The following is a 141812-nucleotide window of genomic DNA, read 5'->3' as shown; positions in this document are numbered from 1 at the left end:
ATACTGTGAAAAAGACCACATAACTTGCAGTGAATTTTTAGAGACATGTAACAATACTTGACTTTGTAAACTGATAAGTATTTTCTGCTTTTAGTAGCCTTTTTGCCATTTGCTTCAGTTCCAGTATTACTAATAATATGGTATCCTGGACTCTCATTTTTGATTTCATTACAGGTGTCTGTGGAGGGAAAAGCAAATCCTGTATCCCTGTTACAGATGGCTTCTTCCAGTGGCCTCTGCATTCTTGTTCGGTTGCCCAGGCTTGTTGCCAGTGGCCAGACTCTTCCAAAGACCCTGTTGGACATCATGGCAGATAGTGCTGTGTTGAAAGTTGGAGTAGGATGCTGGGAAGATGCTTGCAAATTGCTTCATGATTATGGCCTTCCAGTCAAAGGGAGCATGGATCTCCGGTATTTAGCCATGAGACAGCGGTAAGTGCCTGAAGACAGAGGTGGGTCCATTTGAGGCATCATTTGAGTTGGAAATATATCTTAGGTGATTTGCAAAAGCTAAATGATATCAGGCTGGTATGTCTGGAATTCTCAGGGTGGCTTTAGAGAGTGGGCATTGATAGCTGCAGCCCAAGAACATTTATGTCATGCTTCTATTCTGTGGTCTTAATGGAAATGAAATCTTCATGAGGAATTCATTTGCTAGTTGTGTCCTTTAGTCTTCTCTCACAGACTGGTACCTTTGTGGGCTTGTCTGTGTATCATGCTTCAGTTTTTAAGAAGTTCAGGCACAATGATGTAATGCAGTGAGAGTGAACACTGTGTCAGCAGATGTTTGAATACACTGCCTAGAAGTGTGAGTTAAATGTGCCCAGGGCACATAAGTGGAACTGTTGAATTTCAAGATTTCTTGAAAAATTGCTAAATAAATAAGTTCCAGTTTTCTCTTTTAATAACAATTCTTTTATGGAAAGGTTACACTTGTGATGCCATTTTCTTATCTTTCACTCTTCCTAAAACAAAATGTTTTACTTGCAAAATAGTCTTCATGTACAGTTATATGTGTGCCTGGGTGTGGTGTTAGTGATCTGGGCCGTGGGTTTGCTGACCTGTTGGTGCCTTTTTAGCATTGAGAATGGACTTCTTGTCTCTGGTGGCCAGGATTCTTCCGAGTCATTCCTGGTTCTTGGGCTTCTCATGAATCCCTGGGACAATACATACATCACTGTATGATGGACCTCTTTAGCTCAGAAGTGAGTAGTAGATCAGAGCCAAACACTTCAGCCTTAAATGTTACTAGCTCCTAGCCTTGCCTGCTTTGCATATTGCAGACACGAGATAACTACTAAATCTAGAAAGAACATTTTAGTAGAGGGGAGGGAAAGGGCCTGTAAAGCTGACAAGCGATAGTGTGACAGTGTGCTTGTTGTTTGAGTCTTGCATCATGTGCATTGTGTTCTCACAGGTTCAGGCTGTATGAGGCCATCTCAGTATATAGTTTCATTTTCAATATGTTTATTTCACTTTCTTTGTTGAACTGCAGGAAGGATCTACTTCACAACTGCCTTAGCCTTAAGTCTTTAGCAGAAAAAGTCCTGAACTTCCCACTTGACAAGTCTCCTCATGTGCGTTGCAGCAACTGGGAAGCAGAAGAACTGACACAAGATCAGGTGTGTTCTCCACTTAAACTTAACTGTTTCGGGAGGAAAAGTAACCTTCTTAGTTGAAAAAGAGGGAGATCTGAGCCTATTCAGATTATACCTCAAAACCTTACATGTGACAGGGCCTAAAGCTAATTTCAGACTCACTGCTTACATTTCCCTCCTTTTCCATGAAGATAATTTTTTGCTATTCTCCCTGGATTCTTTACCCTTGTTTTCCTTTAGTCCTGAAAGATATGTGAGGCAAGATACTTTGAAGAAATGTTTCCAAGACCTGACCTTTTCATTATTTCCTTCAGTCTGTAGCAGTCTGCAGTATTTGAGAGATACTGGAAATCTTGTTCACCTTCTTTAGAGCATTGTTGTTTTCCCTGACTTCTTTAGTCAAGCTGTACATGCCTGCATAAGTAGTGACCGGCAGAGGGAGTGACAGGACAAAAAAACCATGCTGAATACTCAGCCACTGTGTCAAAAGGGAACTTTTTATGAGGGGGGGATTGGTGAGGTTGGAGGATGTATGACTTAAATATATTTTCAGACCCTTGCAGTTCTTGGGGGCACTACCCCAGGGTAGTGGGATGTGATGATGTTATGAAAGTGCCTCTCAACTGGCAAAACTTCTCATGTGAACTTCAAAAGGAAATGAATCCAGCTTCTGGTTTTACTGTACCTTGTGCTAAAGACTGATAACGTTGGGTGTATTTGCTGTTTGTCATTATCTTAATTTCTCTGCTTTTCTGCAGGTTCTCTATGCTGCTAGGGATGCCCAGGTCTCAGTGGCTCTGTTCTTTCATTTGCTGGGATTTGCCAGCCTCCCTGATACATCTGAAGGTGAAAACTCTCTCACTAATTGGGAGAAAGTACAGGGTAAATGCCAGGGCTTGGTGGATATCCCATTTAGAGGAAGGAAGAGTGGCAGCACAGGAGAGGAGAAGAGTGGAGAGGTACGTTCCCCTCAGAAAACAAAGAATCGGAAATCTTGGGTGAATGGCCAGCCCCCTGGCAATCAGCAAATGAGAGATCCACGGAGACAGAAGCGAAAGCCTCTGGGTGTGGGATATTCTGCACGGTGAGTATGTGAGCACATCTTACTCTTTGCATTGCATTCGGAAAACCCTGAGTGTTGCCTCATGCTCTAGTCATTAAACAAAGCAGATAGTGTGAACTAGGAAAGGGAACACAGAACCTAGCAGTCAGGGGGTCCTGTTTCTGTTTTCCTCATTTTCCTCTAGGTGGTATTGAAAGTAGGAGCACTTAGATCTTTACTTAGATCATGAACAAGTTGAGGTGTTGTTTTTAAGTTTTTCCCTTCTTTCCTTCCCCTGTGGAAGCATTAGCCAGAGAGCAGAGTCATAGCAGTTGGCTTTCCAGGTGTTATTCTTGGGTATCAAAGGTGTCCTGAGCAGGGCCAGGAGTTGGACTCGATGATCCTGATGGATCCCTTCCAACTCAGCCTGTTCTATGGTTCTGTGATTCTGCTACCCAAACAGCTGTGCCCTGTCTTCTCCAAGGAAAAGATGGCAACTGCACAGAGCTTGCCCTTTCATCAGGGTCTGCCTCGTGGACTGTTGTTTGTCCTTTGGTGTCCCATGTCTCCATGGCCACAGAGATGGCAGGGCTGAAAGCTGAGGTTAGCAGGGGTAAGACATGGTATGTGCGGTGCCAGAGGGCACAGGAAGGAACAGCCTGTGGTAGCAGCAAAGCAGTGCCCTTCTGTGTTGGCCAGGGGGCAGGGGGAGAGAATAGTTCTGCTTTGGCCCTGCAGAGGCAGCTGTTGCTGGATTCAGGATTATCATCCTTGCAGGCGGTTTATTGGAGTGAATCCTTAAATTTTTGTGGGCTTTTGCTAGTAAGAGTTCAGTTGTTTTTAAATGAAAAACAAGTTGGAAAAGTCACTTTAAGCTAAATGTAGTGGAAGATGTGGGATATCTATATGTTTGGTTTTGGTCGGATACAATCTAATAAATTTTATCACTGGACATAACTAAAATTATACATAATTATCATTAGGAAAGAAATACATTTTTGTATTTGTATTTTTTCCTTTTTAAGTTTATTGGATTGGCAACAGAGAAATTTTAGTGTAATCAATAGTATTGATTTCATTAGCAGTGATTAACAGTATCGTGTTTTACAGAGCAAGTCCCTCTTTTTTTTAATTTTTTTTTATTTGGAGGCTGTATAATACAAAACAGAAGGACTGTGTCTCACAGGAGGATAAAAATTTAAACAAAATTACATTCCAAGATAAATTAAGATCTCCCCCATATATGTTTATTTATTTTTGGTTTTTTACTGTGCTTGACTTCATGAGAGATATGTAGACTCACTGCTTTTTTCAGTATTTACAGCAATGTGCCTCTGGTCTGTAATAACACAGTGGATGTGGTTTTGAAAGTCCTTTTTCACTCTTCCTTTCTATTTAATTCTGTTTAATTTTAATGTTTATTCATTTAGAGTTGGGAAGTACTGAAATTGTGGTAACTGAGTTGAACTGTTGATGCTCAGTGGAAGGAGACCTCGTGTATCTTCTGTTGGGTTTTTTTCCCCTCACAGACCTCAGAAGAAATAATTTTTTTTGATTGCATAGCCTGTGAATCAACTTTGTTATCTGGTAGAGCCCTGCTGAGTACTAATTTGTACAATCTCACTGTAGAGAGGAAAGGAAACTTTTCTGCAGTATGTTGTGATATATCTGGCCAGTTCCTCCCAGGTCCTCTCTTAGCCCAGCCTGCTCCATGCTTCAGTTTTGTTTGAAGGATGTTGGCAGAGTAAGGAAATGTTTTCTGCAGAACAGAGCCCTTCCACATACTGCCACAAACTGCCAGAGACTGCTCAAGCAGGACTTCTTGTCACTGCCAAAGGTTGGGGCCTGTGTTTGAGGGCATCAGCTCAGCTTCGTTGTTCTCCTGAACTCATGTTCGAGTTCCCAGTGCTGCAAGAGTGTTTTTGGACCATTTCTCTTGGGTGAATAAAGTAATTGCTATTCACACTAAATTTTAGAAAGGTTTTCATAATAAAACGTTAAAATCTAGGCTTAGGCAGTTGATCCTTGAAACTGCCTTGCCTGTAAGTTGATGCTTACTCTTAAGAGCTTACTCTTAAGAGTGCTCATCATCCTTTGTGACTTCAATTCTCTTTTGTTTTCTAATTAATTTGTAAAAAAATGCTGTCTTAATTGATGGCATCTCTTGAAAATTTGGATTCAGGAGTTAGAATTCTGTTGGCAGCAGGAGAGCAAAGATACCTTAGAGTCACTTGGTGAACCCTGGATAGATTTTGAGATGTACTTCCCTGAGCAGCAGCCTGGGGAGTGTCTCAGCAGTGTCAAATTTGTGTTTAGGGGTACTCCTTTGATTCAGAGGGAGCTGCCTGAACTGCAGTGGGACACAGGGCTATAGAAAGCTCTGGGGTTTTTTACATGCTATTATAGGTGCTGTAATACTGCCCTTGTTTCATAGAAAATCCCCATTGTATGACAACTGCTTCCTGCATGCACCAGATGGACAGCCCCTGTGCACTTGTGATCGCAAGAAGGCTCAGTGGTATTTGGACAAGGGGATTGGAGGTAAGCATACCAGTTTTCCTGTTGGTATTGGAAATGCAGCTCTCTCTGCCCTCCTCTCCCCCCTTTCCCCCTCTGCCACCTCTCCCCTCTCTCTCTCTCCTTCCTCTTCTTCATAATGGAGCATGAATTTTTTTGTATCCTTTTTTATTGGAGGTACTGTTGGCAATTCACTAGAATTCACTTACATTGTAGCATTGTTATTTTAGCTTTTCAATACAATTTGTCTTGAACATTTTCTTTGCCTTTATCCTTTTAGAGCTAGTTAGCACAGATCCTTTTGTTGTGAAGCTGCGGTTTGAGCCTTCAGGACGTCCTGAATCTCAAGTTGATTATTATCTGACAGTCAAGGAAAACCTCTGTGTTGTGTGTGGCAAGCGAGAATCCTATATCCGGTGAGTTGTTTAGTGGGTAGGAGAAAAATTCATCTTCTAGAATAGGACTGAGATCTGCATCAAGTTTGGTATCCAGAAGTTTGGTTAGTGGCCTGAAACATTGTGCTTGCTCATGTCCTGGATGGTACACTGTTTGAGTGCTCTGCAGTTGTTTGGCTGTGTGAGACACTGAAGAGACCAGCCTTTCCTCTTACAGAGGCAGGAGATACTGATCCCAGGAGAGATCAGAGCATATGGAACTTGCATGTGCTGCCGTTTGAGTGACGGGGGCAGCAGTGTGCTGACACACATTGGGTGGGTGGCATCCCCTCCGAAAAGAGCAGTACTGTTCCTTCCACTACCTAATCCTTTATTTTTGAAAGGTTTAGGTGAGCCTAAAGCTCACGAGATCAAAAAAAACCAAGGTTTTTCTCTTTGTCTTTTTGGTTGCTACTGATTAGTAGAGAAGTGTACTTGTCATAGTGCATTACTTGATTTTTTATTTTTTCTTTTACAATATGAATCTTTAATTGAAAATGATGAATTTTTGGAAAGGAAAAAAGAGAAATGCAGAAAATCTCGAGAGAGAACTACAAATGAAAAGAATAAAAATAATCACTTTCTGTGATTTCTGTGTCCTGGTAATCTTTGCTTACCTGGACTTTTAGTTTTAGTTATCTCTTTCTGGGGCAGGAAGAAAAGGAACTGGGAAGCAGCAGCTCCAGACAAATACAATGAGCTGTTTGTTTTGTCTTCTCTAGGAAGAACGTTGTTCCTCACGAATACCGAAGACACTTCCCCATCCAGATGAAGGACCACAACTCGCATGACGTGCTCCTGCTCTGCACATCTTGCCATGCCATCTCCAATTACTATGACAACCACCTCAAGCAGCAGCTGGCCCAGGAGTTCGGGGCTCCGATCGGCTCCGAGGAAGGTGTGCGTCTCCTGGAGGACCCTCTGCGCAGGCAAGTGCGCTCGGGGGCGCGAGCCCTGCTGAATGCAGACAGCCTGCCTGACCCCCGAAGGGCAGAGCTGCTGCAAAGCATCAAGGACTTCTATAACACAGACACAGTCACTCCAGAGATGCTCCAGGCAGCAGCTGGTCTGGAAACCAGGTATAGCAAGCCCATGTAGGCTGGATGTAAGGTTTTTAGTAATTTATACTGCATTTCTTACTGGTTTTGTTTTCGTTTGTACCCATCTCCCCTCAACCCACCACTGGGTCCTGTCTCTGGACCACAGCTCTTGTCTCTTTCCCACTTTCCCTTCCTCCTCACCAGTCTTCTGATCTTGCTCTCCATCTTCCCCTCCAACATTTTGCACTTCTTCTGAAGGACAGATCAGGAAGAGAGTCTGAAGAACAGTCATGTCAGAAGTCTTCTTCACTTTCTTAAAGCCACTAGACTATTGTCTAGTCTCTGCATGAAATGTGTATTTTGTCCTCTTTATGCTTACTGTTATTTGTAAAGTGCAGATGTTGTAACTCAGAACCCATCCAGGCAGGGAATTCAGTGACAGGCTCAGCACTCTTAGGGGTCATATGATTCTTGCCTTGAGAAATTTGCAGTCTCTTTAGGAGGTTGTAATGGACCTTAAGAGCTTTGTTTAGTGTTGCTGTAAAGAACAACACTTTCTCAGTTCAGGGAAACCAGCTTTACAGTATAACTGTTCTGCAGAAAACAGTCTGGCAAAAGCTGAAGCAAAGGTTAAAATTCTCTCTTGGTTAGCTTGCTCTGTCTGTAATTAAACTCTGCAGCTGAAAGTATCTTCAGTGTCTTGCTGTTCACTGGAGACAGATCTGGAGTCTGACAGTGGGCTTGTGTGAAAATAAATTGTGCTTGTGTCCTGGCAGGATCTGCAATGAGAGCTACGTGCCACACGGGCTGAAGGTGGTGCAGTGTTGTGCTAAAGGAGGCCTGCGCTCTCTTATGCAGCTGGAAAGACGCTGGCGGCAGCATTTCTTGGACAGCATGAAGCCCAAACACCTCCCAGAGCAATGGTCAGTGGACCATAATCATGTGAAGTTGATCCAAAAATATGGGGAGGATCTTCAGATCAAGCTGTCATGAAACTAACTTCCTGAACTCTGGATACTGTCTAATGGACATCTGTAACTGAAGATGGAAAGACAATTCTTATTTCTATGTCTACACTAATACCTGGGGCCTGGGTTTGCAAAAGGGCAGCAGTAGATCTGCCAGATTTTCCAGTTAGAGTTAAATTTGACAGTTTATAGAGTTAAATCCCTTGACTTGAACTTTCAGGTTTGGAAGTTTAATCCTAGTTTGTCACTTACTAGTTTGGTGCAAGAGTGATAAGGGAACTTGTCTTCTCAAAGTGACTGTGAAGAAACATTTTCTAGCCCCCAGGATGTCTGATGCCTTCATATCATCTCTCATAATAAAGTGAGTCCAGAGAAAGGCAACAAAAGCACAATAGATGAATGTTTCTAGATGTTCTGACATATATTTGTACCCTTGACTTTGCCTTGAGAGTCTTTTATCTTGAGGGTCTTCTTGATAAAAATCTTTCTTTCTTTTCAGTGCAGTTGTACTTACAAGAGTTCTTCCTAGAGAAGACCTCCTGCCAGAGAGGGATTCCTTGTTTGGAAGAAGTGAAGAAACCTTATTTTTTGCAGATTCTGAGCTGTCCCAGTGTTGCAGATAGGCCTCAGCAAGTTTCCTGGTAGCAGGTGCCTGATGAGAAGTGACACTCTGGCAGTATGGAAATACCCATGCCAAGTCTTTTGTTAAACAGCTTCCAGTAACACAGAGTTTGTAAAAATTGCTTTTTCTAATCCTGCTTGTTTGTCATGACTAGCGTGCTCACGCCTGCAGGGCTGTTACAGAGATGGGGTGGCATAACTCCTGTGACTGGAGTGTTGGAATGGAAGGATGCAGGCTCTTCAGGAAGAGGAGGCACTGGAGGCAAGGAGGAGGTGTAACCTTCTGTGTCAATGATTGGTTGGAGTGCATGGAGCTCCATTTGGAGTGCATGGAGCTCAGCCTAGGGATGGATGAGGAGTCCATCAAGAACTTACAGGTCAGGATTAAAGGGAGGGAAAACACAGGTGACAGAGGGGATCTGCTACAGGTTGCCCAACCAGGAAGACTGAGAGGATGAAGCCCTCTATAGGTAAGAGCAACCTCGTGTTCACAAGGCCTAATCTTCGTGGGGAACTGCAGCCACCCCATATCTGTTGGAGAGGCAACACAGGAGGGCATAAGCAATTCAGGAGGTTCCTGGAATGCATTGATAACTTTTCCAGAAAGCCAACTGCATCATGGGCTGCATCAAAAGAGGCATGACCAGCAGGTCAAGAGAGGTAATTCTTCCCCTCTATTCTGCTCTTGTGAGACCCTTGGAGTACTGTGTCCAGCACTGTGGCCCCCAGAATAATAGAGGAAGTCCAAAGGAGGGCTACAAAGATTATTAGAAGGCTGAAGCACCTGTCCTATGACTTCTTACAAGAGTGTGTAGTGATAGAACAAGGATTAGTGGATTTAAACTCGAAGAGGCTAGGTTTAGATTAGGTATTGGGGAGAAATTCTTTGCTGTGAAGGTGGTGAGGCAATGGAAGAGGTTACCTGAGAAGCTGTGAGTGCCTCATCCCTGGAAGTGTTCAAAGCAAGGTTGGATGGAGGTATGAGCAACCTGCTCTAGTGGAAGGTGGCCCAGTCCATGGCAGGGATGTTGGAACTGGATGGTCTTTGGAGTCCCAACCCAAACCATTCAGTGATTCTTTGAATACCACTTGGTGAGTACCTTTTCATATCAGAATGAAATAAGGACAGGTACCTCAAAAGGGATGAGAGGAAACAATTTAAAGACCAGAAGCTTTTAAGAGACCTGATCACACGTGGCAAAAAATGGAAAAACTGATGTTTTGTACCTGGATTTGACATGTGCGGTGGTGAGCAGGTTATACTCTCTTCATGCCAGTTTCTCTGTCTCTAAAATGAGACTAATAATACTTAACTATCTCACAAAGGTGTTGTGAGTCTTAAATAACTCATGTTTTTGTAAAATGCTTTGAAAATATGAGCTAGTGTGTGCTAATTGGTGTTGCTGTTTTTTAAGATGTGCTGCTAACTTCATTAAATATTCATGTTTTTTGTCTAGTGCTAGACCTTAGTTAAAGATAACTTTTTAAAACTACACACTCCTTTCTGTAAAATTCCTTTTGATGATTTTGATTGCATGAGATGAGTGTGCTTCTACTGAATGATGAAGCTATGCTCAACTTTTATACGCCTCTGTAAAGAAGTTTCAGTAAAACCCTTATCTTCCCACTGCTGTGTGTAGCGCAGTTGACCCACATAATTTTAGAACATTTGGGCAGAATCCTGGACCTGCTGTGATTGTGGCTGAAACTGTCCCTTATCAGATAATTCAAGAAATTTTACAGGCCAGGGGTAAAAGCACTGTTTGTAGCAGAGATTGTTTGAGATAAGTAAGGAGCCATGGAGAGAAATGGTAAATTAATGCCATCCCAGAGGAGCTGCAGTAGCAGCATGAGGAATCAAAGGTTCATGATAAATACTACTTATCACAGAGCTGCAAATGAGATAATTTTCATTATAAGGTCAATCTTTTTCCTGTACCACTGGCAAGTCTTAACAAAAAATCTTCTAGCCAAATGTGGTATGTGTCTGTGCTCATTCACACAGCTGATTATAATCCCAGCACGACCTTCCTGCCTACAGCAGAAGTTTGGATATAACTATTTCTCTCCAAAGCATTTAGAGCATGTGTTCAGATAGTGCTATATCCTGTCTCCATCTGATTGGGGTGTTGAGAGCTCTCTGCATGACTCAGGAACTCCTTTTCTGTCATCAGGAGTACAAGGTGTCCATTTCACCTCTTTGTTCTGCTTTGTTTTTACTCCCTTTGTTCTGATATAGGAACTCCTGATCAAACTCTTTAATGGGCTGACCACAGGGTCAGGTCTTTTCTGTTTGTGAGACTAGAAAGTAATGTGGAGACAAGAACTGGACTGCAGGTCCTGTATTTTTAAGGAGCGAGTGGTATCATTGAAGAGAGTTTCTTTCAAATCACTTGTTCAGAAATAGACACTAGCAAGGAGAACTCAAATATTTTCTAAGCTAAGAGTCTTTGTTGTTTGTAAGATATCCTTAACATGCATAATTTTAATTCAGTCTGAAAGAAGAGGGGGAGCAATATATTTATTACGCAGAAATAGATTTGCTTTATTTTACTATGATTTTAAATTTTCTACCAGTCTATAGATAAAACTTCCTTGTATGTCTCTGTTGCTAATTGTTACATTCTATAAAAATTTACTCTTTTACCAGACTTACCACTTTTGAAGTTCTTTTGTTCCTTTCTTGCATGCTTCTTTTTCTCTTCTTTCCTTGTGTCTTACCCAGTCCTTACAGTAACACCTGGACCTCACCCTCCAAGCTTCCCTTTCCAGCATCTTCCCTGATTTGTGTGTCAGAGATCAGCTGTGGAAGAGCCCATGCTGGGGGCAATACTGTACTTATAAGCAGTGGGATGGGATTGTGAGCTTGCTCAGGTATGTTTGAATAGTGGATTCAGATGCTGTCCTTGGCCTGGTCATTTGGGTCAGTCATGGCTGCAGATCTACATTTGTTCAAAATGAAACCTTAGATTTTTTCTTAGCCTGAGCATTCATCTAGGTTGCCCCAAGTATTTTACCTTAAGTGGGACAGTCCTGCACTTAATGACACACATCCATTTGGTCTTTGCGGGGGGAGAATTGGCAATGTTGTCTGTATGAGCTGGCTTTCACAACATGGGATTTTTCTTTCTGTTGCTTGTCACTTCACATTTTTAAGTTTCTCCAAAGTATGCTGCCAGAGATGGGGGAGGGAAATTTTCCCTTTTACCTGGTGCTTGGTGCCACCTACCTCAAACTGCTCCTTGCAGGTTAGCAGGGAGCACATCTCATCTGCTGAGATCCCTAAACCTGTCTTGGCTTACGAATTCCCTCAGAACTTGCTTCCATTCTTTTTGTTTCATGTGTGTTGCCCATGGGAAACAGATGTTCTTCTGTAATAGTACAACTGGGCACAAATCTCCAGAGACACACCTCTGGAGTGGGAGAAGCAATGGCCCTTGAAGCTCTTCCTCCATGGGCTACAAACAGTTTTCTGTCTTTCCAAACACTACAGTTTGTGTTTTTTCTTGATTTTTCAATAACTTAGACATTACTACAAGGTGCAGGATTTACCAGCTGGGCAGCATTATCTGTTGCAGGTGCAGTAGGTGCTGCACTTTTGAGCAGACCATACATGACATATTAATTATGCTGCTGACAGTTTTGGCATTTTGAGTGCCTTGGTTTTCCTCCTTTGACAGTCTCTAAAGGTCCCAGCTGTCACATCTGTGACTGACAGGATTGAAGACAACATATCCCTGTGGGCTTGCATTTTTTTCTGTTTGGTATTCAGTAATGGCAGGGATGGGAAGCTCTTTTCCTGTTGCATTTCTATTGATCTGGCTCCTTAAGGAGTATCTGAACTCTACACTGTCTGTAACATGGTTTTTGTGGGAGCTTTTCTGTGAAGGTAATGTGGTTGTCTTGAGAAGTACCTTGCTGCCTTGGCCCCGTACCTGAATGACTTGGAGGATCTGGGTCTTTTCACATGCAAAGGGAGCCTCCGAAACAAGAAGTCACCTGCCTGTCTGCAGTGTTCTGTATGGATTTCTAGTCTGAACCAGAAAGTCAATTCTCATCCCTGCTCCTTGATCTCCTCCTTCTTTTGGGGCCTCCACTGCTGTCCAGACCTGTAAGACCTTCTTCATTCCCACAGGCTGCCTTTGATGTAATGGCCCCTACTCCCAAAGAACATCTCCTTTGATATTCTTTGGGAGTAGGAGCCATTACAAAGAACTTTCTCTTCTGCTTACTACCATACTATTGGCATAAGGATTTTCCTCACCCTGAGGGGTACATTGTTCTGGAGAAAGGCAGAGGCTGTTTGAGCTAAGTGCAAAGAAGATATATCCAGCTTTCCTTGGGACTTACCGAAGGAGCCACAGTGAGCGCTCTTGTATTAGCCCTGCATCAAAGGGGTTTTGTTAAATGCTTTTACAGGTAAAGAGGGCAATGCAAGTAAGCCAACATAGTTAAGCTTAGTAGAGGGAAAAAAATGCTAAAACCCAAATAAACATGCATGGAACATAATTTCTCTTAATCAAAACATATTCCTCTATCACTGTGAATTCTACCATGAAGAGCAGGCAGCTCTTGTAAGGATCTTCTGTGCCAAGGTTAGTGCTGCATCCTCTCTTGCCACTTAACTGTAATGGAACTTGTTTCTGTCTTGAATTAGCCAGTGTGATGCTACCTGGGGTCTCAGTGGTGTTGGTCGCCAGGAAACAAAGCAAAACCATCTCTCTCTTATTACTTTCCTTTGCAAGCTATTGGATAAGTTCAGCTTTGAGACGGGGGGGAGTAAAGAGAAAAGAAAAAAAAAAAAAGGATGGAGGCTTTTGCTGTAAAATAGAGATGTCATCTTCAGATAACAAGAAGCCATTTCCTTGTACAGGAAAAACTTCAGCTTCGTCTAAAGATGATAGGAAATATGGCTTCTATCTTTCTTTGCTTAAAAAGTGAAAGATTGTGCAGTGGTTAAGAAGGAAAAAAGGAGAAGGCATTTATATATCTCGGCATGAATGTGACAAGCCTGCAAAAAGGGTACTAGGCAGCTGTCAGAAATGCAGGCTTAAGAGAAAAACTGCCTGTCCAAACTCCCTTCACAATAACCCTGCTGCTCTAAGAAGCTGCTTCACATTGTGTCATGCTCTGTGGGGATCTGAAACATACCTGTTTCACATTGATTAACAGCAAGTCTTTTCCAATTGATTGTTCTGTGAAAATTGTCAGACAGTACTTTGTATTAGCTGAGATCTGCCAGTTGCTTTTCCTTTTTTCCTCTGCCATGACTCTGTCCAGGACTTCTAGCCGTAAATAAAAGCAGGGAGACTGTCTGACTGCTGGGCCGTGTGAAAATATGAGTGGGACTCCCTTTCAGTGCACTATGAATAAAAAAAATCATTATCCCTACTTATGTAGCAAGGGCTATGGAGAATTCAAATCTGAGCTGTAAGTATGTGTATATAGTTTTTTGTAATATTTTTGCTATTCAGATAACGTTTCCCATATGTTTTAAAAGCTTTATACTATCTTCTGACCCCCTCTGCTTCTCCTGTGATATATGAGTAGCAAGACTAGATGTTGTTCAGCTGTGTGTCTCAAAGCACTGTGCTGATGTCTTACAGACCAGCTCCATTTTACAGATATTTTCTCCACACTAGAAGCAGAGTCAGTCCAAGCAGTGAAACTGGAACCTAAGAAATCCTTAGAGAGCTCTGGATGACATCAGACTAGACTGCCCATCTCTTGACAAAGTATTTATGGGGGAGAAAACTGCCTTCAAGTGCGCCTTCTGAGCACCATAGATGATGGTGAACGTTAGATCCTCAGGAATACCCAAATACTCTTTTTTTCCCTGCCTTGCAAATGGGAATTGGGACTCTTAATGTCACTGGGCTCTGGCCCCATTGGCTCCATGCCCCAGTTATGTTCCACTGCTTTCAAGGTTTCCAGTGTATAGTGAAATATCGGAGTGTGTAAAGCCTGCTCCAATTTTGGACAAAGAAGCCAGCAGGTGAGGTAAATACAGGTAGATAAAACATAAGAGCTAGAAAAGGTGGGTTATCTCCATTTCACTCAATTGGAATAATCACCGGTTAAAACCAGAAAGACTTCCTGCTAGCCACCAACCTTTTGCTGGATGTGTTTCACTGCCAGCTGTGTCCAGTCAGTGAGTTCACAGCAAAAGCTTATTCTCATGGTAGGGGACAAGGAAGAGAAATGGCCAAAGCTAGTGGGGTGGCACTCAGCTGCTAACCTTGATTGTCTCTTGGCCTGCTTTGCCCTAACATTGAAGGGAAAGGAGCAGAGGGAAGCCTGAATGGGTTCTTGTTCTCATCACTGCCTCTTGCTGAAAACTTGCCACTCTGGAGGGTGAGTCCTGTGCCTCTGAAAGGAACATCAGTGTGGAAATGTGGCTTATGAGCAAAGTCTAGAAGAGCTGAGTTTGTTTTGTTTAGGGGAAGCAACAAAGGGACAAAGAGGTAAATAAGAAATGTGTGCTGAAGAGGAGGGGGATTTTTGTGGTGTGTGCTTTCTAGTCTAGCTAGGACAGGAAGTTATGGACTTAAATAAGGAGATCTCTGCTGGTCATGAAGAAAAGCTTCCTTACAGTATGTGCTGCTTCACAACACAGGTCACATTGCTTTCTTAGCAGCACACTGACTGGCTCCCCAGCTGCAAACCATCTGTGCTGCCCACTGACAAACCCAGAGGTGATAAAACTAAAATATTTTAGCTAACTCTGTGCATGGACATTCTGCTCCCCTATGTGGTATGTGCCCTTCAGTCACTCACTGCCAAGTAAGACACTCAGAGCTTCTCTCTGAACTACTCTAATTAATATGTGCTTGCTCTGTATTTTTATAGCTCTTAAAAAGTAGCTGTGAGTGGTATCTTGTATCAGAGAGGTTTTATATCACTGCTGTGAAGCTTGCCATTGCTACTGCTGAGGAGGTGACCTTGGCACATGTTCCCTCCCCTTTGCTCCTCACACTATGTGTTAGCACCACGCTTGGCACTTCCAGTCAAATGCTTCAGAAAAGGACACAGAAGCCAAATAAGGATTTTTTTTTTTAAAATGCAACTTAGTAGGTTTCTAAAAATCCCTGCTTCCTTGAGAAAGATTACATAAAACAGACCTCCAGTCATAAACAAATTTTCTCTTTCCCAGGTATGTGCTCATTTTTTAAAAATCTCAGAACTTCACTTAGGGGAGACAATGGAGTCAGTAACCTCACCAGTGTTATTTTTCTATAAAATTCCTGAGAGTTTGCTGGGGAGATTTCACCACCATCCCCACCCCATGAAGTTAAATGGAACTGCTGTACAAAGAAACAAATTGTGCTGGAATCAAGATGGGAAATACATGCCAGTAAAACCAGCATGATTTTCTCACATGCATCCTGGACAAAGATGAAGGGGAAAGCCTGAAAAATACAATCAACTTGAAGGGAATTCCAAAAGCCATGGGGTGCTGTGTGTTAGGCACACTACAAAAAAAAAAAAAAAATATTCCATATGATCCATGAGGGCAATGATAGACATGTAGGAATTGCTGTGCTGGACTGAAGCCAAAATCTAGTTAGTTCAAGACAGTTTCACTGACATTACTAGTCAGTAGTGTGAGCTTGACTCTCCCTAGATACCTCCCCAGATAGTTTGTTTTTCACACTTCATGTTTTCAGGGTGAAAACTGACTGATATTTCCTGTGGTAGTTTGAGGAGAGCTAGGCAGAATTTTTTTTAACAAGCCTCCTATCACCAAGACATGGGGCAGTGGCTGCTTTGCTGGGGCTGAGCTATGGCCAGCAAGATTTAATTTCACCTTCCCCTCTTCTAAATACCCAGCAGAGAGCAGACTCTCAATGAGTTGCCTGTCTGAAAAATGTCAGCTAAAGTGACTGCACATGTTTCTGCCAGCACAAATTCCCAAACTGCATTTAGGGTTTGATGAGGGAGGAGAAAGTCCCTGATGATACAATACTGCTTCAGTTTGCTTCAGAAAGGCTCCTGCACAGAGGAGCTATCAGTTAGTTAACAGCGTTTTACAAGGAAGAACTTCAAAGTCTTCATGCAGAATAAAATTTGAAGGATTCTATGCCCTAGCTGACTCTTTGTTTCTTTTAAAGATGGAGGATGCAGAAAGTAATGGTAAACATAGAGTCTGTGGATGAAATGCTGGTCTTCAGGCAGATTTGGTGGTAACAAGCTATTTTGCATGTTTTAACCCCAAAGATTCAGTGCACTGGGTGTGCTGATTTGATAAGGAAGAAAGGGGCTTCTCCCCACTCCTTCCTATATTTGTCAGTGGATTGTGGTGATAGTGATATAAAAATATATTGGGGAACATTGTCAGAAACACATAATCAGACTTCCCAATGTCGATGTGTGGCAGAGAAGCAGAAACTCATTCTGTGCATGCTAACCTCACTGCTCTGCAGATTTAACATGAAGGAGACAAAACAGGCATTAGAGCTGCTTTTGTGGTCCTTATTGCCCCTGCTGAAACTGCCTGCCTATCAATAGCTGCAGTACGTGAACAGGGCACTTGCAAGGTAGCTGGATGATGAGCCAGTTGGGGAGATGGACATTCGTGGCAAGGAGACATGAACAGGTATCATTTGTTCAGGCTTGAGGAGCACCATGTCTGTGTCTTCAGCAATGAAGTACTTAAGTGCCAGTGGTCTTCACTGGCTATGTTCTGTTAGTGCTCACTGAGATGCATCGAGGGACCTATTTTCTAAACTAGTACAGACCATCTGGAGAGGACCCTCTGGATGTATCTGTCTCTGTCATGATAGGCAGAAATTCAGACCTCACTTACATAGCGTTAATTATTTTGATTGGAGGTGGACTTTTGGATGGTCTTTTTGTTTATCTAACTGAGACCTGATGCTGTCGAGGGGGGTGCAAAGGCCTGTTATGTGTTTAGAGCTCATTCCCCTGGCAATGCTGTGCTATAAACACACTGAATCCAGCAGCCGTGTTCATCCTGAGGAAGCTGCACTGGTTTAATGCTATCAGTATACTAAAGCAGTATTACTTTTGTATCGACAAGCTCCTCTCTCTTCTAACAGTGAATAGTAGCAGTAAGTAAATTACATTTTTCTGACAGAATGAAAGGCATTACATCTGTGTGTCTCCACCTCAGGCTCCGGGCTATGTGCATTTATGCACTGCTGGCAGCCAGGATTCCTGCTGAGACACAGCAACCTGGTACAAAGGAGCCTGCTAGAAAATTGGGCACTGGAGTGTCACCGAACTGAGGTGGAAGGTTATCACATCACCAGAGGCCAGCAGGAGCAGAGGAGTAAGAGGCAGTACCAGGGAATGGACCTCTTGACTTCAGTCATTGCAGACCTCACAATTTCAGCTGTTGCTATTGTTCCCTGTTAATTTCATGTCAAGGAGACTCCAAACACACACAATGAATGTAGGAAATGTATTATTGCTCCTTCAAGTCCTTGGAAAGGGGTGCTGCCTCTCTAGCTGAGCTCATGCTTCAGCAGGTGGGGTGTGGTGGTAGGGCATGGCACCTCAAGTGCAGCACAGCTGGAAACAGTGTAACAGGGCTGGAAAATATTATTCCCAAATGCAGCAGAATAGTTGGGAGCTGGAAAACAGAAATAGAGTGAGATTGGGGCATTTTGAGGAGACCAAGTTGCTGAACAGGATTTTCAGAGCCACAGCTGATCAGTCTTCAGGGATGGAAGGAAAGTTCTTTCCTTAGGGTGTGTCTCTTGTGTCCCAGTTCTTAATTTCTGACCTCTCTTGCATCCATAAACTATATTCTGAGTCTTGCTCAAAGCTGTGAAATCTTAACTTCAATAAATCCACATCCAAAGCATGATGCATGGGCTGAGGTCAAGAAATTACAAATTCAGCAGAGGTATAAAATTAACGGTACCATCAAACCCTTCTAAATCTCAATGCACTGGCTATAGCTCATTTATTGACTTCTGCTCAGTCTTGGGGCAAAAAAAGGAATGTGCACAGTCTGCCTCAGTTCAGTCCATGGAAGACAGTGCCAGGTCACTGATTTCAATGTTTTATTAGTGAAAGAACTGCATATGAGCCAAAAATGAATTACAGGTTTTGTTACTTATACTGTAGTGGCTGGTGGTCTAACCATGGATGGAAATTTGGGTGAGCCCCAGCTCATGATGAATGGACAATGACCTAATAGTCTGATGTCATCACAAATAATTTCTGTTGCAGATGATTTAAAACAACTTCAGATTGAAGTTTAGATTTAGATGAATATGGTGCTAGTTGCACCCCAGATAGCAGATGGTCTGTCATTATTTTTCTTCTCCCATGGGACCCCAGATTCACTAAGTTTTTGTAAGGCACTTTGTTCTGTTTTATCTGCAGTAAGAACAATTCACTTTCAGTTCTCCCTCTTCTTCCTTCCCATACAAGTAACATTCATTCACTTTTGTAGTTGGACTCTTTCCTCTTTACAGCAGACTTGTTCTGAAGCAGCCAGTGCAGTACTGAGAGTTCCTGGGAGAGGAACAGCCTCCTGGATTCTCCTTGCAATGCATGGGATACCTGACTGAGGAATTCCTTGTTGTCTCCAAAATCACTCCTCTGGTGACAAGTTTCTTGTCAATTAAAGTCCAGACTCTGTGAGGCTTTACAGGTTCAGACCTTTGATTTCCCACTTCCTTGCATCACAGAGGGCCTTCAGCCTGTGATATGTAAGTTTTCTATCTGCTAGCAAGTAGAAAACACATCTTTTCCTTCACTGTTGATCACACTCTGATTTGGATTATTCTAAGCTTTGTGTTTTTTTATCCACGTGCTAGGAAGAACATGAAGAAGGATAAGGCAGGCAGAGGGAGATGGAAAGACGTGGAGCATTTCTTTCTCCCTCTTTAGGGAGATTGCAGAAGTTCCTGAGGGCTGGAAAGGTGTCAAAGCAAACTCATCCTTCAGAGTTAGTTGGGGGCCAAATGTCCCTGTGAGTCACATCTGTCCTGTTGAGCTCCTCCCTGCACATGATGATAAAGAGACCTGGTGCCTCCTTCCCTCTGTGTCTGCTGCACTCAGCTGCCCCTGGGGCTGCTAAGGAGGGAAGAATTGCCTCCCATCTCTGGAGACACTGTACAGGGGCTGATGCTGCCCAGCTGAGGCAGGAACATGGCACATAAGAGCCCATGATGTGCTGTGATAGTGGAGTCTGAACCTGCTCTGTGCTGGAGTTTGGACAAAGCCTGAGCTGGCTGCTTGGAGCAGAAACAAAGCCAGGCAATGAAGCAGGAAAGACCAGTATGACACTTAGGCATGGTAGCATAACTGTTGGCAGGCTGAGATTGCATGTGCTGTACATGGGGCTGTAAAACTTGGACCTATTGACACTGTTATTTTTGTCTGTATAGATTTTACTGCAGTAAAATAACCTTTAAATGTACTTCAGTATGCCATTAAGCAATACAGTTATAATCGTATATATATAATTGTTGACAGAACCTTTTTCATCCTCTGTCTGTGGGGAAAGGTATGCTGCAATGGACACATTTGTGAAGGAATTCCTTCAAGTATGTGAAGGAATTTAGTTATGTATTTGCTAGATACGGCACATTTCTTGGATCTTGCTGTGACCTTCAGACAGAAATGCTTAGGCTTGCAATGGTTCTTAGCTCCTGTGGGAGATTTTCCTCATCTTCAGCCAGCACCAGAGAAAGTATCTGCTTCAAGCTTGAGTTAGACTTGAAACAAATCTAAAGGTGTGAAACACATGTGCATGCCTGTAAATGCATGTTATGATGTATCTCTGCATCTGAAAATGTTGCAGTGTTGTGCTGAGCATCTCTGCAGACATGCAAGTGTTCAAATCAGAGTACCACTTCCATTCACAGTGGCTTAAGCATTTTCTCCCATTTCTCACTCCTTTTTCTGGCTGCTGTGCTCCACAGTGACAGCTCTTCATTGCCAAACCATGCATTCAGGTACTGAAGATAATTATGAGGAAAGATTAGAGGTAATTTTTTAAATAGTGATTTTTTTTTTTTTTTTCATAATTCCCATTCCCCCTTCTATGCGAAAGTGGAGGAGGCCATTTTGTTCAGCACATCTAAAGCATTTACCTTTCAGGGAAGATAAAAATATTTGTCTTAAAATGTGAATATTTAAAGAAGTACTTTCTAGAGTAATGAAAAGGACAGCAGCTCCATTTCTGCAAGAGCTTCAAAAGAATTTAGCAGCATGTTTGTGGAAGCTTAGCAATACTTGGGTTGCTGTTTGTAGAGAGGGATGCTGCCAGGCTGAGACTGTGTACCTTATTCTTCAACCAGAAGTGGTGTCATACTGAGGGAGTTGTCTGTGTGCTGCCTGCGAAGCCCCTGGTGCCTTCCAGACTGACATAGCTGCTCGCTGGCCTGATGCAGGTCAGAAGTTTAATGGTTGCAATTCCACCGAGGCTGTCATTTCAATAAATACTCTCGCCATCCTTGATGTCTGCTTCACCCACCTCCCTGGAAGTAAAGATGTTCCAACAAAGCACAGATGGAAATGGTAGAAACTTAGAAATATTTAATATTGCGTTGATCTGCTTGGACTGTGCTCCTTACATTACAGGGATGCCTGATGTCCACTGAACTCCAACCCCTTTCCTGACTTTTTCACACATTCCATGTTCCACCTGGAGATGGACCTGGATCCCAGGAGGCAGATTATGGCATCAGGCTCGCTGAAACAGCGCTGCAGTGCCTCTGGAGTTGACTGATCCATGGCTCCTATTTCTGGCCTCCCTTCAGCCTGGAGTTTCTCATGCTTAGTGCCAGGGCTGGAATGTTTTGGAAACTTTTCCATTAATTATCCAAGCTATTTTCAGTGATGGAGCTTCAAAAATAAATGTATTGCTGTGATTTTTAGAAAAGCTAAACATTTTTCATTGCACTCTATTCAAACCCAGTCTGCTGTGTAGGGTGCAAGCTCCTTTTATGGGATGTGTGAGAAACTGGGTTGGATGTTTTTCACAGGTTATTTCCCAGATTGTTGTGTTTTCACATGAAATTCCCCTGTAGTGAAAGACGGGAGTTTCATCATTTTGCCACATGAACATTTCAAACTGCTTCTCCTTTTCAGCCAAGAGGGCTGCTGTGAGCACTAACCTGGTAGCTACACTGAGCTGTAAGGGCTTTGAATTTCTATGAGAATTAAATTGCAGTTTAGGTCACAGTCAGGGCTGTGATGGGATGCCAGTAAAGGAGAGCAAATTGTCCTCAGATCGTTATAAAAAGATTTTTATTGTTATTAATTCTGAGCACCAGAAAAAGTGCTACGTGCTTTACCATGAAGGTGGGAAATAAATCTGTCCTAGAAAAGATGCAGCAAGGAAGTGAAGCAAATGACTTGGGGTAAGAAAAGGAGATAGGAAAAGTAGGTAGGAGGGAGAGCGAAAATTTGTATCAGGCTCCTAAAGAGAGTCAGGTTGATTATATGTGGATCTTCTAGTTAATAAATTGTACTAAAATGTAATTATTATTATTTAAATATTTATTCTGTTTCTACACTTTTATATGAACTTTGAGCATTTTTCTGGGCTGTTGATCACTCCTGCCTGATTCTACCATAACTCTACTTCTCACTAAGGCCCACCTTGTCCTGTGGTGACAGACAGGGGCATTCCCTGACTTAGAGGGGATTAAAGGCATCATCTCCCATCCTGAATGCCAGCCAAACACTCTGAAGGCTTTTCTGGCTCTTAGACACTGTCAAAGCAGATTCTTCTTGCCACTGTTAGCCTTTTAGCACATGTTTTTCTCTTCATACTTGAAGAGCACAAGTGCAGCGGGGATCTGTTAATTACAGCTTATTGTGAAGTCTTCTCTATGCTCTCATTTTCCTTTAAGAAACATGCTCATGAAAGTATGTTAAGATTACAGTGACCTCCGCAGAACTTAAGACAATGTTTAATTGTACAATTTAAAGCGGCTGAAATCCTGGATACCAGTTAACTCTGTGCTAATTGCCTTAACTTGGGTCTGAGTTGCTGCCCTCCACCACCTTACTTGTTTGCATGCTGGCCAGAAAAAAGGGCCCAGAAGACATTTCTGTCCTGGTCAGCATATATGATACCCCAGACACCTTATCTTCTGTTAAATGCAGAACTAATTGGCATCTACCATCTGTACCTATTCTGACTGAGCATCAGAACAGATTGAGCCACTCCTAGGGGAGTAATTTATCTGACTGGCCTTTTTATGGTGCTTGCAGCAGTAAAAGGCTGGAGACTACTTGAACAGTGCCTAGCTCTAGGCAGGACATGATCAAGACAAGCTGTTGGACTTTTGGTGCACCTTGTGGTTTCCCAGTGGTGTCTGAGGCCAGGGATGTGGAAGGTGATATATGACAGTAGTATGGATTTTCAGAAGCCCACACGCTCACCCATGCCCTCTGACCAGTATAAGAAAGCTTTTTCAGACAAGGAGAGTACTTCAGGAAGTGTAGAAATTTGGCCAATGTAGATGAGTCATGAAGATAACATTTTTCTTTTTCCTTTCAACAGCTGCGTGGTGGAGGATGATGGCACACACTGTCATCTTGGCATTACATTATGGGTGAACATGTCTTAGAGGTTTTATCGGGGTAAGATCTGGATGTGGATGAAGAGCATGGTGAGATTTCATGGTCAGACTGCCAGAGGTGCCTCTCACCCATTATGGGGCAAGAACTTCAGTTTTTTTCTGCCCATTGCAGCAAATATTTTCCCTTCTCCCACTTTTAATTTAATTGAAATCAAGGATGAGCTGTCAGTCCTCTCCCTTCAATTGCTTTCACCCACCCCTACCAGCCTCTTCCTGACCTGGAAGCAGACCACTGCCCCTGCTTGGGAAAAGATCAGGAGCTTCACCAGGGAGGGTGAGTGTCCAGCCTAGGGGTGGGCCAGAGGAAGTCACTGGGTGGCAGCAAGTTCAGAGAAAACCATCCAAAGATGTCTTACCTCCTTTCCATCCTTCTCTGCCCATGCAGGAGGAGCTCTCTAAAGTGTGATCTTTTGTGAAAAATCCCTCAAAAGTCCCTGAACTGGGGGTGCTCTTTCCTAGATGCAAAGTGGAGCTCAGCTCCTGGTTGGCTGTGGGCAAGCAGAACTGCCTCTCTCTGAGTATGTCTACTCATCCCATCTCATCATCATAACATGCTACTCTCGTTTCTCTCTGGAGCATGACCTGCTTCAGCCCCTGAACTCTAGTGCTTATTTTCTTCAAATGTTCTTAGCTAAACTCTGTAGGAATTTACTCAGTTTCCAGAGTCCAGACAGACCTTGTGTTCATGTTTCAGATGGCACTTCCTTGCCTGGAGGCCACAAATATAGCAGACCTGATTTCTCAGATCAGAGTAGGGCTAAGAAAAAAACCTTTTGGTGTTCTCCAGATGTTTTGTAGTTGAAATCTCAGCCACGTCTTAAGCCAGATGACTGCAAAAGCATGCACTGTGTCTCGCCATAACTATAAAGCAGCCACACTTCATTTTTCTGAAGACAAATCTGGATGATGCTTGTCTTTTCCCCTGCAATAACGATCATCTCAATTTTATCTGTGCAATTTGAAACACCAGGTCTGTTCTCCTAGATGATGTGACCTAATGTATCAGCCAAAGACAAAACTGGCTTCTCAAGAGCATCTTTTAATATTCATGGCCTTAGAAAATCTCTTTTCATTGAAGATGATGCTGGTTAGGGCCTTGGTGTTTATAAAAAAATAAATAAGGTTCTCAAGCTGCACACAAAATTCTCCTTGGTTATATTCCTCCTCTTGTTCTGTATCTCTGATATTCACTAAATACTTAGTTTATGCTTAAAAAACAGCTGTCTGGGTTCTCATGAGGTCACTTATTCCACTGTACAAAGTTTGTCACAAAATAAGAAAAGATTTAACATTTCTATGAGGGAACTGAAAAAGAAAAAATGTGGTGATAAAATCCCATAATTCTGCTGTGGGGTTTGAATAATCTTGATTTGTTTAGTTTATTATATTATGTTTTTCAGGTCACTTCTCTTAGGGCATTTATTGAATTAGTTGATGCTTTTGCAACGATCAGCACTGAAGTATTTATTATCACTGTATGTCATTGTAAGTCTACATTGCCAGTTGTGTGGTGTAGAGATCTCCATGCCAGACTGCTTCTGGTATTTTCTCTGATGGGCTGGTGCTGATACCTGCATGCAGCATTGAAGCTTACAGTATAGCTATACCTGAACTGAACAATTTATATTGTCAGAGATCCCTGTAGAACATAAGGTTAGAAGTGTGTTGTCTTTTAAAAGAAAGATGCGATTCTGAAGCAAAGCTTGGTCAGAGATTAAATCATTGCAAGTTCTGGCTGCAGAAAATGGAACCTTCATTACCAATACCAATAGACCCGCAAGCTAGTAATCCTACAGTGAGGTAGCTGGGCCCTGGAGATGAAACATTGCTGCAGAGACTTTCAAAGCATGTGGAAGCTTGGTGCTGGGTAAGTACATGCTTTTTTTGCTGGAGCTCTGCTGAAGGTCCTGTCTCCTTCATGTCAGATGGATCTAGTGCCCCAACCAGCACCTCCTAACACTCTTCAGCTCAAATAGGTCCCAAAGCTTAGGCAACATAAATAAAGGACCTCTGCAAATCTGGTTTGTCTGTGCTGAACTAACTCTGCTGGCATGGTGAGCTGCTCTGCCACCAGCTCTGAGGGTGGGTAACACAGCTTTTGCTGTGCTCTTCACTGTGACTGTGGGCTAGAGCAGAGCTTCCCTACCCAGCACTCTGAACGCATTTCTGCAGGAACAGACCCTGCTTTCTACTGCTGATTCCTGCAGGGAAAGGGGAGTAAAAACAACTGGCCCCTAGGAGAAAGACCTCTTGACCTGGTTTCTGTCTGGGGCTCTGCTGAAGCTTGCCTACAGAGCAGTGTGCTCATTTCTGAGACTTCTCTACACACCACCCCTTGAGAGGCAATGGTGATTGCATGGCAGCTTATAGGGTGTGCTAGCGGGGTGGGGGTACAACACGGGAAGAAAATGAACGACTGCAGTGGAAAAGGGAAGCAGCATGCTTGGAAAAGCAGAAGGCAGCAGTCTGTTTAGTTCAAGTCTTGGGACAGAGGATTTTCTCCTGTTTCACACAAGTCTCCATTGCTGTTTGTGATTTGCTTTTCTGTAGTGAATCCACCAAAAGGTGAGAAAAGACTAAGAAGGAATCAAGCATAGTCTGGTATGATCTGCACAGGGGTGAAAAAAGACACTCTGCCTGGCTCTGCTGTCACATGGATATGAAGACATCTTACTCCCTGTCTTCCTCTTTTCTGAATCCTTGGTACAGTTCCTCTGCCTCTTTTCATGTCCCTCTGCAGCCCAGGCAGCTGCTGGATCCAAACCCACACAGGAGAGCAGATGCTCTTTTTCCAGTAAGACTGTGAAAGAGATTGAAAATAGTGGGAGCCACGGACCAATAGTGTCATGGCTCCCACCAATAGAGCCAATAGTGGATGTGGACCAGGCAGCTTAGACTACTTATGTTTTTGTTGCTCCTTTGGAAGACTTTGGTTTTGCCTTAATTGTCTCAAACTTCCCCTTGGCACTGACTATGACTAGTCAGCCTGGGAAGCTGTGTGTGGTTGACAGGTCATTGGGAAAAAAAACTTAGAAGGATGTGAGATGCTTTCTAACATTTTCTACATCAGGCATGCAGTGTGCTTTGCAGGGAGGTTGACGTGAAGCCATGCTGCAGCCATGGGAGGTGGTGATCCTAGGAACATCATTCTGCCCTGAGTGTCCACAGAATGAGTCTGACAAATGAATTTTGTACTGTGCTGTACTTCAGGAAACAAGCAGTGTGCAGGTAAATCTCAAAGAGCAATTTAGCAGGGCAGGTTGCAATTCCACTTAGAGGAATTTGGTCAGGAGGAAAGTAGGGAAAAAAGTTATTTAGAAGCCCTGATGACATTTTCCATACTCTAACGCAAATACTGTAATCCCCTCATCAGGGGCCTCGGAAGCACCCACATTTTCTATCTAGCCCCGTTATCAGGTGCCTTGGAACCACCTTTGTTTTCTGAACATTTGTTTTCTCTGCAAGTTTTCTCGGTACCTCCTCCTGCTCTTGCAAACCTTATAAAGCCTTAGTTGCACAGCAGCTGCACTGTGCTTGAATGTCGCTTGATTTCACAAGCTGCACGCTCCGTTGTTTAAGCTGCCCGCAGGGCTGGATTCAGCGAGCTTTTTACCACTACAGCTTTAGCAGTGCCCTGTAATGTGGAATTGTATCATCGTTGCCTCTCCGCTGCCATGCCTGTTCTCCCGCAGGGCTTGAAAGGCCCCGAGGCTGTGGCATCCAGCTCGTGTGCCAATGTGTGACTGTGGCGTGCGGCAGCGATGGGAGCGGGTGCTCGGGCAGCTCCACTGTCAGCCCGAGAGCCTTGCTCCCGTCAACCACCACAGCTTCCGTGGGAGATGGGCTCGTCTCCATGGAGTGGGTGCCTAGATCCCGCGTGCCACGGGCTGCCACGGTGTATTCGCTGGCCACCTGCCTTACGGGCACGACTACACACGAGTCCCACCGGGGCAGCGGTGCAGGAGGGCAGGATGCTGAGCCGCCCGCGTCCCAGCAGCCATCTCCTGGGGCTGAGCCCGTGTCACCGCTGCCCTCCACGGCGGCCCTGCCGCCCCGTCCCCGCTGCAGCTGCGGCGAGCGCATCCCCGTCGGCAGCCGGCCCCGCTCCCCGCGCCGGCCAGGCCGGGAGGAGGAGGAGCAGGAGGAGGCGCGGAGCCCTCCGCCCCCTGCGGCGGAGCGGCCGAGGCGTTAGGACCCGGCGGCGGCGGCTGGGCGGTGGGGGGGCGGGGCCGGGGCCGGGGCCGGGGCCGGAGCCGGAGCCGGAGCCGGAGCGGTGCCGGGCGGGGGGACCGCGCCGCCGCCTCCTCCTCTCCTCTTCTTCCTCCCGCAGCCGCCCCTGCCCGTCGAGGCAGCGCTCCCAGGCTCCCCCGGGGCGCTCGGCATGAGGAGGATCAGGGCTAATGCCATCGCCATCCTGACCGTCGCCTGGATCTTGGGCACTTTCTACTACTTATGGCAGGACAACAAGCCCCGCTCGGCGGCTGCCGGCAGGTCCGCCGGAGGCGGTAGCGGCGGCGCCCGAAGCGGGCAGAGGGCGGCCGGCAGGCTGGAGCTGCGCCGGGAGGAGAGGACCATCCCCCTCATCGTGAGTGAGCGGCGGCCGCCGGCATCCCGTCCTGCCGCGGCGGGGAGGATGCTCGGGGAGGGAGCCGCCGGCGGAGGGCTGCGCTTTGCCTTCGGGTTGCTTTCTGTTTATTTTAGCATTCGCGCTTGTCACCATGGCAGCCGCTACAATCGGGGAGCAGGGTGGGCACTCTCGGGGGAATAGAGTAATGCCGTGGGTAAAGTGTTCGCGAGTTGTCTCCGCCGCTCTCAGCCCGGGCTCTGCTCCTCCGGCTGAGAGCGGCTGCCCTTGGCCAGGGAAAAAGGCGCGTGAAACAGCTGGAAGGTTTTTGGTTCACGTTCAGAAGGTGCACACCTACAGATATGTACAGACACACGCACGCATGTATGTGAGCACAGTGCTTTGCCGTCAGGACCAGCTGAGAGCCGTGACCTCTCACAATCCCTTCCTCCGGCCAGCCGAGCTCCGAGCATCGGGCCGGGGGATGCGTGTGACTGTACCGCTGGTACCAACCTCTGCCTCGGCCCCCTCCACTTGGCTGCCAGATGGGGGGCCTGGGTGCCTCTCGGGACTTCTGTCTCTCTGAGTCGGGCTCAGGCTAGGCTTTGGGCAGGGAGATGGTGGGAGCCCCCAGGGCTTTATTCCTAACCCGAGGAGTGGTAGCAGTGCCCTGATGTGCTACTTCAGTTCTGTTGAAAGCCCCACACTCTGCTCTCCTTGGGCTCAGTAGGGGGATAAAACTGAGCTCCTAACTTGAGGATGATGAGGACCTTTCTGCTCTGTCCGTGGGGATGATTTGTCCTTCCTTCAGCCTGTATAATAGCATCAATAAAGCTCTCCCAACTCTAGGCAATTGCTTCATAAAAAATAAATCAGCCCCTGGAGCAAGAAGTGGCCCAGCAATACCATTCCCAGGAGTGATCCAGCTGAAGCAGTTCGGGAACTGCACTGTGTGTCACTCTTTGGCTGCGAATCCATTTGTCAGCTGGTTACGCACACATGGAAGCGAACAAAAGCAGCAGCCCGGTCAGAGCCGGAGCAGGGGCCAGGCGCCAGGGCTGCCCGCGTCCTTCCTTGGCTGGCACCGGAGTTTTTTTGCCTCTGTCTCGCTTTTTTTCACCTGTAAAGCGGTAATGGGAAGTGTGTGTACAAGTGTTTAGGAAGCCCTGTGAATGCTTGGAAAATGCTGTCAGAGCAGCCCCAGCCCTCAGGCAGCAGGGTGGAAACTCTTCAGCTGAGCCCTTTGGCCATTGCTTGCAGCTGCTGAAAGTCAAAAGTCAAGGCTGAGGCTCTTGGGCAGAGCACTTATATTATTTGCTGCTTGCTAGGGCTGGGGGCTGCCGGCAGTTCAGGCTGCTCTGGACCTTCTGTGGAGCAGGGCTGTGGAAATGAGTACGCTGAGGAGCTCTGTGCAAATGCTACTATTGCTTTTGGGTGCAGTGGGAAATGCTCTTAGGCTGGCCAGGGCTGAGTTGGACAAACGGAGGATTTGGAGCACTCCTGCTTTTTTTTGATTCCACCTAAGTGGCAGAGGAAGCTCCCCCTGAGCCTCTGATTTCTTGTGTGAGCTTGAACATGCTGCTCTAGCAATTTTATTTCTCTGTTCCCCCGCTTATCCCTTCTGGTTTTTTATAGCATTTACTTTATTCCCTCTCAGAGGGCTTGTGAGGTTACATGAATCCGTATCGTTTGCCAAGCACCTTAAAATCCTCCTGAGGAAGATGCTGTGGCAGTGCCACACGTTGTTATATTGCTGCTGTTTGCGAAGGCAGTATGTACTCATGGCTAACCCACAAAGCCTCTCCTTACAAGACATAATGCCATGCAACAGCCTCTCCAAATCTGGTCCTGCTCTCAAAACCGTGTAAATCATTCCAGCTCTGCTCCATGCCTGAAATCCCTTAGCAAGGAAAAATAATCACCCTTTGCATCTCAAATCCCTCTGTAACTGGGGTCCCAGGATGTGCCAGCCCTCCCAGCAGGGCTCTGAGTAGCAGCTGAGATGGAGGACCCTCTCCTGATGCACCTGGCGGTGGGGCATGGTGGAAATTTCACATCCTGACCTGCCATGATGTATTTGCCTAGAGAAGGGAAACAGAAGGGTTTGTGGTGTTTGGGCTTTGCCTCATGCATGCAGGTTTCCCAAGGGGTTTCCGTGAGAGGCAAGGTGGTAAAATGCAGAATGTGTACTCCTGTAACTCTGCAGTGCTGTGGCCATGGGGAGCCCAGCAGGCTCAGCAGCGATGTGCACAACGAGCTGTCCCAGCCTTGGCCTCTGCCTGCGCTGCTGCTGGGGCAGAAGCAGGGAAGTGACTGCATGTGGGCATGGGGCAGGAAGCTTGGTGGAGATCTGGGGACAGCTCTGTCCCTCAGGACGTGGCATCTAGCAGTGGGTCTCATGGTCTAAGCTGTGTGTGTGAGCCTGAGGGCTGCTCAGGCCGGGCCAGTAGCTGTGTGGATGGTTCTCGGCATGCGGCCAGCTTTGCTCCCCAGCACAGCCCACCACCCTCTCCCAGCCAGCATGGGAAATGTGCCAGTTCTATTGCCCTGCTGGAGAAATAACGAACCTAGAGAAGCAGCTGTCCTTTGGCAGTGCAGAGCCCTCAACCCTGAGTTCATTCCCCTGAAAGTCAGATTATTTGACTTAATTTGTGATGGCAGTCATGTATAAGGGGAGGCGCGCCTGTGCTCTGCACGCTTCTCTGTCCCTCCTTGTCTTTCTGCAGAGCAACTGAGACAAACTGCCCATTTTGAACCAGCTTCTGGTTTCCTCTGCTCTGCATGAATGATGGTGTTGGAGTTCAGGTTTGGGCTCATCTGCAAATAAGGGTGACTCATGTGACTTATGGGTCTCTGGAAAAATATTTTTTCAGTTTTCTAAAATTGGCTGCTTTTCTGTCTGGAAAAAAGAAAAAAATCTTTCTTTTGGGTGAGTGAGTCCAAGAGTTCTGCTCTTGCATCTATGCTATGACATTTCAAATCCTGGGCAAGTGAAGGTGTATTGCATGTGTTTAAAAACTGAAGTGCTTTCTGGGCTTGTGTTTTTCTTCTCTATTCTCTCTTAATGTGAAGAATAAAAATCACCTCAGGTAAACACCGTAGTCAATTGCAAGTCTCAGCTTGAAACTGTTTTTTATTTGTTGATCTCATATTTATTAGCACAACTTTGAACTTAAAATCTGGATGTCTGATTCCTGGAGTCAGCAGGGAAATCTTTGATGGGGCACGGAGCTGTCAGAGATCAGTGTCCCAGAAGCAGCTCATGCAGTAATAGTGATCTTAGAGATATCTGCTTTATATACAGAAATCTTGACATTTGCCCTCTCTGCAATAGGCTTTTCACAAACAGGCTCTACAAATGCTTGAAATGAAAATTCAGATATTGCCAAATGGCAGGGCTCACTTGGTGACACGACGGGCCCCTGCATGCTTCTTCTTCCACTTACCACAGAGGGTAGAAACACAAGTGAGTACCACACTCCTAGAAGTGCATTCTTTTCTCTGGAGCACAGCATAGTTTGATATTGATTAGAAGGAGCCCTGAGAGCTCTGACAGTTGGTTTGTGTGTTTCTGGAAGATGAGCTTCTTCCCTGGACTCTTTGCTGTCTCTTCTAGGCAAAAGGTCGTCTGTCTCCAGGAAATTTCCAAAGGCCAGAACCTGTGCTATGTGTCTTTGGAAGAGCTTTGACATCATTCCTGCACTATATACAGGTGGTTAATTGTTCACCATGTGCTGCATATCTGTTTCAGTATGGCACTGATGAGCAGAGCCCAGGGCACTGTTCTTCCCTGCCTAAAGACTGCAGTATGGGAAGCTCGCCCAGCACACTTGTGTCCCAGTGAAGAGAGCGAGGCCATTGCTGCAATGTGGGCAAAGCTTGGTAGGCAGCTTTGAAAGAGAAATTTTTCCGTTGGCTGACTGTGAGCTGAGGGTGGGAGTACTTGCTCCTATTCCCTAGTCAAAAGCAGGATGTGAGGCTGCCCACGGGGTTCTCCAGCTTGCTGACTTCTCTGGGGTGGCAGGGAAGCAGCAACGTGCCTGGAAGTTGGAGACAAAAGTATCGTTATTAAAATGCTCTGAATTGTGTTAGGCTGATGCCCTGTTGCTCTTTGGAGCAGGTATGATGCCTCTTATCTGTGTCAATTGCTCTTTGGAGCCGGTATGTTGTCTCTTGTCTTCGTGCTGCCAACTTTTGTGACCTGTGTAGTTGCTCTGTGAGCCCACTGGAGCCAGTTTGGCAGTGGAGAGGCCCTATATTGTAATGCTGGCTCAGGTTGCCTGAGCTGAGCCCTCCTGGCTGCTCCCTACCTCTGTGCTCAACCGTGAAAAATGAGCCCTGGGGAGATGAGATCAAGGCGTCCTTTTTCCTTGTAGCAAAGGGTTTCTAAATGCTCTGTAAACATCACTGAGCTGCATGTCACCTGCCTGGTGAGACAGCAAGTAGGAGACTCCACTGGGATGCTTTGCTCAGAACAGGTGGTGTGTGTAGGCAAAGAACAAGTTGGTGAGGAAAGATGTCAATTGTTTAATTCCCACATCTTGTTTAGCCAGAAAGCAGGCAGAGCTTTACCTGCTCCTCTGAATTGCCAAACTGGCGCATTTAGCCATGCTTGTATTTGCCACCAAGTAAGACCATCTTGCTGTATGTTCTTCAGACCCTGAAACACCTAGTTAACTGCACACTCTGCTTTTCTTGCTTTGTGTTGCCTTTGGCTCCTGGGTGTCTGAATCTGACAGAGCAGGTGCTGGCTGATGTTCACCGTGTGCTCATGAATGATTTTATTCTCGTCCCTTCATCACATTTTCTCTGTGTGCAGCTTTCAGAGGATGCTGTTTTCCTCACAGCTGGGATAAGCTGCAACTTTCATGGCTTGCTAAATGATACCATTTTTCATGTCCCATGAAGCACCTGCATGTGTGCCTGCCTGGAGACAGGTCTTGTAGCCTCAGGCATGTAACTCTGGAAACTGAGTTGGATCCTAAATATATTAAAAAACCCAACAAGAGGGGGATCAGCACTATTTCCTTGCATTGGCATATTGTCAGGCTTAATTTCAGACCTGCTGTGCTATGGAGAGAAAAGGCCTAATTTTTAATGAGGCGTCACAGTTCATTTCAGCAGCTTCCTTACCATTTTACTCGTGGCAGGTTGGTCCCTCTTGAGTCTCCTGCCTTTTGGGGCAAGGATCAGACATATGGCTCTGTAGGTTTCTTTCTGCTCTTATGCTGAGTGTTTGTGTTTGCACACATGTGCACAGAGCACGCGAGGCTCTGTGGTCTTCCCAGGGCTGTGGACCACCACAGCTGCAGCAGCAGGAGCTTGAGGCCAGGAAGATACAGTGAGCAAACCAGTGAAGTTACCACGTTCAACAGCTCACAAAATGCTCATGTTTTCTTAAAACATCTTCCTTTCAAGTTAAAGTGGAGGAAACTTCATCTCTCCATCCTACCAGCCTGCAAAACAGCTCTGCTCCCTGTGGCTCTGCAGATATCTGAGGTGTTGGACATGAGATAGAAAGGAAGCTGCAGGTTGCAGTGCCAACCGTTTTGCAAGTGAGGGTGTCCCTGCCAGTTGCTGGGTTTGTCTGTGCTGTTCAGCCTGGCCTGTTCCACTGCCAAAATCCAGCACCTGCCTGGCTCTTCCCAGCACCTGTATGGCCTCTGCTCTTCCCAGTTTGTATCAGGGTGGGGGACACACAGTCCTTAATGCTTGGGGTTTTGTGACAGCCATTCCTGCCGTGGCCAGACCCTTGCAGCACTGATCTTTTTGGATCTCTGTGGCATCTCTCTTATGGCACATGGGACCTGTGCCAACTCCCTGGGAAAGGATGACTTGCTAACTTTTTCTCTAAGGGTATTACTGCAGGAGGAAGATTCAGTGTCAGCTTCACCGTTTAATATTCTATTTACTGTGTTTATGTTTTAAAAATTGGGAAATGGCTGCTGTTTGTCTAAATGGCAGAAAATGATTTTCTATTTAATTTGTCCCAGGGGCCCTTATGATGGATTAAAAATAAAAGAAAAATAAAAGAAATTATTCACAATAGTAATATTAATAAAATCCAGTTGGAAGCACTGCCTTAATTGTTAATCAAAATGATGCTGTAGCTGCAGTGAGGTAGCTGGGGCTTGGGAACATGGTGGTCTGGGCAGACTGGGACAGTGTGTAGAGGTGAGGGAAGGCCCAGTGCAGTGCTCCTGAACATGATTTATTTTACTAGAGTCTTTTCATTAAATCACTGGGTGAAGCAGTTGCAAGTTTTAGAGAGCTGAAGCATTCGTTAGTATGCAGCTGCTTCCTCAGTTAGATTTGTCTTTGCATTTATAAAACTGTCTTAAGTTTTAAGATTTAAAGACTAAAAATTTAGTAGTGTTGCTAGAAACAGAAAGCTTTGATAGACATCTCAGGTTGCTGTTTGCCATGGTGAAACCTGGTCCAGACACTTCATCCCGAGGCAGGCAGGTTGAGAGTCACTTAAAAGGTAAGGGGAGAAGATGTTTTGTTTCAGTGGCACTGAACTGGGACTGCCCATTTTGGAGCACTGAAAACTGACTTCATTATTCCTGTTAGAAAAACATGCAGAACACAAAGGCAATGAAACAAACAGGGACAGCAGGGGGCCCTGGCTCACCTCTGCATTGTCTCACTTCTGCAGGGGAAGCCCCAGGGCAGAGCCCAGCAAGGTGGGATCTCTTGCTCTTCTTTGGCTCCCCACAGAATGCCAGCTGGTTGTACCTATTCCATGTCACCTCAGTGCAAGTCCCAGGACCTTGCTTTCTCTTTCCTGTTCTGGCTGTGTACGCTGCTCTCCAGCCCTACCTGACTGCTCCTGCAGGAGGCTTGTGGGCTCTTTGGGGTTGTTCTGTCAGCTGTCACTGCTGCTCTGTCTGTCCATGCCCAGTGCAGAGGCCATGATCCACAACACATCCCATACTGTTCCATTAAGGTAAAGACTGAACCACAGTGAGACCTGTGGAGTGGGAGATGAGCTGCCTTATTGACTGAGCTGAACTCGTCTTCCTTACAGGCTCTTCATATGACTCGGTTTCCCCAAAGTCTAAAATGAAAATTTTTTCTACTTCACAGAGCTTTTGGGCAGCTTAGCTTGCAGGTTTTGTAAAGGGCTGGAGATGAGAGAGATAACCGCAGCAAAATATTTGGTTGAGTTCCCCCATTGTGTATCCTGTGAACAAGGAACGGGATTAGCAGAAATGTAGCAGGGCTGATCTGCTGCAAGAGGAGGGTGCTGAAGACACAGCACGGGCTGCTCCATGCACTGAAAAGTAAGATTTGTTAGAAAAGGCTGTGTATTACCCACTGCTGTCTTTTGCTATGTCTTTACAAGCACATATTCTTGCAACTAATAAAAGTGAAAAAGGACTAGAGGTGGGCTGTCCACTTCAGATTTCCATGTCCCAGTTGTGCTTGGGGCTGTGGAGACAGTGAGATATATGGCAGTACCTTTAAAACAAAATCAAAAACAAAGTTAAAAATAATATAGTGGTCTCTTAGGCCCTATCTCTGCAGAGAAATTACCTGTGTTGTTACGTGCTTTGAGCATATGGGTAATTTCTCAGTGTTCGTAGAGACCGGGTTTTTGATAGGCAGCTGTGTGCTTCCTTTGGTGCTACCTTCTTTCAGCTCCCTCAGGGGCATCATCCCTGCAGAGACCTGCCTCAGCTCCCTCTGCAGTGCCACTGCAGGTCTCACAGCACTGTTGGTGTCCCCCTGCATCCCCAGGATGTGAATGAAGCTGCCACCTGCGGCTGCCCCAGGGCTGGGAAGCTGTTTTGACTGGTGAGATGATGCTTGGCTGGTTGTCCTGCCATGGTGGAGCTGGAGGGTTGACTTTGCAGTTCAGGCTTCAAGGCTGCCATGGTTGGTCTGGGGCAGTGCTCTAACTTCTAACTGTTACAGCATGGTCACTGATGACATTCAGCTAAAGCTGCAGAAAATTATCTGCTTTAACCTCTTGTTTTCAATTCTCACACTTAACAAATTTTTCATCTTGTATGCTGCAATATGATCTTTTTGAGGAGGCTTTGTTTAACAGCAGAGAGAGAAAGCACCTGTGCTGAAATCTGTATCAGACATTTTGTGTGCCTGTGAGGAAAAAAAAAAAGGACTATTTTTCTTGCCTTTATTGTTTTGGATGACTGCCCTGAAACAGCTAGGGCTTGGCTGGAAAAGTGCTTCTAACCAATGAAAGTGTCTTCAGAGGTTCTCTGTGAAAATCTTTCTGCAGGACAAAATTGGAAAAATGATGCTTTCCATCTGCTTGCATGCTGAGTGCCCTGAACAAAGTATTTGCTGCCAGAGAGTGTCATGCCCAGTAATGCTATGCTGTAACTTTGTACCTTTTGGTACCAAGTATTCAGTAAAAAGTGTAATGAATAAGGAAGAGTGTGTAAGAGCTGTAAAAAAGCAGTGCAGCTCCTTGGGTAACTGGTCAGTTAGTCTCTGAGTACAGGAATCTGGATACAGTGGCAGTGCAAATGGGGGCCATCACTTCCACACAATTAAATTGAAACAATTGTGTGCTTCTTATGTAGTTCCCTGTAGTCTTTTGAAACTGTAAAAAATAATAGTAGAGTATTGGAGTTAAAAACTGTGAATGGTGTAAGTGCTCACTGCCAAGTCCTGGTGCGTGTGATCATGCTGTATTTCCCAGGTGCTGTAATATGCATGTCTTTTGTGGTGGATTTTTTTTTCCTTTGTACCTTTCAATGAGATTTATTCAGATCTGTTTGTGTGGTAGGAATTACCAACCACCAGGCTGCTGATGGAGTTGGCTGCATTTATCTCCCAACCTTCTGAAATGTCTCCATTTGGCTGAACTACCTGTTTTATGCCTAAAGGTAGGGAACAGCCTCTCAAAGTGACCTCTGAAGGCTTGGCAGGAGCATTGACAAACAGGTAGGGGCATAACCCTATCTCTGGCCTAGGGGTGTTCAGTTGCCACATCCCTGTTGGTGCTTCACTTGCAGAGCTGGCTTCTCTGTCAGGGGCAAGCTGGGGTGAGCACAGAGGTGTTTTTCTCATTGCTTGGGTGCAGGGTGGTGTTTCTAGTGAGCTTGGGTTGGCAGCAGAAGAATGGATGCTCTGCAATGAGGTAACCCTTTCAAAAGTTCTGTTGGAGGAAATCTGAATGAACTTGGCATCTGTTTGTATCCTCCCTGTACTTGGGTAGTCTGGGTCTGGTTGTTAGGCCTTGGAATGCCAGACTGCTGTGCCATCTCTGCTAGCTGAGTGGTCCCGTGGGACATTTTGGTGCATTTCCAGTCTGTGCTGAGAAAACTGGACCACACTGGCTGGGCAGCCCAAAAGAAACTTTGGGAAGGGTTGGGAAATCAGTATTCCATCAGGACTAGCTGTGAATTTGTCAGGCCAGGAAATGATGAGATGAGGTCAAGTGAGCTCTGGCCTTGGAGAAGCTGCCCAAGCACCTATCAAAAGCTGCCTTTGGCTGAGTGTGAAAGGATTTTAAGCGAGTAGTTGGACTGCTGGCTCAGATCAGGTCCTTCAACAGCCATCAATCTCATGCTACATGTTAGGTGAGTCGTGAGGAGGTGGTTAACAGTGAAAGCAAATACTGTCCCTACAGCACAGGATACAGATTGAGTCACATCAGGTAACAGGAAAAATCTGTTGATCTGCCTGCATCACTCTCCTTACAGTGTTATTAAAAATTATGCATTGTAAATAATTTACTCATTAATTTTCTTGGGCCCAAAGCCTCGCTTTCAGCAAAGATGTTGGAGCTGAAAGGAAACATGGTGAGGTGATACAAATCATTGTGTGTGGCAGGGCTAATGTGAAATACAGGTTTATGGCTACATTATTCTCTCTGTTGCTGCTGTTCAGCTGTTAATTGTGCATTACTGCCCTGTGTGGTTGGTACCTTTGTTTTACCTTTGTTACCTTTGTATCTGTGACTCAGAAGGGCTGCCTGGGTCCTTCTGCCACCCCTGTGGGCTTGGATGCATCAGTCATGGCATGGCAACATCACAGCAGTAGTGTTCTCCACCAGCATCCTTGGAGCAGCGGTTCTTCACTTGCACTGAGGACAGTGTTCTGTGAGGACCTTGTGAGAGACATTTGATATGTGCAAAGCTGAGCCCTTTAAATCTTGGTGCCCTAGTTAACGGGGATTTAGTCCTTCCAACCTGTCACAGTCCATCTCATTTTTCCCCCTCTTTACTTTTAGTTAGAGGATTAAAATTGTCGCATTGTGCTTAAAGGGGATTGGAATGCTCTCTATTTTTCTTCTGCTTTTGCCCAATATCTCCTAAGAGACATCATAAAGAATGGCCAAGAATGGATAAACAGGTATTAACACCACTGCAAGTGCTGAAGAAAAGGTGAGAAAACTCTCCCTACCCTCTTGTGCCGGAGTTGTTGCAGGGTCTGTCAGGATGCTGGTGACCTGCTGGGCTGCGGCAGCTGCCCCACACACCGGCATTAGTCTGTGTCTACAGATTGCCTGGAGGCATGAGCAGGGGCTTCGGGCACTCAGCTGGGCAAGACCAGCAGCTGCACTGATGGGAACTGGGTGTATGAAGGGATTCCCTTCTCATTCTTCTGTACCTCCTGTACCACAGGAGCCGTGTAAGGCTCCCCAGTTCACCAGTGTGCAAGAGGAACTCGCTCCTGCCAGTGTGCTGTGTGTTCAGAAAACCCAGTCCACGGTTCTGCACAGTCCCTTCAGCTTGGCTTCAGCAGAATCCAGGATCTAAACTTTAAATGCAGTGTCTTGACTTGTTTTTTGGTGGGACAGGAGGGGAGGGGTGTAGCTGGGTGATGCTGTTCACCCTGGAAGAACACTTAAAAGTGTTACAAAGTAGAAATGCAGGGTTTGGACCATTCCCTAGTTCATGTAGCAGTGAATCTAAGAACTTAGGAAATAATGCTGCACATGGTATTTATTAAATATCCAGGAAATTGCTAAACGATGTCTGTGACAGATTCATAATGACTAAGTAAATTTTGACTATCCGCAATACATCATCAATTTTCTTGTCTAGCTTTCTGTTAGTGCTTTTATAATTCTGCTAGAAATACACCTCCCACTGCCATGTTTAATTTGCTAACCCTGTATGGAGCTTAAAGTGTGGTCTTCAGCATTCTCTGTGGCAAGGACAGCCATGAAGCATGTTGCCAGAAGGTTATTTTAAGTCAGTAGAGGCAATTTGTATTTTTCTGGTCTTGAGTAGGTGAGTCGAATTTGAACGGAAAATATTTCCACTGGGGCCAGAATTTGCTTTAAATTTTCTGTTCAATATTTTTCTTCCTAAATTCCCATATCACTGTCCCATATCTGATGGGGGTAAATTTAGATGCATTTTGATCAGTGCCTGTCAGTTGGGAGCCATTTGAGTCAGATGCTGCTTATCCTGGGGTGGGCTCAGCATCTGTGCAATGCAGAGATCAGATTTGCACTGGGTTGCAATGGAGGTGACTCCATCCATTACCTGGAACTGCTTGGCAGGAGCGGAGTGAGGGTTGGCAGCATGCTGAGGGCTCAGGTGCAAATGGAGAGACGTGGGGAGAAGCTGTTCTCTATGAAAACTCCTTTTCCCTGCCCTAGGGGTGTACCAGGGGAGTGCACAGCTCACAGCTGGATGTGTGTCTCTGTAGCAGGTTCTTTCTGTAGGTGAGGGACATGTTTGGGGTCCTTCTGTGAAGGGAGAGTGAGTTAGGGAGACTAGTTGAATAATGAGCTATTAGGGGCTGCCACAAGCCTGCTTGGAGATACCAATTGCCTTGCCATCCTTTTTCAAGCAATTTGCATGTAAGAGTGGCATGAGATCTCCCATTTGTCTTGCTCCTATCCAAGACCTCACACAAGGCCTGTACTGCTGGGTGCTTCCAGTTTATCAGCAAATCTCTTTGGCTATCCAGACTCTTTTGTGCAAATGTGAACAGAAAAGACAGCTTCTGCCTTGGGATTTTTAACCTCTGTACATGAATGAGATAAAGAGTTGGGGATAGAAAGCATTTTTTCCCTCATTCCCCGATGGAGAGCTGAGATTAAGCCTTGAGCTCTGCTGAAAGGAAACAAAGCATTATTCAGAACTGCTAACCTGTGGTTATTAACTCTGATGAAAATACCAGTGAAGCCAGGTCAATACACAGCTTGGAAATTAATTGTGTACCAACACATATTCAATGCATATTGGCCATCCCTCATTACATTTTGCATTGATAATATATTTGGACCACCTCCTCAGCCCTTGTAATTTCTGTGACCAGTGATGGCACATATTGTATGTAACCTGAGTGGGCTGGGACACCTTGAGGGAAACAAATTTGGATTGTGGCTGGAGGGAATGTCTTGGGAAATCCCCTCTCCGGGATTGCCTCAGTTACCTCAAATGCCAACTTGGGTTTTGGTGTGCATTTCGTTTTGCATGTTCATTTTGGGGGAAGAAGTAGCATCTGAGAATAAGCTGCTAGGACAAGAAACAGGTTAGAAAAAACTTCTAAGTGATGAGTAAATGTTAATCATTAATCCTGTTACCACATAGCAACATGACTTCTCATAATGATTAACTGCCTCGCCAGGCTGTACTGGAATAAATCTTAGGGTGTTTGCTGAGCTCTGGAAGCTGGGCTTCAGCTTCTCCCACCTCAGCCCAGCTGCTGAATGGTGTTGAAACACTCCTTAACTGTCTGGGCTGATCAACAGTAGGAGTCCTTGGGGGATGGTGCTTCTTCATTCTCAGTTCTGCTTTTGAAGACTTACAGTCCCAACTTAATCAGGGTAAAGTGAGGTTCCCCATGTTACATTGTTTTCAATGCCAAACGACGTCCTTAACCACGAGCTAAAACCAGTATTCCGTGTAATTTGCCCTTCGGAGTGGAAAATACACTGTAACACTTTTAATCATTCTCTCTCTGCAGAAAACAAGAGTTTTTTCATCAGGGAGTATGTTCCTGGCGTTTGTAGTATGTATTAATTTATTGAGTTGCTACCCAGTTCTTTGTGCAGACAGATGAAAACAGGAGTGCTGGATGCTGAGATATGCCTGGCCGGTGGCATGTGGCACAAGTTGTCACAGGCACTACCATCTGACTGGGCATATGGCCTTTTCCCCACAAGTTATTAACAGTCAAATGCAAGTGCTTCAACATTGTCTGCTTTTGTGGGAGCAGAAGTTTACAAAGGTAAATTTAGCTTGTTGTTCTCGTTTTTCTTCAGATAGGAATCTGAATGTCAGGCATCTGCTGCTGCCACTGCAGACCCAGCTTTGTGCTAAGAAGGGATACTTGGCTAGTTCAGGCTCCAGCAGTCTGGACAACATCAGCTGGAAGATGAAAAGGTATAAGTAGATGGCCAGGCCTTTACCATGGTTGTTTTGGCGAGTGATATTGGGCAATATTGCCAATAATTCTGTAATGAAAGCAGGGAAAATTTGGCAGTCTAAGTGTGGGGCCCCGGGGTACAGCCTGTACCTGGGCTGGATAACCCACTCTGTGCAGCATGCTGGAGAGCAGCTCTCCTGATCAGAGGAGTAATGTTTCTAGGTCAGCAGCAATATACCACTTTGAGAAAGCTCCTAACAAGTACAAGCAACTCATCCTTCGGTAAGTCTGTCCTGTTTGACACAGGCTTGCTACTGCTTCTTGAATATCTCCACATGGTGCTGTTGGGGTAGTGGGAGTGGGACACAATTGGTTCTGAAGAACTGGTTTTTGTCTAAGTGCAGAATGGCTCTGCCCTGTAAGCAGAAGTGGACTCTTTGGACTTACTTGAGGGGAAAAGATGGACAAAATAGACCAAAAGCCTGATGATCTAAAAAGAAATACCTTTGCTCCTGAAAAGGGTGAGTAAATAATCCCCGCCTGTTTGGTGCCATTCAGGCTCCCTATTGGTTGTGCTTCCAGAAGAACTATGTGCAATTCTCCTGCCAGTTCAGTAGCTCCAGAGTTACCAAAGAGCGTGTGAAAAACAACTGCATGGGAATGTCTTCGATGTTAGAGGGCAGCTCAGCTGTCTGTTCTCAAGTCTGACAAGGAGGAAGGATTTATACTGTGCTTTAGTGAGTGCTGAACTGAAAGAACTTGTCACTGTGTATTTCTCAAAAACATGTTTTAAAAAAAATCTGTTAGCTTTAATGAAATTGATTTGGTGCATTTCTGAGAGTGTGATGGCAGTTTTCTCCTTGATTTGCTGAACTAGCTTATCTGAATTTGGAGGAGCTTGCTTGGTGCCTCCTTGGGATGAGAAAGGTGCATGAAGAAGTGTGGAGTGCAAGGACTTCTTTATTAGTGTTCTCCTAGTACAGAGAAAGTGTGGAAGTATTAAAATATATTTAAAACTATTTTAATATGTTTAAAATATTTGAATGTTCACTGAAATACAGACTCTTAATAATGCCTTAAAATAACTGTAGCCTCTGTGCAGATGCTGCCTTCAGCAGAAATGGCTCCATGGCTTCTGGAGCTTCTGGTCTGCTTTGGGAGGTACAGAAACCATCTGATAGCTCTTGCTTTCCCCTGTCCCATTAAATAGGTTGCCAAAATAAAATGCAGCAAGCACAATGCTATGGTTTTAGTCTGTATTGAACCAGATTGGAACCAGTGTTTGGAACCAGCAGGAAAGATTATCTAAGAATGCTGAGGTTACAGAGTAGAATTCAATGTGACTGGGCTGGAGCTGGCTAGCCTTTAGAGATGTGTGGTTTGGGAGGAGAGGATTGCTGTTAGAGAGGCCTGTCTGCTCCTTTAGAGATAATTTAACAGCCTGCCTTCCATTCAGGCAGGGGAAATGCTATCAGTGGATTTTTTCCTATTGTATTAAATGACCTGTCTGTATGTCATGGCCTAATTGCATTACCCCAGAGAGCAGTGGAGAGAGGATGATTTTCCTTGAAAGTTTTCTTTTCTGCATTGGGAAGGGACTGCTCCCATCTGATTCAGCTGCCAGGCAGCCAGATTTCTCTCTGCTGGTCAATAAACAGAAACTGCAGTTTTATGCACCAGAAGCTGGGGTACTGGCTGCTGTAGTTATGACTTAATTACTAGTGTCAGATTAGTTAGGACTTGGATATTGCACCAAGCTAAGGATCTATCTGCTACAGATGTACACGTTGAAAGTGAATCCATATATCTACATTAAACAGATTTCTAGTGGCATCTGTTCTGCCCAATGGTTTTTGCAGGGTAAACAGTCCACAGACAATAAGACTGAAACACTTCCAATTGGTACTTTCAGTAATAAACATTTTTTGCATTGACAGGTCATGTGCACTTGACTCTTCAGAAATGTGGTAAGTATTTAAGCATCTTCTTTTACAGATCAAAAGTCTGAAGGAGGCTCAGAAAGGTTAAAGTCTTGATTTACACTGATTGCTCAGGCTCCATTGACTTTCTCTTTGAATGTCTTTCCCGCTGGGCATTTAACTGACATCCCCTTCCTTAGAGCTTCAGTGCATGTTTAAATAGTCATGGCTCTTCTGCAGGGAAGGCAGGGGTAATAAGGAAAATTGAAGTGACTATACCCTGCTGATGCACAGTGCCAGCATGCATTCCCCCCCCCAGGATGATGCCTCTCCTCATTGTCTTTAGAAGGCAGCACTGAGAGTTCTCAGGTCTCCATTTGCACGTGGGACATCTTGCAATGCTGTGAGGTGAAGGCCTTTGTAATGAGTGGTTCAAATGAGGCAGACAGTAATGAGTTGTCCAGGAATGGTTCATTGGCTCCTGCCTGGCAAAAGGAAGAGTGTCACTGTGATTTGTGCTTTCCTAGCTATACAATTGAATTTTACCCTTGACCTTGGTTCCTCGTTTAGATAACATCCCTCATGTGAAACACATGCCATTTACACAGGGTTCTTAATTAGAAGAATTCATCATAAACATAGGCATCTCTCTCTTGTTATTATAGCAGCAGATACAGATTAATCACATCCTCAAAAATGTGTCTGTTGTTGTTCACTATTTCTATGAAATTGGCAATCCTTGATGTCTGCAGAAAGATGAAGTTCCTTACAACATTGCTGTGCTACCATTATTATGTTTTTAGTTAGTTAATGAACTAGTGACTTTTGAGTTGAGGTAGTTCCACAAGGCTTGCTATCTGTTGACCAGAAAATGCTTAAAACTTGCATATTCAAAAATATCTAGATCTGTGGGAATAAAGGGGGAAAATCACTGCATGTTTAAATTTTTAACAGCAGTCCCCTCCTAAAACATCTACTTTTTCTTCTCCCATACTGCCACTAGAAAGGAAGGGATAGAGTGCAAAAAAATAATTTGCTATGATAATTTCAAAATTAACAGCTTGGTTTGGGGTACATCTTACACCCTGCTTTTTCTCTCTGCCCTCCCTCAGGTGGCCAAGGCATGCCATTTTGGAAGCATCCAAAGAAGAGGAAGTCCATTGTCTGTGCAAAGTTCAAGAATTAGAGATTAAAAATGGCTTATTAGGTTCTTCTATGTGAAACCTAGCTTCTAGCACCAGGGGTTAATTGCTTACCTTCAGGTTTTGAAGGGTCTGTGTCTTTTGCAGAGAATAAAGCAAGAACATCTTGCAGGCTGCAAAGCACATCAGCCTCATTTCAAATGTTTGCTGGGGGTGCAGCAGGGCCGTCCTCCTAAGACAGGAGCTATTGGACTACTGCAGAATTGATTTTGGTGTTTTTTTTAGCCAATAACCCTCATTTATCCCCTTGGGGAAATTTTCTTTTAGCTGGTTTGTCTCCTTTCTTCCTCTCCAGATGGATATCATGGTATTAACAGATGGCTAAGGAGAAATGTTTCCTTCCCTGACTAAAAAGGATGTGAACGTATGGAAGCTGTCTCAGACATGAGTTTTGAGCCCTCTTCTAACTTGGCAAAGACTCTGCCCTCAACCCTGGGGCCTTGGGGAGCAGCACCAGTGTGGCAGGCAGAGGCAGGTGGGAAAGCCCACATAGGCAGCTCACAGGGAGAAGGGAGTAAGTGTGTTTTGAGAAGGCCAGTGTCGTAGCAGGTGGGCTCACTTGTACTGTACTGGGCCAAATCCCACTCTGGCTCTCACAGTATGTCAAAGCTGGTATTTTCAGCTGCTTCTGTCCTTTAAGCACAAAAGCTAGGTCATCAATGGTATTACTGGAGAGGAGACAAATATTTGTCTGTGTGTTTAATGAAGACTTTCCCTTCAGTGACTGCTTTGCACTGCTGGAAGCAGTTAATTAAATAAAACACTGTGGGTTTTAGACTAGCAAGGTCTTTTTTGGGTGAAGGACTTGGGTAGATCTGGAAGTAGATGTTTGATGAAGCTGTTTTGTGCTTTGCAGTTTTCTCTTTAAGCTGAGATGGAAAGGGAGCATTAATCATTTCTCAAGGGCGCTGCAAGACATGACTGCAGTCTTGTGAACATCATTGATTGTGTCCTCCAAAAGATCTTGCTGGGACCACACAAATGGCAGAAGGGGTAGACAGCTGTGGTGGCTTGCTGAAAGAAGTGAGAATATTTGATTTGAGAGCCTGCAGGCAATTATTATGTTCCTCTTGCTCTGAGGAGGCACTAATCTTATATTTTGCTCTGCAGGTTACGATGAGCAACTATGCCATTCTGCCAGATTTTGTCAGCTGCTGGTAGGGTCACTGCTTGGGAGGTCGTGAAACACAGGAGAAGCTAGTCTTACCAAAACGTCCCTCCATCTGTCTGCAAATAATGCCTGTATTTCCTTGTCCCTGGGTAGTGCCTCCCCTTTGGGCTGTGAGAGAGGCAGAGGCTGAGTCAGTACAGTCCCATACCTGCAGGAGATGTGGGCCCCGCTAGGTCTAGAGACAGAGGTCATCTTCCAATAGCTGGACTGAGAAGACATGGAGGGATGTTAGTTGTATTTGGAAGGAGTGAAGGGGAAACAGGAGAAGCAAAAGCCGGGTTATCTCTACCAGATGCTGGCTGTGGTCCCTGAGGAAAACTATTTTTGCTCTGTTGCCATGATGTTTGTACTCAAGGTTAAAGCACTTGGGTGGAGGTGAATGTTTTGCTTCAGGTGGGTTGACTGCAAAGAAAATTGCTGTTGTTAGCCTGATATTAACCGGGGAGTATGAGAGGGATGATGTCTGTTACTTGCCTGGTAACTTGAAAGTATGTAGTGAAGGGTAATACAAAGTCTTTATTAACTAAAAGAAGTCACGAGAGTTCTTCCCCCTCTTGTTAAAAACTTACTGCTTCACACAGTTAACGCAGTGCTCTGGGAAGAGATTGAAGGGGTGTGTAGGAAAACAGAGGGTGGGGATGGGTGTTCTATATATGCTTTTCCCACTTGCTGCTTTCCTACAAAATTTATCAGTCATTTGGAAATTGTTTCTGGCAATATTGCTCTATATCTTAAAAGTGGAGGAGTCTGTTAAAGGCATATCTGATGGGTGAGGGAGTAAGTGTAGGATCTTTCATCTGTTAAGATGTTATCAGGTTGGAGATGGTCTTTTGCTGGGGCATTTGCTGCACCCCCAGCTCCAGCTGAGCACTGAGTGGAGGACAGGGTAGAAAGCTGGAAGAAGGTAGAGTTGGACTAGCAGCTCTCAGTTCAGCTCCAAGGACAGCTGGAGCAGCCTTGCTGGAAATAGCCTTTCAGTCTGAGCCACTGGCCTAAATGGCTTCGTAACTCAGAGAGATAATGTTAACCTGTAGACAGAAAAGTCTGACAGCCTCTGACTCAGAGCATCTAAGTGACATGGGCTGGGAAGAGCTTGCAGGGGGCTTGTCAGGATGGATGAAGAAAGCTAATTTGGAGGGGAAATATATTGCAAGTAGCAAGATAGGACCAACTTTGTTTCCTTGTGCTTTTCCCTCTGGCTCTAGACTTCAGAGAACGGCAGCTATTTGACATCCCTGTAGACCTTCCTCACTTTCAGATGAGGAAAAAAAGGACACTGTTTTTTTCCTACGAAACCAAAGATATGGCTACATTCACAGTTTCTGAACTGAATTGTCTGAGAGATTTGTGCATGTTATTTGTGTGGGTATATACTGAAAGCTTTGAGGTTCTCGTTGCGGAGACTTTTCTTCGGAGGATTTTTATCATCTTTGTACTTATTTTCCTGTTTTGCTCAAAGTAGTAATTCAGATCTATTGTTTCTCCTACTCTTTGAGTGGTACAAACAAAATACTGGCAAGCCATTTGGACACCTGGGCAAAAGCACTGGAGATCAGAATGCCTCCCTGTATTTACCAAAAGAATTGATGTGCTAACCTAGTGAGATGCCAAACCTGATTGGTTTGTCTGATGCACTTCCATCCCCATCAAGTAGAGGTTTGTCTTGAATACCTTTGGTTTAAAAGCCCCAGAGGCATCCTGCAGAAATGGACGGTGGAGCAAGCAGCTCTGGGACCCAGCTGCTTTCCTTCCTCTCAAGCTTCTCTTGTTTTAGGTACCCGTAAGCAGGATTTGGGGCATCAAGGAGCTGGGGACAAGCCAGGTTGTCCTCCTGTGTGAGGGTGAGCTTGCTCAAGATGGGATCACTCACACATATATCCTTTCATAAAGTCACCAGTGGCTTGCAGTGGGCAGACCCTCCTTTAGCTGGAGGAGATCTCTGAGCCTTGCAGCAGAGGCTCCACCAGCAAAAACTAGTGAAATGCTTTCAACTCCATTGACTAGAACCACAATGAATGAGCATTTACTTGTGATTGCTATGAGAGTTGTAGTACCTCTGCCCCTAAGATTTTAATGGATTTTTTTTTAGTGTTCCCAAGTTAATCAGCCTCCTTGAGATAGGTATCTTTTCTCTTGACACCTACCAGTGTGTCTTAGACCTGGCACAGTAGGATTTGAACCGTTGACACTGATTAATGCAGAGATATAAATTGCTATTTCATTGCCTTCACCACAGTGCATGGTCTGTGTCAATTGCCTCTCTCCAAGGCAGCCATTCCTGACGCAGTTTTTCTCATATTACAATTTTGTCTTCAGTGAGGAAAATCACTTTTCTGCAATGAGAAACATGATTTCTTCCCTAATCTGTGACTAAAGATCAGTGAACTTTTGAATGATACCTTTCTACTGTCCTCTAATGAAATGATTCATTTTCTTGTTCTGCATGACTGACAGATATCTGTCAATTCCAGGCCTTCAGTGTTGCAGTACAAACCTGTGCTGCCTGTGTTTAGGGAGTGATTATTCATTTTCAGGAACCGTACCAGGCAGTTACCCTCTGTGAACTGGCATACAGACATGGGTTGTGCGCAGTCCAAGTGCATCAGCAAGACAGATGTGCAAAAATTGCTCCATTTTATGATGGACATACCTCACAAAAGTTTGATGGTGGGAGATGATTTTCTGTTGTTTAACTTCACTGGTTTCTAATGAAGTGTGTTGCTACGCTCTTCTGCTCCACCAGCTTGGGGCATTGGTTGCTAAAGTGTCAGCTTTCCAAAATTACCCAAATATACCAAGTGTTTGACTCTTAAAAAAAGATAAAAGAAATCTTCTGGCAAAAGATTTTATTTCTTTCTGCTTCTGGAAGGATTCTCCTGTGGGTGGCCTTGATTCTGAACATGACTACAGTTAGTTATATTTGAGGAGTAAATAGCTGTCAGTCAACTTTCTTTGTCTTTTTCACATTCTTTGAAGTGGCCTGTAAATTGTATGCTGAAAAACAAGCTGTTGTCCAAGCTGTGTGTTGATATGGCAGGCCTGGAAAACAGTGTTATGATAGTTGTTTTAAGACTTGTGCAGATCATTACCAGACCCTGAAGTAAACTCTAGCATTGAAGGAAAAGTTGGCTTTACATTATTTGTGCTGGTCTTATAAGCTGCTTTTGGCTGTTTGAAGAAGTTGAAAGTGGATGCTCCTAAGAACCTGATGGGTGTTCTGAGAAAAGTTAATCACAAGAGCTTCCTAAGAGGTGAGAAGTGCAGTGATGTGCTGCTGATCAGCGTGGGTAGGAAGCAACACCATGCTGGGTGCAGGCGTCAGAAATGGCTTTGGTGAACAAAGTGGGCAGAGCCCTGCGATCGCAGTGGGGCTGAGGCAGGAGATGAGCATCTCCTCCCAGCACCCTGCTCCCAGGGAGGAGGCTCTGCCACATCCACAGCACACTGTGAGGTTTCCTTCTCACATAACTGGCAACTGGCTCTGTGTGTACTAGATAAGGACCTAGCTTTAAAAAAACCCAAAAGCAACAAAACAAGCTAAAAAGTACTGTGGTATTGCTATGGTAACAAACATCTAGAAATGCAGGCAGATCTCTGTATTAACTGTAGGCTTGGGCTTTATTGCCTATGCCCTGGTGGTTGCATAGGCAATCAGAGACAGAAATGTGCTGTAAAGGGAAACAGCAGCAGGTTTATGATACCTTGGGATCTTTCCAAGTATGAGACCTACTGCTCCCTCTGCTTGAGGCAGGCCAGAAGCAGTTGCAGGCTGTCAGTGTGTGTCTGTCACTGCCTGCTTGCTACCCATACAGGCAATGAGGGATGAGCGGCCAAATGCATTCTGCAGCACTGGAATATCCTGCAGTTTGAGTTTAAGAATAGCTGCATCTTTCATCAGACATTTGGAGGGCTGAAGTTGAAGGAAACCAGTATCATTTTGCTGCTTCCAGCAGCACATTCAATGGCAGGCCTGGGAGAAGGCAAAGGGAGTTCAGCTTCTTCCCTGCTGTGGTGTTTATTTGTGTGTGCAGTGGTTCTGGGTTTTTCTTTGTTTTTATTCGTGTTTTTCATTTTTCCACTATTTAGGGCAGTGTTAAAATCCTACTAGTGGGAAGGTACCAGTAGCAGAGCACATTGAATTTCTGGCAGAGATGGAGCACATCTTCCCACAGCATACCTATGGCACTGGGTTTCTTGGTAGCTTGGATAGCCGTTTTCCTCTCCACAAGCATCCACTGGAAAATACTGCAGGACTGGGCGATAGATAAGGAAAAGAAGGGAAGGAACTTCTAGAATGGCAATTACAGAGGTGTAGGGGACCCTACTATAATTATCAATGCTGATGTTAGAAGAGGAAAAGACCTGTCCTGTGAAGGCCTGGCTTTGAAGAGGAGAAAAGACCTGAAAATGACAAAGACAATAAGGGAACTGGACCATCTCTCTTATGAGGAAACACCGAGAGAGCTGGGCCTGCTCAGCCTCTAGAAGAGATGACTGAAAGGGGACCTCTTTGGCCTTGAAGGGAGAGTGTCAAGGGGTGCAGCCGGGCTCTGCTCGATGGTGCTGAGCAGCAGACAAGAGGCAATGGCAGGAAATGATGCACCTAAACATGAGGAGGAACTTCTGTCCTCTGTGGGTGACCATCCACATGGAACAGATTGCTCAGAGAGATTGTGGAGTCTTCCTCACTGGAGATATTCAAGAACCATTTGGATACAATCCTGTGCCATGTGCTCTAGGATAACCCTGCTTGAGCAGGGAGGTTGGAGCAGTGGTCCCTGTGGTCACCCACTGTGGTCCCTTCCTACTTTTCCCATTCTGTGATTCTGTGAAAATGCTGCCTCCTATAAAAGAAAAGTGTTGTTTCCTACATCCCTGTCTAAGGGTGATCCTGACAGGATCCTAGCATGTGTAAAAGAAGCTGCCTTTTGGAATGCAGACTTATCTGGCTTAGTGCTGCTCTGGCTTCCTTGGGACCAAGTTGCAAGTCTGATTTCAGGGTTCAAATTTTTTAAAACTACCCTGTGTGAGATATCAGTGGGGCCTTTATCTGGACACTTATGGTATGCCACTTGTTTCTGTTGTACTTTGCACAGGATTGCAGGGAAGCAGAGGAAGAACTCCAGAGAGTTCAGTCTCCTGCATGAGGGCACACATTGGCATGTAATTATGTGTAGTCATGCTGATTAAAGCTTTTAGTGGACATGCATGGTAGAAGCTCTGTGTTGACACTTAAAATTCAGGATTGCCTTTTTTGCTGCGTGCCTAACCCTAAAACCTTAAATATGCCTTCTTTATATTGGCTTGGGGAGGAAGGGACGAGAGAGAGCTGTAAGCTGCATGAGTGACAGCTGTATAAAGAGCTGTATGTATTGACAGATCATGAAGAATCCTTCATCAGTACATGTTGCTTAAGTACCTTAATTAGGGAGAAAGATTGAAAAATGCTGTCCTGGCAGTTGGCTGGATTGTGAGCACTGAATGCTACTGGGCATGAGAGCTACTGCTCACATTCTGGTTGCAGGGACCTCACTGGCAGCTGCCTTTGTGCTAATCAAAAGTAAGATTTCAACAGTTAAGTCTGTTTCGTTCAGTACAAGGTGCTCTGCTAAAGAGTGCTGCTTTTTATTGGCATTTGGGTGTGTTGCTGGTCCGACCATCTTCAGCACTGGCAGAGAGAAGCTGTCTGGAACGGGGCATGGAGATGAACACACTGCCTGGGTGCTCTCAGTCCATGGCCTTGCTGTGGTCAGACTCATGCAGAATACTTTTTACATTCAACCTGCTAAGGTAAGAAATGCTTATTCCAGGCTGTGATGCTGAATTATAAGCTAATTTCTCTTTCTAAGTAACCTTTTGTAATCTAAGGACAGGTCTCCTGCATCTTGTTCCCCATCTATAACAGTACTTTCAAGTTTTTGTGGGTTTGGAGGGTTTTTAAAGTTTATTTTGTGATGTCTTTGATGCTTGCAACACAGTTCTGCTTTTAGTTTCTTTTTTTTTTTTTTTTTTTTTAATCTACTTTGAACAAACCACTCAGCACATTTCCTTTGTTCATGTTTGTTCATCACCCGTGTTCCTTTGTGGACCGAGAAATGCTGAAACTCAACAAGAGCAAGCCAGAAATGTGAAGAATGTCTCAACTTTGTTTTTTCTGTTTGGGAGAAAATGAGCTGTTTTACAGACTCCATACCTCAAACAAGCTGTTTTGCTTTTAATCTTTACATCATCACCACAACCTCCAGCTAGAAATTTATATATTATTTGTCTTCTGGGTAATGAAGGCCATTTACAACATAGTTAAAATGGTTTCTAAACAAGAGCCGTTTTCCAGAGCAAATAAGGAGTTGTTAGAAAGGGAACCTTAGTGTGCTAAGCAGTTTAATTTTTCCAAAATTCTGAAAGATAGCAGAAAATTAGGTCCTCTGTGAGTACTCTGTGTATGTTTGTTTCTCATTGTTTGTATTTTTGTCGTGGCTGAAATTCTTCTGATGTCAGTGGCAATTTTACCACTGAATTTAACTAGTAACTTACAGTCACTCAGACTTCTGCATCGTGTTCTTCTGAACACTGACAAAGCCTGTGTGCTTCATGCAGCTTTGTGTGCAGAGGAGAAAGCAGAGCTCACTGAGCAATGTTCATCCTCATGAGCAGCCCTGTGGGTTTCATGGAGCTGTGACAGGACTGGATGCGTCTACGTTTATTTTTCATTCATATTTAGTATGGCTGGTGAAGTCCTGGGCAAGGTTCTTTGACCAGTAGTGGCTTCTTGAAGCTCTTCTCTCTCTTTGGTGGAAGAGGTCTGTGTGGTGGAAAATGCACCTGCCTGGTGCTCCTTAGGCCATGGGAGGTAAGTGAGGCTGTTGTGTTGTCCAGGGTTGTGAGTGGAGGTCACTCAGTCCTACTGGTTAAACTCAGCTGTCATACTTTGGAAGAGGAGAATTTAAAGAAAAACCATCTGATGGATCTTGAGAAGGGAAAGCTGTCTTCTTGACAGTATTGGTTATACTCATACAACATGTCTTGAGAAGCCAAAGGTTAGGATCACAGCCCCAGCTATCAGAAACAGACACCCACATTTCTTGCTGGGACCCACACATGAACTTTGAAAAGTGAAATCTTGCTCATGGTGTGGAAACTGCTGAGCTGATGACTGGGTGAGCTAGGTGGCCAGGAGAGGAGTCTGGTATGATGGGAGTGCAGTTTTTGGGTAAGAGGGAAGTGGGACTTGGGTTGCATGACTCTGGGAGCTTTTTAAAAATGGAATTTGGGCAAAATTTTATTAGTTGAATCTGTGGAGAAAAATGCCAGACATACCTTTTCATAAATGAAATGCTCAAAACCAGCAGCTTCCAAAATCTGCCTGATCAAATTTATGGTTAAACTAGGCCAAAAGAAACAGCTATAGCCCAAGGCCTCTGTAATGGTGTTATTGCTGACCACAAAACATTCAGACATGATTTGAAAATCAAGTTCTGTGTTCTTTACCTTTTGTGTTTTGAATTTCTAGATATCTGCTTTTTAGTTTTTTGCAACTATGACAGCAAAAATTTATCCTATCCCTAGAAAATATGTGAGTTCTCCTAACAACATAACCCAGGAGCTGTATCTTTACAAGATGTTGTTACAATACAGACCCTAAGCATTGTGCAGAATCAGATGATGCCCTTTATAATGGACAGGGATTGATTGAGTAATGGATTTTAAAGATCATCCCTATCACTGACTTGGTTTTGCTGCAGTTTGCACCTGCAGAATGAGACTAGGGGCTGTGCGAGGGGCTGCAGAGCACTTTGTGCAGCAGCAAAGCTGTGTTTCCATGAGCAGTGGTTGTGGCAATACCTGTCCTGAGTGTATTTTTATGATGCTTTGGTGGTTCTGCTCTTCCTTATGTGCCCAGCTCTTTCCTGGTTGACAGTGACTAAATGGCAGAGCTGAGGGGATGTTGAGGGGGCTGCTATCACTCTACTATTAGCGTGATTGAAGTCTGTAATGACAGAGGCCTGAATAGCCTAGCACAGGTGTTTTTCATATTTGACAGGCATATATGAGCCCATTGCATGATTCTTCATTGGTATGCATCCTTGATTAAATTTGCTGTTGGGAAGGTGAATTTAATGCCTTTGCAAATGGAGACCCAAACAGAAGCAGAGTGCAGCTCTGCGGGCTTTGTCAGTTCACATTGATTGCTAAGTCCTGGAATTGGAGCAATGCAGTAACTGAAAAATGAATCAATTAAAACAGGATATCATTTGGCTCCTAAACAAAATGGCAATGTCCTGATAGCCTCAAATATTCACGGACGAATAGGTTGTGAGTTTTTCCACTATTAGAAAACAATGTTGCATGCCGCAGGGCTGGATGCCTAGCAGAAAAGATGTGTGAGTGAAGAAGGTCTTGTACAAAGGGACTCATTTTTGTAATAAATCATGGATGTACACACACCATTGCTGTTGTCACTACAGAAGGAATGTCAGTACAGTCTTTGGGAGTAGATCTCATAGCTTCAAGCCTCCAAAATATAAGTTTACATTGTGAGCTGAAGGTCATTCTTGAAATTCTCCAAGAAACCAGGTCACGATTCAGCAGCGACATGCGGAGCTATATTAAGTCACTCTGCAAAATGTCACTTTGGTTGTTGGTTTACAGACAATTTGCATTTTCATATTGGGCCTGACTCCCAGACAGTATGTCCTGCCTAAAGCCTTGCCCTGTGATGTTCAAAAGCTTATGTGAGGAGGAGCTGTGTGGAGCATTGTGGCAAATTACTTGACTCATCAAGGTCAGATCCTGTTCAGGTGTTATCTCCTGGGAAGACAAGGTCCATGCAGGCTCTGGGGCTGTGGGTCAACCTCCAGAAGCAGCATGGTACTGGGCCCAGCTGGCACAAAGGCAGGAAGGAGTGTGGCTCCTGAGGCCATGCTGCCACCCGGTTCCATCTGTAGGATGTGCAGTGCCTCTCACCTGCCTGGTGCAGCTACCTGTGAGAGGTGTGACAGCATCAGTCTGGTGATTACCATGGGGAGAGTTGGTGCAGAATTGGTTTATATTTAAAATCATGACTGTTTGAGCAAGACCTACTAACGAAAATACATTAGGAAAAAAAATCTTTCCTTGTTGGAAGACAGGGAGAAATTCCCACCTCCTACTGTGGGGCTGGCTTTGTCCCTGGTGGGAGTGTGAAATGTCCTGAGGTGTCCCTTTGTCTTCCTAGCTCAGCTGTGCACGTGCACAGTATTTTTGTGGAGTGTGAATGTTGGCTAGTTGCAAAACCACACTATTTTATTTTTAATCTTCTAATCTCCATTTAAAGCTCTAACTCTTGAGGATGAATGATTAAAAAGGTACTTTAGCTTCCTTTGTCTGGCCTTAGCAAAAGGCCCTTACAGCATGATCTTGAAGGCAAAGATAATGAGCCCCAAGCTTAACATAATTAAATACTTTATTAGAGTGGGTGAGTGGTGCCTGTTTCTCAGTGCCAGCTGACCTGTGCTCATCTCTTAGGTAACCAGTTCACTGCTTTCTATGTTAGCAGCTTATGAGGCCTAAGCTCACTTTCTCCTTTTCTGTGAAAATATCTGTGGCGGCATCTGTCACTCCAGACAGTTGTGATTCACTGGGAGGAAAGGGCTGAATGTAGGTCACTCGAGTTCAAAGGGAATAGATGAGTACATCAGCACGGCAGGCACATACACATGTTGTGTCTGTGCAGACAGCGTAGGTGGGGGAGTGGGCAGAAACATGCAGTTTATGTGACTGATGATTTATGAGGACATGGACCACCCTCATTTGAACTGTCTTTTTGGCTGATACCAGCTGACCATGGGGGCATCATCTCAATACAAAATGCTATATGTCGATCAGTCTTGATACAGGTGCTATAAATCAGGGTTCAGGTAACACCAAGTGGCCACTGAGTATCTGACAGTTAGAAGACAAATAATGTCACAGTATTGTCACAGTACAGACCAGCTGTACTGTGACAATTGTGTGACAAAACAACAGAATATTGTTCCTTTTTCTTCTTTGTTTTCCTAGTTCAAAATCACTGGAAAACCAGAGGCATTGTTTGCATATTTAAATGTCTATGAAAGCAGGGATATTTTTTTGAAAGAAAAAAATGCTTTTTCACACAGCACATTTTTTACTCTGAAGGACCTCAAAGGACACTTCTAAAGATCGTGTAGGTAGGACCTTTAGCAGAGCAGTATTCCTACATACAGTAAGTAACCTGGATGGCTTTTGCTGAGTAGATTTCCTGTGTGATACTAAACAGATGTCTGAATTCAGGCAGCTTCATGTCCATGTGACAATCATCTCTGTGCAAAACCTTCATACCCAGAGGCGCTACATCCCCAGCTATCTGCTGTGATCTCTTTCTGACAGTGCTGCTGCTTTGGTGTGGGTGCCAGCATGAACAGCCTAGTCCCTTAGGTATTCAAAGAGCGTGCTGTCCTGTCTGTCTTCTCCCTGACACCAGATGTTGTCATGGATATTTATGGATACAGGGAAATGTGCTTGGAAAACAAGAGCTGTTTCAGGGAACAGCAACCCTACAGACCTCACACGCCCCTCTTGTGCTGGTGGTCAGCAATTTTGAAGACCATCCACACACTATTCCTCATGGGGTTTTCCACATTGCTTTTCTCCTGGAGTGGAATACAACAGCATAAAGGTTTCTATGAGCAGAAGTGGCAGTGTTCATGTCACAACAAAGTTTGCTGAATAGGGAACAAATGGCATTATTCCAGGGTATGAGATGAGGGCTGAACAAACATAGAGAAGCCAGATCTATGAGAGTCTGGCCATGTCGGTGTTTATACAAAATCAATGTATATAAATATCATAAATATATTAAAACAAAAAATTATAATGTACATTTTCATAATAGCCATCTGTGTGCATTGGACTTCAAACTGAGGGAAGAAAAGCACCTTGGCAACTGCATTACCTCATCTGGGGCCTGAATTTCTATGGTTCTGAGCAGTCTCATTTCCTCCAAGCTGTTTGGAAGAGAGTGCCCTCAGGCATCTGTCTTTGAAGCCCTTTTTGCTTCCATTGCTGTGCTTTATTCAACACTCCTGAAAACAAAAGACCAGAAAGATACCTTAGGGCATCATGTCCCCTCCCTCCAGTTATGGGCAATGTCTTCCTGCCTCTGGGCAACTGGGACAGAACACTGTTTAGGGTCTCACCCTTGTTAACTGCTGAAAGTCTCTTCAGGGTTGAACAGCTGGGTCAAAGATGGACATACCTGCTAGAAGTAATCTCCTTATGCTGTATGTTGTATCTATACATACTGTATCTGCCTTGGCCAGCATCAGGGCAGGATACACAGCAGTATTGTGCACTTGTCACATGAGAGGTTGTATAACAAATTCCAGCTTCTCAGGTTATCTTTCTACAATGAATAGACATACTCGGTATTCAGAGGGAAATCCAAGCTGGCAGGATTTATGCATTGATTGTTACTCTAGGTGGGCATGGAGAGAGGTTAGTTGCTGTGGAAGCCAGACACTACATGTGGAAGTAACTTCTTTGCACACAGTGTGGTTCTGAGCTCGTGTAACCAGCACAGCAGCAAGAACCCCACGCTCTTTGGGGCTGCTGTTTGCAAAATGAATGACTCTGGTGTGTGCCGTAGTGCTGGCACTTGTGCACTCTGTGTTGTTCTTGGCTGTCCTCCAGCTGTCAACCCATGCTGCACTGCATATCCTTGAGAGCTGGGCAAAGTGATCCAGCCAGGCTTCCTGGAAGCATCTCTTCCCTCCTGTGGACAAGGACATGCAGGATCTGGATGAACTATTATGGGAAGGATGCTTCTCCAGGGACACTGAAGGGATGGCTAAGTAGGATCATTAGGCAGAGGCCACATAGCTGCCTCAGAAGCAAGACTGAGAGTACTTACACATGCAAGCAAGGGGCTGGGAGTGTGGTAGGACAGACACCACTCTTCTGTGTGCTGAGAGGTTGGATAAGGGTATCAGAGAACCACTGCTCATGATAGAGGTGGTAATTTAATTACTCAAGGGTTTTTTTTGCTGCTCCCCCTGTAAGCTTCCCACACACTGCTTTGCTCTTTTGTGCTGCTTTCTTCCCTTAAACTGCCCAAAAGACCAGCTGTGTCAAATCACTAAACCAAGGTTACTGACCAAACCTTGTCCTTCAACACAGTGTTGTGATCTGCAAGTCAGCAACACCCTGTTTCTAAATTCTTCACACCAACGACCCCTGTCTGCTTGTGGCAGACACCATAGTAGCCTGTGATGTTCACCTAATCCATGGTGTAGGCAATAACATGGAATACATGGTGCCATCTTCTGTATCCTCCTCTTGGAGGAGTGTCTGAAAGTTGCATCCAAAAATTGCTGGTTGTGAGAACATTGCTGTGGAAACCAAACACAGAAATGTAGTTGTTTCTCCTTTTTTGTACAGAATTTCCACCTTTGCAGGTCAGATTCTTGAGGACACTTCCCTTGGCAACAACTCAGTGTCTGGCAAAACTGTGAGGGAAGAAAAGAAGAACAAAATAGAAACTATTTGGTAGAATGGCATGACTTTCTAGTTATGAGGCAGGCATAGAGAGAAAGGGCTTCTCAGGGCAAAACCAGAAGAGAGCTGAGATGCAAGTCTTGCAGAGCTGACAGAGATGCATCTGCATGCACAGAAGGCAGTAAATGCCCAGAGACTGGAAAAGAGTAGGGAGATGGAAAGCCACTTTGGGCAAGCATCAGTACTGGAAAGCAAACCCCAGCAGACAACGTCTGTTTCTCACTTTCTTCATCCAATGGCAGCTACAGCTCTGTCACAGGGCCTGGAGAAGCCCCCTGATCTGGTGCCCATGGGCTCTTCTCAGAGGGCATTGGAAATAGCCCCTGCTGGGTGTCTGCTGCTGGTCTCCAGTTTGGAACTGGCAGCAGGCCTCAAGACTGCCCAGTGCTAATGGCAGTAGAAGTTCTTTTGTGACCAATTAGGTGCCAAGGGAGCTGATCAAGTTGCTTTACTCTTTCCATTGTGTTACTCCAGTTTGTGCGAGCTACAGATGAGACATTCAAATTGGTCTCTGGGCTCTGCTGTCAGCACTTGCACTTCTCGAAGAGCAGTGATGGTTCTATTTAACTGTGGTAATTTTTATTAAAATTTCATAGTAGAAGTTCCATAAGTGCATGGTTCCCAAACCACATTTAAAATGCTTTACACAGTTTAACAAAGCATGAATAAAATAAGCCCTGTGCTTTCAGGCACAGGCTTTTATCTCTGAGGACTAGGAACAGTTTTTTGGAGAAGTGTACAGACTATTTCATGAGACATAACAAAAGCCACGTGCGCACTGGGATTCCCAGTGCAAACTGGAAATGCAACATACCCTCTAAAGCAAATGCTTTTGGCAACAGGCAGTTAGCTCACGTGATCTTGCAGGTTCAGCCCATAGAGAGTAACTTGCTCCCTCAGAATTTTTTGGGAGCTGCTGCAGCTGTCAGGCCTGCCCTGTGATCTGTTGCAGTCACAGCCCATCCATGTGCCAGCATGTGGGTTACAGAGCTGAGCAGCACCTGTCTCTGTAGGTGTCTCTGTAGCATCCCCAGGCACTGCTCTGCTTCCCAGCACCTCAGTGCTGGTGGTTGTGCTGTGCTGGCTTGTCCTCCCTGGGACTTTTCTTCAGGTCGCTGGGACAGTGTGTGGAGCATGTGGAGCAAAATGTCACACCATGCAGGCCCTGCACCAGTGGGGTTTGCAGAGGTGAACTGGCTCTTACCTTTGTTCTGAGGGATGAGGATTTGCACAGCTAGCAAGTTTGTATCTCAATATGAGGCGTTGAAATTGTCATGAAACCAGCTGAGAGAAATCTGCTGGGGGGCGTTGGACATGCAGAGCTGGATGGGAGGGAGGTGCTGGCAGGGTTGGAGTCATGGCAGTGGCAGTGTGTGAGGCTGTGGCAGCAGGGTAACTTCAAGGGGGCATCAAGAGGGAAGAAGATTTGGTGAAGTTGCTACTCCCTGGCTTGCTTTATGTCCATTACCTTCCTGGTCAGTTAAGTCTTCCATGGAAAGACAGTGGGGATGGCTTGGAACTGATGCTTTCCACTTCTGGTGTTTGACAGAGGCAATTGTGAAAATGAGCTTAAAACAAAGGAGAAACAAGGCACCTTCCCACTCCATTTGTTGTACTGGCACTAAATGCTTGTAAGAAGTGCGAGAGCTGCAAAGTATATGTCCTGTCACATAAAACTGCTGCTGGACTAATTTCACAATAACTGTAAAATTATTAATTACACTTACCTTTGAGAATTTTACATACCATACTCTAATTAAATAGTGATTCCTCATGACCCCTGGAGTATGGTTATTTTTGAATTTGGCCAAGCCTGCTGTTAAAAAAATGCACCTTGGGACGCTGAATTCCCTAGCTCTGGCTTTAGTAGCTATTAGCATGATGTGGCAGCTGGTGTGCCTGTGTCTGATGGCAGACTATGACAATGCACAGAGATGAATGGCGCTGTCTCTATTATAGTCTTGCCATTTCACAAGGAATCAGGTCTAGAGGAATATCCTTGTGTCAGTCAAGAAATGAGGCTCTCAAGTTTTCATAGACATGCATGGCATTAATTCCTTTACCTTAATCCCTCGCTTACTAAATTAATTTTGCTATTTAGTTTCTGGTCTCTTGAACCATGTCAAAACATAAATCAGAACATGCTTTCAACAGCAGAAGAGCATCTGAGTCCATTGTGTCACTGATAGGGAAAAGCATATGTGAAAATGAGAAAAGGTGAATTAAGATTAGACAGTTTACAGTATTTCCTGAAATTTTGATATGTGATTTTTTTTGGAGGTCTCTGCAATGTTTGGGACAAAACTTAATTTGTGCAAACTGTTTGCTAATCCCTAGTCTAGACACTCATATTTCAGTGCCTATTAATCTTTATTTCTGCTTTCATGTGGCTTTTTTTTTTTTTTTTTTTTTTTTGTGTTGTATTTTATATTTATCAGAGAGCATCCAACTGTCTTAAGGAACTTCTCTTCTGCTTCCCTAACTCACACTTGTAGTTCCAGCCCCAAGCATTGGGGATACAGTGTGTAACTACATAAAGGACCTAGGAGTATGAACTGTCCTGTTGGTATGGTAAAAGTCTTGACTTTGCACTCAGTTGTATGTAATGTGCCTTTAATATACTAAAGCAAATATCTGCTTATATTGACTTCTTCCTGAAGTGGGAGGTGCTAAGGTGAAGAAACAGGAAAGAGTGGAGTAGACATTAGTCCACCCTTCTCACAGGGTTTGGCAGGGTTTCAAAAAGAACCTGTGCTGTTCCTATCAAGTATCATTTGACTTCACAGCAATAAATGTCCTGCAGTACAACAACTATGTTCTAGGAATATAATCTGATAAAGCAAGTCAGTCCTTAAAGATAAGCTTTGTATTCGCCTTGTCAGGCTAGTTCATAGCTGTCTAGGCTCCACTCAAGAGTTGTGTTTGCTCTGCTTTTTTAATCTGACTTTGCTGTCATGTGGTTTGTAATCAGCTGTGATGTCTAGGGCTTTCCTGAGGTGTTGCTACCGTGCTGTCTCTGCCATATTTTGTGTGAGACCTGGTGAACTGTAAAGGTCTGCAGTTTCAGATGTACTTTCCATGTGTTGAGATAATTTTGAATTCTAATCCTATTACCCAATGTGTCTGACATTTTTTCTGTATTTCCTGTGGATTTGACAAACATACTGTGTCTGAATATCCAAGGTTTTTGTGAAAATACTGAATAGTGCTGGATCCAGAACAAACTCCAAGAGCTGCTCTTACCCCTCTGCTCTGACAGTGAACAGCTAACAATTATGCTTCGCCAGTAGTTTTCCAACCAGTTTCACCCATTCTGCAGTAGTTTCACCCAGACTATTATATTTCTATCTTGCTAATGACAACATCTGAACAGCTCTTATCAAAAACATTGTCAAAGTCATGATGTATCTGTCTCCTGCTTCTCCATACGCTTGAGCCTGATTACTCAATCACAGAAGAAAATTAGGTCGGTCTGACATGACTCGGACTTGACAAATCTCAGTTAGCTCCATTTATTACCTTGTTATCTTCTTGGTGCTCATAGATGGATGTTTGGTTACTTGTTGATTATCTATTGATTAGCTGCCTTTCTGAAAGCTGAAGCCAGGCCCTACTAGCTATCATCCTCTGGATCCTCATTTTTCCCCATTTGAAGAGAGCACAGAGAAATACTGTCTGAGATAAAACTGCAAGTGGGGCTTGACTGACAGTCATTTCCCAGTGCTCTTTCCCACTTTTTGATGTGTATGTGAGAGCCATAGTGTCTAGAATAATTACCCCTGATAGTTCAAGTTGAAATATGTCATGGCTTTCAGGGCAATAAAGGGCCTTCCTGTCCCTGCCCACTCCCTGGCACTCTCCCCTCCTTGCCCGTGGCCAGGACCCCAGGGTCTCACAGCTCCTGCCCAGTGATGTTGCAGCAGGGCTGGTCTCCAGTTCCCAATAGCCTTGTCCTGCCCAGCCATGGGCCCTGCCAAGGGAGACCCTCATCCTGTCCTTCCCCAGCGAGGTGCCCGTTTCCCAGGGGTGAGGCTGCCCTGGTGCCCACTTCTGGCTGGGGTGTAGGATTGTCCCCGGCTCCCAGAGCCTGCTCCTCACTATAGGGACCCCCAGCCCTCACACTGTCCTGAGAAAAATGCATCCTGCAGATATGTTGTTGCTTCCAGCATTTTCTAGTATGTTCCTGCAGCATAAATCAAAAAAGAGCTGGACTTGGAGGGGCAAGTGATAAGTATCAAAAGGCAGGCAAGTGACTGCAAAATATTTAACCGTGTGTGATAAGCTGGGCTTTTGCTTCAAATCAGCATTGTTTTCTAAGGCAAAAGGAGAAAGAAATGGAAGCTGAGTTTCACAAAACTCCTCGTATGATTAAAGGAAAGAAAACATTTCTGTTTTTAGAGGTATAAAATAATTATTTTCTCATCATACTAAAAATACAAATTCAAGGAAGTTTCTAAGCAGCAGGCTGTGCAACCAGCCATAAAAGTAGCCCAGATGTTTCTGTAACCCAGCACTGTGCCCAGGTGATGTGGTGGTGGCTGCAAGGGGCAGAGGGGATGGCAGCAGCATCCCTGGAGAAGGGGTGGCAAAGCAGGGCACTCTCTGTGTGGAGGAGCAGAGCAGAGGCAGATTCACCCACTTGAGTGTACCTATGTGTGTCCTACACAAGAGCATATCCATAAACACTGGCTTGGTTGTGTAATGGCTGAAGGAATTTCTCAGTGTTGAAAATAATAGCTGTTGTTGGGGGTTCCCCTCCCCCCCATGAAAAGATGTTTGCCTCATTCTTGTATGGTGAGAAAGGGAAATCTGAACATCAGGCTAACTTTGGCTGTATAAGACATAATTTTATGGGCCACCTTCATATTTTTTTCTGACTTAATTAATTTTATCTCAGATGGAATAGTCCTAACCTCTAATTTCTCTTCATACTCCAGTAGCTTCTGTCCAGATACAGGCTTGACAAAGCTTGTGCTCTGGCCATGGCTGCTGAGCTGTCACTGATTTCATATAACTGCTCACGATGGTTTCAGTTTTCCCTGTCCCATTTGCAGTGCACTCAATTTGCTACATTTCCCATCTCGGCAGACTGAGTGCAGGGTTTCATTTGAGCTGTCCACAGGGATGCTCAGATCTGTAGCCTGAGTGGTCACGGTTCATTTGAAATACATCAATGTACATCAGCAGTTCAATTTATTTTTTTCTAATGTTCATTGTCTTGCACTTCTCTATGCTGAATTTCATTTGCTATCATCTTATCTGACTGTCTGGTTCTCCTAGGGCTGTCTGCACTGAAGGGTAGCCCTTGTCAGAGAAAGTTGCAGAGATGAATGTTCTTCTAAGCACTCTCCTGCTTAACGAATTTGCTGTCCTTACTCACTTACTCAAGAGGTGTTTGGTCTCTTGAATTCTTTCCCAACCCACTAGGATGGCTCAACCAACATGCTGGGGACCATTCTCTGGTCTCTTGCCCTTTGTAACTGCTAAAAGGAGACCTTTAGCAGAGGGAGAAACGTGATCAAGCCTAGTATTGGAGTATCCAAGCTATTTTACATAAAAGGATCTCAAGATGAGGGGATTATCTAGTATTTTGAATGAGATGTGTAGGTGCCAGTATCTGCCTCTTGCAGAAGTTTTAGGGAGCTCTAGCACTCCCTTGCAAGGCTTGTGAATATTTTGTCTTCTTCATGATTTGGTCTATCAAACAGTTACCACAGACAATTTGTTAAACTACTTTTATTGTATAAGCAGCCTTGATTGCTTTATAAGCAAATATTTTAGAGTTTGTAGGTTGTTTCCAATCAGAATCACATACCTAGGAGAGGGCCAGAGCTGTGCCTGTCCTCCCTCCTGATGACCCTAGTGAATGGTTCTCAGGTGCTGATATTGTACTGGCTCTGTGGTCTAGGAAAGTTAGAGGAAAGCTGGGAGAGGAGAGGGATGGCCCTGGTCTTTCAGCTCTTGTAGGGTAGTGGGGACAGTCATGTGCAGCTTTCAGCTGTATCAGGACATCTGTGAGACTGGGGAAGTCTGAGCAGGGCACAGCAGGGAACCTATTTAATCAGCTGCCTCTGCATTTCTATGTGGTAGTGATTGTTGAAAGGCTGAAACTGCTTTTCCTCAAAATACGGTGTCTCAGCCACCTTGGCTGGAGACTGCTCTCAGACATTCATTGCCTGGAAGGATTTCCAAATGCCTACAGTCTCACACATTCTGTGTAACAGGTGCTAAAGGGAATTTGGCTCTGCCTGTGCTATCAGGAACAGCAGTTTTCATCCCAAGCTCAGTGAGTAAGGATAGCAAAGCCTGCAATTTTCCTCAGAGATGGCAATTTTGACACTCTCTGTGAGGACTCCTGCTTTCCTTTCCAAGCTCTTGTCTATCCTGCCTTCCCCCGTACCTGAGCCACTTCCAGGTGTGTGGCAATGTCTGAACTTAGGACCTCTGTCTAAACATGGTCTGGCTGCTCTCCCTGATCTCTGATGCTTCTCTCTGCTCTAGATGACGAGGGCTCCCCAGGGAGAGAAGAGCAGCCGGCGGGGTTTTGACGAGAAGGCGTACTTGTCCTCCAAGGTGCTGAGGGCTGGAGAAGACCCCTACCGCCAGCACGCTTTTAACCAGCTGGAGAGTGACAAGCTCAGCAGTGACCGACCCATCCGGGACACCAGGCACTACAGGTACCCTGCAGCTCCTGCTCCGAGCCCTGGCTGCTGCTTGCTGCAGGGAGTCAGCTGCTCTCCGGTGTTGGACTGCAATGTTGACAAAAGACATTTTGGGTTTTTCTTCTACAGCTATGGTCCACTGGTTCACTGAATTTCAGGGTTCATCTGGAAAGGTCTCAAATGCTCGGAGAACCTTGACTAATTCAGTCCCAGTTTGAGACTTTTCTAGCATCTCTTTTTCCAGGTCCAAACATCATCTGGTTTTAGCACAGCCCCTCCACTGCAGTGCGGATTGCTCATGGGACAGTTGTTTTTTTGCCCCACACTCATGGCTTCCCTCAGCAGCTTTCTCTCCTGGCTGCAAAGTACACCTCTGTTGCAGCTTTGCTTTACTCTGGTGCTCCTCACCTTTTCTGCCCTGGCTGTCTGAAGCTGGTTTGGTGCTTCTTTCCAGCCTGAACATCACTGGATGAGGGCTGCTGGAGTAGGGATGAAGCTAACGTGCAAATACAGTTTTTCCTGGCTTGCAAAGTGCGTGTTGCTGTGTCCTTGTTTCACTGAGGGTGTATTTATTCTGCTGAAAAAAATCATCCTTAAATTGCTAATAGTGCTTGGGTAACTATTTGTAGTTTCTAGAGTACAAAAAGGTAATGCTTTCGTACAAAAAGGTTCTTGAAAACTCTAGGCTTAATAGCAATAGGGTAGTGTACAATAGTCTACTTCAGTAGACTCTACCTAGAACTATGTATGGTTGCAAAGCAACATTTCACAGCTGCTAGGAGCAGGAAAGCAGGCATCTAACTTGATTGAAATTGTGAATGGGATGCCAGGAGACATGGAGCTTTGTGAGCCTGCCAGCACTGCCAGCCCTCAGGATGCTTTTTGGAGGCAAGCAGTCAGGACCATGGCTGTGTGATCCAAGTCTTGTGCTGCTGTTCTCCAGCATAGTATTTGGGACTGTCTTCCTAGTGACCCAGAGGCAATGGTGCTACAGTCTGTGTTGCTGACAAGTCTCCCTGCCATGCAAAATTGCTGTTTTCTGTTAATCTGCTGTCATGTTCTGGCCTAAAACCAGCTCACTTCAAAGATGAATTATTGTTTATTTTGATCTGTGATAGCATGCAGAGCATGCTTTTTGTGAAGAGCCTCATCTGTGCACTTCAGTCAGAAGAGTAAAATACGTGTGATTCCCTGCAGATGTACAGCCATTTCAGACCCAGCTTTTCAAGGATTCCCCTGAGTAATGGAGAGTCCAAAGAAGTATGTAATCAGAACAAATAAACCTATTTCCATGTTTCTCCCCTTTACGGGGAGCAATTTGGGAATGAGCAATCTGTGTTTGACTATCTTGTGTTATAACAATATTGGAATAGTTGCTGGGATGGTGCGCTGCCAACTCAGGGTGAGGGCTTATTTCAGCTGATACAAGTTAGATTGTGGACCTAGCTCCTTGTTTAAGGAATGGGGGGAGTCTGTAGGTCACTAACATATCAGTTTTTCTTCAGGCACCCAAGCCAGAGCATGGACATACTTGATTTTAATCCTACAAGCTCCTTCTGACTTAGCATGCAGCTGTTCCTTTGATCCAAAGCAAAGAGAGGGTCAACTTTCAATCACAAATCTTGTCCTTGTTCTCTGTGATGCTGTAGTGCTGAAATATTGGGAAAACTTCCTCAAATAACACATACATCAGTCTCTTCTGCCTTTCCACTTCCTGATTCCTTAATACATTTTGTATGTATTACATCATGGAGTTATTTTGAAACAATAATAAATATGGTCTGTTCTCACATTGTCCACTTCAGTCTGTATCAGGTTTCTCTATGTTTGAAAACTGCTGTATGAAGCTGCTGTCCCATTAATAAAATACTGCAATGAAAAGGTCATAAACTGGTAGGATTGAAAGTGATGATAAAACCAGTAACAGTTTAGCAGCAGTCATAAAAGAATAGTAAGTAAATGTGGATGTACAAGTAGTGGGCCTAAGAAGCTAATTGTATTCCTTCTCAGGATGGAGATTCAGTCTATGCAAAGCCTTGAGTTGTTAAAAGTAGGTGTGGTTTCTTCATCAGACAGGACATTAGAGCAGACTGACTGCAGTTTGACACAGTCTGGAAGTTAAGAAGGCAGGCACTTTGGAGGTTCAGGTCAGCCCAAATCAGCCATGCTTAGCATCTGCCAGAATTGGATTCAGGATTCACATCTGTGAGTTGTTCCCCTCACAGAAATGTTGTTCTCCACAGGGAGAAGCAGCCTGGTGCAAGTTAATCCTTGGTTCTTAGTGAGAATGCATGTATGTAACATTACAAAGTCAGATGAGAAGATAAAGAGTTGCTCTTCATTGCCAGTGGGTCCATTAGTGTTGAGCCTCAACAACTCCCCAGATCACAGAACTAGCTAGCGTTTTCCTTTCTGTGAAGTTTGTGTCCAAAGAATTTGAGGTGCTTTATAAAGCAATGCCTGGGTGTACCAGCTCCATGCATCCTTAGCATGTCCATGTCCTGTTTTATGTGAATCTCAGGTAAATCCAAGGACTAGAATCCATGACTGAAACTTATCTTACTATGCTTATATGTACACTATATATATATATATATATATATATATATATATATATATATATATATACACACTATGCTTATATGCTTTGTATATACTTAGCTTACATGCCCACATGGCCTCCTTAGCATGCAGCTTTGTGAGTTTAGGTATCACAGCATCCAAATGTTGCTTTTCAGTGGCAGAGTTCTTTTTAAGCTCTGCCAGCCTTGATGCAGGGGCTGCTGAGGCCTCCCTTGCTGCAGCTCAACTGTGCTGATTCTGATTTTTGCATATAGCTCTCTTTTTAGAGATTCCAGGTACACTGCTTCAGTGGCTACTGCTGGGTAATGTTTGGCTTACACTTCTGCTCTCCCGTGCTGCAGGTGCACGTCTGTACGCTACGACACTGACTTGCCAGCCACCAGTCTCATCATCACCTTCCACAACGAGGCACGATCTACCCTGCTCCGCACGGTGAAGAGGTGAGTTCAGCTGGGGTGCCAGGCCTGGAGGGTAGAGTTTGGGAGTGCTCTGGTGGAAAATTAGGCATTTTGCAGCAGCTAGACAAGCAGGGTGGCTGCAGTTCCCCAAGTAATAGCGTTCTGCTCTCAAGCTGTCCCACTAGGACAGGCTAGAGGCTTGGATTGGCATTGTGGGCATATCTTCAAATGCAGAGCATATCTGCAATTAGCAACTGCATAGCTCCAATCAGGGGAATCATGAATAGCAAGAAAGGGTAGCTTGGCCTGCATCCACAGTAGAGAATAGTCATGGGAGCTAGGTTTGGAAGCGTGGGGGGGTACCAAAGAGAACACTGTGTGTTGCTAGGTGCAGTGGAGGGATGGAGGCTTGGGAGGGACTGTGTTCCATAAACAGAAATAAGCAGCCAGCTCCCTGCTAGGGCACATGTTACAGGAGCTGAGGCTGGCTCAGTGCAGGCAGGAGCATGGCTTGCAAGTCTCTCCAGCACAAGGTGGTGAACAAGTCTCAAGGAGACTGAGCCCTTGCTCAAGGTCCCTTGCTGGTAAACAGTCGTTTACCTTGCTGGCAAACACAGCTCCTGCTGAGGCTGCAGGACACTTGCTATCTTGTACCAGTGTCTCCTCATATCTGAGTATCAGCAGTGGCTAAATCTAGCTAAGTAAATAGATGATAAAGGGCTTGTCAACAACCCCAAATAGATGGGAGACTTGCAGTCATCTGTACTGCAAAGCAATGTTCCAGCTGCTCCTTCACTGCCCTCTTCCATCACCCCCACAGAACCCAGGGAGGCTCTTCTCCTTTCAGTTCCCACAGAAAAAAATGCACTCTGACTTACTAAGTAGTTTCTCAGAGTGTCTCTGAAGCCTGCAAGCAGGCCCAGGAAGAGCCTGTTGAGGCTGAAGGCAGGGTGAATTGTTTGTGTAGCAGTTTGAGCTGATGGTATCACTAACAGGAATGCATTATTCATCATTGCCACTTCTTTCCTTGACAGGTCATGTGGACTTAAAGAAATGTGCTATGTGAATAAAGAACAGGATTTTTCAAGTTGGCCTCATGTCTAGAAGGCTGGGTTTCTGCCACCAAGTTTGGTGCTGTTTTGTTTCCAGAGACATGTATATATTACATTGACACATTTTGTCTTTTTATTTCTATAATTTTGTTTTCATTTGAACAATACAATAAGTTCTGTAGGGTCACTGTCCAGAAAACAGACAGACTTGCTTGGAATCATGGTGCTGCTAGGGGAGATTTCTGCCTTTTCAGTCAGACAGTAAATAGGTGCTGAGAAATCATGGTAGCATGTCCTACTTTTTCTTGTCCTGGAAAGCCCAGAACTGGACACAGCACTTAGGATGTGATATTACCAGTTTCTCAGATGTGTTCTCCTGCAACCAGAGCCACCAGCAAATACCTTGAAAAATGGGTGACCCATCTATTCAGATTGGTCCCTGCAGTGCTGCTGCCACTGGAGGAGTGCTGTTGTGAGGAACTGGCTGCGCTCTGCTGTGAATGGTGTAGTGGATGGAATTTCCTCCCAGACCTCTGGCTACAGCTGGGGTCTTCATTGCCAGATGGTTTACAGCCAGTGCATGTGATGGATTTATTCCTTCCTTTAATCACATCAGAAGTGTCAGTAATTTATACCTGTCTCATGAGAGATCCCAAAGGCTGAGTTCTTCTTGGGCTCTACAGTATTTGCAGTGCCACACAACACAACAACAAATTGGCTAGTAGCCTTGTCTTTGAGCACTGAAGGTTTGGCAACCATACACAGAGGTAAAGGGTCACGTCATGGCTGCTCTGCTAGAAAAAGTATAGGCATAAATCTGACTTACAGGTTGGAACTGATGTTATAGAGGGATTTTTCAGAGCTCTTCAGGGTCTCTTCTGTAACCTGAGAGTCCCATCTTTCAGCAAAACTCATCTGAATGTGCCAGGCTGAATTACTGCTGTGAGTGTAATTGTTGCTCAAGTCACATACACAGTCAGTGCACCAGTACTGTGTAATTACTTTGCATCCCTGGCACTTCGGGATAAGTCAAGTATCAAAGGGACAGGGCTGTTCTGTTCTGTTGGGTTTATGACCTGGCTGTGAGTCTGCTGAGGACTTGGTGATATTAAGCAATAGGAAGCGTAAAATTGCACTGCCTGCTTACCTGCTGACTAGTCAGGCTTGCAGCTTGTCATTATTTCTGTATCTGCAAGAGCTTTCTTAAACCAGGTACAGCATGATTATTTGGATAATTAGAATTAACTATTTGAGATGCATCTGGTGAAAGTTAAATATGATTCCACTGTTATTATGGGCCTTTTCCCAAGTTCAGTTATCATGCTTACACTGTGGGTAATATGTAAGCAAGTAATATGGGCTATAAGAGAAATGAGTGTGAAGAAGGAATACTGATGGAAATGAGCAGCACTAAAAGCAAAATTTTCTATGTCTAAAAACATTTTTAGAGGCCTAATCTTTTGAGGTGAGTAGAAAATGTATTACCAGTTGAAATTTTCATACGTGAGGTCTTTGCAAGTGTGGCTCTTGAGTGTCTGAATTTGGGCACTCAAAAACCAGCTAGAAGACTTTGGGAAATTCTAGAATGAAGTACATAAAAAGGGTACCGGGACTGAACTGATCTTAACCCCAGAGGAAGCTCAAATGCACTCCCTTGAGCCAGATACTGGCTTAATGCAAGGTAACTCAACAAAGTGGCAATGCTGGTACCAAAAGATCTTGGGGAGTGACCCAAGGATGATACTCCCACATCAGGGGATCCCACATCACATCCCACAGGCTTATTACAGGGTGATCTAAACCTGGCTCTAGGGGCCAGATCCTGATCTGCATAGCCTTCTTGCTAACCTCACAGGCATGTGTGAACACGGGGACTTAAAACGCCTGTGGCAGCTCAGCAGTCGCCTACTTCTCCCTCCTGTCTCCAGGATCTCTGCTGCTGGGTGGAAGCAACAGGAATGATGTGCTGTTGTTGTTCCTTGAGGATGGAAGAAATGTTTATGTATGAGGGAGAGGGGGAAATAGAGGAGTGACCGTGAGTGACCGCAAGCACCCTGTAGCTTGTCCCTCCTGGTCTGCACACCTGCCTTTTAGTATGGGCTCCAGCCATATGTTTTCAGTGTAGAGGGAGACAGCTGGTTAAAAATATCCAACAAGAGACTAAAGAAGGGGAATAGGGGGAAAAAAATGGGAAATGGGCTATCAGACAAAGCCTGTGAACATGCCAGTTCAAATGACTTGTTGCTGGCACCCTCAGTCCTGCAGGAGATATGTGTCAGTCAAGAGCTGCTTGCCTGCTTTGATCTCTTTTCCTTGATAGGACGTAGCTGTCACTCTCAAGTCAGTCACTTGCTTGGCATCCTGTTCTCCTTCAGAAACAATTGTCACTCAAAAGACATTTTATGTGATTGATGTCTGTGCATGGTTAATCATTAAGCCATACCATCACTTCTGCTGCCATGACCATTCTTGCAGAAGAAAACGTCAAGTGCTTTGTTGTTTGGTCCCTCTCTTTCTGATTTCAGAAAGTCATAATTGCAGGGACCTTTTGGTTTTGGTGCAGATTAAAGGTGAATTGTCAGGCTCCAAGTCAATGGGTTTGAACATCTGTCAGTGGTTCAGTGCCTATGCAGAGGGTGTGTAAAAATTCTGATAGAGAGGGTGCTGTTGTGATGCTAGATCATTTGGTGTAGCATCTCATTACAACAATAATTTAAATAATGGCAAAAGAGGATATATATTGTTGTAGAGAAAAGTGAAATAAAGATACTCTTCTGCTAACATCTAGAATTAATAAGATTATCTATGAACTCAGGGGGGATGGACAGAGGAGAGAAACTCATTGGCAGTGCTGATGTTATGTTCATGCAAGAGAGAGTAAGGACTCTGATACTGAAAGAAGAAAGAAGCTGTGAGAAAAGGCAAAGGAGGTAGGGAATCCATGAGATGAGGGAGGAACAGTCCACATTTCTGCTGTAAAAGGCAATTGTCATTTGGATTTTGGAATTCTAATAATACATTTTTACGCCTAAAATTGTTTGTCACAGCAGTCTCTGCACCTCAGTGAAGGGAAATATTAGGATTACTGTGCTACTTGTTAGAAAGTCAGGGATGACAAAGTGCAAAGAAGATTAAGTAACTTTCCCAAGGATGTACAGCAAGTTATTGCAGAGCTGAGAGAAGAACAGGGCACTGTACAAGGAGCTGTGAACTCCTCAAGTTCTCTCTACTGGGGAAATCAGTGAACAGGTAAAGAACAGAGAACAAAATGGGTCTTTTTTCCTAGTTACATTGAGTTGAAAGACCTGAAACTTGTGAAGAAAATGTGAGCATTGCCAGTAGTCAAGCTAAGGGGAAGAAGGTATAGAATACCATTTTGCAGCCATTGTACTGCACTCTGTCTGGGTTGTTTTGCATTGTGCTTGCACAGACAAGAATTTCAGTGCAGGGCAACCTTGTCTGTAAAATATGCAGATGGTGGTTGTGCTGGGAGAAGGTGCACTTAGAATGGCACAGGAACATCCCCCCACCTCCTACCCCACCATACTAGAGGATCCAAAGCGACATGAGCCAAGAGAAGCAAATGAGATTCAGCTTTGTAAAATGCAAGCTCAGTCATCTAGGGACATGTAAGCTCAAAATACAAATACTATCAGAGGCGTATAAAGCAATGTGAATCTGAAATAGAGTGGGATGTGATACTGAGCAGCAGAACAGTCAGAATTTTGCTGTGTGAGAAAGCAGATAACTCTTCCAAACTGAGGGAACTTTCGCTCTGTATGCAAAGCCATCAGTTACTTAACAAGATGGCAATTTATTTCTCTACACCTTCATTCCTGGGAGTATGGGACTCTTCTTCTTGTCTATTTCCTATATAAAACAATAACAACAAAATCCAAAAGAGAAAAAAAGCCAGAAATTTTTCTTCACTATTGTTCAAAAGAGCAGGTGCCACTGAAATGAGACAGGTTGCTAGAACTAGAAGGACAGTGTTTGCCTCTGTTTTTAGTATTAAAATTTGCATAATTGCCCTCTTCATTGGACTGCCTAAGCACCACTGAGCAACCTTGCTGAAGTTAATGAGGACCTGCTGGAGGCATTGGTGGAGGCTTGAAGGGGGAATATGCTATGTGATGGTAATCGTAAAGCCAAGAGAAAGATTTGAAGAGGTTAATGGAAAAAGAGTTCAAGCATTTTAAATGAATGAGACTGATAAAGAAGTCAGAACTGAACTGGTCAGACTCCAGAGTACCAGAATGCTTTGATGTCTGAGGAGGGCAGAAGCTTTCCTCTGCTCTCCTTGTGCGTGTCCTGCAGATGCAGACTCATTGCAGACCCGAGGGTATTACATGGTATGGTGCAACTAACCTAAGGAAAGGGGCTGCTTTCAGCAGGTCTGGTGCTGGTTTGAAAGACAGATGGGTAACAAGCAAAAGAGGGAAAAAAATCCAAATCCAGAGTACTGACAATATTTCCTTCCGAAGAAGGGAATTTGTGAGAAAGCCTGAGCAGGTCCAGCTGTTGCACTGAGATAGAGCACCTTGCTGGGGAAAGTGGCAGCTCTTTATGGTCTCCAGCAATGATGACTTTTACCCAGAGGTTGGTAGATGGGAATAGCCATTGGGCTGCCTCACGCAGGTGGTTCTCTCCATTTCACCTCTGTTTAGGGGCAGAGCATGCTGCAGCATCCTTTGCTAGCTGCCCCAGGCAAGTCCCACAGTCAGCTCCTGGCTGTGAGTCCTTGAAAAGTCTGGCTGAGATACCATAGCTCTCTGGGATATTCTCACTTGTAGTTTGGGCCTGTCAGTGAACACTGATACAAGGGCAAGGTCACTGCTTCCACTTTACTGGAGTTTGGTATTCCTGCTGTAATGCATAGCACAGCAGATTTCTATCAGTCCTAACATTGTCATTATTATGGCAGCTCACAAAGTGGCTTTTTCTTTCCTGGGTCCCTGCAGTGTTCTGAACCGCAGCCCTCCCAGTCTCATCCAGGAGATCATTTTGGTAGATGACTTCAGCTCAGATCGTAAGTTTGGACCTATTTCCTTTACACTTATTTCTTCCCTTCTGTTTTCCTGGTTTTTCTTTGCTCTGTTGAGTCCCCTTCCCTCACAGATTCTCTCTTGTCTGTATGCAGGAGAAAAATAAAAGAAAGTCTCTATTTAATGTTCATGCATGGCAGAGACCAGAGCTCTCTTTTTCTTTCCATTGGGTATTCCTTTCCTGTCAGCGTGGCAGTTTTTGCTAGGTTGCCAGAGATCTCTGTCAAGTTCCATTATGCACCGTTTGGTGAGCCATTTAGCACAGGTATTTATGTAGCAATGGTGTACATGAGCAGAGCAGGCGCTTACAGACCAAGAGGCAGGAAGAGGATGCAGTGGAGCGTACAGAAAATTGCTGCCTGGGGTCCTGCAGGCAGGCCAAGGCGAGACTGGCTGTCTGCCTCCATGTGCCTGGGATTCCAGGTGTCCCTGTGGGGAGCTGTGGCAGAGTTATTGCTTTGGACAGCACCATACTTTCTTCTGCAGCTTGGCACAGGGATGGAGTGTCTACTGCATCAGTTCCACCAGACCTGCAGACTGGAGGCTCTGGAGTCTTTCTGGCTGTACAGTTGCTCTTGCTCCTGGCTGTTGTGTAGTAGTTGTGAGGTGGTGGGGATGGAAGACTTCTTGCTTCTCCCATGATGTGTTTAGATTCAAGGACAATCTAGTCATGTACCATTTATAATAATCATTAATTACTCCTTCATAGCACTTTGCAGATAGCTGTGAATGTCCACTTTGGCCTGCTGAGGTAAGGAAGCAATGCTATTTTGATTTTGCAGCTAAATGCTTATGTATCTTTGGCCACAATGAAACATTTTTAAAGGTGGAAGCTGAGATGAGGGATTTGAGATTCTGAGGGCCTTACAGTGTGTTTTGAATAAGTACTGAGCTGTTTAATTTCAGTGTTTCTGAGCACTTCTAAAAATCCTAAGTGTTCCACATTCTGCACCTAAAAATTCAGTTCTTAATGGGCAAAGTGTTCCAGATCAACAGCAATGGATTTCTGGTAACTGTTCTGCACAGGGTTCAACCAGAAGCTCCCATTTAGGCTCCTCAGTAAATAGAAAGCTTTTTTAAAGGCTCCATCCTGTCACAGTTCTTATTTTTTCACTGGCAGCTGGTTGTTTGTGGATATAGCCACTTCCCTGAGACACCTTCATGGAGAGATTTCAGCACATGTTTGAGGTCTGACACTTTGCTTTAACACCTGCCTCAGTTTCTCCAAATATACTGAGAGTTTGTAATCTCTGGCAAGTAGCTACAGGCAGAATGGTGTGCTCCACTCGTGCAGACTGAATAAAGGTTCTCATACCTGAAGTTGTGACTTGGCCAAGATAAGAGTGTTGCCTTCCCTTGTAACAGAGTTCCAGCAAAATCTTGATGCTCTATAATTGAGAGCACCTGCCACTTCCCTTGGATGATGCAGCATCTGCCAAAGTGTTGATGTAAGAGCAGTATTTCAGATTGCATTGTATGGAGAATGGAAATACTTGTACAGGAACGTGCTAAGAGGTACACTTTGGCTAAGGACCTTTGCGTTCTCCCCAGAGTGCTCAGTCTGTGGGAAGATGACAGCAGAAAAGATGGGGCATACGACATGAAAAGGAATATGGAACAAATATGGAAATTGAGGTGAATTTGATGGAGCAAGAAAAAAGAGCAAGTTAGAATTTGCTGTTCCTATGACATCTGCTAGGGCAGCAACAGAGATGATGACACTCAGTGCTTATTGGTATCTGTCTGGAGAAGGTAACTGTTCCTCTCCCTCATCTTCCCTAGGTAATGTAAATGAGGGATGCCAGGAGTTTGTGGCAAGCTGCCAGCAAAGCCCTTGGTCAGGCATCCAAGTGGTGGTGTCTCCAAGGAAGCAGGCCGCATCCCAGTGGCATTTATTAAATGAAATCAAGTGGAAACTGCCCTGAGAACAAACGGCAGGAAATACCCAGATGAGCCACTGAGGGCAAAGAGCAGATAAGATCACTTTATGTTACAGAACTCTCTTTTCCTTGGCACTTCAGTGATTTGCAGTCCTGCTTCCCTGTGCTCCCTCCATTTCATTGGTGCCCAGTGCCACGCTGGCAGCACATGCCCCATTGCTCTTGTGAAATGCCAAGCAGGGGAGATGGAGGCCTGGCTGCTCAGAGGATTGGGAAGCACGGGCTCAGCTGCCTGAGGAGGCCAGCAAGCAGGCAGTGCTCTTCTGTGTACTCTACAGACAACAGGATTGAGGCCATTAGGCTGATTAATGTGATGTTAAGTGAAAGCAGAATTTCCCCTCCCATGGAGAAGCAGGAGGACAGTTAATTGGGGCTCTCTGATGAAGCCAAATAATTCATGCATGTGTGCCAAATGTCGTTTTTTGCCTCCCCCAAGCTGAGGACTGCCAGCTCCTTACCAAGATCCCAAAGGTCAAGTGTCTACGGAACACCCATCGAGAAGGTGAGTGTGGAAAGCTTTCTAAGTGCAAAGATTTTGCCTACTTTTTCACATGACCCTGGTTGCCTCCCAGCTGCTTACATGTTGTTTCTTATAGTTAGAGTTTGTTTTTTCAGTATAAGCATTTGGAGGCTCTGTGGAGGGAGAACACAGCTTATCAACTCTCAGGCTTCTCATGTAATACTTAAATAATGAGAAGCGGTGTCCAGAGGCTTTGGCTAGAACAAGACCACACTTTAAGATCTTTATGAATAAAGACCCAGATGTAAGTCTTATCCTTTTAAACACAAGCTAACTCTTGCACTTTCAAGTGCAAGTTAACCAAGCTGTGTAGGAGACATGGGAGAAGGAAAAACAATCATATATCTATCATAAAGAAGTACAATTAAGGAAAGTTTTTTCTCATATATCTGCTACGTGCATAAATGACTCTGATTTTCCCAGGTGCTCTTTAGTTTGAGTCACATGTGCTGGCTTATTTCTAAAGCTGTCAGTGCACAGCAGGTTTGGAGGAAGGATCTAGAAGGAGAGACAAAAACCACTGTTTGGTTCACAAAGAGCATCCCATGTCGTGGGATGGTCTGTAAGAAAGTAAGGAGTCACCTGAGAGCCAGTCTGATATCTCTGCAGGGCAGAGTAAAGGACAAAGGGGAATAAAGCAGATAAGCAGTAAGGGAGACAAAAAGCAGAGAGCAGAATTTGGCCATGGGGAATTGGTGATGGAGGCAGCAGGGTGCTCAATGGGAGAGCAAGTGAGCAGGCAGCAGCCAGGTGTCTGTGGGGAGGACTGGAAGGGAAGAGCAAGGAGCCATGTGGAAGTTCCATGTCATGGACAGAAGTGACAGGAGAGGTCATTCATTGTGTGCTGGGAGGGCTCTTCTGACTGTCCCCCTGCTCTAAAGCTGCTCTCTGCTCCTGGTGGAGATGTGATAAAGGAGAATCACCTGCTCTTCCCCTGTAATGGCCACACAAAGTATTTTTTCTGAAGGAGGCTCAAATGTTTCCTTCCCTAACCTTCCTGCTTGTTTGCTGTCCTTTTCTCCTCACAGGGCTGATTCGCTCTCGGGTGCGAGGAGCTGAAGTGGCAACTGCTGACATCCTCACCTTCTTGGACAGTCACTGTGAAGTCAACAGTGAGTGGCTGCAGCCAATGCTTCAGAGAGTGAAAGAGGTGAGCACCATGTCCCACTCTGGGAGGGATGGAGCTGGCCTGTCCTGTGCTGTTGGATCCTCTGCCCTCACATGCATCAGCAGAGCTGCTGAGAATGAGGCCTGCCAAGGTACTCCTCAGGCAGGCTGTTACAGAGGAAGCACAGCCTGAGCTACACGGGCAAGAGATCCCTGATGGGATTCTGTTCTGCCAGTGTGACAAGGCAGGAGGTGCAGAGTGATGGGACACAATGCTGAATGCTGGAACCACCAACTTGTACCTCTTGTGTCCTGCAGGCATTGTGTTTCCTTGTCCTGTTCACCTGTATGTAGCACAGCCCCTTGGGCAGCGTACGTTGTGCAATTTTTCCATGGTTTCCATCTCCTTTGCTGCTAGACCCCACCCCCACCCCCACCTTGTCACTGCCAAAATTTTCCTTCCATTAATGTTCCCACTGAGCTGCCACCGTACATCACTTGCATGCAGGCAGCTTCCTATCACAGAGAACCTGCCTGTGAGTGCAGGGATGTCCCTTTGATGGTTCACTTGGCAAAGGATTGATGCAAGGCTGGAAGAATGAAAATGAGGTGGAAATATTAGCAGCTGTCACCCTGACTGCACTGTAGAGCTGGAGGGAGAGACCATACAGCTCTGCTGTAAGAAAAGGCAGGGGAGAGGTCATGGGAGAAGCCCTGCTTGCAAGTGGCTGTGATTGTTCCCCTCTGAAAGGAGGGTCCCATGAAGTAATGGGCCTTAGGAGAAGGGGTAGAAGCTTTAATGATGCTTTGTAAGCATGTCTGATTACTTTAATATGAAGGATCAGAAGAAGGTGAAACTTCAGAATTGATGAATTAAAAGCTTCTGCTTTTTATTCTTGTTCAATAAAGTCCATAAATGTTTAGTTTACTTACTAGTCTATAAATCAAGCTGCAGCACCAGCATAGGGGCTCCTAAGCAGAAAGAACCTCACTTATTTCTTTAGTGAAATATCTAAATTGCAATGCTAAATTGCAATGTGTGCTAACTCTAGTATGCAAATTTTTTAGTGAGCAGATTTCAAGTCAACCTATTTCTGACCTACTTCCTACATTTCTGATGTGCATCCTATTTCAGATTTCAGTCCTGCCCTAGCCAGTCCTGGCACTGATTGGTTGGAGCAGTGGCTGGCATACCAGGCTGCCAGGTGGGTGCTGGAGTCTCAAAGTGGGCAGACACACTCTGGCTGGGCAACCATCACAGCTCAGAGGGGAAAGTACATGAATCCTCTTACCAAGGATGTCCCATCCTAGCCAAGTGTACATCATGAGGAACTACTGCAAGGCACAAAATGAAGGTTTGATAGGAAAGGCACGAATGCTGGCAGCTGTCCAATAATAAGGTGCTGTTTCTGGCTTTGCCAGCTCTGTTTCATCTTACATGTCAGCTGTCACAACACTGTCTTTAATGCCCTGTCTCGTGATGTTGAAAAATTGTTCAACTTCTACTTACTAAAAGGATTCCAAAACAAAACTGGAAATGTCTATACGCGTTAATGGCAATAAAGTACTCACAATATCTTGATATTATAATGTATACAATGTGTCATATCTATTATGAAGTTTGCACTATGAATCTTAAATGTGGGGTCTTGATTCATAGCACTTCTTAGGAAAATGCTTTATTAGGGGTTTAATAATTTCTAGGCCGATGATAATGAGTTAATTCAAGGATGGCTGAGCAGAAGGTGTGCTGTCAGTAGATATTAAAAGCAAGCACAAAACCCTTGGGACAGTGATTGATGCCCTGTGACTTAGGCAGGAAATAAAGAGCTGTTTCTTAGCAGCATTCCCAGGTGTTGGAGTCCGACTCCATTCCCCACATCCATGGAGTGCAGCTGGCTAGTACCCACCATCTCCATGTTTGGATGTAGTGGCCACAGATGCCTTGCACAGCTACCAGAACCATATTGGAGAAACCAGACAAAGACTTACATGTGCAGCTTTGTGTTTCCTGATCTCTGACAGCTTTGCCGGACATTCAAGAAAGCCTGACTTTTTTTTTTTCCCCCTTTCTCTCTCTCTCAGGATTATACCCGAGTGGTGAGTCCAATCATTGATGTTATCAGCCTGGATAATTTTGCCTACCTGGCAGCATCAGCAGATTTGAGGGGAGGTGGGTATAAGGAATGGCCTATGTAAGTTAGACCTGAGGGATGGTGCATGATAAATAAGTTGTGTTCTCTTCAGCTTGCCAAGAAAACAGAGTAATGATCTTTCCTGACAGGTTATCTGTCCCTTTTTCTCTGCAACTTGAAAAGTCAGATCTTTTGAAGAGTTAGAACTAAACTCAATTAGTATTTTCCTCTTGAACTTGAATCACTGTCATAACATTTAGCAGTTTCAGAACTGCATTAATTGATTAAATATCTCACTGTGTCCTTACTATGCTACAAGTACTCTGGAGTCTGGCAGACACTTCCAGTTGCTGCTTTGATCTCCCAGGCTATCTTGTGGCATCTTCTGAAAAGCATTGACACCTGTCCCCTTACAGCTGAACCCTCTGCAGCTGTTCCTATGTTCACCCCACTTCCTGGTGCCCTTCTGCATCTTTTATGGCTGGGGCTCACTTCTGCACTGCTTGCCAGCCAAAGGATACCTGTCCTTTGGCTGGCCTTAACAATGGTATAAAGTTAGCGACTCTGCTGTGCTCCACTATCCACCCTAGGCCATCTGTAAGTACATGGTAGTCTTGAAAGACATGGTGGTTACAGTGATCTGCAGGCCTTTGCTCCCAGAATATGTCACATCCCACAAAGTCCTTCATTAAAGCCTCATAACTCTGGCAGACAGGGTTTGCCTTTGGTAAAACAAACTGGCCAGAATACAATTACATCTCAGCCTGACAACACTCTCCTGAAGGTGTGGAGTGAAATTGAGGAGAGGTCTGTAATGCTAAGGAATGAAAGACAGAAGCTGGTGAGGTTTATATTAGGATAGGCTATTGCCATTTTGGGTAGACTGTGAGGGAGGTCAGGGAAGGAACATACGGAGAGCCTGTGACATAAAGGTGCAGACTATCACTGAAGCTGGTAGTTCTTTTTTTACAATAAGAAAATAAATGTGGCATGTCTTTCTCCTTTTCAGGGTTTGACTGGAGCCTTCACTTTAAGTGGGAACAGATTCCTATAGAGCAGAAGATGTCCAGAACAGACCCAACTCAGTCTATAAGGTACATTCTGACAGACAGGGTACACTTCTTCAAATACCTTTACCAAGCCTTCACCAGTGTGGCAAGGGGGGTACAGGGACTGCCTTGCTGAGGACAAAATGGCACAGCGCTCACTGGATGATGACAAACTCTTCATGTTATTTTCTGAATACATTGAGGTCTCTACCCTAAGTGTGAGAGTACTTCTCTCTGAATATTGTAAGGATAGCGATTATTTACTATCATGCACTCCACCTCTACAAGCCACCTCTTCTTCTATATGTTTGTTCTTGTGTCCTCCCTAACTCAACACTCTGAATGCCTCAGAAATCGCTTTGGGGTTTTTTAATTACCTCCATCTTTCAGATGAAAACTTAAAGAATGAAGCAGATAAACAGTCATCCCACATGTGTAAAGCAGATCAGAAAGTTGAATCTTACCTAGTAATGTGGGCATAGAATTACTCCCACCTTCAAAATCTGCGTGTTCACAGACAAAAGAGATTCTGTTGGTTGGAACAGTTGATGCCAGCCTCACTGCAGGGTACTCTGAAACATGTAGAATATAACAAATCCTGATCTGAAGTTATGGTGCTTGTCTGTATAGGCAGACAGCTCCCTATTTCTTATATGAAAGTATCATTTAATTCCTCTGTGCAATTTGTGAGCCTCTGTTTTGCACTCCAGAAGCAATCAGTTTGCTAACAGCAGAGCAGTACATGCAGCAGCCTGTCACACCATGTCTAATTGGTGAGCGCAGTCATCAAACAGTGCCTGTCCTTCCTTCACACTGTGTTTATTTGTATAAATGCAAAAGACACAGCATTACTCTTGTAGAGCTTGCAAAACCATCTAACAAAGGCATGAGGATGATCTAGTGAGAATCCATCTCAGAAACCTGCTGCAGGCTCACATTCCAGCTCTACTATTTTTCTCTTTTAAATGAGGTATGATTTGTGAGGACTGGACAAATTTTCTGCCCTTTAAAATTAGGTTTGTGGTGGTACATATGTGTGTGATTATTTTTTCTGGATTTCTGTTTTCTCTTCCAGAACCCCTGTTATAGCAGGAGGCATCTTTGTGATTGACAAGTCCTGGTTTAACCACCTGGGAAAATATGATACTCAAATGGACATCTGGGGAGGAGAAAATTTTGGTAAGTTTAGGATGTCTGAAGGGAATGACACACTAATGCAGAACCACTTCCCAGTCTTCATTGCTTACCAGAGCTTTTATTGTGAGACATCTGATCAGCATGTCAGTGTAAGGTTAGGGACATGGTCAGGTAATCCCCAAGAAGGTCAGAGCTGTATTGGTGTGAGCATAAAGTATGTGTGATCAGGACTACACTCTCCTACAGGAATAGGTTCTATTATACAGGAGCTTCCATAGTACAAGAAAGGAAGAGGAACCTCCTGATATTTACATTATTGCTCATTTTTGGAGAATATTCCTCCAGTTCTTCACATGACAGCCTGTGTTGCCCCAGCTGTGATGTGGGCAGCCACTCCTGCAGCCTCCTCTTATACCTGTTCTTCTCTTGCAGATAAATCTGAATTGCTCTCCCAGCTTGACAGGTCAGAGAGATATTTTTCCTAATAAAACAAGCTTTGTAAATGGAATTTGGCTACAGATAGACTCAGAATGCAAACATTTAGAAGCAGGCTAGGGCATCACAAACATCTGAGGAATTCAGAGGCTCAGTGTATGTGAGCATGTGAGTCTGTCCACTCCCATGCTGTTTTAGAGCATGGTACTTAAACACATCTCCTTGCACTTAATAGTGGCACAGATATTCCAGGCATTTCTCTTTGCCCTGTTGAAGGGATGCCGCAATGTCACCAGGTGTTAATGATAAAAGCAAGATGAGTGTTGAAGAGAGGTTCATGGAGACCTCAAGTATTTGGGGCATTCATTTAGAAATGGTGCAGATGGAGCTGAGGAGATAAAAGCCTTACTTTTTGTAGTCAGCTGAAATAGATCTCTCTGTAGCTAACACTGCAAAAAAAGCCCAAAAAGTCTGTTTCTACAGGTTCCATAAATGTCGCAGATTTGTAAATAAAACCTTTCAAAGAAGAATTTGTATGATGTTTCTTAGCACCCGGAGAACCAATTAGAAAGAATGAAATAGTCGGGAAGAAGAAATTTTGTTTCTCTGAACACAGCTGGGAGAGCTGCCTCTCTCTGAAATGCTTTCTAAAACCATTAAATAATATTTTGGGCCGATAACAGACTCTCAAGGTACTACATTTTAGAAACAAAATAACTAATAATGAGTCTTCTCTGTTTTCCCAGACCTTGATTCAGTTTTATGGTATTTGTTATATTAAAAAGAGATCTTAAATGGTGCTGGCATTGGAATCTCAGCAGTCCTAGTAGTCCTAGTCAGCTAAGCACTGTGACAGAAGTAACAGGAAGCCTTTACCCAGGCATAAAGACCCCCTCCCTTATGTCCCTCAAGAACAGAGCCAAACCCAGCTCCTTGCCATCACTAGCCCTGCTCCAGCTGCAAAGCCAGCCACTTGGCCATTCTGCCAGCCTCTGAGCTGTGACTGTGTAAGAGCTGTAAACCCCAAAGATGGAGAAAGAATATTTCTTTAGCCTTTCCTCTGTCTGTTTCTGCCCACCTGGGAGTCCACTGTTGTAGTTTGGTCCATATGTCAGTAGTATGATGCTGAGTAGAGCTCTCTGCTCTGAGTAGCAGTGAATTATTTGCATGCTCACAGCCATTTCTTCCATATAGGGCTGATCAAAACCACAGAATTGCTCCACAGAATTTTCTTCATTCTCCTTGAAATAGCTCCTGTAAAGCCTGGCAGTGTCTGGGCCAGAGCTGTGAGACTCAGCCACATGTACAGAGCTTGCCAGTTTTGCCTTGCTAGGAGGTTTTTCTGTCAATTCAGTGTATCCTGTCACTTGTCCCTCATCCTCCTTCAAGTATGTTGCTGCTGAAAGCAGAGGGATAGAAACCAACCTGGATTTGACAACAAAAAGTATTAATTTTCTTTGAAGAATTCAGAATGGTTAATTTAACCTCTTAAAAAAACAGTTTACCATACTTAATTGAAAACTGGGTTTTCTGATCAAGGAAAAATATTGATAATGTTCTGAAACATTATTTTTACTAAATATTACAATTTTGAGTGGGAGGGGACTGTTTGAATTAGGCCCTCATTTGTAGATGAGATGAGAAGGTGGTTCTGTCTAAGATGGTGTGAGAAATCCTCTCCTTGGAAATGGGTGTTACTTTTAAGTTACACTTGCCAAACTGAGAGTTTTGTTTTGTTGTAGGCCAAAGTGAGTCAGAAGCTCATTCCAGGAGAGCAAATGTCAGCTTGGACACATCACCAGACAGAAACTTATGTCTTGGGTTTTTTTTTATTTATTTGTTTGTCTCAAAAAACCCTTCTTCTCTTCAAATCTGGAACTCCCTGTTAAAAAGAGTTGGAAAATAATTAGGTCTGGATAAGAGTCAGGAGAGAAAAGAGCTAGTAAGAAATACTACAAAATACAGTCTAATCAAATGGGTTTTTTTAACTGAGACGCTACATTAAATACACCATCTCCCCCCACCGTAAAATTCACTGTTTGAACTACCTCTCAGTATGCAGAGAGGAAAGCTACGGAGAAAGATGAAAGTTGGGAAGATGTTAGTGTGTGTACACGGTTTCAAACATCCATTAGATCAGGATACATAATTTATTTTTAATTTCTAAGCATCAGAGCCACATAAATCAGGCATTACTGGAGGGAGATCCCAACTGAGTAATGTTTTTTAAGTAATCAGGCAATACAATCTGAAGCCCTTTTGGTAAAGACTACCAAACCACCCATCTAATTTTCATTTTCCTTCTTCCTTCTCTTTCATCACCACATGAATTGAAAGTGGAAAACCCCTCTGGTCTGGCAGTGATTAAACTTGTGAGGACAGACCCATAAGCTTAAGCAAGGTCACATACCTTCTGTGATGCAAATAAATGCCTGCACATCAAAGCTCCATGCTCTTCTAATCCTTTAACAAAATGTTGAATCTAGCTTCAGGATAGGGTGGATTTCTTCAAGTAGCAGGATTCTCTCTGTATTTTCATAGTCATACTATATGAGATTGGTACCTGCTCTGGGCAGTTCCCCCAGCAGAGGCAACTGCAACACAGTCAGATGCCGTATTTCATTAGTACTAGAGCCAACCAAAATGAGAAGAAGGAACTATTGTTGGGTGGATAACATAGAGGGAGAGGACTTAGCTCTAGACATTGACTCCCTCTATACCTTCGTTTTGTTCTGTTCTTTCCCCTTGTCGTCTAAACTCCTTTTCTTCCTCACGTGATTTGCTTTACACTGTAAATTCTTCCTTTTTATTTCCATCTATGTGTAGGGATGAGTAACAGAAATCTGAAACAGGGTGTGTGTGGGGGGAGTGGTCTCAGTCTGTTGCCAGATGCCATCCTGAGGGCCTGACATCCTGAGCAACCTTGAAGACCTGGTCAAATGCAAAGGTGTCTCACTGAAATGAGACCAAAGAGAAGCAGGACTGGAGAAGGCTTGGAAGTCCCTGAGCCAATGGTTGCCTCCATTTTAACAAAGGGAGGACAGTTTCTCAGCTCTCACCATGGCATTGCTTTCCCTGATTTTGCTGTTGCAGACAATACACCTAGGGCAGTGGGGTAAGAAAATCGCCCTTCTTGGAACTGTTGCAGCTGTATGACTCTTGGGGTCTCTTCCAGAGCTCTCTTTCCGAGTGTGGATGTGTGGGGGCAGCTTGGAGATTGTTCCCTGCAGTCGAGTGGGACACGTGTTCAGGAAGCGCCATCCCTATGACTTCCCTGAGGGCAACGCGCTGACTTACATCAAGTAGGTGTCGGGTAGTTCTGGGAGCAGCCAGGCCCCCTTTGTGTTGGGCATGTCTAAATAACTGAATTCTTTGTTGTGCTTTTGCCTGGTAACGGAGAGCAGCTTTTGGCTGAGCATCTGTTCTCCATGGAAGGATGAGTTGATGTTTTCTGTGAACAAAACCTGTTCTCTTCTCTGCTGTTTGTATTAGTGTCTCTTACTCCTTCTCAGTCTCTGGTGGGGGGTGGGGAGCAGTGTGCCAGAGAGGCACCCTGGCCATTCACAGATGCTGCCCTGTGACATGTGCGTGGGTATCAGCAGCCCTTGGACATCTCTGTTGTCTCTGAGCTGTACATGCTCTAAGATAAACCCTGAGGACAATTTCTACTGCAGGACAGATGGGAAGAGAAAAGAGATGAGATGAAGTGCTTGACAACGAAAGTGGTCAAGCACTGCTGCAGGGCCCCAGAGAGATGGTGAAATCTCCATCATTGGAGATTTCAAAACTCAACCAGTCAAGACCCTGAATAACATGACCTAAAACGAAGCTGGTTTGATTTGGCCAGGAGGTTAGGGGTTAGACAGTGCTGCTTTCCAAGCTGAATTATCCCCTAACGTTACTCTAGTCTGGGAGAAGGGATACCGTAAATGAGTGTGATGGTGACAATCAGGCCCTGCAGAGGAGGTATGTGTGAAAAAATCATGGTAAACTATGGCTGTTAAACTTTTAACTTCTGAAGTGTTCTTGCAAAGCCTTGTAGACTTAACACGTTCCATCTCTATCCATCCATACTGCCTACTCGGTTTTGTGTTTGGGACTGTCTCCCAATCCCTCCTGGCAGACAGACCTTGGATCTGCCCACCCAGTGCCTGCTGGCTGGGAGGGCAGGTTCTGCAGCAAAGCATCTCCTCAGCACAGCATCTGCTCATGCCCATGCAGGAACACCAAGCGCACGGCAGAGGTGTGGATGGATGAATACAAGCAGTACTACTATGAGGCCCGGCCGTCGGCTATTGGCAAGTCCTTTGGAAGGTAAGCTGCCCCAGACCTTGCCAGGGGGGCTCTGGTAAATCCCTTGGTAGCAAACAATAGTTTTTAGGTCTTTTCTGCAGCTAAATGTGAGAAATAGAGGTGATCTGAATGCCTGGCTTGCCAGGAAGGTTGCAGCTTGAGTGTCTGGCTAATGAAGTTTGCTTCTAATTCACTTTATTTTTTCCCTAGTAACACTGCATAAATCATTTGTTAGCAGAAGGCCAAAGGGATCTATAATGAAATTAAAAGACCAGACATTTTAAGTGTACAGGCAGGAATATTTTTCTATCACAGCATGCAGCTGTTGTGGAAATGTGAGCTATATCTTGAGCTTGATCTGAAGTTTCTGTGCAGATGCAGAATCCCACGGCTGGCTGGCACATGGGGCATGTTGCACTTGGTGCACTCCCCACTTTCCTGACGGATAGAGGGTAGTTTGCCTGGTTTGTAGGGCAAGAGAGAGCATGGCCAATGGTAAGATTTAGAAACACAATCTGTAGAATTGTGCCTCTTACAGCACCTTTGCTAAAGGTGTCTTCAGGCCACATGGGATTCACTGTTATCAGCTTAACAGTTCTCTGTGACCCAGAAATCACTGATGGACACCAAACCTGGGATGAGTGGAGAGCTTGTTGTCTATGCTCTCAAACCCCTGACGCCCAAATAAATGTAAAAATCCCAGGAGTGCTGTTTTTCTGTGGGTTTTATCTGCCTGCGAACAAAAGGCTATTGTATCAGTGTAAGGACTTGGCAAATGTGGTTGTATCTCAAAGGTGTGGCTGTGTGCACAGGATAATGATGCATCTCCTACTTAGTTATGACAACCAGGTCACTTTTCTTGCTGTACACTTGGCATTATTATCATGATGCATTACATATCTTCATAAAAATAGCTTTGCTTACCTAATTTCAGTCCTTGTGCTGGCTGCAGCAGCTGGGCTGGGACCACATAGCAAGTAACCCTGCTTTACCTTGTGAAGGAAACCAGACTATTGCATATTGCATGTGGATATATTGCTCATGTGTTTTAGCAGCAAAATCTGTGGTTCTTGTTCACACAGACTTCCTAATGCCTTTACTGGCAGTCTTGGCTGAATAAAATCTGGAGCAGAGCATAAGACTTTGATTCTAGGCAATTTCCTGTAGTAATAGCTCTGTGAACCTGTATTAAATCTAGATTTTAGGGTGAAATGCCTTTGACACCGTCACTGATAATTTGGCCTAAATTGGACCCTCCTTCCCCTCAATTTTGGATATAAAATCTGAGAACATTCCCCTAAGGTATGTGGCTTCATGTGTGTGTACAGTGGCCTCTGTGGGCTGAGGATGAAGAGGTATACAGGGTCCAGTTGAAATTCCTTGCCAACACACAAATGTAGTGTTATAGCTTAAAGACAAGAGTTCCTGGTTTTGCTGCTCAGTAAGACTGCTGGAGGGAAATCCTCTTCTTCAGCCAGCTAAAGCCAAACAAATCAGCAGTGGGAGGACTGCCACAGCAGACAGCTACTGAGATGTTGAGTTAATCTCTTATATTCCCACCCTTCCCCCAAACCGCTTGAGAACAAATCATGAAGTTCTCCAGATCTCAGTTTTCCAACCTGAGCCTAGACCTGCTGCCATGAGCTAGAGACATGCTTTAGCACACACAGATGAATCATCTGTATGTACCTGAGCACAAACACTTTTTTAGGCCTTTTCAGCAGTTGATTGCTGTGCAGCTTTCATGGTATGCCTCTACAGGGGCACCAAGAAGCTTTCCTGATCTTACAGCAGTTTTACTGCAATGTATTATTTAACAAGGTAGAACCTGGGCCCTGCCATTGCTCTGAGCCAAAGGAAGTGCAAGAACAGCTCTCTGAAGGTGTTTGTCTTCCATTTCTATTTTCTGCCGCTTGTCCCTCTCCTCCTCTTCACCTCAGGTCACTGCTAGTGCTCTGAACCCAGCAACAATTACATGGGAGAATGAGTAATGGAAAACAGTCATGTAATTTCCCTCAAACATCCTGGCCAATCTTCATTGTTCCCCTCCCTCCTGTTCACTGCCTTATTCTCAGCAAACTGCCTGTGTTTCCAGTGTTGCAGACCGAGTGGAGCTGAGACACAAACTGAACTGTAAATCCTTCCAATGGTACCTGGAGAATGTCTACCCCGAGCTCAAGTGAGTCAGCTCTTCGCTTGTAAAAATCTCTGAAGGATTTGGGAGGTGGGTCACAATGGGAAGATGAGCCTTGACAGCAGTGGGAAAAAGAGAGACTTATGCTTGCAAAAGGTTTTCTCTTCTTGAGGTTCTTCTTTTTGGTAAGAAACCTATGTTTTACTGGCTTGTATTATCACAGCTCTGCAAAAGGTCTGTCTTCTCTTCTGCCCCACACAGCTGTCCCTTGGACATGGGCAACAGAGGTGTCTGCAGAGGTGTGGGGTGTAGACAAGTGCCAGAGCACTACACCCCTCCCAGTTTTGACTTGGTCTCTGCCCCTTGGATGCTCTGTCTGGAGGGAGTTGAGCCAAGTAGAACTGGACAGCCTCAGTGCAGAGGTTTGTGTGGTTAAGAAAAGGTTCTAAGGAATGCCAGAACCAGCTGTCCCTGTGGCTTCCCCTGCCCTGGGTCAGGACATGGTAGTGTTGTGTCCTTGCAGCCTGGGTAGAGCTGTGATGTTGGCATGTGCAAACCAGCACATCCTGGCAACACCTCAGCCTGTGACTAGAGTGAGTGGAAGCTGGAATATCCAGCTGTAATCTGGCCTGCATAGATCTTCCCTGCATTCCTACCAGTGAGGCAAGAATATGTGTTAGCTGAGGAGAAGACTGAAAAAGGGGGAGAAAGAAGCAGAACAAAACAGTGTGGATATAGCTTTTTGCTGGAAACAGCCTATTTCAGAATTTCAGAATCATCACATTAAGCTGCTTAGGGTACCCCTAAAGATCCTGGTATGCCTTCTGAAACAAAAAGGTACCAGTCCTCTAAGTTCTCATTTGATTTTTGCCTTCTCCAGTGGATAAGATACTGTTCATTTTCTGTCATATGTAGGGAACTGTGTTTCAGTCAGGGGCAAATTCCACCCTTATAAATGTGAAAGTGCTTTGGACATTTCTGTGTATGAAGTACCATTCAACTCTCATTTTACTTCAAGGATTCCCGAAAAAGAGTTGATTCCAGGAATAATTAGACAAGGAGGAAACTGTCTGGAGTCTCAGGCACAGGATACCACAGGGAATATGTTGGCTGGCATGGGAAACTGTAAAGGGACGGTGAACAATCCTCCTGTCACTCAGGTAAGGCAGGCTTCAGTTTGGCTCTTTGCTCCTGCTCCTACCCTTTTTATTACCTGAATGAAGAGGCATCTCTGGCCTTGGTGGGTTGATATGGAGGTGAAGGAAGGAAGAATTTGACCCTGTAATGATTTTAATAGTAGCAGAAAGCAGAAAAAGATGCTGTGCTCATCTCTCAAAGCTCTGTTGTGTTGGCTCAACAGACTCAGCAGTCAGGCACTGAATGTGAAGGTTTTAATCACTCAGATTCAGCAGGCAGTGCTTAAATACTCAGGGAGTGACACTCATTGAGAATCATTTTGGTGCTGTGCTTGGCTAGTACCCTGGCATGTGGGTAAGAGATTTTTTGGGATCAGAAACAATTCCTTGATCTGCCAGCTCAGCTGTAGCTGCAGATGACTTGAATTGTGCTGTATTGCAGATGTGTTTCAGTATAAAGCACAGAGTTTAAATACTTGACCCCAGTGGCAGTAATGTGGTGCAGTTCTAACTGCAGTGGAGCTGTGATGGTATGTACAAGCTGAAGATCTGCACTCAGACTCTGTTGGTGACTGAAAGCAGCAGGGAAGCAGCTTGAGAAAGTTAAGGGTCACAGTAGGGTATTTTTATGCCAGGAAATACATACCCACATCTGTTAACTGTTGGAAGCTAGTTTGCAGCAGCATTCAGTGTGCCATTTAACCTGACTCATTGCTCTGTGTCATTACCATTTGAAATCTCTAAAACTTACCGCACTTTGTATTTCTTCCTTGGGGAAAGTCTAGTAGTAACAGTGGATTGGATCAGCTATCCATCTAGTCAGAGGAAGGAAAAAATGAATCCTCTTGTCCTTTATGTGTGCTGGTGATATATGGATATGCTTGCATGTGTGTTGCTTTGCTTGACAATCTGTAGGTCCCAGATACCTGTTACAGAACATGTCTGCTGTGTGAAATATGCTGAAGCAGTGGCACATCATGTATGTCAGGGCTCAGGATCCTCCTTGCTTTGTAGGCCTGAATCTGTAAAGTGGCAGAGCAGAGAGTTGTGTGGGATCCAGGGTTAATCAGACACCTCAGACAGTGAGGGGAGCCAGCTGCAGGCTTTGAAATGGTCATAGTGCACCAAGGCTGAGCATAAACTTCTGATCAGGTGACAACTGCTGTGGTAGTCTTCCCAGGGAGCCCTTCATAGGAAGAGAACAAAAAATAGAGGGTTTTTTAAAATATCTGATAGAGAAAGCTCTCTCTCATCTGATCACTGTTGGGATCCTAATGGAACCTTTCTTTTTCTTATTCCAAAGGAGTGGATATTCAGTGACCCTTTAATTAGACAGCAGGACAAGTGTCTTTCCATTGCCTCCTTCTCTACTGGTTCTCAAATCACACTGGAAGCTTGCAATCAAAAAGATGGCAGACAGGTAGGTAATTGTGCACCTCTTTCTAATGCCTTCATTGCCACATACCAGTGTACCTACATCAGTGCAGCCAGCAGGGGCAAACCCAGTGCACATTAAAATCCTTTCCATGTTCTGCATCTCCTTCTCTGGTGTGTTCCATAAGCTTGGATGTATGAGAGAGTGTGTGACCAAGCAGGAAGTGCAGTATGTGGGTGTCTGCTCTGTCTGGGCCCTTGGCAGCATGGTTGGCTCCAGCTCAGCAGCACCCCAACTTTGCTTCTTGGAGAAGCTTATGTGCAGCCAGATTGGTGCATGGGTGAAGCACAGCACCAAAGAGAGGTGGGTGAGGCAACTGCTTTGAGATACCTAAGGGAAGGGTGGTGTGTGCTATAATTTGTTTATTTAATTTGAAGTGAGAGAGCTGTGTTCTTTGTGCTGTCTCTGGACATGTAAAAGACCTTCTTAAAGCAGACCTTTAAAACCGAGTGCATGCTAGTCAGTTATGAAATACAGACTGACAAAGCACCGTATGTTCCACCTGAACTGCTCCCTAGAGGAAAAATACACAGCAGCAATGTTCCCAGCAAAATGCAGCTCTCTGACTTATGCTGTTTCCAAGATGTGCATCCCTGATCTGTCAGGACAAATCAGTCATTTTGCCTTACAACACTAGGTAAGGGATGACCTCTGCTATGGCTGAGGTGCCCTCAACAGAGATGTGATGTGCCTTTTTATCAGAACTGGGCAAAGCACAAAAGGGAGCAACGCAACATTGGCAGACAGTAGATTGAACTTGTTTCATTCCTAGTTCCTGTGCTTCCCTCTACACCAAGAGAGAATAAATTTTCTGTCATCTAAGGCTGTGCTAACTCTGCTTTCTGACGTGTTTGTTGTTTTGGTAGCCCAAAGGTAGAAGACAGCTCAGGTTTGACCAATTCTCACCAGCATCTTCTTTTGTCAGTGCTTTCTAATGCTATATGAGTTCTTAAAATTAGTTCTTCCTGAAAGAAAGCACTCAAATCCAGTCCTGCCCATTTATTGAAAACCTGTGTAGACTTTTCTCTGGAGGCTTGATTAATGCAGAAATACATTGAAGAGTTGTCACCATGAATACGCTGGGAAAACTCCGACTTTGGATTAGTCTGCAAGGATATCCCAGATGGGCTGTGCTTTCCTGCTCCTTTTTCTTGTTGGCAATCACTCATCCCATTACTGTGTAATTAGGTCACTTAACTTCTCCTTATGTGCTTCAAAGTGTTTTCCTCCCTGGCAGCAGAGAGGACTTTAGCAGCTGCCAAAATCAGCTGTCTTTCCCTGCTTCCTCTGTCACGGAAGGACAAGGGTCCCTCAAGGAGGGTGGAGTCCAAGCTGTATTAGAAGCCAGAAGAGAGATTAATCCACAGTAATACAAGCAGGCTTTTTCTGCTGCTGGAATAGGATTTATTGAGTCCTGATGTGTTGATTATATACAGGGTCATTATAAAGACATACACACACTTAAGGGTGTGAGCTGTTGTTTTCCATTACCTTATGTGAGCAAACTGCACTTATTTCAAGGACTTGACCTAGCAGATGATTTAACCTACTGATTCTAAGCAAGAGCATAAGCATTTCAAATAATTAGAGACTGATTTGAATTGCAGCTGCTGTCCCAAGCTGCCTTGCAGCTGAAGGGATAAGGTGGGGTGAAGTGGGAGAAATGCATTTGAATTTTTAATGTAATTTGGGTTGAAATGCTCTTAAATGTTGGGGTCTTTTTTGTAGTCCCAAACTCCCATTTCAGATTTCTGCTTACAAAGCAAATTCTACTTGGAGTGCTCAAGTTTGTTGTGTTCCTAGGGAATGTTGTTATGGTTCTTTCCTTCCATAAACAACAGCAATTGTTGTTAACACTGACATTAGATTTTAATTAGCTAGAAGTCAGTCATCTTGTAAACCGTTCCATTCTCTCTCCTCCTGATACTTGAGAGGTTGATTTCCAAGAAAGAGCAAAGCTGGAGGGAACAAATTCCCTCATTTTCCCTACAGCTTGCCTGTCTCCCCATGGATACTCACAGCCCAAAGTGCAAGTGCTGGGGGAGAGCAGTGCTTCCGAACCGTGCATGAGTATCTCCACTTCTCAGTTCAAGGGCTTCTCAGAAGCTCAGAGGAGCTGAGTGGAGGGTGGAGGGAGGGGAGCAAAGCTTTGCAGAGCTGGAAATGACAGGCAAGAGCCCTGAGTATGTGATGTGGTCTGAGTGGAGGAGGGTGAGCGTGGGCAGCATGCATCACACACATCACACGTACAATGTCCTAAAAGGAGACAGCAGCATAATGAAAATCCAGCTTTGAACATCCTTCCTGTCACTGTCATCAGAGATCTGTGGGAAAAGATGTTTGGGTTTTCTGGATGTAGGTTTCATGTCTGTGTCTGAGTCATGAAAAAGCAACATTTCTGACAAAAGCTGGTACATGTGATAGCTTTGGTTTTTAGTGTCCTGGGAGTAGATTGGTTAGATCATTATGACAGCACCACACAGCTCCTAAAGCTGGTTTCTGCTTTCAAACATACTGAAGCTATGCCCATGCTACACAGCTGTTCTGCATTAAGCATGTCCCAAGGACAGATAATTTTGTTGTAAATTTTGAGTGCTAGAAAGAGCCCATCTAACATATAGGTAATACTCTAGCAAGAGGCTTTAGAGTATTATGATTTGTGTCTAGAATATTACCTTAAAATAAGTCTAGAATTTTGCAGGCAGGAGGATATGAGACAATAGTCACACTTCAGATGAATTTTGGTGCTGTCAGACTCCCTTGGGTTGAAAGAAACCAGAAATGAAATCTATTTGGCAACATGATCCTGTTGATCATTCAACAGCAACAGCTGGCACTGCTAGCAGAAGACCAGCCAAAAGCTATTCTGCATAATCAGAACTAGATTTCAAACCAGATGGATGTTATCCATAATGTTATTTGGAGAATAGCATTTTTAGTTGAATGCACAATAAATTATTGCCTTCAGCTTTGTTTTTTGGCTCTGACTGACAGTAGGAGTGGTGTTTTAATTTGTATTATAGTGAGGACAAATAGAAGGCAAAGTGAGAGTCAGACACTAAAACAAGAGAATGAAAATGAGAAACATTGGCACAGTATTTCCCAACAGAACAAGAAATGCTGAGAAATCCTGTTAAACCGCTATATTTCATTAAAATGTTCTGAAGGAATGTGACCTCAGCCTGAAAATGAGGACACAGTTTTCTTGTGAGACAAACACTATTTGAAATCCTGTGTCCCTTTGTATGCCATTGGGAATTTTTTCCCACTTGAAGATGAATTCAACTTTATATTGAGTATCTGAAAAGGAGTGAAAGCCTGTCTATTTTGAAAGCACCTGGCTCAGCATCTTCCTGATAATAAGTAGGTAGAACAATAGTGGCAATGTGCCATAAGTTGAAAGTAGTTTTCAGGAGACAAGAGTTTCTCTTAGTTGAATGTGATTTAATTTTACAAATTTAAATGCTCAAAGTGCATCCAGTACTTGCCAGATGCTTGTGTGAGCTTTTGCATCTTCTGTCTCTGCTCATATATTTAAAATTTAGTGTTCAAGACCAGCTTCAGGCTGCCCATGGCCCTACACATACACTCAATTACAATTTACAACATCCTTGCCTACTCCAGTTATCAGTGCTCCATACATTTCTGTTTGGCATCTCAGTCCTCATGAAAAAATTCTTGGCCAATTCCATTGTTTCACAGTTAGGATTTTGAGAGAAACTGCCTGGATTACTGCGGGTTAAAAGAGAATGTTTGATTACCCTGAAATACTAGACTAGTGTAAACAATTTCAGCTCCTGTGTATATTGGATAGAAGAAGACTGGCTATTTCTGACTTTCCTCTTAGTTATTGCATGTGGAATGCTTCTATCCAACCACCTAAAACTACTTTGAAATTATAGATAAAAAAGAGGGAGAGAGAGAGATTCACAGAAAATTTGAAAATTTTGGGGGAAATTTTGGGTTGACACTGGGGAGGAGGATCAAGATACATATTAAAATAAAAGAAATTATTTTTTTTTCTTCCTCCATCTTCACTCCAAACCTTTTCTGACCAGTAAACTGTATTATCTCCATCTGCACAAGAAAAGGAGACCAAAGAGAATTTTCAAGCCAAAATTCCTCAGATTGTGCAATGCCTGTATCTTCTAAAATGTTTCCTTCCAAGTACAGGCCAGTCATAATGTCTGGGTGTAGAAGAGAGGACTCCCTGTAATGTGTATGCAGGAGGTGTCTGCTCTTTTATTTTTTGCTAAAGATGGTCATTATTGCTATCATTTAAAACTTAGTCCAGGCTTCCCTTGTGGTCTGTGGAGAAAGCTGGGCCCTCCCAGAAGTGACTTGTAGCTTGAACCCCTCCATAAATATGTCGCCAGGCACAACTAATTTAGCATCTAAATTAATATCTAATTTAACATCTAACTAGTTTAGACTAAATTGCTCATTTCTGAGGTGGCTGGCAGTGGGAGATGAGCATCCTATCTCCTGTTGCCATCCATTCCTACCACCCACCCTCCTGAAAAGTCTGAGATAATGATGTGTCCCTGTGGGGCAGGATGTTGGGCTGTCTTTGGTAATCCTGTGGTCTGCAGTCAGGCCTCGTGAAAGGTTCAGGTGAAGTCAGGGGAGTTGCTCTGGTAGCTCATGAAGGGCAGAAAAACATGGTTTCTGATCAGAACAGGTAAAACTCATCATTCTGAAAATACCCCATGCATTTGAGATGAGGAGCCCTATTTTGGCTTGCACTGTTAGTATGCTTTATAACAGCTATATACCTGGCACCCCCCTGCAGCCCAGGTGAGCCTCACCTTCAACTCTCACCTTCTCTCCTCCTCCTCCCCCTTCCCCATCCTTGCCCCACTTTATTTCCAACAAAGGGATCTGGGGTGACTTGACATGCTGGGCTGTCCAGTGGTGTGACTCACTGAGGAGCTGAATGATTTTGTCAGCAGCAGTAGATGTGCTCTGGGGAGTGTTTGTTGGTGTCCTGCTGAGCCTGTTGCTGCAGACTCTCCCTACAGACATCCCACCCTGGGTACCTGCTCAGCATGGACAGGTGCCACAGTAGCAGGGCTCTCATCTGAAGGAATACCATGAGCAAGCCTCCAGTGGTGCTAGTTTTCTTCTGAACAGCGAGGGGGAAGAAGAAAACCAGTGTCTCTTGGTAATTGTCCTTGTCCTCCGCCTCACATCTCATAACAGCAGGGTCTTTTGGTGAACTGTGGGGTGTGTGGGAGACAGAGCTGGCAGGCTTCCTCTGGCACATGCACAGGGGAACGTGGAGACTGAGAATTCACACAGAGAGGTGGTGGGAGAGTGGAGGGCTTTGGAGGGTAGGTATGCTTTGGAGAAGGTCAGAGGGCTCTTCACTAGGGTGTCTGTGGCACTGGGGACACTGGTGGGGAGGCTGTCGTGCAGAGCTAGGCACAGAGTGCGGCTTACCAGGGGAGAAGACCCCCTCCTTTGCGCTCCACCATCACAGCTGCTGCTTTTTGATATTAACTCTTCCTCTGCTCTTTGTAGGGAGGCTTCTGCCAGATGGGAGCCAGATGGCTCTGGGACCTGTGTAGGCAGTGGGTTGCTGCAGCTGGTGAGGGCATTGTAGTGCAAAGACTGCGTTGTATCTTCCTGTCCATCATCACTGCATTCCTCTGCCCCCTTCTCTGTTAAAATCAGCTTCTTCCTGCCGCATAAACAGCTCTCCTTTGATGTTGTCCTGTCAAACAGGGCTAGCAATACTGCAAATTGATGCTGCCTCTGGTATTTAGACTTAAAGAAATAAGTAATACAGGAGCAACAGATTACTCTGGGCTTTGCAACTGCCCTGCCCTCCAAGACATCTAACAGCTTCCAGCAATATGTGAACATAACTGAATATCTTAAACCACACAGCATGTGGCAGTCCTTTTGCTATGCTACCCAAAAATTAAAATGTTAGTAGGTTTTGAGATTGTCCAGATATTGCAGGAAAATTTTAAATTCTCTTTGCATATTATTTTTGCAATACTCTTGAGATCCATCAGTATTGTCAAGCTGTTTCTTTTTCTTCATTAGTCGCATGGGTTAGCCAAAACATCCTCATAATATGCCTAAGCTATTTACTGACTGAACACCCAGACCACAATTCTAACTGGGTCATCTGTGTGACTGAAAAGAATGAGGGGAAAAATCCCTGGAGCCTGGACCCCTCAATCTTCTCAACCTGTTGAGCTCAGCTGTGCCCCACTGGAGATGAATGACACTGCGTCATCTGGGACATCCCAAATCCACAGACTCATTTCTACTTCTTTTTCTTCATTATCTGCCACAGTGCTCCCAGCTTTGTTTTGATTTTTTTTCAAGAAGGGATGGAAGGTACAGCCCTTTCGCAGCAGAATTTAAAATTCAAGGTTAGGATGTATTTTTGTTTCCTGGCAAGCAGCACAGCCAAAGTGGACCTTCAGGAAAGGGTGGTATATGGGACCTTTTGAAAAATGGATAAGAGCGAGATCCAGTAAAACAGTAGGAAGTGTGATTTTTGCTTTCTGTGGACAGGCTGGGAGACATTTCAGTGCTTTGCACTCTATGGATTGGAAAGCAACCATAGGAGGGTTTCGAGTTTTGTCAGGAATCTGGGTGCCCAGGACAGAGAATGGCCCAGAAACTGTAAATAGTATATACTATGTATATACTATAATATACTTTTTAAATGGCATTACTTGCTGATTTTTGTGTTGATAGAATGACACAATCATAGAATATGCCGGGTTGGAAGAGACCCATCTGGATCACTGAGTCCAGTTCCTGGCCCTTCACACGACACCCCAAGAGTCACATTGTGTGCCTGAGGGCATCATCCAGGTGCCTCTTGAATTCAGCCAAGGCTTGGTGCTGTGACCACCACTGCTTTCTGTTTTCCTTCTAGATGCTTCTGAGTACCCAGCTCTGTAACTCAGCTAAACACTAATGCTACCTAACTGCAGGTATCATAAGTACAGGAACCCAGTGATTTAGAGATGCTGCCCATACCTAGATTTTCATTTTCCCCACTTGTTGGAATTTACTTGAGATTACCCTCAACTTGAAGTCACAGTTCTGTAGAGGAATGGAAGTAACATCATGTTTTTTCTGTGTCTTCTCACAGAAGTGGAAGATGAAAGGCAGTTTCATTCAACACTTTGTCAGCGGTCTCTGCCTGGAAAACCAGACTGGAAGAGTTGTGACCAACCCCTGTCAAGCAGGTGTACCTGGCCAACAGTGGGAGCTGCTACAAGCAACATGATGGTAGCACGGAGATCTCCTTGTTTCTTTGTGCATGAGACTTTGGGAACAGAGGGGGATCAGGAAGGGAGGAATGGTTCTGTATGTCTGACCCTAAATGTTTTCATTGTGCCCATTAGTAAGCCACCATTTCAGCTGAGCACTTGATGTTTTTGAGCTTTTCAGAGAAGAAGCTGAGGATGAGAGGGATCAGGACAGTTGTCAAAATCTTCCCATTTAGTGTCTTAAGTTCTCCTTTGTAGCCTGTGCACAGCTGCACCTAGAGATGGAGGAGGACCCAGCCCAATACTTGCAGCTCTCCCCATCCTTTCCTTTCTCTGCATCCAGAGTCCACAGCCTTCAGTCCATCAGCTTAGGCTGTGCTTGTACAAACATTGGTAGCTCTTTGGCTTCCCTGGCTTTTTGCACTGACATCGTGCATCATTTATGCATATGTTTCTCAGTGAGGACTGGCCAGAAGAGCCATCATGATCAGTGGAGAGGCTGGGAAAGAGCTAACAGATCCTGGGGGCAGGTTTGTCACCTCTTTTTGGTGGGCTCATTTCTTCCTCTGCCCACAGTAACCTCCTTACAGTCAAATGTGCTGAGGTTGGGCAGTACTGACAAAAGAGATTGAAAAGGGACAATCTATTTTACCAGCCTAACCAGGGATTGTTTCAGGGACTTTACCTTGTTGGTCTTCCTTCCAGCTTTTTTGTGTGGAAGGCCAGCCCTGCCTCCAGGAGTGGCCCAAGCCTGCAGTTTCAGGGTACCATGTTCTGGTGGAGCCAGTCAGAGACAGGTGCCAACACTTGGGGATGTTAAAGCTGGGACTGTCCTCTGGCTGCTCTTCCTGGTGCTACCAGCCACTGCTGCCCACACCAAAGGTGGTGCACAGAGCTGCATGGGCAGCACACACAGACAGAGGTGCTGCACAAGGCTCAGGCTGGTGGCAGGAGCCACCCAGATCCCCACTGTGAGAGACAGAAGGGTACAGCCCCTAGCTCATAGAAGACTTCTTGCTGCTGGCTGGGCAGGGCCACAGTTCTCATGCTTGTCTCTCCAGCTCTGCATAGCCCCTGTGAACAGAGCCTGGCATGAAAAACCACCCACTCCCTCTGTCTAGTTGCTTTTCCCTCTCTCTTTGAGGAAGACGAGACAAAAAGGCTGGGGTTGCTCTACTTTCGACATCCCTCTCTCTTCCCTGTAAACGCCTTGGGGAGAGGTTAGCTGGTGAAGCTGAAACTGCCCCCTGCACAAATGCTGCCACAGTGCAGGCCTGCCCTGAGAGACCTCTCCTTCATGTTCTGGAAATACCAAAGACACTGGTGATCTCTAGCTAGGATCCCAATCCTGCTCCCAGTTACCAGTCAGCTCTAGCCATGTGTGGGTTTCCAAACCTGACAAGAGATGCTTACCTATTCTAATAAAGTCCCCACAACCTTAGCTTCTCCTAACTAGATCTGTTAGATTTTGTAAACCAGCTCTTCTTTCCAGGAACCTGACAGGGGAATCTGATGGTGGGACCATCTTCATTAGGCAATTGCTTCCCTGGATCCTTTCTGATCTGGTATAGAAGAAACAGGCTGTTCATTTGGATTCTGAACAGCTGTTTGCTTCTGATCATGTTTGTATCTCTTTTTAATTCTTTCTCTTAGCTTGATATTAACCCAAGCAACTGACAAAAGAACAGATAATGTTCTTCATACATTGCATGTGCTTAGTGTGAAAACTGGACAATGTTTTTTTGTTCTTGGTTTAAAAAACTTAAATCCATCATGTGGCAGGAGCTCTTATACTGTCCCTGCTTCAGTTTGACACCAGATCCCCATCTCAGCACTGATTAGCCAGAAGAATGACCTGCCTTGCACTGTGAAAACTCACAAGGGAGTTCCTTTTGATCCTTACAGAATGGTGCAGCTGCTCTTCTGTGTGGAAATGAGGGCACTGGCTCTGCAGTGATTTCTCTTTCCCTGTATAGAGATGCTTTGGGCCAGAACCACTGAGGTCAGAAGAGGACAGAGAAAGAAGGGAATAGCCTAGGAATGGAATGAGAGCAGGGCAGACTGACCCATTGAGGGGAGAGATGCCATCCTATCAGCTACTGCATTTTTAAACAAGAATATACAAGAGATGGTCTTTTCACAATAGTATTATTATGCAGTAGGAGATATGAACAGTCAAATTCTTACCTACCTGGGTTGAAAAATATTGATGCAAAGACAGATGAAAAGCCACTGAGCAGGTGCTGTTTGTAAGCTCCATATACAATGAAGTGTGAAAGGGTTTATGTTTGAACATATTTCCATCAAAACACAGCCTAAGTGGACCATCTGACCTCCCCCCATTTCACTCTCCAGCAGCTTGTGTGTTGCAGCTAACAGCATGTTCACTCCTCTACCAGGTACTGCCTCCTTCCTCCCTGCTCCCACTGTGTGTGTGCAGCTTTCTTGCAGTTCCTTCTTCATAACCACTCTGGGACCAGGACCCAGCTCCTCTACAAACAATGCTCCTGACTGCTGCAGACCACAGAAGCTCTGCTTATTTACAGTCTCCAAGCCCTGGGCCAGCCCTAATTCAAAGGGCTCTTGTCAGCATGGTGACTGCTGCCCTTGACTGTGTGTTTGGCTCCCATGCTGGAGGTTGCTGACTGCTCCTGGAGCAGGCAGACCTGGACTGGCTGTGTTGATTTGTGCCTCCCTTCCTAGTGCTCTCCTGGCAGAGTGTGACCTGGCATCCTTCTTGGGCTGTAAGCTGGGGCTGCTGAAGATAGGACACCCTCCTCCTTCAGGTGCCCTGGTCTGGGGAAGGAAAGGGCAAAGATGGACATATGCTAGGTGTCAATAACTCAAATTGCTTGTGGAATTTGGAGTTTCATTTTTTAATTCTACCTGCTTTTGGACATGTTCACCTGAGGTTACCTCCCAGCTGTTCACTCTTCTGTCAGCTAAAGCATTGCTTTAGCTCAACATAGACCTCCCCACACATCATCTTTTGGAAGCTGCTGGTTTCCAATGTATTTTAGGACTACCTGAAAAGGAGGTACATTACAAAAAGCTGCTGTCAAGTGTGGGCAAACTGAACTTCTTGGAATAAACAAAGTCTTGTTCAAACTCGTTATTAGCATACTCTACACTTCCCTTGCACTGAAGGGAAGGAAGAACAGTGTTATCTCTACTTTCTCCCCCAGGGTCCACGCAGTGCCGTGTTTTATAAGAGGTGTCTGTTAGGATTTCTAAAAGCAAACAGACTATTTTTCAGTCAGAACAAGCAGCTGCTCACCCTTGTTTTCCTGTTTACTTTAAACAGCCCCCTAGACTGTCAAGACAGAGCATTTGCATTGGTAATACCTTCAAAGAGAGCTGTTAATGTCAGAGCATCCAATGTAATTTCCTGTGCTGTGAACCAATGGGGGTTTATTTAAGAGGAGCTGAATCTACTGTTGTACAGAAATCAGTTTCAAAAGGTTTATTTTTCCCATTCATTTGTAAGTTGCACTTTGCCAGATGTAATTTATGTGGAACCCAGATTAGTGCTCCTTCTTCTTCCAAAAAAAAAAAGAAAAAAGAAAAGCATGTGCCAGAATCTGTTTAATGCCTGGAATAAAATCCATTTTGAAATAAGCGTTTCAGCCTGTTCTTATTCCCCTTTGCTTCCTCTACTGGGAAAGAACATCCTTTGTTGTCTGGTCCCCTCCTCTGTCTCTCACTGGGTGTTTTCCCTGGAAATACATACTCCAGTTCTTTGCATGGGTTCCTGGGTTGCCTCAGGAGGGATGCTGCTGGAGTGGGCAGAGATGCCTCTGGGATACAATGGTGTACCAGTTCAAAAGGACTGAAAATAGGCTGAAATATTCCTTCCCAGCTGGATGGGGAGACAAGTATCCTTCCTGGCAATTAATGGGCTGACTTATATGCTGAAAGAAATATCTGGGGTTGTGGGGAATGAATTCTTCCTGTTACTCCCTTCTTGATATTTTCCTTAAGCTAGCAGCCTGCCTACTTTTTACATAAGCCTCCCAAAGACCTTTCTTCTGCTTCTGGCTTGAGGGGAAAGAAGCATCACCACCCACAGATGTCTCCTAGCATGTGCATCACTGAGCTTCAAATATTGTGGCTCCCCAAAGAGGCTGGTAAGCTTTTCTAACATATTATTTAAAACAAAATGAGAGGGGGAGAAACAAAAAGAGAGATAGAAGAAGAAAAAGAGGGGTAGTGGGGAAGTATACTAGCCAGCAATGCCAGTTTGGAGACTTTGAGTTTAAAATCAAGGCTTAACAACCTTCCAGTTCACCTGGCAGAGGCTTTTTCAAACTAGGGTCACCTGGGTCTGCCTGTACAGAAAGCAGCTGTGCCAGAGCATCTGTCTAAGGAAGGAGGGTGAAGGCATGCTGCAATCAGCTGATGTGTGGGGAACCACTGCCTACCCATGCTGCCCGATGTTTGAGTGCTGTGGGAACTCAGTAAAAAGGAGAAGAGTTGGGGCTTTCTCTCTTAGTGCTGCTCTTGTAGCAGGACATTTTTGGGCTGTGTCCCTGGAGCCCTACCATGCACACCCTGAGTGACAACCACCAAAGTGCCCTAGAAACCAGGAGGTTCTCAGGCTGTAATGATGGCTGGGAAGACTTTTTTTAGTCCTGCCTAGGAAAATGATACGGTTTTGATCTTCTGAAGAGCCAGACCAGAGGGGTTGGGAGAGAAGGAGAAATGGGTGAGGGCTGGGTTAGCCTATGAGGAGGATAGGGTCAGACTTGCAGTGGTCTGACACATACCTAAGGTAGAGAAGGGTTTGGAGTAGAAACAGGTGCCTCAAAAGGGAGTAGAACATCATGTGGGAAAAATTAATGTGGGCTGTAATTTCTCTTCTGGAGGCTGAAAACCTAGAAACACCATGTCCACAGCAGTCATACAGCTGGGTCAAATTCAGTAAATGCTTTATCTAAAAAGGAAAATCAATTGTTGTTTCGATTCGTTGCTTGTTTGTTGGGTTTTTAAAATACTCAAATACTTTATTTGAGAATTCACAAAGCAGATTATTTTCTTAGAGGTATTCTCCAGGCTACATTCAGTAACAAATCTAGGTGCTAAGGGACCATCTTTTTCTGCAGTTTGTTAAAAGGTATTTGCTTGACACAGAGACCTTATAGGAATGTCTATTAATTCTCAAGACCTTCTGCTATTGGGCTGCAGGGTGTGTGGAAGGGGATATCTCTAGCCCTCTAGCTGGAGCTCTTAAGCATTTTAGAAGTACATCCTAAGTTCGGAAGCATCTGGAAACCTGACTGCTGCTCTGCTCTTCCCTCGGGCAAGCATCCTAACATGCTCCCTGCATCCTTTTTCTTTTGGTCTCTCCTGCTTGGTGAGTGTTCAGACAGGAACTGAAGAACTCCTGTATCCTTCCCTTTTAGGGGGCCTAAGATTCATCATGACTTGTGAGAAGTTTAAACAGAAGCAGAGAAGCCCTGGAGAACTGCAAATACTGAAATTAGATGTTTAGATCGACCTGAAACAAAATTTGTTTTCAGTGTGTTTGTTTTGCTGCTATAGTAGCAAATCATCAGCAGTACAGTGCCCTACAAAAATTAGCAGGATATTTGCAGTATGCTGTCTTTCTGGCTCTGCTTCTCCAGTGGAGAACTCTCCGCCCATGTGTGGCATCACCTTTCTATCACTCTCCCAGCTGGGGTGCAAGATAGCAGCCATCCCCATTTCTAGGGCTTTATTTCTGTAAGGTGTTTTGCTAACAGCTTTGATACAGTCCAGGGCTGTGTGAAAAAATGTTTCTTCGCTGCAGCACATTGCAAAGGAGCCACTGGGCAAAGGGACTGGAGGGAAGTGAACAACCTTCTTGTTTTTTTGACTGATCTGCATCAGTTTGAGAAATGCTGCTTAAATCTCATCAGTGACTGACCAGTTATTAAAACCAGACCAGAACAAGGTAGTATTTCTGTGCTGAAAATGACACTGGTAAGTGTTCAGACTTGCCTTTTTTGAGACATCCCATCTGAATGGAAATAGCAACTTCTGCTTGACTTATTGATGAAACTTGTGCTTTACAAATCAGAGTCATTAAAATAAATTCAGTTTCATCTGTACTGCATGGTGGAAAAAAACAAGAATGAGATAAAAGATAACAAAATAATCCACTCGGGACAAAATTGTGTTTTGAATGTGATTTTGGTGGAAACCAGCTTCTCTCTCTTTGATTTCCATGGAAACTAGTCCAGCTTACCATCGCATTCAGCAGAGCTGATCTTGGCAGTAACAGCAGCAGTGTGCTGGGTGATGAGCTGGCCAATGCCTGGGGGAGGCACAAATTCATGAGCATGAAGTGAACAAAATGGGTTCACTGACCCAAAAGGCCACCCGTGAATCCCTCTGTACTTCAAGGTCCGTCTACTTTCTTTTCCCAATTCCCAATTTCAGGCTCTTGTCCCCAAGTTTTGTGTTCAAGAGCACAGTTCAAGCTGCTTTGCCTTTCCCCATCCCAGCCTTAGCTGATGGGTGGATATCAGTATGCCCTTCTCAAGCAGCCTGAGCTCCTTGTAAGCATGGTGGCTGTTACCTGTCAGGGTAATTGTGAGTGTTCCCAGGCTTCATCCCAGCTCTTGAGGTCCCTTTTCACCTCCTGCCCTGGCATTTCATGTCACTGCCCCTTGGGGCTGCCATGGGGTCTCCTGGTGGTGGTTTAGTTCTGAGCTCTGGACCTGCTGCTGTCTGCTATTGGCTTCCCTTCAGCAGCTGGGTACCAGAACTGGCCCTGTAGTACAGCTGTATTTTGGAGGTGCCCACAGCAGTTTCAAAGAAGTGGGACACCTACATAAAAATCACAGAGAACAGTCTGTTTGAAGAGATGACATATTTTATAGCCCACCAAAGGTTGTGTGAATTTCTTTACCCACCAAAACACCTTGTTTCCCAGTCCTCCCAATATATAATGAGGGCAAACCAGAAATCATGTCAGTGCTGGTATGTTTTGAAGGTGATGGCTTGCATTTCACCCTTGCTGAGGAGATGCAGTGCTGTTCCCAGTGCTGTGGCAAGCAGAAAAGCAGTGGACGGGGAAGTTTTGAAGTAGGTATGAGGACACTTAAATGTGGCCATTTCTCCATTGCTAGAAAAATGGGAGGAAGCTTGATGAGTGCCTTTCAGCCCAATCAGTAATAGAGGAACAGGGTGAAGAAGAAAGAGATGTGAAAGGAGTAGGAGTCTTCCTGTAATGACTGGAGGTGTTTCTAGGACAAGACTGTTGGGTCAGGCTCCGAGGAACACAAAGACCTGTCTCTCGTTTCTAGTGCCAGCTACCCCCAGCCTTTCTGCAAGCTGTGCCATTTCCATTTCAGGAGACAGCTTGGCCTGTGCCAGCCAGCCAGGACTTGGAAGAACATGCTCAGATTGTGACTTTCAAACCTGGCTGCCACGGAAGGGTTGTAATGCCACAGGCAGTGGGGCACACTGGTGTGAGGGTGCCTGCATCTCAGGCTGCTGCAGAAAGTGGGGCACTGTGGTGAGCTGAGAATGATGTCCCAGCCCAGTCTTAGAGCCACCTGCCTCTCTCCTTGCTGTCTCTGAGTATTGTTTCTTGAGTCTTGTTTCTCTGGATCTCAATGAGGATCTGACAGTCCAAGGCTGACCAGGACTGAACTAGATCTTTTCCACCCCTCACCCCAGTGATTCCTTCCCTTTTAAAATAAACACAAGAACCAGCAATACTTCAGCTGGAAGTTCAGTGGTGAGAACATAAATAGGGACAGTTAATTCTCAGTTTTGCCTCATCTTACCAAGGGTCAGAGCAAAAAGAATGTGTTCTGCTGTCAGCTGTGGTCCTCAGAGACTGCAAACCAGTCACATTACCCCAGTACTGCAACATGAAGTGAACCTGAATTCAGCCATCCTGGAAAAGCAAATAGGAACTATTTTTGTTGGTGGTATTTCCTAATAAAGCTCCTCCTGTGAGTTCTTTGTTGACTTTTTTCCTTGCTTGATTGGTGTCCGAGTTCTCTGTGCTCATGGTGCAGCATGAAAAAAGGAATCCCTCCCTCAAGCACCAGGCTCAGCATTTGCACTGCAGCTGGCACTGCCTGGACCTCGGGCTGGGCTGTATGAGCTGCTGGGGCCACCATGCTGGTGCTGCAGCAGTTTGCCTGTCCTGCTCCCCTTGCTGTGCTAACTACAGCAGTGACCACCCTGCAGCTGGTGTGCACACCTACACCTATAGCCTTGCCTGCCCAAAGATGAAGTTCTGCTCTATTTAGTCCTTGTGTCTTCTGCTATCACCTTCACTTACATCTGCGTTCCCTCTTTCTGGTCTTGAAATAGATTTTATGGGTGAGGAGACTGAACAGAGAAACATTTTTCTTAGCAGAAATTGGTGTTGGACTTTCTCCTCACTGCTGCATTTTTCTTTCTCTTTCTGCAGGGTTGTGTGGATGTTATTCATTAGTGCATACACTTGTCAGATTTGGGAACCAGACTTGGTCTGAATTGCTCCTGCTTGGTCTAAATTTCTATTTGTGAATTTTGACATTGTTGGCTTTAAGAAACGTCAGTGGCTGGGAGAATGCTGCTTGGTAGCTTTGTGGTAGAAGCAGCAATAAAGAGCTGGACAAAGGCAGGTGTGAGATTGAGGGCTGGAGGGCAGCTTGGTGGTTATCCTGCTTGCTATTTCTGCAGCAACACAGGGAAACTGGTAATACAAATCTTGAAGGGGCTGCTAGGAAGGAGATAAATACAGCTAATGCTTGAATAGGGTCCACATTCTGTACTGGCAGTGTTCAGGGGATGCTCTGTGCAGATCCTCCCTCAGTGTCCAGCATCAGTTCCCTTCTGAAACACCCTACCTAGCTCAAGTTGTAAATATGCAATATTGCTTAATACAGTGATACTTCTGCCCATTAAGAACATCTTAGTACAGCTATAGATGAAGGCTTGACTATGTTGGCTTATCACCTGGACTGCCTTTGCTGCAGGGCAGGGGGCATGCCAGGGGTGTTTCAGCAACTCAGGTGTGGAGGATCTATTTGAGGCAGAAGTAATTTTCTTCAGATCATTTCTCAGATTTTTGAGGAAAAGTGACAAATTGTAGCAGAGCTATTCTGAGTTTCCAGGTTTGCTCATCTTGGTGTATTAGGTTTGCAGGCTGCTTTGTGCTTTTGGGCTGAGCAGTTTTAATTCGTGCCCTGGACCAGGCTAGCACAGTGCAGCCTGACTGTGGCTGGAGATACTCAGCTGCCAGAGGGAAATCAGGTTCTTTGCTCTTACCTCCTGCTGGATCTGGGATTGTCATGGAGTGTACTCCTGTACCTCCAGGAGATTTGTTTAGGCTAAATCACTCAGCATGTGAGAGCTGGTGATGTGGCAGCATGTTGATGAAAATGGGGAATGAAAAATGCAACAGATGTGGCAAAAAGCATACAAAAAGGGTCCTCTGCTTGGGGTGGAATTACAGGGTGCAAATGTTCAGGCTAGTACTTTCCCAGCTCCTCTCAGAGCTTCAGTGCAAAGTGTTCAATCTCTCAATTTTATTTCTCTTAAATGGTTCTTTAACTGGAGACTGCTCTTTATAACGCTGTTTACAAGGACAGCGATGTCAAAGTCCCTCTAATTACCCCAAGATGAAGTGTCTCCTCTGCTTTCTTTCTGAGAAGATGAAAGCAATGTTCAAAGAGACCCACTTGGTACCGGAGCATTTTTCAAGGCAATCAACTTTTCCAAGCTCTTTTCCCCCCCCCGAGCAATCTAAATGCTAAATAGATCTTTCAAATAATTACCATATTTAAGATGAGGAGCCATTTTCCCTGCAAACACCTGATGCTCATTAGCAACATTTAGTGTCACACATCACCTCTGTTTACTCTAAACTTTCATGGCAGGAGTTTGTCAGGTATCCGCAAGTACTGAGCTTATGCTAAAGAGTCTGAGAAAGCCTCTAGAGCACAAATCCTCTGTCCTGAGAGGGAGGAGGTCTGTGTATCTTCAAAACTCTTCCATTTCTCCCCTCCCGGTTTCATTTTGACCTTCTTGAAAATAGATAGTGCCAGTGAACTGCACCAGCCTGGCACCAGTGTAAGCCAGGAACCCAAATTAGAGATGAGCTTAGCCCAGAGCAGCAGAGTTGTAGAAGAGTTGGCTTCTACCTGTCTTTGCAGCTTCTCTTAGCCAGGTTAGAACAGGATACAGCTGGGTCACTGGTGGGTGCTTGCAGCATCCAAGAGCCCTTGGCAGGACCAGCAGCTGCCAGCACAGCTGGAGCCCCTTTGCCCAGAGACATCTGTAGCAGGTGCTGAACTATGAAGCCCTCCAGGGCTGCCATAAGATTTGTGCAGTGCCTTTCCCACCGTGAGCAGAAGTCCTGCTAGGGGAATCCATAGAGGGGAGCTGCTCGCTGTACCTCACATGGCTGTCAGGAATCACTCCCACCCTTGTACAAGGCAGTGATCAGAGCAGGAGCAGGCTCTTTGGGAAACTGGGGTTTCTAAAGGTGGAGCTGTTCTTAGCCCTACCTGCTAAAGCTCTTCTACTTTGGACTGATAATAAAGCTTGGTTTGAACAAAGGGTGTAGGATTCTAGCCTACTGGTTGAAGGGCTTTCAGTCTCTGGAGCAAGGCCTGAAGCCCAAGATTTCTTCAGGAATTACTTTGCATTTTTATCTAGCAACTATTTAATTTCAAGCTCATAAACAGCCTTTGGAACAGTGCCTGGAATGAAAGACCTCCCTGTAACTACCCCAGCTGCTACTAGAAAACTATAATTACTTTCCCTCTGGTGCAGGTCATCCTCAGATATTCCATACCTAGGATTTCAAAAGACCCTCACTGTAAGATGTTCAATATTTTGTCCTCTGATCCCTCTTGCCAGCCCCAGACAAGCCTATACAGCTTGGTGAGATAGAGAAAGCTTTGACTCTTGTCTTCCTATTTATTTGCAATGGCTGTGTTTGGAGGAGGCTTATCAAATCAAGCAAAATGGAGGAACACTTTGTTTATGAGTTCCCTTAGCACTTACACAGGTGCTCTGTGCACAGCTGAGACCAGAGTGCTTCTGTGTGTGTGTTGCAGTGGATCCTGAATTGTGGAGACTGAAATGTGCCAATCTGATGTGCATCCAGCTTTGGACAACAACTGAACAGAGACTTTTAAAATTAAAAAAATCTAATGATCCAAAGGACTCAAGTCCCACCTTTGGACTTGGGCTTCTGGACACTATACATCATCTGGGGTGCAGTCTGGAAGAGTCTGAAATCATCTGACTTGGAGCGGTGTTTTGGCTAGGATGCCACAAATCCCGTTTAATGCACACTTCTTAAACTTCTTATTCAAATGTCTCATTTGAATAATGTGTGCTTCATTAACACAGGGGCTCTTATCCTGTAATATACTGCAAACAAGGCTGAACGTCTTGAGTGAGGGGAGCTCACAGGACCCTTTCATGGGTGTGCTTTGCATGGTAATGCTTCAGCTGTGGCCTCTGTGAACTCAGAGCCTCCAGACACCATGTTCATTAGTAAAAAAGGATGGTAAAATCTCAGAGGGTTTTTTTGGTGTTGTTCAGATGAAAAGCAGGCACTGTTGTTCAAATTCCCTCTGAATTAGTAACAAAACCTGACCCAGAGGACTGTGAGCACGTGTGAGAAGGGTTATCTGGGGTTCTCCCTCATACCCCAGGGTTCCTACCAGCTGATCTGTTCAATCACATCTTAATCTGACCATAATCCTAGCAAGTGAGTGAAAGGGAGCTCGCAGGAAAGCACTGGTGCTCGCTGCAGTGATGAGTGACCAGGCAGATCCTGAAGGCTGTAAAAGGTTTTAAGGAGATCAATATTCCCTGTGTACTCATTTCTAATTGGGCTTTATTGCTGGTCTCTGATTCATGTAGCTCATTAAATGGACTCAGATGGAGTTTGTATAACTGAGTTTATACTCCTAGGGCATGGGATCAAAATAGCAGCAGCAGGTAATTGCCAAGGTCTCTAGAACTCATCTGGAGAAGTAATTGCAAGAGTGCTGAAGCATTAGACTTCAAAGAAATGTGGATGTGGCTAAATCAGTACTATTAATTACATTTAAGTTAGCAAGAAAATGTTATCTGCCATGTTAAGGGTCACTTCAAAAACCACCCAGTGCCATGAAGTAAATATTTCAACTAATTTATTGCACCACTTGCATTCTGGGGCAAGTATTTTCTGAGTTTCCATGAAGCCAGTGAGTAAACAGCTCCTAAGCAGTAACTGTATCAGCTAGAGTTACCTCATTGAGGGTTCTCTCATTGTCAGGACACCATACCCAAAACATCACACTTGTGGAAACAAGGAGGAAAATATGGGAAAGTACATGGAAAAAGCCACTATCTTTCTATCTTAGGCCTGTATAAACCTTTCATCTTCCCTGCAAAATATCTGTGGGAGATGTTTGCTAAGCAACCAAAAAAAAACTCCAACAAAACCCCCCCAAGAGCAGAGTTCCTCTGTGTATCTGGTCAGGTACAAGTGCCACGAAACCCATTAACCTGTTCCTGGCAATGACCTACACCAAGTGTCTAAGGAAAAACATAAGAACAGGACAATTGCATGGTAGTCCCTCTTCCAAAACATTCTTGGGGCCCTCAATTGCTTCTGAGGCACTGCCACCCTGAGCCAGGGCTGTCATCCTTGAATTTAACAGCCATCAGGGATTTCTCCTCATAAACAGGTTTATCTAAGTAAATCGGAAGAGGGTATTTCCATTCTCTGAGGATCCTCTGCATTAACTGATTAGCACTACTTATTGCTAGTTAGGGTGATTTTTTGGACACAGGTAGAGCAAAGGTAGGAGATCATCAGTTAGGTTGATGGGTGTGTGAGGAGGGTAAAGGAGGAAGTGTACCAAAGTGCTCCTTATCAAGATGCTCAGCTGGCATTGGGCTGGGGCCTGCATTTTACTCTTACATTCCTCTAGGAGCCAAAGGAGAGTCTGGGCAAGACACACAGGTAATTTTTTCAATCTGCATTATGTACCAAATACATTGAGGCTGGATCTCTATTCTCCCTTCAAGTAGGTTGGAGTGATGTCTAACTTCTAAAGACAGAATGCCTGGAGGTAGTAATGAATTTTCTATAGATATAGTTTAAACAGAGAAGTCAGATTTATGGAGCTTAAAATGTGTTATTTGAGGTGTCTTTGGGGGCAGGTGGAGGCTGATAAAAATTCTGCTGGCTGCTATTCCCTCTTAAGAGGCATGTAGGGCTCTAAGTGGGCTGCTGAGGTGCCCTGTACCTGAGGAAATGGGGGTCTGGGGAGTGAGACAGGCAGTGAAGCTGGCACACTGAGCAGAGAGCTGCCTAGGTTATACAACATGCTATCAAAATGTTTACTCCATTAATTATAAGATGGAGGGAGGTGCCTGTTTTCCTTGGACTTTTCAGAAGGGAAATACATCCTGGGGCTATGGCTGACCTGATTTGGGTGCCTTTCTGCCAAGAAACATAGTTAAATGTAGCCAATACTCTGCTTATTTCAGACAAGATTTGAGTTCCCTGGAATGTCTGAGGTGAGTGTCCTCATAAAGATCAAATACTTGGTTTTTCCCATGTGTTTCTTTCTCAAGCTTTCTTGTTGAAGTTATTTAATTTTGTATGAATAATGAGTGCTTTTACTTGGACATGATAGAGGCAAGGAACAGAGGATGCACTGAGTAATCACCAAACAATTGTGTTGTAAAGACAAAAACAAAACATGCAATTTTAGGGTGCACTGAATGATTTATTCCTGGTTAAGACTAAGGCAATATCATTACCACAGTATGAAAGACTGGTAATCTTTATTTAGAGCTGGAGGTGCAGCTGGTGCCATGGTTATTTCATTAAAGTAGGCTCAAAGACAGCAAAACCTGCAGAAAACTGCTACCATTAGCAGGAGACAAACATAAATTAAATATAAATTGCAATTAAACTCACTTGGCACAGAATTTAGATGGATACTAATGAGCTGAGAAATGTGTTCAAGAAGACCAGTGCAAGCCAGGCAAGGAAAGCAGCACTGGTTTGACACTGGCTAAATTTCTAGAGACCATGAGGATGGAGAAGAAACAATTCTGGATTTGAGGAATGCACTTTGAAGAGAAGATTTGAGCATTCTTGCTATGTTCTGGCTTTGGCTTCTGTTGCATTCCTGTGGAATAGATGTACAAGCTAAGAATTCCCTCAGAGACCAAGTTAATGTATTGAGAGATAAAGAAATTCCCCCCCTGCCCCTCATTTCCATCATGAAAAGAATCTGAAAATAGACACAGTTAAAAAAAAGAAATGTGAAACTGGGTTTTTGTTTAGTTCTGGCAGCACTGACTTTCCACTTTCCCTTGCAAGTCCATTACTTGATACTGCATGAAGATGCCTTTGCCTCCAATGAGATTAGCAAGAGGTTGGTGTGGAAGAACAGGTGCAATTGCTTTTTTCTCCATTGCCATGCATGGCCTGCTTCTTACCTTCCCCTGGCATTTTGCAATGTCTCTGAGCTTTCCCTAATACTACATCACAGATTTCTGATGCCTTTTTTATATATATTTTTTTTTTCTTTTACTTGAGGGCTGGAAGGGTGTGGGAAGTATGGAGGGCTGCATCTGGTTAGCAAGTCTGATGACCTCTAGGGACTTTGTGATAAAGCATTATTCTCAGTATCCCATGTGAACCTTCATTCAATATGAAGGGAATATGAGAATAAAATCAAATTTGACTGTTCTGCACTCTGTCATTGGGGAGCAGCTGTAGTTTCTGTAGCCTGGTGAATGCTACTCTTGTGTCACCTAAATCCACTCACGAATACATGATGGTCCACCGTTTTCAGCACTGTCTTCAATGGCCTGGGGAATACTGACTTTGAGCAGCTGTAAACTGGTCAGAGCAGGGACTCAGATTTCCCATTTCTCATGGCCTGGGATTTTTTAGTAGTGACTCCAATGAGGATGATGATGGATAATTTAGGTTGGAAGAGAGGTCCAGAAGTCAAGTCAAATGCTGCTCAGAGTGGGTCTGATGGGTCCAACCAGATCAGTGCTGTGTCCAGTCAGGTCTTGAATGTCTCCAAGGATGGATGCTCCCCACCTCTCAGGGCAGCAGGTTTGTGGTGTGTGTGTATGTGTGTGTAACCCAGTGTCCATGGTAACTAAGAAGACAATTTAAATTTGGGAGCCTGTTTCCTGCACAGTTAATGAAGTGATGCAGAGGCAGCAATGAAATAGATGGAAGCACCAGTGCTTTAGAGATCTGGGCAATACAAGTGTTGGATCTAGTCAGTGGTAGAGCTCAGACACAACAGCCTTCAAGTACACTGCCACATTTTTCACTTCTGTGGGTCTCATTGACTTACCTGGCATAAAACCCCAGGGAGGCAGCAGCTACAGAGTTCCAGAAGATGTGTGTATGTCACTCATACACACAAGAGTCCACAGTAACAGTCTGGGCTGGGGACTGTGAGACACTGCAGGGGATGCAGCAGCAAATGACTCAGGTGTGTACAGATTGGCAACAAAACCCTTGCTAATGCTCACCAGGAATGGCACTGAGCAGGCATATGCAGCATGCAAGTTTTACTTGTGTGTCACTACAAACTCAGCACAAAGAGTTTGAATAAAACCTATGAATTGGAGCTATGCCCAAACTTCATCCAGATAAAATGTTCCTACAGGCGTAGTTCAGCTTACAGTAATGAGAAAAGTAATTCTTACAATCTAATGTTTTCCTATGACAAATCAAGACAGGTTTTACTTTAATCCTTTTCAGACATAGTGAGGAAGAAGCATATATTAGTGGGTGATAATAAAGAGCTGCCTTGTACTATGCAAAGCTGAGCATCTCCATTCTGTGAGTTTCAGTGGCAGATTCATCCCCCTGCTGTTTCCATAAATGGTACCTTGTAGCTGGGCAACACTGAGTAACATTACAGCAGACAATACACTCTGTAGAAAACCTGAGGGAATTGAGTAATATGACAGAGGTGCAAAATACTTTTCTATTTTAACTGACGTACTCTTGCTGATTATCTATAGCTAATGCAAATTATTTTTCATTTTACCTTGAAGTCAACACTTGTAGATGTCAAAAGCCAGTGGGAACGTAACGTGAGTGGCTCAGAGGCTCACTGAGGCTGAGAATCTTTAGCCTCACCCACAGCCCATCTTCTGCCAGAGAATTGTTAACTTAAACTCCCTGCCCCCCTCAACCTATGATAATGGTAAAACAATTTGTTTCAATGCTCATCAGGGTCCAGAAAACACCAGTTTCATAGCAATTGAAAAAATAGGAAGTTTTAATTATTTTGCACTCGTAACCCAGTACCCTCAATTTTTCTGTTTATTAGCTTTTTGATGGATTGAGTTTTCAGTGTTCCAGTGCAATCAGACCCTTACCCAGTGAGGACTGCAAATATACATAACTGTTTATATACTCTAAAGTAAAGCAGCTGGAGCTTTCCTCTCTTCCCTCTGAGAGGAAGTCATCCTAAGAAGCATCCTTGCTTTCAGTGCATCATGAACCAGCACAAATTGGTTGGCATATGATGAGAGCCCAAGCAGCAACTTTGCAACTTACCCTTTCCTAGTGCAAGTGAAAAAAAATCTGTTAGTTCTTTCAACCTTAAAAGTACTGTAGGTAGTCAAGTCTCCTCTTGCTGTAAACAGATTTATTAATTACTAAGGAAGATAACAAGGTGGTCTTGACTACTACTTTTTTCCTCTCCTGTACATTGACAGTGGTAATAAGCACAAGTGATCAAGCAATGATGCTACTTTCCTGCTATGCTTATAATGCATTGTGATGGATGTCAAGATTTCAGTCTATTTTAAAAGAACACAAAGATGGAAGCAATAGTAGGTAAGTATTTTAACTACCTAGCCTATTTCACCCTCAGAGCAGGAATGCAAACTTGGTTTTGTTTTTTACAATTCTCCTTCAGCATACCAAAGGAGGCTGCAGAGTGGGATTCCTGTAAGAGTGATCCGGTGTCAAACACAATTCGCATTCTAATCTTAGTGGGATTGCTCCCTGACCCAGTGCATTACTGACTGGCAGGAGCTTGAATTGGTAGATAAATGGGTGCTTTATATATACACACCTATTTAACTACCTTGTATTTGTTCTCAAAGTACCGTATTTTGGGTTTTTTTTAAGTTTAAATATCAGATTTTTGGTTTTTTTAAGTGATCAGCTGCTCTGCTTGTTGGTGCTGATTAGGAGTCCTGCTCTCCCCTTCCCCACAACACTCAGTACCCCTCTTGTACCTAGTGTGAAATAGCATTATGCCTTTCAATAGCAGGTAACTGCTTCTTCAGCTCAGCCACCTCACATAACTTCACCCTATTTGCTTAGTGAATAGCCTTGCCAAGAAATGAATTCTACCAGTCTGGTCATGCCTCAACTTGAAGTCCATGGCAGGCAGTCCAGAAGCTGTGGGAGGACTTCCCGAGTCTGTGATTAGCAAAGAAGCAGCACGGCTCTTGGCTCCACAAGGCAAGCAGAAGTCAGGCAAGCACTTCAATTCCTCTGCAATCCTAGCAAATGGTTCATACAGCTCCTTGGTCTGACGCTAGGCTTCCTTAATGGACTTGCTTTTAAAAAAATTAAGTATTTCCACACACTTTGAAATACTAGGTCTCTGGATTCCATTCTTAATCCCTGTTTTAAAATACTGTACCATTTTCCTTCAGAAGCAGCCAATATAATTTCCTTTGTCACTTACTCCCACACTGTAGCAGGCTTGACCAGCACAATTACTTGGATCTATCCTTACGTAAGAGGCACCAGACAATTTGCTGCAGGCAAAGCGTGCATGAGATGGCAGATTATTTTTGACACACTTTCTGTAATCATACAATTTTTTTATGGCTTTACCTGCAAAATGTTGCTACTGAACCTTTTACAGTAGCCAAACTTGGGCAATTATCAGTATCTTGCTATCGAAGTGCTGATGCCTCTGAGGACAAGTGCAACTGCAGAAGGTACTACATCCCTGCTGCCATCTATTACTCAGTAGGAGAAAAGAAACAAAGTGAAGTCACTTTTCACAGAAAAGAACAGCCTACATTACTGGAGTGCCAGTCTACTAGCATGTAATAAGTTTCCAAGTGCTCATAACCCTCTTCACTAAATTTCTGAAGGCTCTCCGTGGTTAGTGGGAGACAACTTTCCAGATTCTTCTTTCTAGCTTGTTGCACATTTCTAGCTTGTAGCATTCCTTCTTCCTTTCAGTGTATTTTGTCAGCTGCTCAGCTAAGCAACAAATCCATTGTTTCACAGTTAATCAGGTAAAATGCACTGAAGGACTATGGAAAACAGCAGCTCAAGAACTATGCACTAGTTTTAACTAGTAGCTTATTTCAGAAAAGGAAAAAAAAAGACTTGTAGCTGGGTGAAAAGGGGGAAAAGAGATGATGCCCAAGTCCCTTCTCCTAAAGTGGCCTACAGACCACACTTTTCTATCTGCAGAAGGCCAAATCTGGCTCCAGAGGTAGCCAGATTTAGGAAGGTATGAAAGGTGTATCAGGTATGAAAGGACCACTTACTTGCATTTTCCAATTCTGTGAAAACTTCAATTAGTGAAATGACCACAGCAGTTTGTATGTTAAAAAAACAAGTGAACTAACCTTTAACTTAAAGCTTGCAAACCTTCTACTTTCTAAAGCACTAAAAAACATGCCTTCACAAAGTCCCTTTCAAAATGCAGAAAGGTTAATTACCACCTTCTTTAAAGTACCTTCTTATTTTCTGCTCTAACATAAAAAAGTTGCATATTGTTTACTGGTTTGAGTTTGCAGTTATTACAGTAGAGCCAAAATCAAGGAAGATGATTTTTTTCATGTGACCAAATGTAAGGTACCTCTGAAGGAAGATCTGTGCTGTGCTCTAATGCCTGATTACTAGAGATTCAGCATACTCCTTTGTGCTTTTCACAGTAAGGAAGGAGACGACAATGCTGGTTTTCCTTAAATTGAAAGCAAGTCCACAGAATGAGGTAAATGTTTATTTGGTTTCATTTAAAGACTGCAAAATTGCATCCATGAGAATACTGGAATTTTTACCAAAAAAAAAAAATTTAAGTTAACTGAGAACATGTTAGGAGAGAACATATTATTTTAGTATGGGCTATTCAGGAGGATAAACTATAAAAGCTGTTTAAATAACACTGCTTGTATTAAATCTGAGTATTATTATAGGGGCAATAGTGATTTTTCCAAGTATTATTTCTGTGTCAAGCTGGATATAAAACTTACATGCCAAAGTATTTTCAGATTTAATAATCTTAAGTGTACTAATATATTTCTGACCTACTATGCTTTGAAAATCATTATTCATTACAAAGGAAGCATGTTTTGATGTTAGCAGATTGAATCTATTCCTGGTCACTATAAATTCTAGAGCTAGTAGGTAGCTGTAGTTGTGCTGAAGTTTAACACCCTCACCCAGTTTCTTTCTAAGAATTTATATCCCTTCAGTAATTTGATTCCCAGTCTTCAGCAGCTATTACTTATCACTTAAGTAAAGCAATTTTCATTAAAGCTTTACTATAGACAGTCAGTTTACCTCAGATCCTTTTCAGCCAGTGCATTTGCTGTGCACTGATGTGTATAAGGAGGTTAAGTGCACTGGAGAGAATTGCATTCCTCTGTCAATCCCAGAACTGCTCTTGCTTGAATGTTGTCTGTACAGTCTGTTTCTATAGTAGGCAAACTCTAAAGGCACAGAGTAACAAATCAGCCTTTCTTTTCTACCTGCTCTATTTTTTGGTCTGATGTGTCCTCCAATCCAAATCTTTTCAGTACAGCAAAATTACAAAAACATAATTCAAGATGGATGGGGGCAGATATCATTTACAGTGTGGGCAAACAGTTAAGTCTTTATCTTCTGTAAAGAGAAAATGAAGTTTGGGGAGGATTTTCATGGGAACAATCTATTGCCTATTCCGTTCTTGAAAGAAAATTGTAAGCAGACTAAACCAAGGGGCTTGTGAAGTTCAGCCCACTTTTCCATCATCAATCCCAGAACAGACACACCTATATACAAGTGCCTGGTAGAGAGATCAGCTGTGCAGTGCAAGAGGGTTGCTGTTTCCCAGATGCCCAGGGAAAACAGTACCAAGACTAAGCCAGAATTTGAACTGTGCTGTAATACAGGAAACAACTGTTGGTTCAGTCCACATGACCTTTCAAGCCCTACCCCTTGGATAACAGGGAAAAAAGATTTGTGTTTTTTTGGCAGGAACCACAAAATTCAGCACTCAAATTTAACTAAAGGGTAGTTTTTTATTTCCCATTAAGACATCTCAAAGACATAACTGAATGTTAAAAACCCACAGAGGGGCACATACAGCAAATGTGGTGAAGTACAATGTGAATAGCCCCAGGGGTTCAAATAAGGTAGGAACATTAGCAAACTGGAGGAAAAAAAAATGAAAACTCTGCTGAAGATGTTGTACTTTCTTCTCCATTTACACTGAAAAACAAGTCAAATCCAACAAAATCCTTGTATCTCTAAAAAGACAGTCAGTCCTGGCTAATGAGTTTATCAAGATGGCAACAGGATGACTATAATACAAAACGTTCACTACTACACTCTGTACACACCTGTTGTCCAAACCCTCCCCAAACCCACGTAGCGATGGTGCCCCCATTATTTGCTTGCTTGCTGGGCCTGCCTGCGGAGGAGGACATAGATCTTCTCCTTTATCCAGTCTTTGTTGTACGGTTGGTATGTCTGAGTATCAGCACGGTAACTGCAGAGGAAACAAGAAAAAAAATGCCAGCCTGCTCTGTAGTACATTTACCAGAACTTCACAATTAACTGTCCTCAAGTGTATGAGGCAGAATGTGATGTACAGATGATAATACCAGAAACAGGTGGGAACTGCCACTTTACCAAATGGATTTATCCTGTTGTCCACAAAACAGTTGTCCAGAAAATCAGTCTGAGCCTGACACAAAACTAGATGCTCCAAGCACTACTGAGTGACTGGATCACAGTGTGTTCACATTTTAAATTCATGCATTTAATTACTTAAGGGAGACAACAAGTAGAGAATCTTGGTATTCTAGAGCTCAGCCTGCAGAATAGTTCCACCAGGAAACAGTCTAATATGTCTTAATGAGTCAAATTTTCTTCAACATTACTTCAAGGATTTGTGTTTTCAAGTGTTCAACTTCTGTGTGGAATTTTTTTGAAAATTATTAAGATCTTAAGATTATTAAGATCTTAAGATTATTAAGAGTTTTTCCAGGAGCAAAGGCAGACTCACAGATGGATGACAAAGGACTCTTTGCCAGCTGGCACTGAGGGCAAGCTTACATCTAACAAGGATACTTCATAAAAAGCAAACTGAAAACAAGAACCTACAGATGCATTTTCTTTGCTACTCAAGGATAATTGATAAAAGCAGTTCACTAGCAAGGGGCAGAGAATTCAGTTACTCAGGGCATGATGAATTAAAACAGAATGAGACTGAAAAATGAAAGCAATCTGAGTGAAGTTCTGTGTAGGCTCATGTCCTCCTTTCTCTGTCAGGCATTAAAGCTGAATATTTTGTTCATGAAGATGGTACTTTCAGTGAATGATTCAAAGAACTACTGAGGCCCTCATGAGTCTTTAAATCTTAGTATACTTTTATTTCTGATCAGATAAGAAGAGTGAGATGGTCAGTGGTAGGAAGCTGAGTAAAAATCCCATATTAATTCATTCCAGAACAATTTATAGTTCTTACCTAAGGGAAAAAAAACCTAAGATGGTGTTTCTAAGTCTTGCTATTTAAACCCCAGCATGACTGGATCAAGGCCAAACAAAGAGCTTCAGTATATGTTCACACAGCAGTAGTTCTAGTGCAATGTAAGAAATGCTTTTTTCAGGAAACGTTACTGATTTCTACCCTCCATCCCCAAATCCTTTCATAACGCTACACAGCAAGAGCAGGTATCAAGTACTTCAGGAATTTCCACAAACACAAGACACACCTAGTGCTGTGTGCCATCTGGTGGAAAACTGTAAGCTGAAGTAGAATTTGGCATGACACTGATTTCAGAAGCCTAATTAATAAAGGCACAAGATTATCTTAGAAAATAGCTGCTACCTCCTAAAACAAGAGGCTAGTTTCAGTCTGTTTCATGAACTTTCATCTTGATCAAAACAAACCTTTGGCTGCAATGCACTTCTGTAGCCTTCTGCCCTACCATAAGTACTGTCCTCAGCTGAAAAAAATTCTGTTACCATTCTGCTTCTTGAGGAACTGGACCAGCAGCACAAAGGCAAATTTAAACAGGTTCTAGTAGTAATAAAATGGTAGTAATAAAATAGCTGTATTGAACTGTTGGATTTCAGTCAGCTTCAATATGAGTAAAATCCAAGTGGAACTGTTAGGTTCTAAACCTTCTTTAGAGGTACCTTGTATCTAATTGGACCTTATAGTTAATTAGATCTAATTACCTTGCAGTTAATTGGACTGGCCAACTTGCTAGGGCAGCTGCAATACTGCTGCACTACAGTTACTGCTAAAACCACATAAAACAGCATTCTGTTAAACTCACACAAAAGAGTTTAGAGAAGACTTCTGACTTTCCTAAGTCATTTTTAATGGCCTTGTACAACTGAACTTACACGAGACAGCTGAGGTCTGCCAAGTCATCAATGAAGTCAAACAACTGGCTGATATCATATGTAATGGATGGACTGTTGGGATTCATTCTCTTCAGATGCTCCTCGTACATTTTACAGACTCCTACAGAGAAACAAGATTAACAGTGCAATATTAAAAAACTGTATTAGCTGAAACTTCTTCAGCTCTTAATTCACAAATTAAAGTTTAGATATTATCGCTATAAAAACAATCAAATTTTCTCGAGCTGAAATTCTTTTGTTCCTAGCAATTTACATTGAAATATAATACTATAAAATCAGGTAAGATGCATGGAAAGAGAAGTTTTCATCATCTAGGGGAAAAAGTTTTAGTTCTGTCAAACATGCAACTTTCCATGCAGTAAGCTCCAACGGACATCTGGAACTGCCTCTAGTAATTCTATGACAGCAATTAGAACATTTATTCCTACTGCACAAACACCTGAGAAACAGAAGAACTCATACAAGAGTCAAACAGGGTACTGAGGTAAGAGTGGCAGCACAAACCTGTACAAACAGTTAAAGCACTTTTATTTATTGAAACTAGTCCACTAGTAATTCAGATACCTTTGAGAAGAATGCAATATTAAAATGAGCACACAGACTTCACATGTTCTTTGTTGTATTTTTGTTCACCTCACAAAACCTCCTGCAGGATTAATGTTAAATGAACTACAGCTTCATTCTTCTTTTCATGCTCATTATGTGTATCAAAGTTTTGCAGGATCTTTACTCTGGCACACGTGCCATGAGACTGCAAATTATGTATCAATTGCACACAATCCTTTATTTAATATATTATTTCCAGTAGCAATCTTTGCCTTACATTGCAAAGAAAAGAATAGTGAGAATTAAGTGCTTATCCTACAATGAAATGCATTGAAACAAGTCTGCTGCATGGGCCCAGAAAGAATATTGTCTGCTCTCCCAAACTGAATGTGGTTTCATCTCTAGTTAAATCAAAACCAGAGAATTAATAGAAAAAGGAAGTTTTAGAAACAAATAATAACTACTTTACAGGTTGTTAGAACATTGGTAAGCTAAAAGCATGAGGGTTTTTTTTATGAATTACCTTTGAAAAACATGAAGAGCAACTTACTTTCTTAATAAGCTTGTGAATATGTCAAAAATAGGATTTTAACAACAATTTTTTACTCCCATGTCTGCATCCACCCACCTTCCATGCACTCATTCACCGATTCATAATCAGCATATGTTCTGCCTTCTGGCCTCTTGGTAGGCTGGACAAGTAGAATTGTGTGAGACTGGAAAACAAAACAAACACAAAAATACAGGTTACTTGCACACTTTGAATGATTTTTGTTTGGAAGAAGGAATAAAAAGAAGCATAACAGTAAAATATTAGACTAGCAATCAAGGACACAGACATTTTCCACATAGCATTTATAATTTGTAATAATGTTAATAACTTTTGTTTCCAGCAAGTCCTATCAATCCTTATGGAATTTTAAAATGTGTAAAATCACCAGTAAAGCAGCTATGGTGTTGAAAAAAAAAATACCACCGAAGTAGTTTTTATTCAGACAGACAAGCAAATCAATAAAGTCCATGTATAAGAGCTGTAGCATTTGTGCATTTACTTATTTTATTCCAAATGCAAGCTGTTAGTAAAATTTTCAATGCCCCAATTAAAGAGCAAAGAGGGAATCTAACTTAACCTGAAAGATTTTAACAGAAATGGTTATATTGAGTTATCCATTTCACTTCAAGGGAACACCAATGATATAATAAATCTCCGCTTAGCACTCAAGATTATTTCTTGCAAAACAGATGTACTGGTTTTTCACACTTCAATGAGTTTACTTAAACAGTAATTATGGCATAGAAAACTGTTCCAAATGTTGGAGTCCATAAGCTTGTTCTTCTGCAGGGAAGGCTTAGATGATTGTACACTCTGTGGCTTCCATTATTTCCATAACATTTTTCACTTGGCTAGAACAAGTAATTTGAGCAAAGAAGCAAGATTTTGTACACAATCTGCGATCTAATTAACAGGTTGCATACCACAGAAAGTTTGCAAGCATGCTGCAAATGGCCGTTTCCAGTGCTGCTGATTGGATCCAACATTTTCAGTGCTAATATATGAGGTGAGCACACAACATAGAGGCAACTGCAGGGTAAGACATTATTTGGCTTAGATTAATCAGCAGCTGACAGAAAAATCCTGACCCATACTTTGGAAATCAGTGAAGAGAGCAGTTCAGTGCTCATGAAAGGCAGTGACAGAAAATAGAAATGGCAACGGTTAGGATTTACAGGGAAAAAAAAAATCTTATCCCACAACTGACAGTGTTTCCATCCTTGGAATGTAGTTTTCAGTTCTTTAAATTGTCTCAAGACATCAGTAGCAGATTCTGAGAGGTTTAGGAAAACGTTACACAGAGAAAAAGGAGATTTTCCCTAATCAGAAATGGAAAAAAGGGGAATTCTGAGCTGCACACTGTAACAACAAAAATCATACAAAGGAGAGTAGATCATTTAAATCCACTTTAATGTATGCCAGAAGATGACTGATTTGAAGGGAATTACCCAAGGGGAGCTGGTATCTGGCTGTTCCTAAGTGCATTGTACTTGAACAGGCATGTCTTAGCAGGGAGTCCAAATGACTGCCAAAGATTATCATAAAGTAATTTTTCCAGCACTGTCATTTTAATTAGATAGTCACTGAGGAGTGCTAAATGAATGTATAAATTTGGAAATTATCCAAATAATCAGATTATAGATAAATAAGTGAGCCAGACATGTAAGCCAATTCTTTCAGAACTTCATAGCAGAAATCATTTGGGCTTCTGACTTTAAGCCATTTATCACTTCAGACACTATACAATATCCATTGTCAGATACTGGCCCAGAAAAATATTAAAATTAATGCTACTGGATCACGTGTATTGTAGAATTAATGCTTTTCAAACATTTTCTTTGGTAACTTGACATTATTTTACTTTAAAGGAAAATTTGATTTGATAAAATTGCTGTTCCTGTAATACCACACAGGTACAAAAAAAATGCTATGTTAAGAAGCCTGAAGTCTCCTCCAACTATTATTACCTGCCCTGTATGCCTACATGACAAAACCAACACAAGAGCCATAAAACGTTCTGCATTAGCACCAGGCTACCTAGAGAAGCCAAATATGGACTTTTTTTAATATTATGATGCAGATATTGAATTTCTTTGCATTTGCCTTAAAAGCATGGTTGTACTGGCTGCTTTTAAGCAGGACACGGAATGAGACGTCACATGGTTTATATTATACCAATTTCGAACTTCTAGAGAGCACTTTAGAAATTGCTCCTGTTACTGGAGGCAGAACCCTGTAAAACGGGTTAAGGCAGTGCCAAGAACCAAACCAGCAGGACTTAAAAGCTATGCAACATCTGGCCAAAGAGGCTTCCACCAAATGTAGGGTATTTGACAATAAAGCTGGGGGGAAAAAAAAAAAAAAAAGGAGCCGAAAAAAGAAAAGTTGAAGATAAACACAAATTGTAAGGGTAAGATGTGCAGTGATGCAAACACCAACCAGTAGCATACTGCACACACCTAAATGCCAGGCTAAAAAAGTGGTCTAAGGACCACCTTTCACTTTGGCCAACAGGGATAGGGCTTAAGGCTGCTCATCATGGCCGAAGCCAACCGCACTGGAGCAAGTACCATGCAGATCTGGAACTTGGCTGCAAACCGACAAGCAGCTGTCCTCCCACCGCACGGCAACAACCTGCTTCAGCACATCTTCATTTATTAGATGAAAGCAACAAACCAGGATGAGAGGGAGGCCTTTGAGCTTCAGCGTGCCATCCCCAGAGCCCACCAACGCAAGCTCCCGCCTTTCCCTCCTCCGAGCAGAGGGGAGGAGCAGGGAAAGCTGCATGGAAAGCGCAAATCAGCCATTTAAGGCCGGCTTGTTCGGCGGGCAAGGCTCGCGGGAAAGCGCTGCGCTTCCAGCAGCGCCCTGAGACGGGGCCGAAGCCGCCGGGGGAGAGGGGCGAGAGACTCCAGCGCGCCGCTCCCCGAGCGCCGCCGCCTTTGTGCTTCCGCCCCGTACGGCCCTGCCCCGCCAAAACGTGCTGCCGCCCGCCCGGGCCCGTACCACCGACCGCAGCCTTCCCGCCCGCAGTGACCGGAGGACAGGGAGAGGAGGGCAAGGGAAGGCTGCCCTGGCGGGTGCGGTGTACGCAAAGCCCGGCCGTCCCGTCCCGTTCTCACCATGGCGGCTCCGCTCCTTCAGCACCGGCGGGCAGAAGTGGCGCGCGGCGATCCCCCACAGGCCCCCGCGCCCGCCGGAAGCGCCGCCGCGCCAACGGCCGCCACCATAGAGCCGCTCGCGCCAGAGCGCCTCGCGCAGGCGCCCGCGGGGCCGGCGGCCAGGCTGGCGGGGGCGGGGCGCGGCCGCCGCCATCTTTGGTGAGGGAGCCGCTGGTGGCCCACGGCGGGCCGAGGTCCCGCCCGCCATCTTGGAGTCGGGCAGCGCGCGGGGCGGGGCGGGGCGGGCGCGGCCCGTCCCGGAAGGGGAAGCGCGGAAGTGCCACTTGGCCGCCGGGGCAGCGGCCGTGTGTGCGGGGTGGCAGCGCTAGTCCCGCAGGGTCCCCTCGGCCCCGTCTGAGGCTGCCTCGCCGTGAGGAGCCGTCTGCGTACTAGCTGTCCCCCAGCCCTCCCTCCCGCCTCCCCTGGGAGCAGCGCGGTGCGGGTGAAAGTTCCCCCGCCTCAGGTGAGGGCCGGGCCCGCCTGCCGGTGGCCGAGCCGCTCCCGCCCCCTGGCCGCGCAGCCCCGGCTGGGGGCCGAGCCGGCCGCTGCCGCCGGGCGAGAGAGACATGGCTGAAAGCCTCTCCTGGGAGCTCGGCGTCTGCACGGGTTAAGGCGTGCGGTGCGGAGAGGTGGAAAAGTTGCTGTTGGATTTCACTTCAAGGGACCGGACAGAAAGCGGCGAAATGGATGACTTCCCCTCCATCTGCCTGCTGTCCCTGGCCATGCTGGTCGCCTGCTATGTGGCAGGAATTATACCTTTGGCAGTTAATTTTTCCGAGGTAAGACAGCTCCGCCAAACTGCTCGTTGGCTGCTAAAGGAGAAACCAGAGAGATATTCCACTGGGAGCTGGTGCCGTCCCCTTGCAATACGGCAGTGCTGTTAAGGATGAAGCTTTATATTTAAAATCTATGAATGCAGTATTAATTTTCATTCAAAACTGCTGTGTAAAATGATGCTTGTTTCACAGCGACCATTTAAACTTACCGGATTTGAGTCAGGTCTGTGCTACAGGTGAAGCGAAGTCTCAGCACGTAGTGTAAGGATATGAATAAGCATAGTTATTCTTAGAAGCTTGTGTAAGAAATTGCTGAAGTCGGTGATTATCTCTTATGCGCCTGTGGGCTACTCAAATTAAGGCTTTTAAAAGCAATTCCAATAATATTCTTGGAAAAACTTTGATTCACAATTTTACTCACGGCTTGCACTGTTGAAAATTAAGCTGTAGCTTTTTGATTACTAGAGAACTTCAAGTTACTGCCCCGTAACTCAAGGCATTCTTTTGGAAAAATATCTTGATTAAATAAGGTACTATTAAAGGAGAGGGAAACTTTCATAGATTGGATAAGTTCCCAGGCAGTACAGGAGTTCCTGATTAGACATATTTGTGTGCTTTCAAGAAATATAAATTGTTGAGGTGATGAGTCAGAGGGCTGCTTGCACCTGTCCTTTGGTCCTATCGTTACTAGGAGGCTTCGAGAGCAGTAGAATCCTGAGCAGCAGGGAAGGAAAGGCTTTTTGTTTTAGGAAAAGTACAGCTCAGCTACATGAATTGAAACCTAACAGTGTATTTGGACATATTCACATGAATATCAGCAGAGTTCTGTTTTGCCAGTGCTTCATGGGATGCTTTGGTGGACCTTGCCTTATGTGTCTTCAGTGTTGTTGCTTCCACTGTCTTGCTCTTCAAAACTCACGTCTGCCCTGAAGCCCACTGAGGCTTTTCTTGCAGATTGAGAGCATTGCCTTGTCTGCTAATAATGTCTCTTTTTAAATTTAATTTTACATTTCGTCATGTATGTGCTTAATAGTCACCTGTTAACTCTTAACTTATATTCAGTGATGTTTGAAGTTAAGGTTCTTGATCTGTCTCTGTGTTTTCCTTGTGTAGTTAAATCAGTGGTCTCCTAAACCTTTCAGGCTTCTAGCACCTGCAAGAATACAGATCTGTTGTGGATCCAAAACTGCCTAAGCAGTAATCATGTACTTAATTAGCCTTTTGTGTGTGTGGTATTTTATCATCAGTATGCAATGTGCAGTCAAATTTATTGTGGTATCTTAAGCTCTCAGAAATTCTTGACTCGGTTTTACACTTGATTTAAATCTTAGATATTTTTAAGGGTTTTGCATACAGTGCTGGTTTAAAAGAGCATAATATCTCTGCACATGATGTACAAGTCCTAACTAATCCTGGAAGTATCTAATTGGAAGTTATAATTGTTTTGTTTAAAATTATTGCTTAGGATTCTGCAACAAAGGCAATTTCAAACTGAAATGACTGGACTGTCCATTTTACAGTTTGCAAAAAGTTTTGCAGGTAGCCAAAGTGAGTAAAAATGCCTCTTCCCACTGGCCATTTGTAATGATTCAGTTGAAAACAAAAGTAAATGCTGTGCATAATATACCCCAGCTGCTAGAGAACAATAAAATTATTCATTAGTGTTAATACATTCCTTCAGATTATTTTTTTCCCATGGAATTTATTATTTGTGTTCTGATGTCTTGCTGTGTTCTATTGTTTCAATTAGATTAGGATATTCTTGAAAGTATAAAACTCTGGGAAAGCCAGGTATGACTAAACATGAATGGTAATAAGGTACCAACTGAGCAGAGTTTTGCCATAGTTCTGTGTGCAGAGGTACCCTTTCACTTTAATCCTAATTTACAGGACTCTGTTGGTCTAATTTCGGGCTGGAAGCAGCACTTTACCAGTTCTGAGGCTATCTATTAAACTGTAGTCTAAATGGGACAAAAGAAAATTGTAGCAGTTTGAATGTTTTGGTGGTGTAACAGAGGCAGGAACAGGGCCGCTTCCTCCTGAAAGTACGTGTGTGTTTTTGATAGGTCCGAGTAAGAGTTTCAATGTCATACAGACTTAAAAAATATAGAGCAGTGGAACAGTTTGCTAATTTGAGGAATTTGAGATTTTCCCATGGAGTTTTATCACTGCTTACTGTGTTGCTCTTGTTTTTAACGTGCAAATGTGTTTACCAGAAATGGTTTGATTTCTTGGATAAAGCTGTATTCCTTTTGCCTATCTATGTAGGCTGTTCTTATTAAATTTCTGTATTCACCACACATAACTGTTTTGTACTGAAGAGGAGATAGTGATTTACCTTGAAAGGATAACTTGTTAGTGTGTATTCTTCTCATTGATCTTTAAAACTCACAGGTGCCCAAGTAAAGGAAAGCTATACTACGTATTTGCAGTTTTAATAAATCAGTATTACTTCTGACACTTTCCTCTGTGTTTATGTGTGCATGCAAAAAATACTATAGTGCTGCAGATAAAAACAATTGGTTTTTCCTTGTATGGTATTCTTGCAGAATTACTTTATGAACAACAGATGTTGAAAATTTATTTTCTCATATAGATTGCCACTGTATGACAATTTACCAAGTACAATTATTGTATATGCTAGTATACCGTGCATGTTTATGGGAACTTTACACTTGTTTTCATCTCTTGCACATTACTGTTTGAGTTTTCCCCAGTAATGCTGCAGTTTTTCCCTTTTGGTCACATTTGGCTTGCTTTCAGGAGCTGGTTGTGCATCTCCCTAGTGCCTCCTGCTTCTGTGCAAGTGTTGGTGAGACTGAAAAATTTGTGTACAAATTACAACACATGAAGGAAAATGGATGGCATAATAATGATAAGCAATAAGAGGTTTCCTGCTATTCAAATGTTGACCTCTGTCTCTAGGTCATCAGTAGTTAAGATCAGTGTTTTGGTAACACTCATTGAACATGGAAGATGATGATGGTTCTGCCACTAAATACAGGCTGTACAGTTATGTTAGGAGGATCTAAATTCCCATGGTTGTGACATGTTATGTGATAGGGGTTCTTACAGAAATTATGAGTAATGGCCTCTGCAAACTGTCATATTATGTAATTGGATTTTAGTACGTGGCTTTGACTTTAGCCTGTCAATGCAGTCACAAGGAAGTTAATTGGTGAATTTATTGGCGAAACAGAATGTAGTTTGGGAGAAAGATACCTCTAAGCTTTCTGCCCCAAACTAGAATATAACTAGGGAGGTAACTCTAATAGTAGCAAGTACTGAAAAATTATGTGTGATTTAAATTTTTGTTGTAGAAACTCTTACAAAAATATGAATAAAACTATTATTCTTTATAGAAAAACATTAGGTTTATTTATTGTTGTTAAGGTTTCATTGCAAATTTTCAATATTTATGTAACAAATAACCCCCTTTCCCAACCTCTGTTAATAAGGGAGAGTAAAGAAAGCATTTTCATTCTTAAAGATGATACTTTTGTACTTACTTGCAGGAGAGATTGAAGTTGGTGACTGTTCTGGGTGCTGGGCTGCTGTGTGGAACTGCCTTGGCTGTCATTGTGCCAGAAGGAGTACATGCACTTTATGAAGACATTTTGGAGGGTAAGAACCAAGCCCAGACAGCCTTGCTCAAGATAACTTAGATAATGGTGTGTTACCATATACTGAGGCTTCTTCTTAGGGTTTTTAATGTGAGGTTGATGGAAGAGCAGCATGACACAAAGCAGGCATACCATAGGCACGGTATTGCACATTGAGGGATATGATCAGACTGAAGATTGAGGACTCTTGCTGAGTTATCCAGTCATTTGTGGGTCTGGATACTGTACTGTTCATGGAATAACAGCCATTTATGGCAGGTCATGTGTAGTGTTTCTTATTCTGGGGAGAGCTTAACTTCCACTGGAACTTCAAAGGAAGTGTAAGAGTGCCTTTGGCAGAGAATGAAATTATTGAGTATTTGCTGCTTCTCTTTGTAGTTTAGATTGCTTCTCATTAAAGCAATTGCAGGAGGTGTTTTACAAGTCTTTGTCCCTGCCCTAATGAGAATTTCCTCCAAAGCTGAAAAGCATCTTAGAATTAATATGCTCAGCTGAAAATTATGGTTATATAGGGCTAATTTACAGAGTAGCAGGCATTTCTTCTTGCGTGGTGGTATACATTACACACCTAAATCTCCGTGTTCAAGAATCCAGTTCTAGTCTGCTGTCACTGTCTTAACCACCTCATCATCTCTAATGAAGAGCTCAAAGAGAGAAGAGATTGTGTCTTGCAGGGATATTTGTGTATAGCCAAAAGCCTTAACAGAGTTCAGTTTGAGGTTCTGACATTGTTTTAAATAGCCAGGGCTCATCACCTCTGTTTGGAGTGCCAGTTAGATTTTGCTTTTGCTTGGAGACTTGTGCTATTAGATGACCATTGCATGTATGAGATTTTTCCAGTATGCTAGAATCAAAACTTTGAAGGTAAATGGCAATGGTTTACTGATTGCAGGGGAAAGCACTATAAAGTTGAGGCTTTGGAGAACCTTGCAAGCATCTGGTGCTTGCTAATCTGGGATTGAGAGGTAACTGTAGTCCTTTGCTTTTCCTGTACTACTGGGGTTTGTGTTTCTAAACTTTTAAATGTCATTTTAGTAATACGCTTTGATGTATACTGTTTTAGCTTCCACTAAGCTTATGTTGTTCTGCTTAGATTTAGAATAAGTAGAAGATAATACATAAAATCATCCTTTATCAAGAAGTGAAAGAAGCTCTGATTGTGCTTTTATACTGTACTATAATTTATGCACTCTGATGTCGGATGTCTCTAATGAGCTGTAGTTGTGGGTTTGCTCTCCATTCAATTTTAATTTTGAGTAGACCGATTTTCTCTTGTAATGGTACAGCTAGCAATGAATACAATTGCTGTGAAAATTTGTGGGTTTTAATACTTTTTCACTAAATGGGGCACACAGTTCGTGTTGACTGTAGAGCTGTATGAGCTATAACTTAGTTTAGTACATGGCAAAAAATGACGCTTCATAGTACTGCAGTAGTAATAGCAGAAGCATTTACCTAGGAAAAAAGAATTTGTCGGTGAGTGGCTTCAGACTTGATGTCTTACAGTATTGTGTCTAGCAGCAGTCTATCTGAATTTTTTTTTTTTATATTGCAAAGGGACAGAATTAATGGGTATTACAGATTTAACTCCAAAAATTATTTCTAATGTTTTTCTTAGAAAAGTAGGATGTTCAAAGTTAAACTTAAGACTGTGGGAACAGCTTTCTCTTTTTCAAGTTCACCTGTTTACATAATTAAACCTAGAAAGGTGCAACTAAGGGAAAAGCTGAGGTATATTCATGTAAGTGGAAAAACAAAAAGAGAAATCTTTTCCCTCTTTCAGGTGTAGCTTAACTTTGACTGGTTGCTTGCTAGCAAGCATTATAGTGTTTTCCATTGATACAGAAGTAATTTACTATTACATCTGTATTCACTCACAGGCCATGGAATAAATAACTTCTGATTTTCAACCTTGTAGGCTGAGAGCAAATAGCATATCATGGCTTGGATTATTCTTTGATCATAAACCTGTGTATCTGTGTAGTGAAACCTTGGTTTGGGTACTATGAGCAAATAAAATTCATTTGCTGACTTCAGTCCTTTGTTTTAACTGCTGAAACTGTGTAACCACTGTCAGACAGATTGTCCTGAGTTACACAGTTTTATGTCTTGAAATGATCTGAAGCAAAGTCAACCTCATAATATAGATGGCAAAAATCTTGTGTGGTCCAAAGTAATTTTATTGATCAATCTTGTTCAGCAAGATATGTTTGAAATCTTTGCTACCAAGCTTATTCTGATGTGCTTTGACTGTAGTAATGGCATTGTGATGTTTTGTACTGTGGGATGAACATATACTTGTCTCATCCAAGAGGATGTAAAAATATTCCAGCAATTTGATGACTTGCTAGAGTAAGTCAAGATCTTCTTACATGTTTTTAAAGCTTCTGAAGAGTAGTTGACATCCAAAAGACCTTCTAAAAATGGAAAAAAACATAGACAAGCTTTAATAGCTTGTGTAGGGAAAGGAAATCACATACCATTCCTCCCCAGGGCTTGGACTGTGGTTTTTTGGGATGGTACAGACATTTGTAGATCAATGTGCTTGACTTCACTATTGTTATAGTCTGTATCAATGGAGTATATCAATACTAGCTTGTTTATATCTCAGCATCAGTTAATCTTCCTAAAGATAGCATTAAATATGTTAGTGGATGGAACCTATTTTGTCTCCTTATCCTGAATTTTCTCACTTGAATGAAGATAATGAAGTAACTGCTTGACAGTATCTCTAAATATTGACAAAACTGGCAACTTCAGTTAAAAAAGGAATTATACAGCAGTTTTTGTGAATTAATTTGTATTTAAAATGCAACTTGGCTTATAACATATTGATGCTTTCTTTGCTTTTCCATGCTGAAGATGTGTGAGGAGAAACCAACCAGGCTTCGCTAAGAACATTGTCTAAGAAACACTTTAAATGAGTACTTATGTGTATTGTCCAGGAAAGTGTGAGGGAGGCTTTTGGCAGAGGAGGAGAGAAGTGACTATGTCATGTTTAGTCTCGTGTCTCCTGATGTGTTTGCCTGCCTGTCACAGGAAAGCATCACCCAGCCAGCGAGATGCAGCACGTGATGGAGTCTGAGAAGGTAGCGAAAATCCCAGCGGTACATGAGCACGGTCACGACCATTCCAGGTTACACGCCTACATTGGTGTGTCCCTTGTCCTCGGCTTTGTCTTCATGCTGTTGGTGGATCAGATAGGCAGCTCTCATGTGCACTCTACAGATGGTAAGTAAATATTCACGTCAATTAGACTTGCTAATTAGTCTTAATTAACAAGTTGCAATTTTTATTTTTTTTTAATGCTACCAGGATTTAATTTGTCCAGTCATGTCCAGAGTTTCAGTAGGTACTTTAAAAACATAAACCAAGGTCCATGTGAAATGTTTGTGCTGGAAATCTATCTCAAAATTCACCATCATTTGAGAACTTACCTCAGTAGCATGTGTGAGCACGTGTGGTGTGGGGGTGAAGGGTGACGTGACACTTGAGTTATTGTCTGTTTTACAGTATCACCCATAGGGGATTTCTTTGGCTTTCCAAAATGCTTGAGATTAGTCTCACATTGGTTTGTTTTTCCTACTTAATTGTCATATATGTAGGTAAAATTTGCAAAGAACGGTGAGTTATCGTAAGATGGCAGAAATGATTATGTGTAAGCTCTGGTACTTTAACTGCATAGCTGGACCTCCCACACTAGTCTAGAGCCTCACATACTTCAGAATCCTTTTCGCTTTCTGTAAAGATTTGTCAGCTTCTTGAAAAACTCTAAAAATGCCTACAGTTTCCTTTGTTTCCTGCCTATGACTTCATGCTCGGAGTGTAGCTTAAAATGTTTGAAAAGGTATTTTATTGCCTTTGGCTGCTCATTTTCTCCCACACAGTGTCCTCTGATGCTGGAATTTTGCCCTGAAAAAATAAGGAATTGATCTTAAAGGAAAGGTAAAACATACACAAAGGCAGGGGGAATATGTTTTGGCTGTATTCTTGTCAGTTCACATACTTGTTTGTATGGGGTTGCTGTGGTGGGACAGATGAAAGGCCAGTGCATATGCTATGTCACCTGTGTACATGTGTACTCCTGAAGAAGTTTAAATGGAGCCACTGCCTTGGGTAGCTGATTCTCAGAGCTGTTCTAAAGTAACACTGGCACTGAGGATGTCAGGGAGATGCAGGTGAGCAACTCCCGAAAGGATCCTTGGTTTGTACAGGTTATAATCCTTTTCTATGTCTCTGATCATAGCAAATACCAGAAGACTGTGATTTGTGTTAGAGATACACACTATAAAATAGAATATTAAGTAACATTTTATCTAGCCTCTGCCTCTGTCATCTGTCACAGGAGATGTAGTAGTGTTTTTGTAATGTTTTTAAAGCGACTGAAGAAAAGCACTTTTGAACCAGTGTCTTGTAGTTTATTATCTACCAAGTGACTAGATGTTAATTTGTGTAAATTAGAAAAATTCAGTAGGCCAGGATAAAGGTATGAAGTCAAATGTGATTCTTTGTGTTTAGTAATGGTCAACTCAAAGCAATTGTAAAGGAAACGTTTATTGTATCTCCTCCTGTTTGACATGAGTATACCATTGCTGTCATGCAAGTGCAGCTTATGCAGTTAATTCAGAATATCAAGCTGACCAAAGAGAATGCATTAGTTTAGACCTGACTCATTGGGAAACTACATGTGTGCCTGGGAATGAAGAGAGACTGAGGGGTTAGGGGGCAGGCAGGAGGAAAGGAAAGGACTGGAATTTCTATTTTGGCATCACTGCAGAGTTAGTGAAGCAGTATAGTTGCGCTTACAGTTGTTTTACAGACCACTGGGATAATTCAGTCACGGCTATTCAAACTGTCTGGAATTAAACGGTTGAATAGTAAGATGTTTCTAGACTTCTGTAGGGTTTACCACCCTGCAGTGACTCTTTGTAACAGTTTCACCACTGATTGTGTAGTGGTGGATATTGATGCTGCCCTGTTGTGCTGTGTAGTGAGCTAACCTGCAAATGTCAGGCAATTCTGGTCAAAACACTGGATATCAAACAGCCCTGGCTGCTTTTCTCCTTTGTGGTATATAACATCAAAGAGAAATCTTTGCAACTGATGCTGTGACAAGTAGACTTTGTTTGCTAGGAACTGCCAGGGAATCACTGCAACAAAAACTGACCCAGACTGTCACCTGAAGGAAACTATAAACATTGAGCTGTGTGGGGAAAAAAAATCCTGACTCTCAAAGTGGCTCTGCATTCTTGGGATCCAAAAATAGCTTCTCTTTTTCTTGGTGGCACAGACCTTTAACATTTCATTTTAGGAGGTTAAGAAAAACATCTGCTTCTGCCTATGAGAGAGATCCTTCAAATTGCCAAGAATCTTCTATGAGTCTGTCACTTGTTTGTTGGCAGAACTTTAGGTTATTTGAAGGTGTTAAGTGTCAAACTATTTTACAGTAAATCTAATGCAGAAATACAGAAGCTGGTAGTTTTGAATACAACTGCCTAAGCAGCTGGAGGTGATATGTGCAGTGGTACTTACAATTTTTTTCCAGCATAATTTATTCATTTGATCTCTTTATGATAACTTTTCTCATGACTGTTTCAGATCCAGAAGCTGCAAGATCAGGCAACTCCAAAATCACTACAACGCTGGGACTGGTTGTCCATGCTGCAGGTAATGTGGGACCTGTTATTAGTGCTTGACAAGTATATGCATTGCTGTATGGGTCATTTTTAGGTGTGATGGAGACATTTGGGTTTTGCTTTTAGAGGTGGCTTTTTATTAAAAAAGAAAAAGGCAGGGAGATCTAAGGATCTTTTCTGGAATTAACTGAGAGCTGAAATGGTTCATGGAGTTTTATTTGGGTACAGAATTTTCTCTTTTGCGCTTTACTTTTTTGTTTCTCTCATCTGAAAGGCTGATGCTCACTCTGCCTCTTCAATTCCTTTGCTGGCTCCTTTAGCTGCTGAATTTCAATACACGCTAACACATTTGATAAGTTGTATGAAATACCTTTGGGTTTGCTTGTTGGTTGATGGGTTTTTTAAAAAAATACTAATTTAAAAGAATAGTGCCTTGTAGGGAAAGAAAAGGTGGAGCACAAAGATTTAACTGAAACACATTTAGGCTGACTTGCAACAACTGACTGCTACGTGTGTGTCAGTCAAGCCATGTTCACATTGTGATTTTTCACTGTATATGTGTAGTATAAATACATTGCTTTTTCATGTCCTGCTGAAGGTTGTTTTCTAGATAAGTCAGAAGATGTTCAAAAAGATACTTCTTCACTAAACAAAGTGTTTATATATTAAGGAGTAGTATAATATCCATTTTTTATTTCTTTCAGACTGTATATTTATTTTAATTGATAAAAAATATTCACAATAGTATTTATATTTCAAAAATCATTTAAAGGGTAATAATTAAAATTCTTGCAATGCTTAGTGTCTAAAACAGATCTTTTAATTTACAGTGGAAGTCTCTTCTAGAGCAGAAGACTAAAACAACCAGTTACTTGTTCTCATTTGAAGGAGTATTTCAGTACAGAGTAGATTCCTGTTACGGTTTTTATGGTCTGGGGATATATGAGACAGCTCTTGTTGAGGGTTTTCTGATATTCTGAAATGTTACAGCTTAACAAACAAAGGCAAATGTTGGGTTGCTATTGTTAATGCCAATTTTCAGTAATAGAGCTTCTTAAAATCAACATGTTTTCTACTGTCAGCCTTTGAGGGGGTGGGGAAGCTCATGTAGAATAATCCATGAATCTGCACTCCTTTTTCAGCTGATGGTGTTGCATTGGGTGCAGCAGCTTCTACTTCTCAGACTAGTGTCCAGTTGATAGTGTTTGTTGCGATTATGTTGCACAAGGTGAGTTATCATCAAAAAAATTTATTGTTCTTCAAAAGACTGTTAACACTCACAGCAATTGCTAAATATCTACAGTTTCATTAGTGATGTCATACAGAAGTGTTTAATGCCATTGAAATGAAGAGGTCAGTACAGTGTCAAGGACCAAAAAAAGCACAGGTATGAGGTATGACAGAAGAGCACATGATTGATGCTGAGTCTGAGAGGGGTGCAAGTGAGAGAGAATTCTGACAGCCTACTGCCCACCTTGGTTGAAGAGGTGGGAAAAGTCTCCCAAAAGTAGAGAGAGAAGAGTAGCTCATGAAGAAATGTGTAAGCTTCACACTGACTTCTTCTGAAGCTAGTGTGGCAGTGTTTATTTAACAAACAAAAAAGCCCCTAGGTTATTACTGCTGTAAGGGACATATTCAGAGAGGTTCTAAAGGGTGAGGCACAGGAGTTACATGCTAGTGCATTCAAGGAGAAAAACCAGTTTTATGTGCTGATTACAATAGTCTTGTTCCTGTGATGTTCATCAGAAAATGGAGAGAATATTTGTAGTGAAGGGTTTTAGTGTTTAAAGAGTTAGTCTTTTGAAACTACTAAATATCAGAGTGCTAAATTAGAGCTTCTGGTTACCTCTGTTGTAGTAGCTTCAACATCACTAATACACCATTTTTGAAGGTAAACAAATGTTTTGCTGGTAGTAACAAGCAAACAGTGGCTCTTGAATATGGGAGATCTTTGCTGAATACTTCTGTGAATGTGAACCTGTTGGCTATAAATATACCTGTGAAGATGAAATTTGCCTTATGGTAGAATGTTCATGGATTTCTGTGGTTAGTCGTAAATTCACCAGAAACTGTACATAATTACATGTTCAAAATGTTAGAAATGCATATCTAGTATGTCTTTCCTTCGGTTCATACAAGTAATTGTGGTTTACATAACTTTCTTTGAGGGTGGCAATGCCACTGTCTCATTTTGGAGCTTAACTTACGGCTATTGCCAGGTGAAACTTGCTTTTGTTATTCTTAATGTTCTTAACTGGCTTCTGGAATGTTACAATTTTAGAAGAGGAAAATTTCTCCTATGAATATTTGGTATTAGCAGAGAAACTTATTTCTTCTTTGGTGTCTTTTTTCTGTTCTTCTGATCCTGACTGATTCTTTTGTCTAGCTCATCTTTTTTCACTCATGATTTCCTTCTTTGTTTAAAAAAAAATAATATTATTTTATAAAAATGCTTAAGGTATTTTAGTTTTATGTCTTACCTCAGAAATGTCAGGGTGGCTTGCTATTGTCTTTATACAAGCAAAAATACAGTAAATTCTCTGAGTAGTGGGACATCTATGCCTTTTGGATAAGGAACTGGATGCCAGCAGAGAGAGAAGGATGTATTTGCTTCCTGGTGAGAACAGGAATGAACTAATCAAAAAAGCTCTTAAGTCTTAGCATGGAGGCTGACTGTTACCTGTCTTCAGGCAATTGTTTCCCTCCCCATGTTAATTGTAGAATTTTTCTACTGCAGATGAGGAAACTGTCTAAGGATGTGTGATTGTAACAGGATGAAAAAAGAAATTACCTAAGTTGATGGAGTCTTAGGGATTATATAGTCAGAATGAATATTTTAGTATTTATAATGACTACACAAGTATATGTTTTCTGATAGCCAGAACATGAGTTTCCGTTAGGTTTGGTTATTGAGGTGGGGCAGTCTGCACAATGCTCTTGATTTGGGTTAGCTGCAGCATGCTAGTGCCTGCCCTGAATGTCTTCCAGATCAGCCCATGTCAATGTAGTAAGTCATATGTAAACCTTTTCTCATTTTTCAGGGGATTTTAGAAGGTATTGTATTAGCAGTGAATGTTGTTTTTTTGCAGGCACCAGCTGCCTTTGGCCTGGTTTCCTTCCTGATGCACGCTGGGCTAGAACGGAATCGAATCAGAAAACACTTGCTGGTCTTTGCGTTAGCAGCACCTGTTATGTCGATGGTGACATACCTAGGGCTAAGCAAGGTAGGTCCATGGTTTTGTTCTGCCCAAAAATCTAACTTAGTGATGAAGTTTGGGGAAAGGACTATGGTAGGAGTTTCATATTACATAATTCCAAACTGCTTGAAAAATTCAGCAGAATGAAGATAAAAGTTGATGAAAAGGTAGCAATATGAATGCACAAAACAAATAATAATCCATGCATTTCCATCAGAATCAGTGACATAACTAACTCCTTTATAGAGTTCGGTATAGTTTTTTTTTAAAGTGTGATTTCTGTCTTTTATCCTTTCTGCTGCTCCCAGCTGAAAAAAAGTTTATTCATATAGCAGGTTTTATGTGATGCCTATTTAAATAAGTAATTTTCAGCATTGTTGCATGCATTCTTCTTTTAATATGCAGGTAGGAAATAATCTCCTCTAGCTTCCCCCACCATCCCAGAAGTGGTCCTCTATATTCAAAGTCTGTGTCAGAGTTTGAGTCCTCGGCTAGAACAGTCTTTTTGCCTTACTCTGGAAAGCATCATTGTGTCTTGGATCTTTACAAAAAATGGCCTGTGAAATGTACATGAGTTTATCTCTGTCCAAATTAAATGTTTCTGCTTCTCATAGAATATTCTGGGATGCTTCTGTATTTCTCAACTGTTTTTTGTCCTGCTGGTGACATGCTGTGGTGACACATGGTAAAGGATATAATGTGATCTCACAAAACTCAAGGCATGAGAGGAAAGATTAAATAAATAATCTGGGCTAATCCTTTACTTGCTGGATAAGATTTATATTTGACATTACAGTACAAAAGACAGCTGAAAGAAAGGTTGGGTCTATAAATAGAAAAGAGAATTCTCTTTGAGTACTCTTGAAGTGTCCTCATCAAGGTTTGGGTTTACATTTTGCCCTTCAGAAAGAACAGAGAATTGATAAGGCATCAGGGCTGTCACAGTGGTTTTGTAGTTGCAGGTGATATATCTTTCTCTATGGAAAAATGACCTGAGAGTAAACACAAAGAACTAAGATTACACCTGAGTTGGAGAGCATTGCAGAAGCATTTGAATCTGATATGAGTGGGTTTGCATTTCATTGCATTTACTGATCCTATTATGAAGTTGAAGAGATGCTCAGTTTTGATGCAGAAGATGCATTTCTTCATGTAGCTTGCATGGAAATGCTGGAAAAGTTTTGGGTGTTTACTTCTACATACAAGTAAAATATTTAATGAATGATATTTTGGGACTTGGTTCTGAGAGCAGTCATTTTAAGAGCAGCTATTTAAAGGCTGACATCTTATTTGGACCCCTTGTTTAGAAAAAGGGAGGAAAAAAGTCAATCTTGATCATCCTCCCTAAAATTTCTGGCTTTGTGATATGAATTTTATGTTTTTTCAAAACCTGTTTGGTATGTGGGCTGTGAGCTCATCAAACAAGATGCTTCAGCAGACTGTAACTTTTTTTCCTTTTCTGAGGGTTCTTTTGTAAAGGTTTTTTCTTTTGTAAGAGCAGATAGGAGGGGTGTCTTTTTGATCCCCCAAAACTTCAGGGTGTCAGTTACCATATGTAAGGTGCAAGACAAAAAAATCACACTAAACCATTGTCATTGTGTGTGTAGGCTTGATAGAAATCCTACTGTGCCTGGATACCGAGAGAATTTTTTTTATTACTGCTTGAAGAACTTTTGCTTATTCTCACTTTTTTTGCTCTTTGTTTTTCAGAGCAGCAAAGAAGCCCTTTCAGAAGTCAATGCCACTGGAGTTGCTATGCTGTTTTCTGCTGGGACTTTCCTTTATGTTGCCACGGTTCATGTTCTCCCAGAAGTAGGAGGAATTGCTCATAGCCACAAACCTGAATCAACTGGAGGAAAAGGACTCAGTCGTCTGGAGGTGGCAGCCCTAGTACTAGGATGCCTTATTCCCCTAGTTTTGTCCATTGGACACCATCACTAAATGCTCAAATTTCACTGTTCTCCTCCTCGATAAGACATGAGCAGTAAATGTCTGCTGCTCCCTTTATCATTCTTTTACCCATCATTCATCCCATCCACTTTATGGAGTTCAGAGGCAATCTTGATTGCAAAATAAGGAATACTGGGAAAGTTTTTAGTGTAGCAAAATGTACTTTGGCAGCCGGACACAAATTCTGTGTAACTTTCTTTTCTGAAGACATTTGCTATTTTAATTGTTACTTCTGGCCCTATTCTCAGGGAAGATGGAACTTGAAGAAAGGTGAGCAGGGAAGAACATAGCAACTCATCACGAAATTGCAATCACCAAAGTATCCTGCAGTTCAGCTTTCACAGCTGAGAACAAAACCCAAGGATGGCTGCGTTGTGAGAGGTTGAAGTCTCACTAATGAAGAAGGGGGCTCTCCCCCAGCGGTTCTACGTTGTCCTGGCAGTGCGACTGGCCCTTGCCATGCTTGTCACCCATTGTATGGCAGACACGGGATACACTGGGAACTCCGTATAACGCTGCTCTTGTCACAGAAGCGTCACTTGATAGGAAAGAAATTATGTAGACAATGTGTAGGATTAGAGGAAGAAATCAGCTGGTTAAGACAGTGCAAATGAGTTTTGCAGTGTATTCCATCATTTAAGACAAAGGATAGAAGCAAGGAGAATAGTGTTTTGATTGTTTATTCAATTGTTAATAAATTCTAAAAAGGCACTGTTTCTTGGGAGAGTCTTCTGCCAAGTCAGTCAAGTGTCAAGCACCAAAAATGTCAGAAGGAATTACGTATTGGCTACTGTGATACATTACTGCTTCTGTTGAGAGATACCCATAGTGCCCTTTGAAAGAGAGCTGTTCTGGGCTCTGAGGAGTAGAAATCTGATGGACACAGCTGTTGAGGGACCAGGGAACTTCACTAGCTCATGTTCAAAAAAATGAACTGCTGAAATCAGTGGGGGGCTGTGTGGGTTTTTCACTAAATAAAGGTATTGCAGCTAACAAAACAAGATGTTTAGTTAAATGTTTATGCTGCAGATAGAATACAAAGTGTTTCTAAAGCAGTTCTGAACAAAAAAAATACTCAAACCCACAAACAAAAAACCAAACTGGTGGGTTCCCAGTGGACCTGTTAGACATTTTGCTTTTCCTTTGGGAATTTTTCATTTGCCTCTTACTGATAAGCATTAGTTTTGGTGAATCTACTGGAAGACTTTCTGCCAATTGCTGATGTCTCTCACTGAAGAGGAGTGGTAAAAAGATCCCTCCATTTTCAAGGCACAGCTTTGTCTTACCAGTCACCATTTCCCTTATGCAAAACATGTTATACTCTAATGTGCATTGAAAAGTCAAATGTTGACATGCACAGAATCAGCATAAAATTCTTTCTTTAGGGGAAAACTTCTTAAGTTTTTAAACTTTTGAGCTACTTTGTCTGCACTTTTTGAAGATAACATTGCCAAATATATTTTTCTTTTTTCTTTTTGTTTTTTAATGAATTTTGAAGAAATATCATCTTAACTGAAGTGCTTCTTGTTTCCGTATGAACGAGTGCGACTGTTTGTCATGCCATTTATTACTTAAACTGCAGAGCCCATTGTGCCTCATAACTTCTTCACATTTTTGTTATTGTCCTGTTTGTCTGTTAGTTCAGAGAGTAATGGGTATGGCCTGGCTCTTGAACTAGTGCTGGCTTCTCTGTTGGCCCTATAACAATACTGATGTGTCCCAGGATTGAACCTAGTATTGATTCCCTAGAGTGCTTGTTCATTTGTGTGTTTTACTATGTAAGATCAAAATTATTAGAAGTCATATTTTCCCATAACACAGTATTTTCAGATAGAATTAGTGCTGCAGGCCTAAACAAGCTTTTTTTTTTTTTATGTTAGACCTTCAATGCTGTGTTCTGAAAAGCCACTGCAAAATTAGTGAAGTGGATGGGATC

General features: G+C 43.6%; 4 protein-coding genes across 14 annotated transcripts in view; 3 read left to right on the top strand and 1 right to left on the bottom strand.

Annotated features, from left to right (window-relative positions):
- EXD2 (exonuclease 3'-5' domain containing 2) overlaps window positions 1-8035 on the top strand; it is a 10588-nt gene extending 2553 nt beyond the window's left edge. For 7 of the 8 annotated variants that reach the window (XM_088058221.1, XM_014252168.2, XM_014252166.2 and 4 more), the window contains 7 exons: window positions 175-431; window positions 1495-1621; window positions 2356-2681; window positions 5074-5180; window positions 5437-5572; window positions 6313-6669; window positions 7407-8035. In XM_088058221.1, coding sequence (XP_087914347.1) covers window positions 175-431; window positions 1495-1621; window positions 2356-2681; window positions 5074-5180; window positions 5437-5572; window positions 6313-6669; window positions 7407-7623 — 1527 coding nt within the window. In that variant the 3' untranslated portion in view covers window positions 7624-8035. The remainder of the gene's footprint in view (window positions 1-174; window positions 432-1494; window positions 1622-2355; window positions 2682-5073; window positions 5181-5436; window positions 5573-6312; window positions 6670-7406) is intronic. The other variant, XM_014252169.2, reaches the window with a different exon arrangement.
- Window positions 8036-27092: 19057 nt separating this feature from the next.
- Window positions 27093-101388, top strand: GALNT16 (polypeptide N-acetylgalactosaminyltransferase 16). 3 transcript variants are annotated; one of them, XM_088058045.1, is made up of 16 exons: window positions 27093-27380; window positions 64013-64188; window positions 67098-67196; window positions 73168-73235; window positions 75628-75693; window positions 76740-76861; window positions 78904-78991; window positions 79963-80047; window positions 81078-81181; window positions 84750-84876; window positions 85796-85888; window positions 87963-88046; window positions 89020-89161; window positions 90441-90557; window positions 97696-97835; window positions 100216-101388. In XM_088058045.1, exons 1-15 carry the CDS (start codon window positions 27177-27179, stop codon window positions 97831-97833), a joined length of 1713 nt encoding a protein of 570 aa, XP_087914171.1. In that variant the 5' UTR covers window positions 27093-27176; the 3' UTR covers window positions 97834-97835; window positions 100216-101388. The 3 variants fall into 3 exon arrangements, with proteins under 3 accessions (XP_087914171.1, XP_087914170.1, XP_014107640.1); XM_088058044.1 differs by having other exon boundaries at window positions 97696-101388; XM_014252165.2 differs by lacking the exon at window positions 27093-27380 and adding an exon at window positions 40640-40684 and having other exon boundaries at window positions 97696-101388.
- A 16667-nt stretch (window positions 101389-118055) lies between these two features.
- Window positions 118056-124658, bottom strand: ERH (ERH mRNA splicing and mitosis factor). Its single transcript, XM_088058061.1, has 5 exons — window positions 124540-124658; window positions 122457-122562; window positions 121609-121696; window positions 120414-120534; window positions 118056-118545 (listed from the first exon to the last, which is right to left on the bottom strand). The coding sequence occupies exons 1-5, from the start codon at window positions 124656-124658 to the stop codon at window positions 118443-118445; spliced, it is 537 nt and encodes a 178-aa protein (XP_087914187.1). The 3' UTR covers window positions 118056-118442.
- Window positions 124659-124979: 321 nt separating this feature from the next.
- Window positions 124980-140587, top strand: SLC39A9 (solute carrier family 39 member 9). Of its 2 annotated transcripts, XM_088057830.1 has the most exons (8): window positions 124980-125157; window positions 125356-125473; window positions 128986-129094; window positions 132133-132324; window positions 134692-134760; window positions 135872-135957; window positions 137819-137953; window positions 139637-140587. In XM_088057830.1, exons 2-8 carry the CDS (start codon window positions 125378-125380, stop codon window positions 139865-139867), a joined length of 918 nt encoding a protein of 305 aa, XP_087913956.1. In that variant the 5' UTR covers window positions 124980-125157; window positions 125356-125377; the 3' UTR covers window positions 139868-140587. The 2 variants fall into 2 exon arrangements, with proteins under 2 accessions (XP_087913956.1, XP_005522605.1); XM_005522548.3 differs by lacking the exon at window positions 124980-125157 and having other exon boundaries at window positions 125194-125473.
- The last annotated feature ends 1225 nt before the right edge of the window (window positions 140588-141812 follow it).

Source organism: Pseudopodoces humilis, chromosome 7 (genome assembly GCF_049639895.1).
Source record: "Pseudopodoces humilis isolate 2021_Gansu_Grassland_sample_001 chromosome 7, ASM4963989v1, whole genome shotgun sequence".
Classification (NCBI taxonomy): Eukaryota; Metazoa; Chordata; class Aves; order Passeriformes; family Paridae; genus Pseudopodoces; species Pseudopodoces humilis.
This window is presented reverse-complemented; position numbering and strand designations above follow the sequence as displayed.

Bases quoted from the DNA above. Each gene is read 5' to 3' on its own strand.
- GALNT16 (XM_088058045.1), top strand. From the start codon at position 27,177: ATGAGGAGGATCAGGGCTAATGCCATCGCCATCCTGACCGTCGCCTGG. The intron at 73,236-75,627 runs GTAAGTTTGGAC...GCCTCCCCCAAG, and splicing joins AGATGACTTCAGCTCAGATC to CTGAGGACTGCCAGCTCCTT. The intron at 85,889-87,962 runs GTAAGCTGCCCC...CTGTGTTTCCAG, and splicing joins ATTGGCAAGTCCTTTGGAAG to TGTTGCAGACCGAGTGGAGC.
- SLC39A9 (XM_088057830.1), top strand. From the start codon at position 125,378: ATGGATGACTTCCCCTCCATCTGCCTGCTGTCCCTGGCCATGCTGGTC. The intron at 125,474-128,985 runs GTAAGACAGCTC...ACTTACTTGCAG, and splicing joins TGGCAGTTAATTTTTCCGAG to GAGAGATTGAAGTTGGTGAC. The intron at 129,095-132,132 runs GTAAGAACCAAG...TGCCTGTCACAG, and splicing joins TTATGAAGACATTTTGGAGG to GAAAGCATCACCCAGCCAGC.
- ERH (XM_088058061.1), bottom strand. From the start codon at position 124,658: ATGGTGAGAACGGGACGGGACGGCCGGGCTTTGCGTACACCGCACCCG. The intron at 122,563-124,539 runs GTACGGGCCCGG...CTTACCCTGCAG, and splicing joins CGGGAAGGCTGCGGTCGGTG to TTGCCTCTATGTTGTGTGCT. The intron at 118,546-120,413 runs GTAAGTTCAGTT...TTTCCTCTGCAG, and splicing joins GCAGACCTCAGCTGTCTCGT to TTACCGTGCTGATACTCAGA.